Genomic DNA, 144,179 nt, shown 5'->3' with positions numbered 1-144,179 from the left:
TTTTTGATTCAAAACTTTTCAGACGGTGACCAAACATAAAACCTCTGTAGACCTGAAAAAAAAGACATTTACCACCCGCAATCCTTATGATTACTGTCACAAGTCCAAACAAATACCATGTGACCCCCCCCCCCCCCCCCCCCCCCCGCCACGAATGACTAAAGCCTGATTTATACTTCTCCATCTGCAGGGCTACAGAGACACGCAACCCCATGATATGTCGATGCAAGGGCTCCGCAGCAGGCCTGCAGAGGGTGATGGAGATATACCCAAATTTCTAACTATTTGTCTAAGTGACTAAGACATCTAGTGGGAGACATGGAGCAGACTGAAGACTTTCAGTGCTATGAACGTTTATACCACCGTGACTGAAGAAGTACAAAGATATGCAGCAAACGTTTTATTCGTGGACAGAAATGATGGGAAACGCGAGTTTAGAGGCGGCGACTGCATGAAGAGGTGGAGATTGAGGGACGAATTTGTCCGTGTTAAAATGTATCTGAATTACATAAACACAGTATGAACACACAATAGTAAATGCAGTATTGTGGAAAAAAGACAATCACAAAAGCGCTACGCCCTCTGTTGTCCTGGTGGAGAATTGCTTCGTAACAATTCATGTCAGGGCACACTGACCCCAATCGTTTCCATGTCTCTGCTTCAGCACACCTGGTTTACATTACCTCCTCAGGAGGACATCAAGTGCTGCAGATGTCTGTTTTACGCTATGTCAGGAATGCAGAACTGTCAAGTACACAGGTGGCAGGAACGGCTAATCACACATTAGCAAGTATCAGCAGAGCCAACAGATAAGCTTATGGACCAGGGGTGGGGAACCCTGGTCCATCGAGGGCCGCTATCCAGCATATTTGATTTCCACCCTGCTTCAACACACCTGATTTCAATCAGCAGGTGATTAACAGGCTTCTGCAGAGCCTGATGAGCAGCTGAACTGGTGACTCAACCACTGAATCAGAAGTGTTGATGCAAAGACATGCAGGATACTGGCCCTCGAGGACCAGGGTTCCCCATTCCTGTTATGGACGGTTCTACTGGGAAACAGGCTTCAGCACAAATGGTTGTTTTCCACTTGGTCCTAGTGCTCAACCAGTGTCTACTTAATATAGAGTAATATTGTTTTCTGGACAGTAAAAAGTGCAGGGAAAAAATAGGCACTGGAAAAAGTAGGGGGGACATGTCCCCCCCAAAAAAACTACGTTCATGAGACCAGGGTTGGGAAACACTGGTCTAGAAGGAAATGCGTGTGTGTGACTGAGCAACTGCGCTGACGGAGACGTATCAATCAGGCCTAACATCGGCCAACACTGACGTCGATGCTGGTATGTCGTGCATTTCTAATGTGAATGGCGTTTAAAACCATTAAACTTAGTACTATTTCAATACATGATCATGCTGGAAGGAATATCCTTATACACCAACCATTCGTTCGTCCATGATCTTCCTTTCAGCTCAGATTTTTCTTCATTACAAAACACCAAAGTAAATGCTTCTGAAGGCAAAGGCCCAGGTATACCGGCCCATCATGCACACCCTTCTGCCACCTCTCACGAACAAAACAACATAACTTCAAGCCATCACCAGTAGTCTAATCTCTGTTAGTTGATGGCACAATTGCTATTTAGTTTTACCAATTTAATTTCAATTTGTCATCTTTACCCAGACGTCCTGCAGGAAACACAGCATCATCTAAATGTAACTGAAGCTGGATTCTTCAGGTTATGAGTACACTGGAAGTGCATATAAAAGCACAATAACATGCAAGTTATTTACATCCTCTCAATGGCTTAAGCATCTGTTCTCTGATAGGATGAGAAGGGGGATATGGAGGATGAGAAACACACCAGGGCTGAGGGGAAATGACAGTAAACGCCAGAGAAGGTAGGAGAGGGTCGCGTAAGGTCACACAGTAAAATGTTGGAGGTGCAGCTGTACAGAGAAGTGTTCTGGTTTTGCGAGAGCAGTTTCAGGGTTTTATGGAGCATTAGACAATCTCTTAGACACAGATTTTTTAATAAAGCCCTCCACCTGCCTGCAGATTTCCAGACAATCTTGGTGCAATGCTTCTTGGCTTCATCAGTAAAGAGGAGGAATGGAGCAGGATCCCGGAGCTGTGGCATGCCAGGCCTCTCACATCACAGAGCTGAACTCAGAAACCCCTGGAGATCGGTCAAACCAGCATAACTCAAACTAAAGCAAAGCAATAAACAAGCACCTAATAAAGCGGCTCAACCTGGAGCCATGAACTACCAAAACGGAGGAGCATTTGGAGGCACTGACATCCCAGCCAGCTGGTAACCTCCAGGAGTTCTTACTTTCTTTGTTACATAAGGACAAATCGCCCTAGCACATCTCCTAATCCTCAACCAGAGGATGAGCACAGCACAGACAATCTCTGTCTCAAGCTTGGCCCTGATGCGCTTGATGGCCTTGAAGAAAATCCCCTCAGAACAGACACATCAGAGGACGGACAAGCTCCGCCCTTCTAACTTACACAACAGTCCCTGAATCCACAACCATTAAAACATACTCAAATACATGTATGTCAGAGAACCGGTCACATACACGGGATGGAGTCCAGATCTGGGTTTCATCACTTTAAGTTCAGGAGAACCTATTTCAAGAACAGGTTCGTTGACAAAAATGGAAACTTTTACTGCAAAAACTGACTTCTAAAAAAAGTAAAAAACAGCCTTAGTTTTGGACATTTGATCTTATTTTTAGCCCAAAAAAATCATCTTTACAAAAATAGAATTATGTAAAATAGGATAAATATTCCTAAATGATCAAAAATTTTTTGTTTTGAGTAAAAAAATCTGCCAATGGAGTAAGCAACAGTTGTTTGATTAGAAATCCAAAATTCGATCCTTTTGTTAATTTTGAAGGTGTGGTTCACTAATTTAATCAATACGTTTGCAGTGGTCTCTGGTAGAAATACATTTGTTGTAAGTTGTGAAAAAATATGCCAGTGCACCATTCCCAATAACTAGCAGCTACCTACATTACAGCTGAGCTGGCAGGTTTTGGAGTCATGAAGCCTGGAGGAGTTCTGCCATGTGGTGAAGTTGATCATGCTAATAGTTAGCTTAAAATAGCCGAGCCGTTCCCTGCTTTTTCCTGGACACTTAACCAACAACAGCCTTCCCTATTGGGTGAGTCCATGAACGTTAAGTGACACTGATGTAGATCTGTCAGGATTTTCTAATCCTAGATTTTACCGTCTATTTTCCATCAGAGGCTGATGCAGGAGATGTAGGAGGCTATTTTCGTGTTCAGCCTGCATGAAACACTCAGAGTGACCCATTATAATCAGAAATAAGCATTAAAAAATGGGTTTTCAGTTTTCCAAACTTTTGAATTCTAGCCAAGCAACTGTTGCTCATCCCATTGGCAGATTTAGACTGTATTTGAACGTATTTACCTTATTTTAAATAATGCTGTCTTCTATAAAATATTTTTTAAAGTAAAAATAAGATAAAATGTCTAAAATGAGGCTTTGCATACTTTCGGCAATTCTTGCACTGTTGGGAGTAATTCTCTCTCTCTCTCTCTCTCTCTCTCTCTCTCTCTCTCTCTCTCTCTCTCTCTCTCTCTCTCTCTCTCTCTCTTCTCTGTCTCCTGGGAAGTGTTGCAAAGCAATTCCCCGCCAGGAAAACAGAGGGCGTAGTGCTGTTATGTGGTATCCTGTCATGTATCCTGTCCAAGATAGTGTGTTTATATTGTGTGTGTTTTTTTTTTGTATTTAAGAGATTTTTTTTTAACACAGACAAATTTGTCACTCATCCTCCTCCACCTCGTCACACGCTGGCCAGCTCTAAACCCACGGTTTCCGTCCACGAATAAAACTTGCTGCTTATATTTTATCTCCTCCAGTCACGGTGGAATAAAACGATCATATTTTTAGAGTCTCTCTCTCTCTCTCTCTCTCTCTCTCTCTCTCTCTCTCTCTCTCTCTCTCTCAATCAAAAGCTATGTCTTACTTCATCTCAACATTAATAAACTTAAAATACATTTAATATGCAAATGTGGTTCTTATTTAAAATAATCAGCCTCTACAATAATAGTTTACATACATTACCTCCAACAGTAAAAGGACACTGATGCTAACTCTATTTATCCTATAGTTCTGTGTCATGAGCATCTGAATCTGTGTGTTTAGATGTAAATTATTCTGCATTGTTGACAATTAAAAGAGTTGAACAAAAACAACAAGAGGTGTAAATGAAACACACCAACACTAGTTTGCACATTTCTTACTTTCTCACTAAAACTCCTTACATCTGCTGCAGATTCTTAATCAATATAAAAGTGTCCATTAATTACCTGAATTGGCTCCTTGGTCAGTCTCATGGGTCCTACACACTCTTCTGTGGCTGAAACCTGCGGAATAAACAGTGAAAACATACAAATGTTGGAATTACTTACAAACACACACAAACAACAAAAGGTGGAAAATTTCCTTACTTCTTTTCCGTTGACATCCAGAAACATTTTTGCATATTCTTTACTCTTACATAACCTCTGTCCCTGTTTAATCTTCTCCGCTGCTTAAACCCACAGAGGAACAAGCCTTTGCTCTTGCACGGTGACCATGTGGAGTAAAACGCAAAAGTTCTTCTAGAACAACAAATATCTGGCCATGTGGGCTGGTGTAAACACCTGCTGTGATGACCTCTCTTACGCTGCAGTAGACATTCTCCTGATCAGTCCACAACCATCCTCTGCAAGCCTCTTTTAGAGGGAATTAGCCACCAGCCGCAGAGTGAAGTCACCGGTTTACCTGCGTAATCCTACAGCAGGAGCATCACACTCTGTTGCGTGTAAGTGTGTGTTTACCCAGCCTGTCAGAAGCAGCATCAAAGTGGCTTTGTAACCAAATGCGTCACTGCGGAGAATCAGCGACTCAGCTACATGTGCAGCCCTCAGACCACACTACACAACAACTGAATGAATCGGCCGTGTGCAACAACATGATGTACAGTAGCTCGCACCACGCAAGCTGTGAGTGTCGTGGTGGGTGTTAACCCTCATAAGTCCAGTTTGAATTGCTGCATGTTGCTCAATAAATAGCTTTAGCTGTAAGTGATGTGTTGCTCACAAACACAAAGGAGTTTAAACCTGTCAGAGCGGAGAGAAAAGCTGCATGAGTCAGGGGGCAGTGGGTGATTTAAGCATCTACAGCATTTCTTGCACATCAAGAGTATTTATATGTAGCATTGCATGGGCAGTATTTACAGAGTGTAATTATTTTCATATTCATAGTTTGTATTTTCTTCTTCTGGTATTTTGTGGGCGTGTGGGGAACATTTCATTCCACTGTATGTCCTTACGTGTAGTGGGATGACCATAAAACTCAACTTGACTGAGACTTAAAGGTCAACTTGTTTCATATTTTAATACATTTACAGTGGCCTCTAGTAGGAATGAAAGTCTTGTAAGTTGAACCCGGGGGGAAATGCTCCAGTGCGTCTGTTTCAGGATCAAAAACTGAGCCACATTACAGTTGAGCGGAACACGGCAGGATTTGGTGTCTTATTTTCTCACATGACAACTTGTCTCTGACTGGCTAACAGCAACACAACTCCACTGACTCTGTTGGCTCTGCAACATTGATGTTTTACCTCCATAAATGCCACAAGTCAGAAGGAATTCTGCTGTGAGGTGGAGTTGCTAATGCTAATGGTTAACTCGGCAGCTATATTTCTGACAGGCTCGGACAAAACAACAAACATTGCTCCTGTCCTGGCTTCCCTACTCTGGCTCCCTGTGCATTGCCGGGCAAAGTTTAAGGTGTTGTTGTTCGTCTTTCGGTCCATCAACGGTGGCGCCCCACCATATCTGGCTGGGCTGCTTCAGATGCATGCCCCTATGCTCTCTCTTCACTCAGCTAACCAAGATTTGCTCATCGTCCCAAGAACAACGTTAAAAACAAGAGGTGATAGGGCCTTTTCTGTCCTAGCTCCAACACTATGGAACGAGCTCCCACTTGAAGACTTATTTTTATTGTTTGGTTTTTAGGTAATGTGGATTTTTAATGGAGTTAATTTTACTCAAGCTGAGTACACTTTACTCAAATAGAGTAGAATGTACTCTTAAAAATAATACATTTGGTCCCATGTACTCACTCTCATTTGTGGAGATTAAAAAATCAACATTGCAGAGTAGTCAGTGGTAGAGTTGTGTTGCTGTTAGCCAATCAGAGGAGAGATGTCCACATATCAGGAAATGAGTCCAGATCCTGCTGTCTGAAGCTACTTTCTCCTCTAGCTGAATCCTCCGTGCTGAAACTGACGCACCGAAGCTTTCTTCCCCAGAGTACAACTTACAAGGCACTCATTCCTATTAGAGACCGCTGCAATGAAGGAAAACTGTAAAAGCTTAAGTAGTTGTGCTTCTTTAGCATCTCTCATAAATGCTGATGTTATGCCATCTCCTGCACACTGACTCAGATGTTTCAACATCTGGTTTGGGGACGCAAACCATCATTTTCTGCCATTTTTACACAAAGCTTTAATTTCAGAGCAGTGCTTTTAAATGATCAGATTTTTTTTCTACAACAGATGAAACGCTGCAGTGAATCAAGATGTGTTCCAGCAGATATTTATCTACATATTTATCCATGTTGTCCAACAAGACACAGAGATATAAATATTACATTCAGTACTCTTGAAATTGTAGTTCAAAGAAAACAAAGAATTCCTTTTAGTGTTTGACAACATTCTGGTTCGCTGGGATTGTTTGGTGACGGTCACAGAGGGTTCAGCGAACACAGCTGGTAAAAACAAAAGCTTTTAAAAGCTTTAACCAGATATTGAGTTACATGTTTACACAAATGCTGTAGCCTCACATTTGTCTAGTGAAGAACAGCCCTCACTGAACAAGAGCTAAGAAAACAAAACAGAAATACAAAAATGAAGCCTCTGGTTTTTCAGGTGAAATCATCAAAACCTTCTAAACGACTGTTCAATAGAGCCGATCCCCGTCACCTTTCTCCACATTAGGAAGCTAAGACTACGTGGTATTCCAAGAATATCTAAGGATGTGTGTTTCCTGCCAAAGCAAAGCAGGAGTGTAAATATGTTTTGGATGATGGCTAAAAGTACAACACTTCCTGGACCTGCTCCACTGTAAAAAGGATTTGTTTTGCCATAAAGATATGGAAAAAAAAAACACTCGAGTTCGGGCACTTTATTTTAGGTGAGTTGTTATTTTCCAGTGTGAGAACTTCAGCCTTTTTCTCAAGCTTTTCCGGTTTGTCTCCTGGTCTTATTTAGGTTGTTCTGTGTTTTAAATCACTGTTTTTTTTCCATTAGTATCAGTTTGATATTGATGGAATGACGCAAGATGCAGGGTTGTAGTTTTTCTCATGGAAGTTATGGCTCTTTCACTATTTCTATCTTTACTTGAATGAGGGAGATCTTTATGAAAATGAGGCCTAATGACCACTGACCCCCCCGCCCAACCACACACACACACACACACACACACACACACACAACCACCACCACCACATGTGTGTTTTTGTTAAATACCTCATTAACCACTTAACAGATTTTAGAAAACATTTGTTCGTGATTAACAGATTAAATAGATCCGAACTGATTCAATACGGCTAATACAGCTTTAACAAAAACAAAATTAGCTGTAAGTGGATGAGTTGTCAGCCGCGGCCTCGCATTAAAAATGTTACAGCCAGGAAGGCAGAGGGTAGCAGAGTCACTCAACTGCAGTTTTCTAGGAAAAAGTACCCGTCAACTAGCCTGGCAAGCCAGACTAAATAAATGTATTATGTAAGAATTTAGTCTAGTTCACTAGGCTACCTGTCAACCTATGTTTGCTTGGATTAGCTCAGTTAGCTCATAGCTACATCGTCTATAGCTTAGGCTAGCTAAGTTAGCTCATAGCTAGATTGTCTATAGCTTGGCTGTGAGGTGGGTGGGCGGAGCGGTGAGCTTCCCCCGTGGTTGACGGGACGGGCAAAGAAAGAAAGAAAGAAAACGATCTTTTATATAGCGCCTCTCAAGATAGAAATCGTGAGGCGCTTCACAAAAAAAAAAAAAACAAACAAACAAACAAAAACAACTATTGAAGTATAAAAGAGATTTTAAAAATTACTAAAAATATGTTCAAAATGAGAACAAAAAATTTGAATTGTGATTAAAAAATAATAATGTGAGGAAAGGGAGAGAGAGAAAATGAATAGGAAAGAGGGAACTCTCTGGATCGCTGGGAAAGCCATAAGTAGAAAGAACAGAATAAGGAGAGGGTGATGAAGGTCACGCAAAAGCCAGCTTGAACAGGTGAGTTTTCAGCTGCTTTTTAAAGGAGACCACTGAGTCCACTGATCTCAGGCTCAGGGGGAGAGAGTTCCAGAGTCTGGGGGACACAGCAGCAAATGATCTGTCACCTTTGACCTTTAGCCTGGTGCGCTGCACAACCAGTAGGCTTTGGTTCTCTGTTTGGTGGATGCAATTACATCATAAAGTTAGCTTACAGTAACGTGATAGACTTTTTTTTTCTTGGCAAAAAATTACTCGTAATATTGTGAATGATGTAATATTACCCACCCCTAGATGGAATTAAAATAATTTTACATTAATTATAATTAAAAGTTTCTGTGTGACATTTGTGACATGTTGCTGTAACTCTTTACTGCTGATAGATAGATAGATAGATAGATAGATAGATAGATAGATAGATAGATAGATAGATAGATAGATAGATAGATAGATAGATAGATAGAAGATAGAAGATAGATGATAGATAGATAGATAGATAGATAGATAGATAGATAGATAGATAGATAGATAGATAGATGGATAGATAGATAGATAGATAGATAGATAGATAGATAGATAGAAAATAGATAGATAGATAGATAGATAGATAGATAGATAGAAAATAGATAGATAGATAGATAGATAGATAGATAGATAGATAGATAGATAGATAGATAGATAGATAGATAGATAGATAGATAGATAGATAGATAGATAGATAGATAGATAGATAGATAGATAGATAGATAGATAGATAGATAGATGATGTGAAGAAGTTCAGGAGAGTTAGATGATCTGGTTTTAAGATGTGCCTCCTAATACATTTTCCCCAAGAAAAGAAAACTTGTATCAAACAAGTTCCGTTCCCTCTGCAAAGCCAGAAAAAAATAAGTAAAATGTAGAGCACAAAAAAGTCTCATTGAATAAATGAGTGGCAGTAACCCCCCCCCCCCCCACCCCCCACCCCACCCCCGCTCTCATGCATGGAAATGTTCAAAAGTTGGCATCCAAATCAAATCACTTTAAAGAGCAAGTCACCCCCAAATAAACTTTTTTTTGCTGATAAACTAAATAAATAGTGTCTAATCGTGCTGCAGACACGTGTAGACAATAATTTGGCACTTCAGTGCATCTTAGTTAAAATTTAAATATTCTGCCTAAAACTGTCAGTGTTGTGCCATTGTCATGTAAAAACTCTGCACTGTATTTGAATTTAAATCTGCCACCGCTATTGGCTAAGAGGTATGCTATGATGTAAACTGGTACATTATGATGTCACAATGTCATGAGTGTGTGTATTTGTTAGCGGCTCCACCCTCTCGGTCTGCTAGGCAACAGCATTTGTTGCATTTTTCAAACAAGAAGTGGGAGTGGAGTTAGACTCTGGTAGGGGGTGACTTGCTCTTTAATTGTCACGTTACATGTGCAGGTACACTGGTACAGTACATGCGAGTGAAATTCTTGTGTGCACACTTCACTGCAACAGAGTTGTGAAAAAATACAGTAACGTAAAAACAAGCAAAATATAAAATAAAAAAATGGCTAATCTAAGTAATAATATGTATAGTAGGTAAGGCATATACATTACTAATGTGTGTGCTAGTATTTCTTTTTCTACGTGTGTGCGTGTGAGTGTGTGTATAGTGTGTATATTCATGTTTTACAAACGAATAAAGTAAACAATAAGATAAGAGATATAAAATGTACAGAGGTTGGTATGTGCAAAACAGTGGCATTAATGTACAGTATGGAGTGTGTAATGTTGGAGTTTCAGTAGTGAGGGTGAGGTGTCTGCGATGTGTTCAGCAGTCTGATGGCCTGATGGAAAAAGCTGTCTCTCAGTCTGCTGGTTCTGGACCGGATGCTGCAGAACCTCCTTCCTGATGGAAGTAGTCTGAACAGTTTATGGCTGGGGTGACTTGAGTCCTTGATGATCCTCCCCGCTTTCCTCAGGCACCACTTCCTGTAGATGTCTTGGAGGGAGGGAAGCTCACCTCCAATAATCCTTTCTGCACACCGCACTACTTTCTGGAGAGCTTTGCGGTTGTAAGCGGTGCTGTTGCCATACCAGGCGGAGATGCATCCAGTGAGGATGCTCTCAATGGCACAGCGATAGAAGGTCCTGAGGATGCGGTGGCTCATGCCAAATCTTTTCAGTCTCCTGAGAAAGAAGAGGCGCTGCTGTGCCTTCTTCACTGTATTGTTTGTGTGCACTGACCACGTAAGATCCTCAGCCAGATGAACTCCAAGGAAACGGAAGCTGCTCACCCTCTCCACAGCGCCGCCGTTGATGGTGATGGGGGTGTGTATTCCTCTGCACCTCCGGAAGTCCATTATCATCTCCTTTGTCTTTGTGACGTTGAGGGTGAGACGGTTGTCCTGACACCAGTGGGTCAGGGCGCTGATCTCCTCCCTGTAGGCCGTCTCATCGTCGTTGGTGATCCCTGGTCTATAGCTTGGGTTAGCTCAGTTAGCTCATAGCTACATTGTCTATAGCTTGGGGTCCCGGAAGAACGAAAAAATGAATGCAAGTCAACGGGGCTAAAAGAGCTATTTTCTAATTATGCTTGCTATGTTCCATGGATTTCACATATGATGTCCGTGAATTTTAAAGAAGCTTTATGATACCAAGAACATGCTTATTTTAGAACGGGCGGAAAAGTTATTTTAGGTTTTGTGTGAAAATAAGTCCAAATGCGCTTCACGAAAGTGATGCCATCGAACCAGACATGGAGAAAACGGAGGGGAAACGGCTGTAAGTTCAGCAGTCAGTTTAGCTAATACTAGCAGAGACATTCTCTGTTATTCCCTGGACGCTAAAACAGCAACAGCCTTCCCCGTCGAGTCAAGACGGGTGAGTCCATAAATGTTGAGTGACACTGTGACGTAGATCTGTCAGGATTTTCTAATACTAGAGTTCAAACATTTATTTTCTGTCAGAAGCTAATGCAAGAGATAGGTGTAGGAGACTATTTTCACGTTCAGCCAGCATGAAAAACTGAGTGACCCATTATAATCAGAACTAATAATAAAAAATGTATTTTCAGTGAAGGACTTCTTTGAATGGATTTCACATACGATGTCTGTGAATTTTAAAAAAGCTTTATGATACCAACAACGTAATTATTTTCAAGCGGGGGGAAAAGTTATTTTAGGTTTTGTGTGAAAATAAGTCCAGGACTACAAATGCGCTTCATGAACGTCATCGAACCAGACTCAAAGAAAATGGAGGGAAAACGGCTGTAAGATCAGCAAACTTAAAATCCATCCCACAGGAGGAAAGACCCACCATAAATCTGGTCATGTGGTAGGTAGCAGCTACACTAGTGGGAAGGAGATTATGTGATGACGTTACATATGAGACGTACTGATGTAGTCATGCAAATTATAAACTTTTATAATCTCAAATTACATGACTGGCGTGGTCGAAACACCCATCATTAGTTTTCATTTAAATTGCAACCCAGGGCGTAAGGCAAAGCGGATTAGAAAAAAACTCTTTTAGCATCGTTGACTAGCATTAATTCTTTCGTTCTTCCGGGGACTCATGAGCCGACCGGAAAAGGAGGAGACTTTGGGTGTTTCTCAATGTCAAAGCGCCTGGCCTTGTGAGGCGATGTCTTGCAAGGCCAGGCGCATTACTTACGAGGACACTGTCCTTCCTTGGTCAAAGAAAATGGTTAAATGGAACAAGCTTGCATCACGTGGCCGCGGCTTCGTAACGTCACGTGACACGAGAGATAATGTTATATTTTATACGTATTAGTTTCAATATAAATATATAACGAGCCTTTTACTTTTTAAATTGTGTATATGTTTATTAAATTAAAAAAATATAAGTGATTTACTACCCGCTAACCACCGAAGCTGCAATTAATAAGCAACTAACCAACCATAGATAACTTCTTTGGATCTAAAAAAAACATTTTTAATCAGCTGATTTACTTTTAAACTTGAAAATTGTCCCCGAAGTAGCTGCCGGCTTCTGATCCGCCATCCTTTCGAAAATACTGCGATGTATTCTGGGTAATTTTTGACCAAGACTAGGCCACAAGACACCTCCCATGTATCCTCACTCAACTAGCTAAATGGCTAACAAACTGAGAACACACGCCTCGGTAGAACATGAACATTGGAACACGTCTTGGTGAGTCGGCGACTCCTGATGACGTATCTCCTAGGCAACCGGGGATGGGCCAAAACATCAAGGCAAGGTTCCCTGGCATTGAGAAACATCCTTAGACTCCCTATAGCTTGGGTTAGCTCAGTTAGCGCGCACATTGTCTAAGATGAAGCTAAACAAAACTAAACAAATATGAAATAAAAGCTTTTCACTTGGTGAGAAACCCTGATTAGATTCTCCGGCTAACAGCTCGTCTGAATTGGGTCACAGATTAAATAGGTATTCTAGAACATCTCAGATCTTAAGACTGTTATGTGGGTTCATTCAAATGTTATTTTAGTAAACTTTTACATTAACCAGAGATCATCCAAAGGAATCAGCCAGGAAGAACTGAGGAACTGGCTCAAATAGAAACAACAGTGCTGTAGAAGGCTGAGCAGTCTGAATCACTGCTGAACACTCCGACAAGGACGAACTCCACAAGTATCAGCGTGGTTGATGGTTGGCTTCGTGGGAACATGAGTAATTGTGTTCAACTTGAGGATGTCAGAGCCAGATGTGAAACAGAGCAGGAAGCATGCCAGCAGAGAGGAAGACAGCTCAGTAAGGAAAACCATGAGGACAATTTGGACAGAAACCAGTAGGAGGACATGCTGAGGCGAACTGTCACCGAGCACATCTCTTCTTAGAGGAGGTGACACAATAGTTTTTGTGAAGAGGACATTTTATACTATTTTAGGCAGAAAAAACATCATCACACACTTGGCCTTTTCTGATTCTGATTAAAAAACAATATTTGGCTAAAGTGGAGATGTTTAATGAACGGTGATCCTTTGGCTGGCTTTGCTTTCTTGTGTTTCATGTTCATCTAGTTTGGTAGCAGATATTCTCTGTTCTTCAGCTCAGTAACAAGGCCCATAAAGGTTTACCAATCAGTGAATATGATGTCAGCAGGGGATGATCTACCACGAAACGAATAGCTTCAGCTTTGACAAGCAGTCTCCACTGATGCAGGTATGATGCAACATGTTTATGCATTTTCACCATTAAAGCTTCCTTCTGCGAGCATAAAGAGACAGCTGAGGAAGAGGAGGGTACAGATACTGGACTGGTCTGGCTGCAGCCCCGACTTGTCACCGATCAAGAATGCGAGGAGAATATTGGGATGAAAAGTGAAACAACAGATCTGTATTTTCACTCAACGGATGAGATGTATTCAGTTCAATTCAATACAAGTTTATTTATATAGCACCAAATCACGACAAGAGTCGTCTCAAGGCACTTCACATAGTAAACATTCCAATACAGGTCAGTTCATTAAGCCAATCTGAAAAAAGCTTCCTATGTAAGGAACCCAGCAAATTGCTTGACTGGTGTCAGTGACTTGATGCAATACTCATACTAAGCAAGCATGTAGCGACAGTGGAGAGGAAAACTCCCTTTTAGCAGGAAGAAACCTCCAGAGGATCCTGGCTCAGTATGAGCAGCCATCCTCCACGACTCACTGGGGATCGAGAAGACAGAGCGCACACACACACACACACACACACACACACACACACACACACACACACACACACACACACACACACACACACACACACACACACACACACACACACACACACACACCAAGCATTGTGTCTATGGTTACATTGTGATTTCTTAGTAAATATTCTATTTGGTGAGAGATAAACTTTATTGTATTTATCCTAGTGGATGTATAATTAAACGGGTAAACTAGTAGTAGCTCATTCAATGTCAAAGAAAGTAAAATGTTATTATAATTGTAGTTATTGTAATTATAAAAAGGGAGTACAAAAATGGCGTCACTTTGTTTAAGCAAAGGGAGCACACAAGACCTTTACTGCTGCTCTATGCAGTTGAAACACAAAGATACCATTCTGTTTGAGAGGAATCATCTGCAGCAGGGGGATAAATGACCCGCACTTGCATAGCACCTTTCAGTGTCAGAGGACTCCAAAGCACTTTACACTACAGTACCATTCATCCATTCACACACACATTCACTCACTGGTAGGGTTGAGCTACACGGCTGCCCTGGGACACACTGACAGACGAAGAAGCTTCCAAGCAAAGGTGCTACCAGCAGGCAAGTTGGGTTAAGTGTCTTGCCCAAGGACACAACAGCAGCATTGTCTTTTAGGAGCCGGGATCGAACCTGCAACTTTTTCATGACTGGACAACTCACTCAACCTCCTGCGCTACTGCTGCACCTCACATCCTGGAACGTTACATGTGTGCTCCAACATCCTTCTTCAGTGTTTTCCTCTTGTCCATCAAAGACCTTAGCAGTAGCTTGGACTACTCATTACCGATAGTAACATTTACATTTAACTGACACCAAAGTGAGTTGGGACATAACGAGTAACGGGGCTGTCCATGCCTATGATGAGTTTTTGCAGCTTTGCTCAGGAAAAAAAAACCATTGGTCTGTGGTCATTTGCATAGGAAAGCAGGTTGGAGGTGGCACAGACCGCTATATTTGACATTTGCCTATAATCAATACCAAAGACCCTTTAATGGTCCAAACATAATTTGTTTGAGAAAAGCGCAAGTCTTTAATTTCTTGTTCATGAAGAAAGTTATTTGATTGGATTGTCCTGTTGCTACAGCGTTAGACTGTCACAGGGGTGTCAAAGGACAACTCAGTCAAAACGTAGGTCCCTTTCATACATTATAAACTGTCACTGACTTAAAGCTCAAGTTTACTCATATTTTTAATAGATTTGCAGTGGTCTCAAGTAGGAATGAATGGCTTATACTCTCCCACTGACTCCAGTTACTTCACAATGTGGATGTTTAATCTACAAATAACTCACGCCTGAAGGAGTTCTGCCATGGGGTGAAGTTGCTAATGCTAACAGTAAGCTTCTACTCGTTGAGATGTTCATTGCTGTTTCCTGGATGCCAAACCAACAAGCCTAGATGGGTGAGTCCATGAATGCTAAGTGGCAGTATGATGTAGATCTGTCAGGATTTTCTGAACCGAGCTAACCTTTTCAGGTGGCATGTTTGTTTCAAGGTAGTTTGTTTACTTCTGGCATGATGTAAATACAGAGCCCACTTTGGATCTATTAAGATAAACACATGCTGGCTCTAATTCTCCAGTCAGGCACCATTAAAGCAGAGCAGGAGACAGAACAAAAAATTAAGGAGACGTCATTAAAAGAACGACAGCCAACAGTCAGATAATGGAATATGATGCGGAAGTAGTAATGGAATAATGACAACCTAGTTTCATCCAGCTGTTTTCATCCATGTAAATAGATGCAAAATGATTTTCATTCAAAATGACTGCGGTCAGCACAAATAGCTGCAATCTGGCTATTATGTAATAATAGTGACAGCAACACTTCACAACTGTGCGTACGGAGACATGAGCCAAAAATGTTTTCTTTTCCAGAAACACACAAAAAAGATGCACTCTGACCTATTATTGGCACACATATGTGAATGCGCTAAAACAGGCTGAGAACATCTTGGTGCTGATTACGCTGCTCTAGTCCTAAAACAACATCCACAGGCAGTTAAACTGAACTCTTATGCAGCTTTTTAGTGTAGATAATAGAAGATGTGTTTCACAGAGGAAGGGATCTTGGTTACAGGGTTGGATAAGTCAGCTGATCAGTTGTGGGAGACTATTAGCATCTTCTGTTAGCATAGCAACAAGGAGATGGTTTGGTAGAGAGAATGTAAAGAAAACAAAGTGAAAGAAAAAATGACAGGAGAGGAAAATATGTACAGAAACCTGATAAATCAGTTATGAACAGTTCTTATCTTACTTTTAAGGAGCTGTGCGAACAACCTCAGCTCAGAGAAATATAAAAAAGTTCTGAGCAGTTCGACAAGCTAACTGCTAGGTTGAGAAGGGCCAAAACCAAAGCAGGTCATTGACATCTCGAAACATCTTCAATAATAGTAATGAAATGATTTTACTGGCCCCAGAACACATTGACTGGCACAGACAGAACCTGGGTTTTAACTAGCAACCCAACTCATGAGCCACCACCACTGTGGTGACAGTAAAAACATAGCCAAGGCTGCACTGGAACGTTCTGACGGTCTCCAGTATCATAGTTGTTCATGCAAATGCTATTTTAGATGTGCATAATGTTGGCCTGGCACGCCATCCTATGTATGTGAATATGCAGTCGAGCCACAATCCAGTACCGGCTCTCGGTCATGGGGCGGGATCTATGATTGTCTTTCAAACTGTCTCCACATGCTGTTGGATTACAAGTTTTTCCAAACTATGATCACTCTGACACCTGATTCACACCAAGTAAGACAGAGGCCATCATTTTCAGCCCTAAGACTTCTCAAAGTCCCCAACTGACCCTTCCTTTTATCACAAGTAGGTTGAAAACCCGTGTCACAAACTTAGGGGTTGTGATGGATGCTAAACTAAAAATGGACATTCATGTCAACCAGGTAGTTAAGACCTGTTTTTACCACCTGAGGCGTCTCTCTAAAGTTAAGCCCATTTTAAAAAGGCGTCATCTCCTTTCAGTTGTCCATGCCTTCATTACTTCCCGTCTCGACTACTCTAATTCAGTGCTCTTTGGTATCTCCTCCGCCACTCTCGCTCGACTTCAGCTTGTGCAGAACGCAGCAGCTCGTTTCTTGACTGGCACCAGGCAGCGAGAACACATCACACCAGTTTTAGAAAATCTCCATTGGCTCCCCTTCCATCTCCGGATAGAGTTTAAGATCCTGGTTTTTGTGTTTAAATCCCTCAATAACTTAGCACCTGGCTACTTGTCTGAGCTCATTCACCCTCATGTCCCTACAAGATCCCCCCGATCAGTCGACCAGCACCTCCTACATGTCCCTAGCTCCCGCTGTAAATCTAGAGGGGAGCGCGCCTTTTCGGTTTGTGCACCGAAGCTCTGGCACCACTTGCCCCTCCTGATCAGACTCTCAGAGACCCTGATCGCTGCACCCCCGGAACTTCAGCCAAAAATCGAGCAAGAAATTGCCTCTTTTTGCCCATCAGCCAAGGCCAACATTAGAAACCTAGGAGTTATTTTTGATCCGGTTTTAAGTTTAGACTCACACGTCAAAACCATCTCCCGCTCTTGTTTCTTTCAACTGAGAAACATTTCAAAAGTCCGTAAACTGGTTTCTACTGCAGATCTGGAAAAAATCATCCATGCCTTTGTGTCATCACGCTTAGACTACTGTAACGCTCTTTTTACTGGTCTCAGCAAAACCTCCCTCTCACGCCTTCAAGCCACCCAAAATGCAGCAGCCAGACTCCTAACCAAATCCAGCAGACGAGCTCACACCACTCCAGTTTTACAGTCCCTCCACTGGCTCCCAGTAGATTATAGAATACAGTTTAAAGTTTTAGTCCTGACCTATAGAGCTCTTAACAACCAGGCTCCAAGCTATCTATCTGAGCTTTTATCCCCACACACCACCTCTCGGAACCTTAGATCCACATCTGAAAACCTCCTGGCTGTTCCTCGAACCAGACTGAAAACCAAAGGGGACAGGGCCTTTCAGACTATTGCACCCAGACTTTGGAACAGTCTACCTTCAAATCTCCGTCTCTCTAACACTGTAGTGGTCTTTAAAAATCATCTAAGAACTCACCTTTTCATCCAAGCGTTCCCTCCCTAAATGTTTCAAAAAGATGGCTTTGTTCGGGTTCACACCTTCACTTTGTTTATACTCATGATTTTATTTTCTACGTTTAACACTGCTATTGTTTTTCTGATGTTTTTATTGGTTAGAGGTATTTGCCCTGATCTTTATCATGTTGTACAGCGCTTTGTGATTTATATCTGTGAAAGGCGCTATATAAATAAACTTTTACTTACTTACTTACTCTTCCTCTCTTTCCCTCTTTAAGTCTCATTTAAAAACTCACTTTTATTCGTTGGCTTTTAATTCAGTCTAACTTATTCTCTTTCTCCTTTTGTTTTCGATTTGAATTACTCAATTTTAATGGTTTTAGTTTTTATTTTTGATTGTTTTTATTGTGTGTTTTTGTTCAGCACTTTGGTCGGCTCTCATGCCGTGTTTAAATGTGCTATACAAATAAACTTGGTATGGTATGGAGTACGGAACATCCGGATGCAGTACGGATTCTGTACAACTTCCACAAAGGTCAGAAAACATTTATTCCAATCGAAGCATTGTCACCGGCTGTGGTGCGGTGCACCTCCGGATTTAGGTTCCACACGGAGTCTCTTTTTTCCAGACACTACACACACATTTTCATGCAGTTAAAGAAATGACACGAGCCAAACAAGAAGTGAGACATGGGGCTGCAAGGTGCTTCCAGTATATTTCAAAATAAAACCCATATTGCAATATTTTCTTCTCCTTTTTACTTCTAATTATGACAAGGATATCAGGAAAGGACGTAAAAGATTTGGTGCTCTTGCTGGAGCAAATTTTCGGGGACATTCAGCACACGGACTGCCTTCTGTCCGGAAGCTGTCCGAAAACTGGGTCGCATCCGTCCGTAGTCGTGAATCTGGTGTTACTACAGCTGGGCACTTCAAACAACCCTGCTTACTGTAAAACAATGTTTTGAAAGTCTGAAAAAGTTGTGATTTGAGTATTTCTGAAAAAAAAAAAAAACTTTAAATCTGCTCCTAAGGTTCCTGACGTTTTTCAGACATTTAATCATGAAATGCATAAAAGCCTCTGATTTCATGCAGATCTCTGTGGGTTTGTCTGTACAGGCACCGGCATCAGCTCCTTCACATGTGACTGTTCACACCCTTCCATAATCACTAGAGGGGTAAACAAATAATGTGTGTGTGTTAACACACGGATGAACACGACGCCAACACAGATAATCAACACCATGGCGGTTGATCAAGATTCTGCAGGGGAAGCCGGATGTTTTTATGATAAATGGTTTCATTGATTCTTTCTTGGTTCTTACTGAAGAACAGGAAACTGAGGGAACAGCTGACACACCAACACAGTCAACACAAGGCTCATAATAAAAATCTATAAAAAGTAGTTAAGGGCATTTTACAGCCGCTGGTTGTTGGTGGGAAGCATCAGGTGTTTTTTTATTCTTGACTCATTTGCTGCCATTGGCGATGCCCCTGCATCGTGAGAATAAACATCACATTTCTAAAGCTGATCTTCATCTGTGTAAGTCACATTTCACGTGATCAGGAAGCAGAAAATCTATGAATTAGGAGATTGTTTTGGGCCGCTGCTATGAAAAAAGTGAGGCACAAACGGATTATGAAAGAACGGATAACGCTAGAAACACACCGATTCTTCCAGATGTAAGAAGAGAGTACTCCAGGGGTGTCACGCTCAAGTTCACACCGGGACCAAATGAAAAACTGGAATGAAGTTGCGGGCCAAACTCAATTTTTTTTTAAAAGTGACGGCAAACGTGCACATTTTCCTTCATCTGCAGATAAGCATGGTTGAACTTTTTCATTTGGAAGCAACTTAATTAAAGCAGTAACACTGAATGTGGAATAAGCAAATTACACACGAGCAAATCAATTTTAAATAAATCACACATCAGTGGTAGCCGTTACTTTTTATGTCTCAGTTTTTATTCCTTAAATTGTGTGTGTGTGTGTGTGTGTGTGTGTGTGTGTGTGTGTGTGTGTGTGTGTGTGTGTGTGTGTGTGTGTGCGTGTGTACACACATATACAGCTTTTTAATGATATTCTCATTCTTTTAAGTGTTTCTATTTTATGTTTTCTTATTGTTTACTCATTGTTGTTGTTTACTCTCCCTTTTTGCTCCTGTAATGAATGTATATGCCGCCGTGACACCAAGCGTTCCCCGCTGAGGAACAATAAAGGGGTTTTCTATTCCATTCTTCTATCTGTAGTTGTTCAAGTTCCTGTATTAAAATAGGTTGAATATTTTTTCACAGGCCAACAACAAAAATTAAATATAGTAATTGTCTTAAATGAAAATGTAATATCTCACCTATTACCTTTCATGATTTGGAGCAGAAAAAGTGCATAAAACCAAAATAATTCAAGCTCAGTTTGCTCCACTCTGATTTACTCTGATGCTCACCTGTTTCAGCCAGCTACCTGCATCTGTGGGGTTGGGCTCTGAGCTGAGGAAGGAGTTCATCAGTGAGACTCCTGTGTTGTTCTGCACATCTTCATCAAAGAGGACAATTGTTCACATAGGTATGTGCTGCTGAACATGGAGAGCATCTGAGCAGCTTGACCACGCAGTTGGGTCAGCAGCCACAGAGCCAGTCGTACTGACTTGAGCATGTGTCACTAAACTGGAGTTAAGTCATCTCGGTCTGGAAGTTGATCGGCGCGCTTTCTTTGTCAGATGAGAACATATTATTGAGCTGTTAAAATCCATTTCTGGGCTTCAAAGTCGGCAAATTGCTGAGTAAACTCGGCGCTGAGTAAGAGGAGTTCTCGGTTTGTCCGAGACTGCGGAGGGTATAACGCTGCAGACGCAGAGTAGCGTGGATGCTAATAGATGTAAACAGAAGGAAGGGGGCCTTCGACAGACACGCTAATGACGCGAAGCACTACTATGGGATTTGTAGTCTGCGGCAAAATCGGCGGGAGGGGCAGTTTTAATATGTATTTGATATTTGATCTCGCAGGCCATATAAAAACAGACCACGGGCCAACTTTGGCCCGAGGGCCTGAGTTTGACACCAGTGCGTTTACGTGACCGTAGAGCACAGTGTTCTGTGACTCTTCAAAAAACAGTAAAAACGCTCAAAAACGCTGGGAGTCAGGGGCTTTTCTGATCAGTGAATGAGTTAAAGGGACACGGCCTCATTTTTCTTCCACATCAGCTTTAAAGACCAAGTTCACTCATAATTTGAATACATCTGCAGTGGTCTCTAGTAGGAAGGAAAGCCTTGTATGTCCTTCTCTGTGTAAAGAAGCTGAGATGCTCCTGTTTGAGGACGTAGAAGTCGGAGGGCAGCAGACTTGATATTCAGAGATCTCACCTCTGATTGGCTAACAGCAACATGACTCCACCACTGACTCTGCTCTGCAACCTTGATGTTTTAACTCCACAAATAACCCAAGCCTGAAAGAGTTCTGCTGTGCTGTGGGATTGCTAATGCTAATGGTTAGCTTCTACTAGTCGAGAAGTGCTTTGATCTTTTCTGGATACTAAACCAACAACAGCCTTCCCCGTTGCGAGTCAAGATGGGTGAGTCCAAGAATGTTACATGACAGTGTGATGTAGATCTATCCGACTTTTCCGAACAGAGCGTTTTTCTGTCCATTTTCTATCAAAAGCTAATGCAGGACGTAGGTGTAGAAGACCCTTTTCACGTTCAGCCTTCATGGTAAACCCAGAGCGACTGGTCATTTTCAAAACCTTGGTGAGTCAAAAACTGCTTTATAACCAAATTTGTTAAGAAAATGACAGTTAAGGCAAGTTAAATGCTATTTAAGTTATTCACAACTTTTAGGCTTTTGAAAATCTTTCTCTAAACTAATGACTTTATGCTAATCATTTTTAACAAATTTTTATTTAACAGATTAGGGTTAGACAGGGTTCCAATTATGGAGGAGCTAACGGAAGGGGAGCCAAGCTCCCCCAAAAGGGTGATGGGCTCCCCAAAAACCAACACACCAAGAGTGGGTTAAGAGTGAGACACCAGCATGCCAGCTAAGCTCCTGAAGGAGACATTCACAACACTTATTGGTTTGGCTCTTGAAGGTCGCTACCGTTTGTGCCACAACCAGGTGGCAGAAAGCATCGGCAGCACCATCCTCCTCGGCAAAGACCATCTTGGCCCAAAGACTAGAAGTGCCTTGATCACAGTGTAAACAAAAACATACAAGGGTAATTGTTACTAAGCTGCTGATTAACTCGTCCAGTCACCTTATTCCTGCAGCTGCTGGATGTATGTTTATATTTCAATAAAAATTACTGATAAAACACATTTAAAGTTCGACCTCATAGCAACAATATGAAACATTTTAGTCATTCTGGAATTTTTGTGGGGAGGTAGTGCCAGTGAAACTAATTCCATGCTGTCGTTCTTTTTTAAAACACAGAAACTGTTCCGTTACCTGTTTTTTCGCTACGTTTCGTCTGCGGCTGCAGACTTCCTCAGGCTGACGCTGATGGTGGCGCGTCACTTCCTTCTCCGTTTATCCGCGGGCAGCAGAGGACATTGTCGCCCTCTGCTGCCCGCTCTCCCCTCTCCGACGATGCAGTCCCATGCGTGGTCCAATATGTAAACTCCATCGTCCCTGTTCATGGTCCCACATCCACGTCTCCTTATCTCTATAGCTTCTTTTATCCATCTTTTGTATTGTTGTTGTTCGGTGTTTATGATCCTTGTGTTGTCCCAGTCCATTACACGGTTTTCTCTTGTGCAGTGATCTGTTACGGCTGACTTCTTTATTGTACTTTCTGCTTCTTTTTTGCTGCTCTTGTGTGTTTTCGACTTGTTATTTTCTCACACTCTTTTCTATGTTAAGCAATCGAGATAGGGAGACGTGGATGTGCGACCATGAACAGGGACGATGGAGTTTACACATTGGACCGCGCATGGGACTGCATCGTCGGAGAGGGGAGAGCAGGCAGCAGAGGGCGACAACGTCCTCTGCTGCCCGCAGATAAACGAAGAAGGAAGTGATGCGCCACCATCAGCGTCAGCTTGAGGAAGTCTGCAGCCGCAGACGAAACGTAGCGAAAAAACAGGTAACGGAACCATTTCTGTGTTTTAAAGAAGAACGACAGCATGGAATTAGAACCAAGACACAGCAAGAACACACCTAAGATGCCAGTGAAACTTTTGGCCTTAATAACATTTTTCTTTACATTACTTTTACTTTTGAAACCAATACTTTTTTAAACTTTACTCGAGTAAAAAGCTTGAACTGATACTTCAACTTCTACAGAAGTCTTTTTAAACCCTACTGCTTCTACCTGAGTGATGAATATGAATACTTTTGACACCCTGTTCATTACACATTCTTTGAAAACTGAATGACTTTTAAAAACAGCCCCTTTGCAGCCAACTGACCTCTAAAACATAAATAAAAACACACCTCCTCCGCTTGGCGTTTCCAGAACATGTTTGATTTTGGCCCTCTTTTATGTTGAATTTATTTCACAGTTTTCATTGGTTCACTAAATCCATTGTTTTACACATTTGTCCTGTACCAGAATGTTTCACCTATTTTGTAATTTGTATTTTGTAATTTGAATTGCTTTTATTTTTGATTTATTCAATATATTTACCTTCAACTGAACCATGTTCAGCGCTTTGGGCTTCCTGACAGGGTTGCGGAAGGGGCTTTATAAATAAAGCTTTGATTGATTGATTGAAATATTGTCTCCATTTAAAGACACTGAGTTCAAAACTGATGCCACAGCAGATGAGAGTGGGGGGTGGTGTACTTTTCCAGAGTGCTCTAAGTACAGGTGAACCTCAGAATTAGAATATGTTGCAAAAGTTCGTTTATGTCTCTAATTCAACCCAAAAGGTTAACCTTATCTATGATATAGTCACAAAGCCAGATATTTCAGCCTTTATTTGTTATAATTGTGATGATTATGATTTAGTGCTTGTGAAAACTCCAAATTCTAAATCTCAGACAATTTGAATATTGTTGATAGGTTTATCATTCAATGCTAATTAACTCTAATCAGCTAATGAATCCAAAAGACCTTCAAAGGGTTCCTGAGCCTTTAGATGGCCTCTCAGTCTGAGTTAAATTACTGAAACAAACTGACGTTTGCACCATTTTCTAACTTTCCGAGTTTCACCTGCATGCAGGGGGCCAGTAACTTAAATCTGTATCTAGTTGTAGTCACAGAGCACAGTAGATGTTGTTCTGCGAGAAATACGACACTGATTTCTGGATGAGCTAGTCAGTATTTGCCCCTTTGGTGTTTGGGAGACAACAGCCTCTGTTGCAGCAGTTGTACGCTATTGTCCCGATGCACTCGAGTTTCAAAACAACAGTAAAGGTATTGAGCAAATACAATACTGTAAGACGTGAGTTTGTGAACCTCACCAGCTCCTCTCAATAGCAGTCTTCCTGGGTGGAGCAGCATAAACCTCTAAGATCTGGTTATTAACAAGGAGGCTGTACATCGTTATGCTGCCTGGTGTTATGCTTTTATCCCAGAATAATTATACACTATTTCCCCATAAAACTGCACATGTTGCACATGAGTACCCCTAGCTGTTACGTAAGACTGTAGGTTTCTGATTTCCTGCTTTTAAATCCACATACAAGTATTTTATTTTGATAAATTCAGCCATTCATTTACAGTTTTATGCTTTGCAGAGGAATTAAAACTGCCATTTTATCACATTTGGTTGCGTCTTACAATATAAACCAAACACTTTTATTGTCAAAGTGCCTTAATTCAATCAGTGTGTGAACGGGTTAACGTGCTCTGACAGTGGATCATCTGCTGCACCACTTCCTTACAAAACACAAAATTCTCTGGGGTTAGATCTTACATATCAGAACGCGTCTCATTCACATGCTTCCTCATGAGAGGGATCTCCACAAAGGAAACACAGACTATATTTTTATCACAGGATGTGATGACAAAGCTGTGCTATTCTCAGTTTGATGTTTGGTGTTTTCAGGGCACAAACTTCAAATATGAATTTAACCAATCACACAATGTTGGTGCTCTTTGGTTCTGAGCTTAGGGTCTTTTAGGGAACTTTATATATCTATCTGAAACGTTTTGTTCACTGAGAAGCCATTTAAAGGCATACTTGGCAGTTTTGGCTTGCTTTTAGCACCCCCTAGTGTCCGTTTAGTAGAACCAAAAGTGATTTTTATTCCTCCCAACAGCTAACATGTCTCCTGAGCTTTCATTAGTGTCTCCAGGAGCGATCGCTGAATCAAAGAAATCAGCTGTGTTCACGATCCAAAACATACAGGAAATGTGCTGGAAGTGCCAGGTGTTAAGTCCAACAGCCGTCAGCCCGCCCCTCTGAAGTTGTGGGATTCTGGCCACAGGGGGCGGTGGGGGTCTGAGTGACATTTCACTAACCCTAAAGGGTCATTTGACCACGTGCTGGCTCAAGAAAATTATTGAAAAATATGAAAGAGTTGCAAAATGTGGCTCTAATACTCAATTTTTTACGATCAGTCTCTCTGAGTTGCATTCTGATTGTCAGACTTTTACAAAAACCCTACTTCCTGCATTAGCCGCAGAAAAGAAATAGATGGACAATGATCATGTCGGAAAACAACAGTCTCTTCAACATCACAGGTAAAGTTATTATTCATGGCCCCGCCCACATTGGCTTTTGAAAGTTGTGTATTGCAACCAGGAGAAAGCAGAACATCCTCACCTTAGCATAACTGAACTCATGATTAATCATTTGAAGTGCATCCCTAAGATCACTGAAATCAGCTCATAATTGCATAATGATTCGTTTTGAGTCCGTGACACAGTGTGTGTTTGTTAAATCACTTGTTTGATACTTTAATGTTGATTTTGGTGCTGAGGGAAATCTGAGAACGTCTAAATGGTGTTATCAGAGATAGAAACATTTTTTGTAAATCTATGGTCCAAGAATGATAGTTTGTAGATGAATGTTTCTGACTTGTTTCAGGAGTATCCCAGGAGGCTGACCGTTTGCTTATTTGACTGCTGGCCTTCATGTTGAGATCTTCTGAGAGTAGTTTTGCTCCAGCTCTATCATTGAAAGGATGAAGAAACTGAATGATTACTGCTAAAACGCTGTAGGTGGCAGCTTCACGTTGAAGCTGCAGCATGAAGCTCTGATAACATGACCTGCATCATTTGGAACAGGTGGTGTTCCCTGAAACAAGGCTGATGCTTCAGACCATCTCTGGTGGACCACCTCCTTCTGGCTGATGGAGACAGACTCACAACTCCACCAGATGTCGGACCTTATCCGAAGATGAAAACAAAACAAAGGCCTCCACATGTGGCTGTCACTCACGCCCCCGCCCCTACCTTGAAGCTGGTGTGGCTGGTCTGCGTCTCGGCCTCGATGCGGACCTGTCCCCCGCTGTTCTCCTTGCAGTCCCGGTGCGTACTGTTGCGCGCCTGCCGGCTCTGGTAGGTGATGACGGACGGGATGGTCTCGGCCGCATCGGTCTTGATGAAGAGCCCGTGCAGAGTGGCCGCGTTGCCCTGGGAGATGGTGGTGGTCTGGTGCGGGGAGTTGGATTCGTCCGAGTCTCGGCAGTAGATCACCCCGCTCTGAGAGACGTGGATGCTGGGAGCGCAGCCCATCCCTCAGCCTGATCCCGGGTAGTAAACAGCGACACTTGGGTACCACCTTCCTGCCGACCACTGCTCCCTGCTCACCAGCATCGGCTGCGGGCCAGAATCGCTCTCTCCTCCGCACACCTCCGTTAGAGAACATGAAGGAGATCGCCGTGAGATGTGGGTGGTTACTTGGGTCCTGCGGCCCATGGATCGCTGCCTTAGTCCACAACCTTCAGAGTCGCTGTCATGTTTTGGGGGGCAGCGTGTTTTCCGAGCTCTAATCTGCCCAGACCCCGCTGATGACGCGCTGGACCAGCCGCCTGCGCATCAATGGAAGCTCCAGAACTAATGAGCAGAATTAATAGCTCAAATGGAGCCAACCACCTGCCTGCTGCTTCATATCCGGCTTTGCCTTCATCCTCTGATCGCGGCTTGTAGAGAGAAAGTGTCTCAATGAAACCTCCTCCGAGTCTGCTCTTGAGTTACTCTGCTGGCTGATGATTGGCTGCGCTCCATCTCCCTCTCTCCTCCCTCTCGTTCCTCCATCACCTACGTTATGTCATCTTCATTCTCCCAGGAGGCCCTCTGACGTTGAAATACCCACTAATGAACTCATCTTACTGGGTTAAAAAGAAATAAATACAGAAATCAAAGTGTCCATAATTTAGTCAAATGTTTTTTCCCCAGACTGCCTAAAATGCTGATCATAACTGATGAAGATGATGTTCACTGGAGTCGGGTCGCGGGAGCAGCAACTTAAGTTGAGAGGCCCAGCTTTCCCTCTCCCCAGCAACTTGGGCCAGCTCTTCCAGGGAAATCCCAAGACGTTCCCTGACCAGCTGAGAGACATAGTCCCTCCAACGTGCCCTGGATCTCCCTTTAGGCTTCCTCCCGGTTGGACGTGCCCGGAAAAGCTCACCAGGGAGGCATCCAGGAGGCATCCTTACCAGATGCCTGAGCCACCTCAACTGGCTCCTCTTAATTGTTATTATGATTATAATTATAATTATTATTAATACATGTTTTCTGTTAACCCTCCCACTGTCCTAATGGGTGTGACCCCGCGAGGAAAGTTGACCGTTGAGCAGGGTTGATGGTTTATCCCTTGAGGTCCACGTGGCAGGGGTGAGGTGGTGCTCACTCCTCACCCCTGCCCCATGGACCCAAGGGATAAACCATCAATCTTGCTCAACGGTCAACTTTCCTCGCTGGGTCACACCCATTAGGACAGTGGGAGGGTTAGTTGTTTGATCAGTTTGAAACAAAATTTGATGAAATAGTCAAGCTTAGGATAACATTTGTAGTGTTTGCTTAAACAAAAATGAGACAGAAATGGTGATTTGATCTCAACCTAGAAGAGGATTATCTCTAAGGAGTTGGCAACACCTTTTCCTTTTTTAATAGAATGTTATTTGTAATTTCTAATTAGATTAATGAAGTTGTTGAAAGCTTATGAAAATATTTGCATTTTAAAAAATACATTGCAACCAAATCAATCTCTAATACTTGGCCTTCAGAAAAATTCAGTATTGATAAGGATTTTCTCTATCTTTTGTGGTTCATTCATTCATTCATTCATTCATTCATGCATTCATTCATTCATTCATGCATTCATTCATTCATTTAACAATGATGTACTCAGAAACAAAGAAAAATTGCGACAAAGATCAGAAAATTAAGATTTTCTTACTCACCAAATTCTTAAAGCTGACCAGATTAGAAAAAATAAATGCGATACCATATGACTGAATCATCCAAAGAAAAACTGTGCCAAGTCTCACAGATTTTTATTGACCTAAAATCAAAAAGAAAATTATATTGTTTTAGGATTTGGAGTCTGCCTCAGTATTTTCATAACATGCGAACATCTCTCCTCTGACTGGCTAACAGCAATGTGACTCTTCTGCTGCCTCCATTCACTTTGCAGCGCTGATGTTTTATCTCCACAAACAACACAAAGCTGAAGGAGTTCTGTGGGGTGAGGAGGTGCTAATGCTAATGGTTAGCTTCTACCAGCGGAGACACGCTCTGCCCTCTGGCCGAATCCGCACAACCTCGCTGTGGTCGTGAGCCAAGATTTGAGTGTATGAATGCTAACACTGATAATGGTAAATGACCCACACTTGTATGGCACCTTTCTGAGTCAGAGGACTCCAAAGTGCTTCACACTAAATCATTCACCCATTCATGCACTGGTGGTGATGAGCTACAACATAGGTAGACAGAGGCGGTTCCTCCAACCACCACCAGCATGTGACGAGGGTGAAGTGTCTTGGCCAAAGACATGACGGACGTGACTGTGGGAGTCCGGGTTTGAACCTGCAACCCACCGATTACAGGGAAAATTCCTAACCCATGATGATAAACGTTAAATGACCAGAGGTCTCCTTTATCAAACATTGCGTAGAATCCTTACTAAAACCGTACTTAAGCTCAGCAAAAAAAAAAGTACTTACGCCAAGTAGGTTTGTGATCTATCAAACATGGAGTACGCACAGCTGCACGCAATCTCTGCTTCACAAATCAGAGACTAACGAGAATGTTTCTCAGCTGCATTTTAGTCACATCCCGCCCTCACCACGCCCACTTACTTCCATAAATTGTCAATGCAAAGTGCCTTGTGGACCTCATGCATATACATAAGCCGGCTGTTGCAGCATTTCGATCCTGACCGCAGATCAAGGAAGCGCTATTTCACAAGCAGAAGTTGAGGTACTTGTGGGTGAGGTGGAGAAATGTAAGGAAGTACTTTTGCAAAACAAATAAAAGAAAATCCACGGAGTGGTACAGCGTTGCTGAAGCCGTCAATGCTGTGAATTCTTCAGAGAGATCTGTGGCGGTTATAAAAAAAATGGTCCAATCGGGATTCGATCCCCAGTCTCCCAGGTGAAAGTCACACGCGCTAACCAGTCACCCAAACAGAGATCTCCATTGTCCAAGTAGCCAGGGTGCATGATCAATCGGGTCACAGTGACAGGACACACACTGTCACAGACACATGGCATTCTGTCTCAATCTGCCCCCTGCTGATCGTCCGTATTCTGCGCTTCAGGCTGTGTGTGTGTGTGTGTGTGCGTGCGCATGTGTGTGAATGCGTGCGTGCGTGTGGGGGGTCTTGTTCTGTGTGAAAACGAAGCAGTACAAGTGATAATGCTGCTGGATTTCATAATTTTATCCTTCTCAGCAGCAGCACTGCAGGTGCTCTCCATGTCCAAAATGTGTGTAAGCCAGGTCCTTAGTCAACTTAAAGTTGCGCACATGTTTCCGCAAAGTTTTCTTTCATAAATCCCAAAGTTTGCGTGGAGAGTTGCTCACGCAGTTTTCCGACCCCGTTTTGTGGGTAAACAAGCTTGATAAATGAGGCCCCTGCACATGTATGGCACCTTTCTGAGTCAGAGGAATCCAAAGCTCTTTACACTACTGTGTATCATTCAGCCATTCACACACACACTCACACACTGGTGGTGATGAGCTACATTGTAGCTAAAGCCGCCCTGGGGTGTGTTGACAGAGGAGAGGCTGCTGAGCACAGGCGCCACCGGTCCGTCCGACCACCGCCGCCAGCAGGCAAGGGGGATTTAGTGTCTTACCCAAAGACACTACAGCAGTATTCTCTTTCGGGAGCTGGAATCGAACCTGCAACCTTCTGCTTACTGGACAACTTGCTCTACCTCCTAAGCTACCTCAGAGTACTGTGTGACGTAGATCTGTGTGGCTTTTTAAGTCTGAAGTGTTTACCTGTCTAAGCTCTTATGGTGGCTAATTCAGGAAATCAGGGTGAGACTATTTTTACTTTCAGCATGCATCAGAAACTCAGGGTGATTGGTCCTAAAAAATAAATAAATAAAAGTATTGCACATTTCTTAGTGAACCTCAGTTTAAATAAACCTGCAGCTATGACGCTGGTGCTGAGAGAGTGTGGAACTTGATTTTTGCAACATTTTCGCTGCTGAAATAGAAAAACAGGGACATGGAGGTGGGCTACAGAAGACCATCAACCAATGAAAAAGTCGCAAGCACCATTTTTGGAATCTCTGACTTAGTTTCACGTTTACTCTGTTTAATCTAAAACGAAATAGTTGAGTTCAACCTGAAAGAGAACGAGCAATGGTGTGCTGTCTCTGGGTTAGGGTGAACTTAGATGGCTGATGCACCTCCAGAATACAGGAGCGTGCAATGCTTGCTCCGTGGGTTCTGTTTCTTGTTTCTGACATGATTCCTAACGTAACCCGTATAACAACAGTGTGATGTTTTTTGGTGGGACAGCACCACTGTAGAGTGGGTCTTTGCTGTTTGTTTTAGTGTGTTTGGTTCAGTTGTTCCTCTTCTGTTGAAGGTCTCATTAGTGGCATTTGGTGCACCTGGGCCAGGTGCGCTGTCCTTGTATGTCCTGCAGAGGAGAGTCCGCTCTGGCAGCTGTTTCTGTGAAGTTAATTTGCCTTATTTTTTCAATTAAACTAAATTTATATTGAAAGAGTGTATGAAAATTAATTTCTGGGTGTAATCCTTGATCACAAACTGCTGGAAACCTCACATAAAATATTTTAAAGGAAAGGTATCATGAAGTATTGGGGTGTTGGGAAAACAAGACATTTTGTGAATCAAAAGGCATACTGTACTGTACACTGATAGTACCATACCTACTTACTGTGTTAAAGTGTGGGGAAACCCTATAAAACCACCTTATCTGCACTTTGTACGTTACAGAAACGAGCCATACAGTTGGTTAGCCATGTTGGACACCATGAACATACCAATAGCTTGTTTATAAAATTACAAATCTTAAAGTTTAAAGAATAAGAAGAATAAGAATAAGAATACTTTTATTAGTCCCTCAGTGGAGAAATTGCAACATTGCAATGGCTCAGGTACAGCAGGATAGCAGCAGTAGCACACAAGATATCGCACAAGAGTACATAATAAGTTAAGATAATAATTGCACTTGGTAATGAGAGTAGATAAAGACTTAATAGAATTTAAGACTGCATTCTTCTTCCGGTTCTTGGAGAGTACAGACGCTTTTTCTCCTCTACCTCCCTCCTCATCCCAAGGCTCTTTGTCTGTCTTTGGGTGCACGACGCTTCTCTGCATTTTTTCTGGAAACTGGAAAGTATTAAACACGGATCTGGTCAGTTGGTTTCTCAACGCGATTGACTAAATTTTTTTCAATGATGAGAACAGGAGAAGGGGCTCCCGGATGCCCCTCTGGGACAGAGCCAGCTGGGTATATCATGGACTCCTGGAAAGAGTGGAACCTGATCTGCCTCTCTCAACTGTCTGTAGGGGATTCTGAAGATGTCTGGATATTTGTCGTCTTGGTGTCGGGATTCCTGCTGTTTGGCCTGAGCAGTTACCTGGCTTACCGGAAAATTAACAAGCTTTCGAGGAATATTGGCTCAATCCCGGAGCTCAGGGATGGAATGCATCGCTCTGTGAACTTGCAAACTCAAATCATTGTCAAGACGAGTCGTAATCTTGGAACTTTGGCTGAGATTCAGGCTCTGGCACAAAAGGTGGATTCCATCAAGGAGAGTTGACGGATCAGCACGGATTGGGATAGATTAATTACGCCATTAATGGATCTAGAGGGGTTGAGGACCAACAGAACTCTAAGGCAGAGAGGAAATTATCTCTGTCTGTCCCCAAAACAATTCTTATCTGAATCTGGTGCCCTTGGAGCCTGTGAGGCTGAAAACTCCCCCCTCAGAAGAAATGTGGAATGCTGCCGTCGCTATGGAAACCCTTTCTCCCTATCGCAGCCTGGGCAGGACTGTGACCGGTGAAGGCCGTGGAACCGTATCTAGGAGTCACTGTGCCCTCTAACCCATTATCTCCCTTCCCTGTCCAAACAGAGGTGGTGAGCGCTGCTCCATGCGGCTGCACGCACTGAAGTGAGGAGAGTCCCAACCCTACCCCCCCCCCCCCCCCCCCCCCCCACCTAGAGGACACTTATGTTGTGTAATGTCTGAAGTCTGTTGCATTTCTGTCTGAGGTGTTTTTTTGCATAGCAAAGCTTTCCTCTCTGTTGAGGGTAACTCTGAAGTGCCATTTTTCCCCTCCCCTGACTCAATTCTCATGACCACAGTCACCAATTCTTGTCATATGTCTATGTCTGCATGTCTGATCTCAGAATTGTGTGTACTGAAACTCTAATTTCCCTCTGGGATTAATAAAGTATTTTTGCATTTGAATTGAATTGAATTATTTATGTATAGAGCCAATAAAAAACACTGCCTGATAATATTCAAAAGCTGTTTGCAGAAGGGGGATATAATTTGAGAAGGGAATTAAATATGAAACACGATTACGCTCGAACAAAATTGAAAAGTGTGTATTTCAATCAGTGGAATTATTTTATGGAACACTCTTGAAGATAAAAATCGAACAAAGTTTAAATATAGTCCAGTTTAAAAAATCGTACAAAGAATTGATTTTCTTCAGATACAGACAAGAGGATCAATGATTTGTACATGTACTGTAGTGATACTATACATGAATGTTGTTATGTTGTGATGTTGAAACTTTTGTGTTGTTGTATCGTGATGTTGTACTCGGACATTGTTGTTTTCTGATATTCCAAATGTTTAAGTGTGCGTAAATTGATTTAGGGATAGGTGATATATATTCCTTTTTGAACAATTTTAGTTTGTAATACTTTCATATATACGTTGGAAAGTCTTATTTGGTAAGGCCATTTTATTATTATTATTATCTTATTATTAATATTTCTGTATAACAAACTACATTTGTTGTTTTCTTTCTTTTTTTCTTTGTGAATTCAGCATTGTTTGATCTGTTAAAAAAATTTTCAAAAAAGTTTTATTAAGTCCCCATTTCTCTGTTTGTACTCCGTCCATTAGCTGCACCCCCGTCCCAGACATGGGTTGTAACAACAAGACAGTTTGCTTTGAACAAAGGCCCAGATACACACCCGCTCACACTCCCTTCCTGTTAATTGACTGACGGCTCTACCAACCGACGGAGGCTCCAAAAACAAACAGGTCCTTCACCTAAAGGTTCCCCAACAAGAACAAAACCAGACCAAACAGAACATGTGGAACCACTTGTAAACAAAACGCCACATTCCATCAGATAATCTAGGCATCTCAGCTCTGGCTACACTTCCTGTTCAGCTTCTCCATGCCGAGAAGGTGCGATTTGTGCACATAAAGGGGTAAGTGCAGATGGTGGAGGGATGGTCAGGGGGTAGTTTGATGGATGGATCTGGATCCGATCATGAAGAACGGTATATACGTTCACAGTTCACAGCTTGATAGAGTGTAAACATGGATTCTGGTAGGCACGTGTGATCTGTGTAGATATACTGTCTCCCTACACTGTGATCCTCCACAGAAACTCGCATCTATTGATGGCACCTTTGATTGTGTGATCAGTCTGCGAACGAGTCAAATAAAAGCTTCAGATTTAGATAAAGAATCACCAGAGACAGTACAAAAACATTCAGAATCACTTCATCTTAACTACAAAGAAGAAGCTGAGATGGAAAAGGAGAGTTTTGTACTTCCACCTTACTGGAGAGAAATGCAATATGCTTTTACAATTTACTATTTTACCAGTTGAAGGTTTTGGTTTGATTTCCCATCATTTCTTCATGTTAGCCATCAAGTAAAATTATTTATGGATAAGAAATCTCATGAAAACCATGAACATTTCTTCTTGAATGAACAATATGTATAAAAAAGACAGTTAGAGCATCTCTGATGATATTAAAGCCTCTTCAACATTTTCTGCTGAAGTTGATCTGAATACAGATAGATGTGCAAACAGAGTTTAACTTGTGCAAACATGATATGCTGTATCTGTGGAGGCGGCCCTCTGCTGGTCACCTTCACTAGTGGGCCAGAACAGAAACCGGTTTATTAAACCAGTAAAGCTGTGAGATAAATCACATCTGTTGGTGCAGGATTTCATCATCACTGCTTTATTTCTATGAGTTTCCTCAAAAAGCCTCAGTTTATTTTCTTTATTCCCTCAATTTAAATGTGAGCTTGTTGTTAAATGTTTTACTTTACTGATTAACAATAAATCAGCCTTCTTTGCTTGATTAATAAATAAACAAGAACTAGAAAACCTTTAAATGAATTCATTTCTAAGGCGGAAAAAAACATCAAAAATGTCGCTGACTGTTTTTACTCTCAGATCCTTTTCATGGTTTTCTGGTTTCTGACAGCGTTCTCAGAAAATCCTGAATCATTTTGTTTTTCCTGGTAAAACTAAAAATAAAAACTGATTGTTTTGATTTTAACTTGAACACCTAAAACTAGATTTATATTCAAACTTTAGTTCATCAAGTAGGAACTAAACCAGGATCTGAGCAGCGGGCTCTTACCTTTAGTGGTCCGTTGGAGGGAAACACTTCTGTTGACAATCCACTCATGTCTTTACAGCCACGGCGATCTGACCTTCAGTAGAAATCTAAACAAGAAGAGACCATAGGAGCATGTGTTTGCATGCCACCCAAAGCTACGTCCGTGTTTCAGAGAAAGGAGCTGTTAGAACACGAGGTCTCCAACAGCTGGGTGGTTTGATGATGGCCCAGAACTTCACAACCTCCCCGGTGCAGCTGGCACCGGGCACACTGGGCGGACCGGCTGTCCGTGAGGCCCTAGTGTCCTCAGGGCGTAGCAGGACAGGAGAGGTGGAAACTATTCAGCTCAGAGCACCACGGTGTGATTCGGCTTCAAGAGATCTGAATTTAAAACACCTTCTAAAATCATTACCTGCAGAAAATAGATCAGCGGCATGGTGGCGCAGTTGCCTCAATGTCACAGGGTCAAAGCAGCTTTTTTCTGCTTGGAGTCAGTCATTACTGTCAGTTTCAAAACTGTTTTCTAAATTTAAACAAAACACCCAGATTAACTGATTAATTGCTTAGGCAGTGATAATATCATAAGACTTGTATTTTAACAATAGTGTTTTTCTTTGGGCTTGTCCCTTGAGTGCTTGCCACAGCAAATCATGTGTGTTTATGTAGTCTTCCACATCCTCTACCCTCACACCGACTAACTTCATGTCCTCTTTCACTGCATCCATAAATCTCCTTTCAGCCTCCTGCCTGGTGGCTCCTACTTCAGCATCCTCTGTTTAAAATATTTATTTCACAAAATGTAAAACAACATGAACATAAACATCCAGTCCAATAGCAGAATGAAGCAGATATGAGTAAAATAAAAATGTCTACCAAAATAAAAACAACATCGAGTCAATACAAAACAGAACTAACAAATACAACATTGGTTTCATTCATTGATTTTCATTTCATTCATTGTCAAAGTTCCCTCATTGTTCCCAGCATGAATCTAGTTTAACATTCAGTTAAATCGAACCAGTTTTAATAAACGCTTCAGTTATTACTTCATTAACTTCCTTAATGTCTGTCCCAGGATAAAAGAAAGTTGCATCTGCAAACAATATGCAATCAAGCCTTGAGGACACATTAACAAGTTTGTTGATGAACAATAAAACAATTTAGGGCCAAGAGCTGAGCCCAGTGGAACTCCACATGTCCAATTGCACAAACTGTTTTCAGTTTTCTAAGGAACTCTTCACCCATTTTAGTGCAACCCATGAGTTAATCTCGTAACAATCAAGTTTACCAAGTTACCTTGAATGATCAATAACATCTAATGCTTTTTTAGGTCATGGTCATGAGCGTTGGGTAGTGACCGAAAGAACGAGGTCGCGGATACAAGCGGCCGAAATGTATTTTCTCTGCAGAGTGGCTGGGCTCTCCCTTAGAGGTAGGGTGAGAAGCTCGGACATCCGGGAGGGGCTCGGAGTAGACCCGCTGCTCCTCCACATTGAGAGGAGCCAGTTGAGGTGGCTCGGGTATCTGGTCAGGATGCTTTCTGGACGCCTCCCTGGTAGGGTTTTCTGGGCACGTCCAACCGAGAGGAGGCCTAAAGGTAAACCCAGGACTCAGTGGAGAGACTATGTCTCTCACCTGGCCAGGGAACGCCTTGGGATTTTCCAGGAGGAGCTGGCCCAAGTGGCTGGGGTGAGGGAAGTCTGGGCCTCTCGATTTAGGCTGCTGCCCCCTCGACCTGACTCCGGATAAGCAGATGGAAATGGATGGCCACAAAAATATTCATGAAATTATTTTTGCAGGCACTATTTTGTCAGTTAATTCTAAAATTGCCATTGCAGTCAAATAATTGGCTCTGAAGCCAAACTGAAATACTGTTATCCTCAATGAACTTGTCCAACTGTGATACAAATACCTTTTACAACTTTTTTCCAACAACCAAAAATAAAATAAGATAAATTAAAACTCAGGAATAAAACTCAATAAGAATAAAAAATACACACACACACACACACACACACACACACACACACACACACACACACACACACACACACACACACACACACACACACACACACACACACACATATATATATATATATATATATAAACTGTTCGATTTCCTAAATTTTGAGAAAGGGAAAACATTGTGTTGTCTTTGCAGTGTTATCATTTGACCAGCAGAGGGCAGAGGAAGCCAGCAGATAGGATTTCGTCTGTCTGTGGCCATGATGAAGAGCTCAGCGGTGGAAGTTTTCCTTTACAGCTTGAGCACAAGCAGAAAACAGAAAAATGTAAGCAAACTTTTATTAGAAAAAAGAATGATAATAACTCAAATAACCACATAAAGAAGACACCAAAAGTAACATGTTCTGTGTTTTACATTGTGGGTTTCTTCAAAGCAACAATCAATGTAATTTTCCTTCTCTCCCAAACATTCTGCCAGGTGAGATGTTTAAAATCTTTACTGGGAGACACATGAAAGCAGGGCGGGATGAGTCCATTCTCATCCCGTTGATCCGGAAGCTGGATTTTTGTCTCATCTGCTTAACCTGCAAGAATTTTCTGCTAAAACTGTCATTATGAGGTAAGCAGGCCTTTCTAAATCTGAATTATGAACGCTTCAACAGAATTCCTCCTACACACACACACACACACACACACACACACACACACACACACACACACACACACACACACACACACACACACACACACACACACTGGACTCATTCCTTTGATGCATAAACAAGGCTTTTCAGCTCAGGTAAATCTGCATGATTGCGTGTGAGAGCATGAGGTCATCATTCTGCTGTTACAGATGTTTCTCTTTTCAATTACGGTGCTGAAATAACGCTTCAAAACTGCGTTTAAAGAACGGAATTAGCAAAAATCAGCAAATGAGAAGTTTCAGTTGTCCAGTAATCGGAAGGTTGTAGGATCAATCCCGGCTCCTGGCAGAGAATGCTGCTGTTGTGTCTTTGGGCAAGACACTTAACCCTCCTTTCCTGCTGGTGGCAGTCAGAGACACCGGTGGCGCCCCGGGGCAGCTGTGGCTACATCCTAGCTCGTCCCCACCAGTGTGTGAATGAGTGCATGTGTGAATGGATGAATGATAAGTGTAAAGCACTTTGGAGTCCTCTGACTCTGAAAGGTGCTTCACGAGTTCAGGTCATTCCATATCATTATCATTTGATTTTGAGCGAGATTATATTAAATTTCTGGTGTGTTCTGTGTGTGTGTGTGTGTGTGTGTGTGTGTGTGTGTGTGTGTGTGTGTGTGTGTGTGTTGCCACTCACACGCTTTATTTGTTAGTTCTTTCAGAAATCAGAATAAATGGCCTTTCAGGGCTTCTGTACATGCCATCAGATTGTATTTTAGTAGAACCTGCTTTTCATTAATGGGATCCTCGCATCTCTGAACAGATTTTCTAAGATTTGGTCAAAGTTGATCCTAAATGTGTACTTTCATCATGTTAGGGTATCATCGCTTTAGCTGCTGTTATTGAACTTTCTGAACAGAAATAAATTATTAGAAGTACCACGTGGGGTTAAAACAGAGACGGATGAAACCCGACGGGACCCAGCCGCGCCTGCTTTACCTTTTTTGATTCACTCTGACAGGAGGCTATAAATAAGCAGTGACAGTTTCTGTTGTGATAAGAAATCCAATATACTTATTGATGAAAATATGGAGGTGCCGGTGGGTTTTAGAAATACTTCTCACCAACATCGAGTTTCTGCTGAATGTGAAGGCTGTTTATCAGTGTCAGGAGAGGACAGATGCAAGGCGATCTCACAGCCACAGCGTTTGGCTTGGCTCTCTGTGAAGCAGCAAGCCAGAGTTTGGTTCTGTCATCTGCTCTCTGTGTTCAGTTATTGAATGGTTTGAGTGAAGATCCCAAACATTTCATCAAAAACAATCAAAGGTCACCGGAGAAAGGCTCTGATTAAAGTTTGGGAACAGTATAGAACCATTTGGTCATCAGGATCCACCTGACGATATTTTATTTTACTCACAAAGTGAACGGCATGCCAACTTAAAGGTGCAGTGCAACAACTTGGTGACATCTATTTTGCAGCTTCTTCCTCCCACAACTTGACTGGGAGAAAACCTTCGAAACATTTGGAAATAAATCAGAATGAGAGGCATGATTGTCAAAAGTGACGTCACTAGTCATGAATCTGGCTGCTTTTGACTCGTCTTTTCATGCGGTTGTTGTTATGGTGACCATTGTGATGGTGATTTAAATGGCGTGCATGGATGATCGTGATAGTGAATTTTATATTTGCAGGGATTCATGAAGTGACAAGTGATGTTGCATCCATTTTTACTGTGTTTTACAGTCAAACAGAACCATTCAGGGTGATCTGCAGCATTTAGAGCCACATTTACCTTGTTGTTGTTGAATAAAGGTACCCAAAAGTCTGTCCTGTCTCCAAGCTTCTTTTATACACAAATCAGTAATGAAAAAAAGAAACGGTTTGTTCTGAGAAAAGCTGCTTTATTATGTTATAAGCTTATTTACTTTGTAATGATAAACAGGAGTTAAAGTAGTTTTCCCCTTTCAAAAATGACGTATGATTTTTCAGAAAGCCGTAAAAGTAATTGTCTTATCATGTACTGCAGAGGTGGAAAGTAACAAAGTACATTTACTTGCGTTACTATAATTGAGTAGTTTTTTGTACATTTATACTTTTTAAGTCTCCCTCCTGCTTCTGTTGGTTGAAACCCAAATCTTACACACGTGATAAGTCGTCAGTATTTTGCTCGGTTCGGTAGCTGCACTTGGTTCCGTCTTTGAAATGTGTTTCCCCAACCGCTCCGCTCCGCACGGCGGCGGCAAAACAACGTTTAGCGCTCCTTACCAACTGATTCCCAGCCCATTGCTCATAGAACAGGAGACCTGCAACCCCTGTGAGTTTAAACATCGATACTGGAGATAATTCAGTTGTAAACATTGTGCTCCATCCCTGTGTATGTGTGTGTGTGTGTGTGTGTGTGTGTGTGTGTGTGTGTGTGTGTGTGTGTGTGTGTGTGTGTAGGTGTGTGTGTGTGTGTGTGTGCGTGTGTGTGTGTTCTTGTACGTACTACCTATTGAGGACCACCATGAGGTTTAAACCAACAGAGTGAGGTCATTTTTCAAAGTGAGGACATTTATATGGTCCTCACTTTTTTTAAAAGCTTACCAGTTAGTTTTAGTGGTATGGGTTGAATGAAGTTTTTGTTGAGGTTAGGGTTAGGACTAGATCAGCATTGGTTATGGTTAGGGCATGGGTTAGGCATAGTGGAGTCACTAAAAGGAATGGAAGTCAATGGAGGGTCCTCCCTATGATAGCAAGACAGATATGTGTGTGTGTGTGTGTCTGCGTGTGTGTGTGTGTGTGTGTGTGTGTGTGTGTGTGTGTGTGTGTGTGTGTGTGTATACGTGTGTGTGTGTGTGTGTGTGTATGCGTGTATGTGTGTGTGTGTGTGTGTGTGTGTGTGTGTGTGTGTGTGTGTCTGTGTTTGAGTGTGTGTATGCATCCCTGTGTGTGTATGTGTGTGTGTATGCGTGTGTGTGTGTGTATGAGTGTGTGTATGCGTGTGTGTGTGTGTGTGTTTGAGTGTGTGTATGCATGCATGTGTGTGTATGCGTGTGTGTATGCATGCATGCGTGTGTATGCGTGTGTGTGTGTTTGAGTGTGTATATGCATGCATGTGTGTGTATGCGTGTGTGGGTGTGTGTGAGAGAGAGTGTTTGTGGGAGTCTGTGTGTGTGTGTGTGTGTGTGTGTGTGTGTGTGTGTGTGTGTGTGTGTGTGTGCATGCTGTGAGGTAGCATTGTGATTTTGCACTGCTTAGGTGTAACCGTTCTTATGCTGACAAAAAAGTAACAAAGTAATTTTTACTTAGAGTACATTTTATTCATCATACAATTAACTTTTACTTGAACTTTAACTGGTTATGGAGCTCTAGAAGGTCCTCAGCAGGTTACAGCTCCACACAAGGTGAACGCAGAATACTGGACTGAAGTTTAAAGGAGCTTTTAGGAAACGTTTGACTCTCATAAGGTCTACATTTAAAAAATAGAAGATGCTCGACCACACGTTTGGTCGGATGTTACAGAATTCAGTCAGATTTTCCATTGTTCACATTTTGCAGTTGAACTGATATTTAGCAGTTTGCCTTTTTGAATGATCCATATTTTCTGCCCTGCAGCAAAAAGGTCACAGGTTCAACACTTAAGTAAACTTTTGTGTTTTATTTTCATTAAAATGGGTTTACTGTTTCTTTATCCATCACAGTGCTGTAAAATGATTTCCCCCTTTTAGTTTTTTTCTGTTTCCCCCCTTTCAATCTTCCTGTTTATGAATTTTCATCTTGTGCAGAAAATTGGGTGTTGACGCGTATAAATTATATTTTCACCTTCTGAGACCTGAACCTGTATTTGATGTGATTTAAAAGAAAAAATACATCCAACTATTACAGAGTATCTACTCACATAAACGGACACAAAATTACAAATATTAAAATTAAACGAAAATTAAATTAAATTAAATTTGTCTAATTTCCTATAAAAAAAGAAAGAAAAAAATTGAAAGTCAGTATCAATATCATGTGTCTATAAATAATAACAAAAAGGGTTAAGGTGAAAATTCAATGACCTACTGGACTACAATATTTCTAAATGTATGTGTAATGCAAACAAACAAAAAAAACCTTCCTAAACATTTACTTAGAAGATTTATAAAAAGACAGAGTAAATATGAACTAGAAGGACATGAATTATTTACAATACCTAAGTATAGAATAATTATAAAGGAGTGTTGTGCCTCTATATATGGTGTTAAAATATGGAATAAGCTAGGTAATGTAATCAAGGATGCAAAAACAATATTTACTTTCAAAAAACTAATTAAAAATGAAATACTGGAATCATATACATGCAAATCAATGATATAAAAAACTAACTAAATAAATAAAGCTATAGAAGATGTGTGTAGGTATGTTCATGTGTGTATGCATAAATATGTATGTATGTTTGTTTGTGTGTATATGTAGTGGATACGTGTGTATATCTATATGTATAAATGAAGTATGTGCGACCAATGGGCATTCAATTCAATTCATTTGAAAAATACTTTATTAATCCCAGAAGGAAATTGATTATGTATTATCGATGCACTTTAATGTATATATGTATATGCAAAAATCCTTTTGCTTTTTGAATTATTATTACTGTTAATTTTTTCATTCTTCTTTAAAAATTGAACTCAAGTTAGCTAACCAGTCAAGCAATTACTTTGTATAGGCCAATTTATAATTATTGTTATTTCATTGTAAAGATGTCATTTTAGTTAAAAAGGGGCCGATAACAGAAGTTTTCTTCTTTCTGTTCCCTTTTCATTTTCTTGGTTTGAGAAACGTAATTTTATTTGTTAGTATTGTTTTTTTTTCTTTTTTAATAATGAATGAAATAATAATAAATAAAAAAGGTTACATTTTAAAAGTGCAAGGATCCGTTTTCCACATATGTGGACACAGGGCCCTGGGAGGAAGAGGCAGCGACAGAGGGACACAAGCATTCATTTCTGAATTGAATTCAGAAATAACTTTGATGCTTAATTTGTTATAAAAGGTTTTTGGTTTTGAGGTATAATCGGTTGTTTACTGTAAAATTCTTATAATAAACTCCGAGAGTGTGTTCATGTGGCGTTTCCTCACTCTGACACTAAAGTGCCTAAAGCCCCTGAGGGTTCGTTTTCACCATATCTCACATAGCAGGCCTGTAAGCTGCTTAGTGAACGTGTTTCAGAGAATGTTGTGAAGGACGTCAGGTTGTAACACGAGTTAGATGTCACCGCTGTGTGAATATTAGCTTTTTACAGTTTTTCTCTGTTGGCTTGGCTCATTGCTTGAAACAGAAATTACATTCTCAAAATAACGTGGACAAACCTCCGAACCTCTTGGCAAATGTTCACAACAGAATTTCTCATTCATTTCATCAAATGGCAAATGCCTTAGTACATGTCTCAGTTGTCCCAGCGCTTCTTTGCAAATCAGTAAAGCAGCTTTAATATCATTTTCTTAGAGGGAACAGAATATTTTTTAGGCTTTTATCATCATCATCATCATCATCATCACCATCGTCGTCATCGTCATAATCATCATCATCATCATCATCATCGTCATCGTCAACATCATCATCATCATCACCATCGTCAACATCATCATCATCATCATCATCACCATCGTCGTCATCATCATCTTCATCATCATCATCATCATCGTCATCGTCAACGTCATCATCATCGTCATCGTCAACATCATCATCATCGTCATCCTCAACATCATCATCATCATCATCATCGTCAACATCATCATCATCGACAACATCATCATCATCAGCAGCGTCAACATCATCATCATCATCATCATCATCGTCAACATCATCATCATCGTCAACATCATCATCGTCAACATCATCGTCATCATCATCATCGTCAACATCATCATCGTCATCATCATCGTCAACATCATCATCGTCATCATCATCATCAACAACATCATCATCATCATCATCAACATCATCATCATCATCAACATCATCATCGTCAACATCATCATCAACATCGTCAACATCATCATCATCATCATCATCATCATCATCAACATCATCATCATCATCGTCAACATCATCATCAACATCGTCAACATCATCATCAACATCGTCAACATCATCATCATCATCATCATCATCATCATCATCATCGTCAACATCATCATCATCATCATCATCAATATCATCAACAACATCATCATCATCAACAACATCATCATCATCATCATCAGCATCAGCATCATCAGCATCATCATCATCATCATCTATAGAGCACTTTCACACAACCAAGAGGCAGACAAAAGTGTTGAACAACACAGAACAAACATTAAAATGGTCTGTATTTGATAAAGTGTCTTCTATGGTCATTCAACCCCCCAAAGCACTTTACAACACAGTCAGTCATTCACCCCATTTCAGCTAATTTCAGGGGACAGCAGTAGCGCAGGAGGTAGAGTTGGTTGTCCAACAATTGGAAGGTTACATGTTTAACCTGTCAGAGAATGGTGCTGTTGTTTCCTTGGGCAAGGCACTTAGCCTGCTGGTGGTGGTCGGAGGGACCGGTGGTTCCTGTGCTTGGAAAGACATCCGTCAGTGCGCCCCATGGCAGCTGTGGCTACATTGTAGCTCACCATCATCAGTGTGTGAATGGATGAATGATACCCTGGAGTGTAAAGCACTTTGGAGTCCTCTGACTCAGACAGGCGCTTTACAATTGCGGGTCATTTTTATTCGTCATATTCAGATTTAAATCCAAATATTTAAATTTAACGCAACTGAAATTTAAACCTAAATACTCAGGGCTCATTTGTTTATTTAGCTCATTTTAAACATTGAAGTTTTTTTAATCATAAAAAATGGATCATAATTATTCATATTTCAATTTATTTATTAACTAAAATGTAGAAACCTTTGAAATTATTACAATACGACCAGCTCCTGATACAGAGCTAGAGTGCTGAAACAATTCAGCCTGTTCACCTCTTATCTGTTATCAAATTAAACTAAATAATATCTGTGTGTGTGTGTGTGTGTGTGTGTGTGTGTGTGTGTGTGTGTGTGTGTGTGTGTGTGTGTGTGTGTGTGTGTGTGGACAGTAAAGCAGCTCCTGAGATACTCTGAGGGGAGATAAGCTTTGATTTATTTGCCGGTTGACGCTCACTTGGCATCAGCTGTCCATCTCTTCCTCCCTCTTTATCTCCCATCTCACTCTCGTCACAAACACGCACTAGCTGGGGGGAGGGGGAGTGCACGGTGGGTGACGGTGGGCAACCATCATCATGGTTCTTGCAGGACTTGGTCCAGTATAAAAGCAGCGCTGACCGCAGAGCAGCTCAGACTTTCAGGTGATCCCTGCAGACTCTGATCCGGGTTATGGAGCGCACTTTCCGGGAGCAGCTCTTCTTCCTGCTGTTGTGTCTGTCGGTCCTCAAGGGAGACTCCAGATACATAGAGGTAAGAGACTGGGTCTTCACTTTATCATTGTTCCACTTATTTATTTGTTTGTTTTTGAAGATGTGCTTAAAATTGTGCAATGCACTTTATTTTTTTTATCCATCTTGCAGAACAACGAGATTGCAAAAGATGAATTATATTCCATTTTCAACCCTGATCCCAAGAGGGATTCAGCTGATGTGCTCATGTACCGCCGACCTTTACGTGAGTTTTTCTCTCTTTTCTTACACTTCACCTGAAGTTATTCTATTTTTGAAAAATCCTGTTTTTCCTTGTACAATTCAAAACATTTACTATAAAGCAATAATAATAATAATAATAAACTATTCAAGTTGAAGAGATATTTTTGTTTCAAAACTAAATAAAAGAAGCAGAAGCACTCTTGTCTTTATTCTAATGGGCTGCTGTGATTGTGTCTCAGGCTGCCTGGACATGGTCTCAGTGGAGGGTCAGTTCACCTTCACAGCTGAGTCTCCTCAGCTCAGCTGTGCTGCTTTCTTCATGGCTGAACCCAACGAGGTGATCAGCGTGGATTACGACCAAGCAGACATCGACTGCAGCGGAGGAGACTTCATCACGGTGAGATCCCAGCAAACTTAACACCTCTTTAAAGCTGCAAGTTTGTTTAGTTTGAGTTTGGATTATGCTTCTATTCTGGAACCAGAACAATTTCTGATTGGATTAGAAGCTCCTTTAATTGTTTCCACTAAATAACCTGCAACTTTTTCATCACTAACTTGTCACTGAAGTGCAATTAAAGTGGTATCTCTGTGCGTCCATTTGTGTCCTGGAGGTGTTTGATGGCTGGGTGATGAAGGGTGAAAAGTTCCCCAGCACTCAGGATCACCCGCTGCCTCTGCATGAGCGTTACGTGGACTTCTGCGACTCGGGGTCAGTGAGGAGAAGCGTGCGCTCCTCTCAGAATGTGGCCATGATCTTCTTCCGCGTCCACAGCGCCGGCAGCAGCTTCACGGTGACGGTCAGAAAGCACATCAACCCCTTCCGTAAGTAGAAAATCTGACCTGTGCAGCAGGTGATGGCGGTTTGAATCTGATGGGGGGGGGGGGGGGGGGTTTGATCAACATGGCAACCACAGTAATCATGGGGTAAAAAATTTTCTTGATACTTTTTACGCTTTTTTTACTTAACTAACCAGGTGTAGCAATAAAGATGATTAAAAAGTAATTCAGTCTCATTTTTATGCAGACAAGTGATTTATGCTCACATCATTAAAGGGGACATTATTATGCAAAACCTACCTTTTGCATTCTTTTGTGCTGCCATGTGGGTCTCTACTGCCTCCATAAACATAAAATATAATAATGCCCATCCATTTTGCCTCAGTTTCCTTTAGGCCTAAAACATGCCGTTTCTAAAAGTCCCAATTTGTGATGTCACAAATGGAAATTAGCACTGACACCTCCAGGAGCCCCTCCCTGATTGGCGAGCCTTTTAGCCTATGGAGCTTGAGTGATGGTGGGGTGGGCGTGGCCAGCAACAGCTTGTTTTTCTTAAACGGAAAGAGCCCTCATTTGGCTCATGCTGAAAGGTTCTGAGACTGCCAATAAAACTGCAAATGTCGCTTTATGTTTGAGAGATTTTAATTCAAATAACTTCATAAACAAGTGTTTTATAGACAGCATTACTTTTATGTATTTTAAAATACTCTAATGCTGTGGAGCAGGCATGTCCAAAATGCGGCACAGGGGCCATTTACGGCCCTCAGATTGATTTTATTTGGCCCCTACTTACATTCTCTCTCCAGGCTCTTAATGTAGAACAAATTTTTATTGTTATTCTCATTTTTACTAATTTATTGATTTGAGGTCTTATTTGTAAAGTACAAAACAAAATACTAAGATTTGCATTTTTATTAATTAAAAGGTCACATATTTGCGGCCCTATGAGGGTTTTTAAGTTGAGGATTTTGGACCTGGTCTGAAACGTTTGGACACTCTTGCTCTAGAAGAATGTGTCTTGATGTTGTTTTCTCATAAATCCATAAATTCAAGATCTGACGCCTACAGCATCCCTGTTTCTCTGCAGCCTGTAATGTCATCTCACAGTCACCAGAGGGCACTTACACTATGGCGAGCCCTCAGCAGCACAGGAACTGCAGCTTCTCCATCATCTATCCAGTAGCCATCGACATCTCAGAGTTCAGTCTGGGACGGCACAACCTTCCTAAGGTGAAAAACAGAAACCTGCATTAAAGGCACATAAAAGTTACTGTTGTTCTACCTGCTCGCAGGTGAAGTCAATGTTTTGAAGGCATCAAACATTAGCAGAGGAAAATAACTTTTCAGTTTTCTAACAATTTATCTTCTTACAAGTAATAAGGGTTTGTGAACCTTCCCTTAAATGTGATGCTGCAGAGTTCAAATTTCCTGCAAAAGGCAATCTTCTTCCTTACTGAAATCCCAGGTTGTATTTGTTTGTTTCTTAATAGTTTTGCAAAAATCATATCATTTAAGGTCATGTTCAATTAAAAGTCCAGTTTTTTAAAAAAGTATACTGTATAACTATTTATCAGGATTTCACATTTTTTCATATTTTTATTATTAGCACTACAGGTTTGTGTAATTAATCAAATAAAGATTTATTTTGTGTCCAAACATAAAAAAATCATCATCTAGAAAAGAAAAACTAATATTATTTTTTTAAAACATATGTATATATATTCTGCATTGCAGACATGCTCTTAATTCGTCATGCCATCTAAATGTCACACACTTCCATCCCGCTGCACCCACACACATCAGGTGTTTAAAAAAGGTCAGAACACAGGATGGCAGAATGAGGGCAAAATACAGTGACACGCATCCAAAAATGCGCCTTTATGTGTGGTGCTGAGTCCAGAGCATATTTTTATTTCCAAGCATCGACACTTTTTAAATTTTTTATTCACATTGACTTTCTGAGTGGAAATCAAAGCTCCTACAGCAGCTCTTTGCTTTTATAGCATTGCTGTCTGTTCGACTTACCATTTGACCAATCAATCCAGCTGAAGATTAATTTTAATTAGTTGGTTTGTCTTTGACCCCTGAATGTTCCATAATTATTTATATGATATATCTATTATTTTTTAATGCCTGAAGCATATTTATGTCTATAATGGATCTAGTAATGGAAGCACTGTTTTGTGAGCTACCAGTTTTTGATTATTGTACTAGTTTGATGAACCTTCTTATCAGTGCATCGATTTCAGTTCATTTTTCTAATTAGTCAAAAGTCTCCTACATAAGCAAACCAAGCAGATTGCGTCGAGTCACTGACTTGTTGAGTCAGACTTTACAATAATCCTCATACTAAACAAGCACGTAGCGACAGTGGAGAGGAAAATAACCTGGATCAGTACGAGCAGCCATCTGCTGTGACTCACTGGGGTTTGAAAAGAAAAGTTACATTTTCCATGTCACAAATAACCCAAACATGTTATTTTCATGTACTTTTGCAGCTTTAATATACTTTTGCAATCATTCACACAGCATTTCAAGTCCTCATCCACATGTTTATTATCTAATTATATTCTAAATCACCCCAAAATACAAGTAAATAATTATTTTCTAAATAAAGCACTTCCACGTAGAAAACTGGTTGTGTGACCCAGTGCTAGTAGGGGTGTGTATTGGGGAAATTCTGACGATACGATATGTATCATAATACAGGGGAGACAATACGATATATCAAAATATATTGTGATACATTCAGCCAGACGATATTAGATTTAGACTGAATTTATTGTAGGAAAATTCAATAAACACTCCAAACGAATATATATTACGTTTAACATGAGGTATCTGAAACACAATAAAGGGATTTACATTTCAATGGTGGAAACAAAACCCACCGCACATTGCTGCCAACTATCGGTCTGCGCTTGAATTACACCAAAAGAAAAGAAAATCTTAAAAATTCAATGCACAGCTTTTGAATTTCGACATAATATCTCAGGAAAAAATATCACGATGTATTGCCACATCAATATTTTCTTACATCCCTAATACCTAGTGCTTAGTAATGGCTGTTCATGTGCTGCAAAGTATGCCATATTTAATGTTATTATAATTGTTGATTGGAAATGATCTGAGTTTCAAATCAACCAATCACAGATGGAAATTACAGCCTCCTTGGGCTTGTTGCTGTTTTCAGCCGTAAAGCAAACAAAGATGTGGATTGTGATGCGCTGGTGGCGTAAAGCTCTGAGCCGCCTCAGGAGATGATAGAGTTTAACAGGTGTTTGAAAGTCATGTAAATATGTAAAGATCCACAGAAACGTATGAAAAAAATTAATAATAAACACTCGATATTAATCAGTGTGTTTTTTTATCCTAAACTTTATTTCTCAAGAATAAGCTCCAATCAGAATCAGACTTTTGATTTACTTCCTGAGTAGAAGCAATGGTTACTTACCTAAATCCTGCTGATCCCCCCAGAGAGCCTTGCCTGGATGTGCAGAGACCGGGGACTACGTGCAACTGTTAGGAGGAAACGGCATTGACACGTCAAAGCTGCTTCCCATCGCAGACCTTTGCATCTCCTTCAGCGGACCCAGTAAGAGCCCGCCTTCCTCAATCGTTCTCCGCTCACCCTTGCTGAGATTTAAACTTGCTTCCTCTTCTTCCTCCCACAGCCCACATGAAGATCGCCTGTGACAACACGGTGGTGAGGATGGTGTCCAGCGGGAGGTTTGTTAGTCGAGTGTCTTTCAGCTACCGGCTGCTGGACAGCCAGGAGTTACAAACCATCAAACTGAACAATGTGGAGGACTTCTGCTTCAACAACTGATCCACTTCTGTGACAAATGCACCACTTGACTGAAACATTTTAAAAGTCATTTTATTGAAAGCAACAGATCGACCCAATCAGTGTAAAACACATGGACCCTGACACCCCACCGTTTATTCTTCCATGGTTCATTGTTGTTGCTTATACCTTTAATGTCCATTCGTGTTTGATGGAGCTGCTGTTTTTTATGTGTGCTTTGTATAAAATATGTATTTATTGACATGAGACTTATTCAGTTATTGTTATTTACAGTTTGTTTTTGAAGGGGAATGGTGCTAAAATGAATGTCATTTTCTGTTTGTGTGAATGAGACCAAGTCATCTCATGTGACACAGGAGGTAAATAAAACAAAACACACACTCGAGGCCATTATGCAGTTACATTTTTAATCAGATAAACACATTTTTGTAATAAATTTATACTGCACGGCAAAACATATGGAAGTGGTTTTCTTTCACTCCTGATAATTAACCTCAACCAAGCAGGTCTCACAGGTCATTATATACATTCAATTCAATTCAATTATTTGTAAAGCGTCAAATCACAACCAGAGTCGTCTCAAGGCACTTCACACAGCAAACATTCCAAAACAGGTCAGTTCATTAAACCAATCAGTAAAAAGTTTTCTATATAAGGAACTCAGCAGGTTGCATCAAGTCATTGACTAGTTTCAGTGTCTTCACAGCAATCCTCATACTAAGCAAGCATTTAGCGACAGTGGAGAGGAAAACTCCCTTTTAACAGGAAGAAACCTCCAGAGGATCCTGGCTCAGTATAAGCAGCCATGACAAGTAATTAAAATTGCGCCCACATTTTCTAAGTTAACAACGGTAGTTTTTGCATCTTTACTGTTCCCTTGCTTTAACAGGCAGCCAATGTAGGGAAGCTAAGACAGGAGAGATACGATCTCTCTTTTTAATTCTCATCAGAACTCTAGCTGCAGCATTTTGGACAAGCTGAAGACTTTTAACTACATTCTGTGGACTTCCTGAGAGTAATAAATTACAGTAATCCAGTCCTGATGTAATAAATGCATGAACTAGTTTTTCAGCATCACTCCTGGAAAGGATGCTTCTAATCTTAGCAATATTCCGAAGGTGGAAAAAGGAAATCCTACAAACCTGTTTAAAGTGGGATTTAAATGGCATGTCCTGGTCAAAGATAACACCAAAGTTCCTACACACACACACACACACACACACACACACACACACACACACACACACACACACACACACACACACACACACACACACACACACACACACACACACACACACACACACACTCTCTCTCACTGGCTCCTTTATTGGGAACACATTGCTTGTACCGGGCTGGACCCCCTTTTGCCTTCAGAACTACCTTAATCCTTCCTGGCAAAGATTCAACAAGGTACTGGAAACAGTCCTCAGAGATTTTGATCCATATTGACACGATAGCATCACACAGGTGCTGCAGATTTGTCAGCTGCACATCCATGGCGTGAATCTCCCGTTCCACCACATCCCAAAAGTGCTCTATTGTGTTGAGCTCTGGTGACTGTGGAGGTCATGTGAGTACAGTGAACTCATTGTCATGTTCAAGAAACCAGTCTGAGATTAATTAAGGTTTATGACATGATGCATTATCCTGCTAGAAGTAGCCATCTGAGGATGGGCACACTATGGTCATAAAGGGATGGGCATGGTCAGCAACAATACTCAGGTAGGCTATGGCATTGCAACGAGGATCAATAATTACTAAGGGGCCCAAAGTATGCCAAGAAAATGTGCACGTGTCCATCATACTACTACGGTATTTGACCCCCTTTCGCCTTCAGAACTGCCTTAATTCTACGTGGCATTGGTTCAACAAGGTGCTGAAAGCATTCTTTAGAAAGGTTGGCCCATACGGATAGGATAGCATCTTGCAGTTGATGGAGATTTGTGGGATGCATGTCCAGGGCACGAAGCTCCCGTTCCACCACATCCTAAAGATGAGCTCTGATGACTGTGGGGGCCATTGTAGCACAGTGAACTCATTGTCATGTTCAAGAAACCAGTCTGAGATTAATTAAGGTTTATGACATGATGCATTATCCTGCTGGAAGTAGCCATCTGAGGATGGGTACACTGTGGTCATACAGGGATGGGCATGGTCAGCAACAATACTCAGGTAGGCTATGGCATTTAACCTTTCCACTGTCCTATTGGGTGACCCCACCAGGAAAGTTGACCATTGAGCAGGGTTGATGGTTTATCCCTTGAGGCCAACGTGGCATGTGTGAGGAGTGAGCATCACCAATTATCAGTAAGGGGTTTAAAGTGTGCAAAGAAAACATCCCCCACACCATCACACCACCACCACCAGCCAGCTCAGTGGTAACAAGGCATGATGGATCCATGTTCTCATTCTGTTTACGCCAAATTCCAACGCTACCATTTGAATGTCTCAACACACATTGAGACTCATCAAACCAGGCAACATTTCTACAGACTTCAACTGTCCAATTTAGTTGAACTCGTGGCCTCTTTTCCCTATTTGTAGTGGAGATGAGTGGTACCTGGTGGGGTCTTCTGCTGTTGTAGGCCATCTGCTGCAAGGTTGTGCATTTTGTGGCTTCTTAAACGCTTTGCTGCATTCCTCGGTTGTAACGAGTAGTTATGTCAGTCAAAGTTGCTCTTCTATCAGCTTGAATCAGTCGGCCCATTCTCCTCTGACCTCTAGCATCAACAAGGCATTTTCGCCCACAGGACTGCCGCAAACTGGATGTTTTTCCCTTTTCACACCATTCTCTGTCAACCCTAGAAATGGTTGTGGGTAAAAATCCCAGTAACTGAGCACATTGTGAACTACTCAGACCGGCCCGTCTGGCACCAACAACATTCAGTTTGGTGTTCAGGAGATTATCTTGACCAGGACCACACCCCTACATGCATTGAAGCAACTGCCATGTGCTTGGTTGATTAGATAATTGCATTAAGGAGAAGTTAAACAGGTGTTCCTAATGATCCTTTAGGTGAGTGTATGTATGTATATGTAATAGTTACGTAGCTGCACAGTGGTGCAGTGGTTAGCCTTGCAGCTGTGAGGTCCTGAGTTCAAATCCTGGGCTCTTTCTACATGGAGTTAGCATGTTCTCCTTGCGCATGCGTGAGTTCTCTCCGGGTACTTCGGCTTTCTCCCACAGTCTAAAAATATGACTGTCAGGTTTATTGGTCTCTCTAAATTGTCCTTAGGTGTAGGTTCGTGCATGCTTGGTTGTTTGTCCTGCATGTCTTTGTGTGTTTGTCCTGTGCCGGAACTTCTGCCTTCGTCAGAGCTGCCAGCTGTTCGCGGCGTCACTTCCGTTCATTTGCGGGCAGCAGAGGATGATGTCGCCCTCTGACGAAGGCAGAAGTTCCAGCTGAAACACATCAGCAGAAGGTAGAGAGACATTGAATTACATCACCGTGCTAAATAAGAAAAAGGAAGTTGATTATGAATCAACACACAAAACGAATGTACAGTAGGGCAGTAATTTTTGATCTTTTACTATTCAACAATTTTTTATATGAGTTTCTGTAACAGACAGAAAACACATGAGGTGATAGAATGAATGCCTTGCAGGTCGTACTCAGGGGGACAAGCCCAGAAGAGCTTGTTTCAGGAAATATCAGAATGCCACATCAGAGGAGAGCTGAGGACTGCAGGATATGGAGTCGTATTTCCTGACGTTTGAACATCTCGCCTCGGATTGGCTAACAGCAACACAACTCTACCATTGACTCTGCAACGCTGATGATTTATCTCGATAAATAACACAAGCCTGGAGGAGTTCTGCTGTGTGGTGGAGCTGCTAATGCTAACGGTTTGCTTCTATTAGCCAAGACGTTCTGTGCTGTTTCCTGGACATTAAACCAACAACAGCCTTCCCCGTTGCAGGTGAAGATGAAGAAGACACCACGTCATAGGAACTCAAGTTGTGATTTACTGTAGCCATTTTAGTTTGCAACAGCAATTTTCTTCTTTAAATGACCCCCCCCCCCCCTCTCTCTCCCAGGCTTTCACACTGAAAAAGTTTGAAATGTTGCTGACAGGAGTGAGTTTTAGAGTGGCAGGTTGCCTTTCAATAATAGTACATCCTCTGCAGACTGAGAAAATGAAGCTTGACATTTGAATCTAGCCTTTCTGATGGGAAGATTGTCAATAATTTGTCTCTCAGCATGAAATCGGATCAGATCCAGACACGCTGTGCTGCTTGTGCTGTGCATCTCAAAATACCACATATGCATATTCAGTTAGCAATACTTCACAGCAAAACTTCCTTTAAACAGGTCTGTCAAGCATGATTACAACTAGAGCCACACCTTCAGTCATTTAGGCGCTCATGACCAACACTTACAACAGAAATAAAGGTGTTTGTCAAATGTGTTGCTTCAGCTCATTTAGACAATTTAATTGCTTTATTTGAATAAACTTAGAAAAAGTTTCAATAATTTCATTTGTTTAAGAATGCATGGTGAAATTTAAAGTCTAACTTTAAAGGTGCATTATGTAGGAATGGAGTAAGAGTGGCATCTTGTGGTCGAATTTGGTTACTGCAGTCACTTTCTCACTGCCCTTCCCTGAGTTTTGCGGCCGTATCCAGTTACAGATCAGCACCGGAAGATTCTAGATGACAAATGAAGACGAGTCATAAACAGTGAGTTGATAAATACATTGCCATATCTGGTGTTGGCATTCTTGGGTGTTTTACAGTAAGGATCACTTACTACACTTACTACTGTAATATTCCCATGGTATTCCTATCTCACCTATGGTCTTGCTGTTATAGTTCTGAACGACTATCTTTCCAGATCTTGGCTAATCGGGAGCTAAAGGAGCAGATGTTTTCATTCAAGTGGAACACAGCCAGTGAGGAACAAGGAAGATGCGAGGAGTAGTGTAACGCTGCAGACCCAGAGACCCGCAAAGTCGCTGCTGCAGGCTTGAATCCGCAGCTGCACCCTTCTTGGAATGACATCGGGACGTCCTGAAAGTCGGATCACCAGTGCACTGCTCGCACATCAGTTCATTATTTCTCATCATGATCTTTCACCTTCTTAGATCATGATCCAACTGGAAACTGTTCCTGATCGTGTCCTCAGTCCTGCTGTAACTCTGACTGTGTCAGTCTCAGACGTCATGGGCGCTCAGGTGTTTGAACTAATTGTGTCTTTACCACCCAGCTTCAGCCCTTCTGTGTTGCGGTCTGACCCAAGTAAATAAATTCAGGTCCTCGATCAGATTTGCGCCTGTTCTAAAGTCATTTTTGAGGATTTTTATTTAAAGATATATCGTTACTAGATTATGAGTTACAGAAATGCTAATAAAAACACACAATTATGTGAAACTGGAAAAATAAATAAAAGTAATTCAACCACACTAAAAGACTATTAAAAGGCTCCTAAACCCTTTACAAGTGTTTTCTATTTGCATTTATAAATGTTTGTTGATTGGGGTCTTGCTTCATGTTTTAATAGTTTAGACATTTCGGATCCGCAAGGGTACCGCCACTTGGGTACGTAGAACACAGTGAGATAGCGTCTGTATGCAGTTTGATAAATAACAGCTTGTAGCTTATTTGAAAACCAAATTTCCTCCATCCAGGATTGAGCTTTCTCATGATACCGACTCTGAAATACTATGTTCACACCTAGTTCCAGACACCCGTCTCTTAGTTTGCATCCACTCACAGAATAATAGTTTAAACCATTTGTTAAGTCTTAATTGTTTGTAATTGAATCATAAACGAAGTGTTTACAGTCCTTGAATAACCAAAGAATCTTAGCATCTTCTGTGTCAGCGCGCTGCTGAGAGGAACGGAGCTGAGATGAGGATCCAACGCGGAGCAGGAAAACAGGCAGACAGGTGAGCACATTCAAAGGGTTTTAATACTGAAGCACGCTGGACAATGAAACAATGATCCGACACAGTACAAAGAACAGACAGGGTTTAAATACAGGAGGGTTGGGAGCTAAGGTGATTGGGAAACGAGAGGCAGGTGGGAGTAATCAACGAGACACAAGGCTGAACTAAACGGGGAGACATGACCGGGTGTGACAGTACCCCCCCCCCCCCCCCCCCCCCAAGGGGCGGATCCCAGACGCCCACAGGAACGAGGAGCAGGGTGGGAGGAGGGGAACCAGGAGGAAGGGCCCAGAGGAACAGAGGGACCAGCAGAGGGGCAGAGGAGGAGGCGACGACAGGCTCTTGGAGGCCGGCGTCTGAGGCAGAGGAGGAGACGACGAGCTCTGGGGGCCGGCGTCTGAGGCAGAGGAGGAGACGACGAGCACTGGAAGGCCGGCGTCTGAGGCAGAGGAGGAGACGACGGGCCCTTGGAGGCCGGCGCCTGCGGCAGATGAGGAGGCGACGGGCCCTTCGAGGCCGGCGCCTGCGGCAGATGAGGAGGCGACGGGCCCTTCGAGGCCGGCGCCTGCGGCAGATGAGGAGGCGACGGGCCCTTCGAGGCCGGCGCCTGCGGCAGATGAGGAGGCGACGGGCCCTTCGAGGCCGGCGCCTGCGGCAGAAGAGGAGCTCTGCAGGTTGGGCCGGCGACAAAGTCACTGCAGGCTGGACCGGCGACAAAGTCACTGCAGGCTGGGCCGGCGTTGCCCTCAAAACCACCATCGGAACCGGAGACCGTGGAGACACCGGGCTGGATGGAGCGTCGGCCTCTTGAGTGCAAAGAGCATCCCCAGACGAGGCAGCGGCGATGTCATCGGACGAGCCGACTTCAGAGGACGAGGCAGCGGCGATGTCATCAGACGAGCCGACTTCGGGGACGTCATCAGAGGAGGCGGCGACGTCGTCAGACGAGCCGACTTCGGGGACGTCATCAGAGGAGGCGGCGACGTCGTCAGACGAGCCGACTTCGGGGACGTCATCAGAGGAGGCGGCGACGTCGTCAGACGAGCCGACTTCGGGGACGTCATCAGAGGAGGCGGCGACGTCGTCAGACGAGCCAACTTCGGTGACGTCATCAGAGGAGGCGGCGACGTCGTCAGACGAGCCGACTTCGGGGACGTCGTCAGACGGGACGTCATCGGACGTGGCCGCGACGTCATCAGAGGAGGAGGCGACGTCATCAGACGGGACGTCATCAGAGGAGGAGGCGACGTCATCAGACGGGACGTCATCAGATGGGACGTCATCGGACGTGGCGGCGACGTCATCAGACGGGACGTCATCAGAGGAGGAGGCGACGTCATCAGAGGAGGAGGCGACGTCATCAGAGGAGGAGGCGACGTCATCAGACGGGACGTCATCAGAGGAGGAGGCGACGACTTCGGACACGTCGTCATCAGAGGAGGAGGCGACGACTTCGGACACGTCGTCATCAGAGGAGGAGGCGACGACTTCGGACACGTCGTCATCAGGGGCGACGACTTCGGACACGTCGTCATCAGGGGCGACGACTTCGGACACGTCGTCATCAGGGGCGACGACTTCGGACACGTCGTCATCAGGGGCGACAAACTTCGGACACGTCATCATCAGGGGCGACGACTTCTGGACAGGCGACGTCATTAGAGGCGTCGACTTCTGGACAGGCGACGTCATCAGAGGCGTCGACTTCTGGACAGGCGACGTCATCAGAGGCGACGACTTCTGGACAGGCGACGTCATCAGAGGCGACGACTTCTGGACAGGCAACGTCATCAGAGGCGTCGACTTCAGAACACGAGGAAGAGGCGTCGACTTCAGAACACGAGGAAGAGGCGTTGACTTCAGAACACGAGGAAGAGGCGTCGACTTCAGAACACGAGGAAGAGGCGTCGACTTCAGAACACGAGGAAGAGGCGTCGGCCACAGGACTGGCGTCGGCCACAGGACTGGCAGGGGCGTCGGCCACAGGACTGGCAGGGGCGTCGGCCACAGGACTGGCAGGGGCGTCGGCCACAGAGCCCTGGACCGTCGACCTCTGGACCGTCGACTTCTGGACCGTCGACTTCTGGACCGTCGACTTCTGGACCGTCGACTTCTGGTCCGGGGGCGTCGACTTCTGGTCCGGGGGCGTCGACTTCTGGTCCGGGGGCGTCGACTGCTGGACCGCCGACTGCTGGACCGCCGACTGCTGGACCGCCGACTGCTGGGGCCGACCCGTCCGCTTCGGGGCCAGAACCGGAACCGTCTGCTTCTGGGCCCATCCCTTCTGCTTCTGAGCCCGTCCCTTCTGCTTCTGAGCCCGTCCCTTCTGCTTCTGGGCCCTCTGGAGTGGAGGCGAGGCAGCTGCAGGAGGGGCTGCCTGGACAGGCTGGACTGGAAGTGGTGGAACTGGTAGGGCTGGAAGCCGTGAGAGCAGGGGGGACAGCCCGTCCAGCTGAAGCTCCTGGAGGTTGAGGGTTCGATGGAGCTGGGCCAGTTCAGCCCGGAGACCAGCGAGCTCCGCTGGGTGGACGGGCTCACTCCTCTCCTGGCGGTTCGGGGAGGATAGAGTGTCCAGGTGACTCTCCTGGAGGCTGACGAGCTGGCGGATCCGGTCAAGCTCCGCCTGGAGCTCCATCAGCTGGGCTGTGGGCGTGGTTCCTCCGCCTGCAGATAACGAAGGCGCTGGTTGGACCGGAGACGGGAATGCTGGTCTGACTGGGGGCGTGTCCAAGTTGGCGCACTGAGCCAGAACTGCAGCGAGCTCGCGGCTCCGTCCAGGGACCAGCCGCTGCGGTGGAGCCCGGCATGCCTCCCCACGCCGTGGGCCAACTCCCGGGGAGCACACAGCCAGGCGGGTGCCCACGAAGCTGGAGCGATCCGGAAGCGGCTCCCGGTCCGACCCCTCGTCCGGTTCCGGGAGAGCAGCGAGGATTGCTGCGGCTGATGGCCGAGGACGGCGTTTTCGGCGAGGCAGAACTGAAGCAGGGGAAGGCGATGGAGAAGCTGGGTGGTGGCTCGGAGTGAGCCACTGAAGCAGGTGCTCCCACGGGAGAATCTCCTCGCTGGATCTCACAACGGGTTTGGGTCGGATCATTCTGTCAGCGCGCTGCTGAGAGGAACGGAGCTGAGATGAGGATCCAACGCGGAGCAGGAAAACAGGCAGACAGGTGAGCACATTCAAAGGGTTTTAATACTGAAGCACGCTGGACAATGAAACAATGATCCGACACAGTACAAAGAACAGACAGGGTTTAAATACAGGAGGGTTGGGAGCTAAGGTGATTGGGAAACGAGAGGCAGGTGGGAGTAATCAACGAGACACAAGGCTGAACTAAACGGGGAGACATGACCGGGTGTGACATTCTGCCTAATCATCTTAAAAACCAAGCAGGTGATATTCTATAATTAATAGATTATCACAGCTATGGGTCACAAGTAATAACAATAAAAATAAATAGCTCTTAAGCAATTTATTTAATCCAATTTACCCTCTATTGATTCATTACATAGTTCTTCCTGTTAAGAGCACATTTATTACAATTTATCAGTTTTATAATAAACAAATGGTCATACATGTTATTATGTTCTAGTCTTTAGTCATTTATGTTGTAGAATTGCAGTAATTTACAAGTTTAATTAAGAGGGGATTCAATTTTTCTTGCATATTTTTATGATAAATGAAACAAAAGCTATTTTCTTGGTAATTAGTTACTTTTCTAATCTTGTAATTCCGTAACTGAGTTACTTTTTTGACAAAGTAATAAGTGACAAGAACTAATCACTTTTCAAAAGTAACGTTCCCAGCACTGGATGTCCGTGCGGCCTCTCTGCAGGATGAAAACACGACACTTTGTTTTCAGTCTGTTGTGTGTTGGATGTTTATTTAATTAATGATATGTTAATGGTATCGTAGGTCTCATTGAAAATGTATTTCTCAAAGAGACTTGGCCTTTATAAATAAAGGTCAAGTAAAAAGGTTCTGCAAAAAGGACCATTCAAAGGTCACATAAAGCACTGAAGCGTGATTAAAAACACGCGTTATCGCGTCTCGTTGGTGCATCATGTAAAGAGCAAACACCACTGAATTTGTAAAAATGACAAAAATACAGCCTGGTTTGTTTCTTTGCAATGAAAGAATATGCATTTGAACATTACTGCATTAAGGGACTGCAGGACAATGTCTTCCACCTGCGTCCTTCCGCAGTTTCCCAAGGGACGGATGTGACACAACTTTCTGTGAAAATCAGATTCCCCATGTGCCGCATTTTCTTCTGGATCATAATAGGGAGCAGTGATGATTCATGTTTTATTCATCTTTAACCTATGATGCACATTTACTCAAACAATATTTCTGAGAAGAAAAATGTTTTTCTGAGGTAATTTATGAGTTTTGCACATTTTTGTGTAAAATGAAGAAGAAAAATTAGGTTTTTGTTCAGGACTGCACGACTAAAAACAAAAATTCTATATGAGCACAAAATAAATGTAACCTAATCGTAGACACGGTAAAACAAACTCTAACAAAGGGTTTTAACTACACTTGCCCCTGCGGGATGAGACAGAGGTTTGATAAAAATATGTGGGTGCAAATCTCACAAACGTGTTCTGTCAGTGCCGATGTCCGTTTAGCCGTGATCTGTGTGAGATTCATCAGCGAGGTCTTAAACTGACTTCAGCCCTGCCAACTAATCCCATCGCCTCTGGCTGCATTCAAACTATTTTCAGAAGCTCACATCTCTGCCCTTCGAAACGAAACCAGACATCATCCTCTCAGAAAGAAAATAACATTTGCATTATAACAAAAGCAGAATGAGTCATTCTTCTCTCCATGTTAATATTTTAAGTTAAACACTTTAACTAGCTTTACTTTCACATATAATGAGAACAAGGGGAAATGGGTTTCTATGAACTATTTCAGGCTGCTTGGTGGAGATGAATGCTTTATTGTTACAAAACTTTTAGATTTCCTAAAATAAGGAAGGCATTTGTTCTTAGAAACTGATTCATCACACTCATGTTTAAAGGAGACACACTAAACCTTTGTAAACAAGTTAGTTCTGTGGTTGATACAAAACATAATGCGAGCTCATCTGTTCTATTCTTGTCAGTTTCAGTACCTTCCAGAATGCTAGTAACGCTAATGCTAGTAAGCTGTTCCTGGCCACACCCACCTATCCCCTGACTGGCTGCTGTCAGGTGAGGAGAGATATCCAGGAATAGCTTGGAGTAGACTCTTGCAGCATTGACAGATGGGGGAACTGATTATGCTAATATTCCTTATTGTGACATCACAATAAGGGACTTTTAAAAACGGCTTTTAGAGGCAAATTCATCCTGGAGCCAAACAGAAAACAGATGAGAATGGTTTTTATTCACATTTGGAGTGCTTATAAAGGCAGCAGAGGCCCACATGGCAGAACAAAAGGATGAAAAAGGTTTGCTTTATACGCCCCCTTTAAAATATTTGGACCAACTGTTGTGAAATTTCGAATATTGGAGCAGGTGTAACATGGCAGCAATAAACAATTCACCTGGTCCATTTGGGCTAGTCATTTTAATCTTGTTAATACATTCGGTATGGAATTTGTTTAGAATAATACAGTAAATGTTACAGTAGGTCATGCAATGTTATTTAGTAAACCTCTAAACTGCTATACATTATTGTACTTTTTTTATTTTGGAGGATGAAGTTCGTGCTTAACATGACTGGATGTTCCAGAAGGGCTGCATTACCTCCCAGTGATATTTGCTCTTAGGATAAAACAGAATTGCATGTAATCAAACATGTTGTGTAACACTGAGGGCAGTGTAAAGGTTTATAATATGCATGACCTACAAGTTGTGTTTTACTCACTTATCAATATATTTGCAGTGGTCTCTACTAGGAATGAATGCCTTGTAAGTCGTACTCTGGGTGAAAAAAACCTCCGATGCGCCTGTTTCAGCAAGTATGAGTCAGCTGGAGGAGAAAGTAGCTTCAGACATGAGGATTTGGAGTCTTATTTCCTCATATTTGGGCATCTCTCCTTGGATTGGGTGATAGCAACATGACTATTACTGACTCTGTTATCCGTGCAATGTTGATGTTTTATCTCCACAAATAACACAAGCCTGAAGAAGTTCTGCTTTGCTAATGCTAATAGTTAGCTTCTAGTAGCCAAGACGTTCTCTGCTGTTTCCTGGAAGCTAAACCAAAAATGGCCTTCCCCGCCGTGAGTCAAGATGAGTCCATGAATGTAAAGTTAGCATGATGTAGATCTTTCAGGCTTTTAAAATCCCAGAGTTTCACCATCTGTTTTCTTTCAGAGGCTAATGCAGGAGATAGGTGTAGGAGACTATTTTCATGTTCAGCCTGCATGAAAACCTCAGAGAGGTTGATTATAATCAGAAATAAAAAAAACAAGAATTTTTCTTTGATCCACACCTTTAAAAAAGCAGCAATCACCCTGGTCTGACCAACTTTAACTTTGCAGAACATCTGACAGATTTATCAGGATTACTATTTTATATTGTAGCGGTCTGCGCCGCCCTCTAGCGGGGTGTGTGTGAAGCAGCAAAGAAGAGTCGACAGGTAGCAGACATAGAACACTTTTAATAGCCGGATGGCTCCCCTTTTCATCCCCCCCACGCATACATTTAACTCACGGGGCCAACAGGAACCGGATAAGAACAACACAGCGTTAACACCGAACTGAAACAAACAACACTAACATAACCCCGAACAAAATAACCCCCAAAACACCACAAGCGGAATAAACAAACTGTCATGATCGCAGGACGCTTCAGGACGAGGCTGGAAGCTACCCAGGTGAGAGTATCAACCGGCGCTGGAGTGTGGACACGCCACTCCTTAAATCCCCTGGCCTTGCTGATGGGAAATCAGCAGCAGCTGAGGTTCTCCGACACGCCCACCTGCAAATAGACTCAGAGGGAAAAACAGCAGACTCATGACACAAACCCAATTCACCCTCCCCCCAGAGTGCAATATGCGGCCTTGCCGGCCTGTCAGTGGCAGGGCCGCCACAATATTTATTTCCTTGAAAGTCATTGTATTATTTCTAACAGTGAAGATAACACAAATGTATCTTTTGAGAAATATTTTACTAACGAAGACTATAAAGAAGTTCAGAAAACGGCTTCAGCTTCACACAAAACTCAAACATCCTTTGGAAACACCAGCAGCTGTGCAACCAGTGCATAGTGCTTTATTCCAGCTGTATCCACGTTTATTTTGCTGTTCCTCGTAACAGACCATTTGAACAGCCTATAGAAGACAGGAAAAAGCCTCAAACACACACTCACAGATATACAGGTCACTCCTTATGAGGAGTTATGAAACAAACGGTGACGCACAAAATGACGAAACAGCATGTGGGAGATGAGGGCTGGAGGCACATTTGAAAGGCATTTGTCACAGGTGGCAGCTACGTTTGGATGGATGGCAAATGAAGGGAGGAAAAACCGTCCTTTCAACCTTTAAACACACCCATCGTCCCACAGAAAAGCCTTTATATGCACTTGCATGTGTGCTGTGAGGACTGTGAATAAGTTAAGTTTAGTCACACACACACACACACACACACGCACACACACACACACACACACACACACACACACACACACACACACACACACACACACACACACACACACAGAGTTTGAGCCAGGAGCTTCCCAAATACAAACAGTATATTGAATGTCCAACCAGGGAGATGAAACTGGATCTATGCATGGTAACTGGAGCCTATCATGTAGTGCCTCGCTTTGTGCTCAGACTTTCTGACCACGTGGCCATCCATCTGAACCCAGAGTACAAAGGCTAAAGCTCACCAAGCCTTTTCTAAAGCCAACACAGTGGAACAACGAGGCTGTAGATGAGCTCCACACCTGCTTAGAGACCACAGACCGGGACTAAATGAGGGCTGCCTCTGACAGTTTAGATGAGTGCAGACACCGTCACCTCCTGCATTCACTTCTGCCAGAACAGCATTGTACCATCGCACAGCAGGGTGTGTGATGGTACAACACAAACAGCTGTGGTTAGAAAAGAGAGAAGCTTTTAAAAGTGGGACGAGGACTTCTACAGAGACGCTAAGTACAGGTTCAGCAAATCATAGCTAAACGCCAGCACCATGACAAATCGCAGCAACAAATCTCTGAAAACGACTGGCCTCTGTGTGGACAAGTTCCAGAAACAATACTAAATACAAGCCCAGAAGCCCCACCTCCACTGATGATCTGCTCTTGGCCAACAGCCAACTTCTATAAAGCTCCGGACGTCACGTGACTCTCAGAGAGTAGACGCCATGTTGGCAGGCAGCAAAGGTAAACAAAATGAACTGGATCGGCTTGGATTTTACTCCGTCGGAGTTTACTTCTCACTTTAAAACCGAAGAAATCGTTTTATATAGTCAGAAATAAAATAGACTAAACATCTCAGACCCTTACCGTGCCCCTGGGATACTTTTTAAAAACGCCAGAAGCTGTCGGAGCGGACTTCTTACCGGACCTGGCCAGGGAACGCCTTGGGATTCCCCTGGAGGAGCTGGCCTAAGTGGCTGGGGAGAGGGAAGTCTGGGCCTCTCGACTTAGGCTACTGCCCCCGCAACCCGACTACGGATAAGTGGATGAAAATGGATGGATGGACAACTAACATAGATTTACATGTAAGTAGTTTAAATAGAGTGCTGTGCTATTTGAATGTATAAACTGAACGCCAAGAGAAATCATTACTCTGATTTTTTTCCGTGAATGAAATAAAAATGTCAGGCAGGAGCGTCTCAGGATCTGTATTAGATCTGTCTCAGTGAGACAGATAATAGCAATCCAAAGTGCTTTTTATGTGTGATCTGACAATTGATCAACCATTGCTTAAAAATTAATTACAGCTTAGCCGGTTAATTGCTGTGATCATAAGACACGTAAACGGCAGCATGCAGAACTCACAAGGCCATGTTTTACGTGACGTTTACTTGTTGCTATGAGTAATAAGACAGAAAAAGCCACGCCAAAATAAGTTTAGGAAGCCCACTAAGAATAGTAATAAAATCATTTCAAATAAATACCACACACAGTTGAGGAAACGCTGGTTTAAGTACCTGATATGAAGTGGTCACTGCATAAGCGAAAACCTTTACTCTTGGGATCCCACAGCTTCATTTTAGCCCGGTCACTAGCGCGTTTTATTCAATTCAATTCAATTCAAGTTTATTTATATAGCGCCAAATCACGACAAGAGTTGTCTCAAGGCACTTCACATAATAAACATTCCAATTCACAGTTCATTAAGCCAATCAGAAATAATATTGCTATGATCCAACGTTTGCGGCGTCCGTGTCTGTTCTGGCATCCTGGCGCACAACATGAATCTACCATATTTCCCATTTGACTGAGTTTTCTGACAATAACAAACAGCCTAGCTGCGGCCTTCTGCTTGCCGAGATGGCGCAGCTTCGATTTGAACTGTTGCATGCCGGGAGAAGTGACGTCAACTCCTGGAGCTCTATTGTCAGTTTGATCAGGCAGGTCTCATAACTCATTCAGAGACATTGGTTACCCACCCCCTACTCCAGAGTCATCATGTCACGATCTGCCCCTGCCTTCCTGACTGTCTCTCTCCTGCCCTGATTAGCCCTTATTGTTCTCACCTGTCCCTCGTTAACCTGCCCATGTGTTCCTGATTTCCCTGTATATTTATGCCTCCCTCCTTGTGCCAGTCTTTGTCAGATCATTGTTGTTTGTCGTGTTGTTCTCGTTCCTGCCGTATCCTTCCATTAAAACCATTTTTATTTTTCATCCGTGCCTGCTCTCCTGCCTCCTGAACTCTCCACCACACACGGTCCATCATCTCCACACCCTCGCAACATGACAGAATGACCTGACCAACCTGGACCTGTGGTGAGCTTAACATCTGTTTCTGGAGGATTATTTTTTCTTTTTGTTCCCTTTCAGCTGAGGGAGATTCTGACTCGAGGGGTTTATCGGCGCATCCTACCTGTTTCCGGGGTGGTCGGACCCATTGAGGGTGTTTCGGCGCATCCTATTTGTTCCCGGGGTGGTCAAACCCATTCTCCTCTCCTGCTGTTCTGCCCCGTCCTCTTTTTTCATGGAAGCTGCTTTTCCTGGAGTTTTTTTATGGAGGTAAAACCCCCTACGCATGCCAACATTCTCCGGGGTGGTAGGGCTAGTCTTCCTGCTCCGTGTCGGCTTCCCTTCACCCGAGCCTCCGCCTATTGGATCCAGTCGAGTCATGGTGTGCACCTGCTCAGGACTGTTTGCCGAGTACCTGCTACCGCTCCTGGTTTCCTCGAGTTGCTCCTGCTGTTTCGTCCCACTTCCTGGTCCACGCCTGCAGGGTCTATACCTGCAGGTCCTTCATGCTGCAGTCTCTGCTGGGTCCCACGCCTGCTGCTGCAGTTCTTTGCTGGGTCCCACGCCTGCTGCTGGAGTTCTCTGCTGGGTCCCACGCCTGCTGCTGCAGTTCTCTGCTGGGTCCCACGCCCGGCTGCTGCAGTTTAAGTGTTCCAGTCAAGTGTTCCGGTCAAGTCTCCCAGTCACAAGTGTTCCGGTCAAGTCTCCCAGTCACAAGTGTTCCGGTCAAGTCTCCCAGTCACAAGTGTTCCAGTCAAGTCTCCCAGTCACAAGTGTTCCTGTCCAGTCCAGTGTTTCCTGGTCAAGTCTCCCCAAGTGTTTCCAGTGCCCCCGAGTCCAGTGTTCTGGTGTTCCCTATGTTATGTGGCCTTGTGGGCGTCTGGTATCCGCCCCTTAAGGGGGGTACTGTCACTTTCTGCCCCTGCCTTCCTGACTGTCTCTCTCCTGCCCTGATTAGCCCTTATTGTTCTCACCTGTCCCTCGTTAACCTGCCCATGTGTTCCTGATTTCCCTGTATATTTATACCTCCCTCATTGTGCCAGTTTTTGTCAGATCATTGTTGTATGTCGTGTTGTTCTCGTTCCTGCCGTATAAACCCATTTTTATTTTTCATCCGTGCCTGCTCTCCTGCCTCCTGAACTCTCCACCACACATGGTCCATCATCTCCACACCCTCGCAACATGACACATCAACATCACTCTGGAATTTACCCTCAGCACCCTCCTCCTCATCCCCCACCCAGGAGGTCCTCACATCACATCACACCTCCACCACAACCCTACACATCCGTGAGGCAGATGTGAGAAAGCAATTCAAGATTAAATGCACGAAAAGCCCCTGGCCCTGATGGTGTGCCTCCTACCACTCTAAAGCACTGTGCTGAAGAGCTGGCCCCAGTGCTTACGGCCATTTTCAACTCCTCACTGGAGGAATCTCACGTGTCTGCCTGCTTCAAGATTTCCACCATAGTCCCTGTCCCCAAGAAACCAAGGATCACTGGACTCAATGACTACAGACCTGTGGCTCTGACATCTGCGGTCATTTTCTGCTTTTAAATCAAGACACGACAGAAGTTCTCATCTTTGGACCCAAAATCCAGAAAAGGAAATAGCTTAGTCAATCACCTGACCTGAACGGCATTAAATTAGTCTCTGAGAACAAAGTAAGGGACCTTGGTGTTATCTTTGACCAGGACATGTCATTCAAATGCCACGTTAAACTGGGTTGTAGGATTTCCTTTTTCCACCTTCGGAATATTGTTAAGATTAGAAGCATCCTTTCCAGGAGTGATGCTGAAAAACTAGTTCATGCACTTATTACATCAAGACTGGATTACTGTAATTCGTCACTCTCAGGAAGTCCACAGAATGTAGTTAAAAGTCTTCAGCTTGTCCAAAATGCTGCAGCTAGAGTTCTGATGAGAATTACAAAGAGAGTTCATATCTCTCCTGTCTTAGCTTCCCTACATTGGCTACCTGTTAAATTCAGAATAGATTTTAAGATCTTCCTTCTCACATATAAAGCTCTTAATAATCAAGCTCCATCATACATCAGTGACCTGATTGTTTCATATGTTTCTAACCGAGCACTTCGCTCTCAGACTGTCTGTTTACTGGTGGTTCACAGAATATCTAAAAAATAGGATGGGAGGAAGATCTTTTAGCTATCAGGCTCCTCTCCTGTGGAACCAGTTCCCAGCTTTAATCCGTGAGGCAGACACCTTGTCTACTTTTAAGACTAGGCTTAAAACATTTTTATTTGACAGGGCTTATGGTTAAAATCTGATGTTAGCCTAGATCTGGACAAGTCGGGGAGTAGAGGGAGGTGGAGTGTACAGTCGGTATAGACGACTCTTCCTTGCCCTGCCTCCAACATGCCTCCATCTAAAAGACTATGTTACCCAGAGTTATCTCTGTAGTTATGCTGCTATAGGCTTAGATTGCTGGAGGATACACTGACCACTTTCCACACTCGACTACTTTCTTCTACGATTTGCTCTTTAACTGTATTGTCTCCTGCTATTTCAGCTGTTAACTTTATTTTTTCTCTGTTTTTCTCCCCAGAAGAAGCTACAATGATGTTCTGCTGAGCTGTGGTGGCCTCATGGAGGGGGCCATCGGTTTGAACACTGTTGCTCGAGGACCTTTCGAGTCCTGCAGAATTTTAATCCATCACAACAGTAATACTCAGTCCTTGTCCCGGAGAGCTGGTATCCAGCATGTGTTTGTTTTAACGCTACTCAACACCTGATTTCAATCAGCAGGTGATTAACAGACTTCTGAAGAGCCTGATGAGCTGCTGAACAGGTGTATCAACTGCTGAATCAAGTGTGTTGGAGTAGAGAAACAAGGAAAACATGCAGGATACAGGCTCTCCAGCACCAGCAGTGAGTACCACTGCATCAGAATATGTTACAAATTCTGTAACCTTTGTTACTGTGGTCCCAGGTCTCTTCAAGTCATTGACTAGTTACCCTGTGTAGTTCTGGGCTGTTTTGTTACCATTCTCAACATAATTTGTACCCCACAAGGTGAGGTCTTGCATGGAGCCCCAGGTTCGGGGAGATTGCCACCCCGGTTTCACACTGGAAGCATCAGCGGTGCGAAACGGCAGCGGAATGGTTCACTCACGAACTTCAGAGAGGTCCTGTTCGCACCAGGAGAGTGTCGGAAGTGGCACAACTTCCTCTCTGTGCTCTTTGTTGGACTCGCGAAATCACAAGATCCCTCAAGACTTCACGTCACAGTTTATTTCATGCAATTCACCACTGAAGGAAGGAAATATCGTTTTTTATCTCAGTTTGACATCAACTTTGACATTGTTCCTCTCCACTGCCAGGATTAAAGCCATGAAAAACACTCCGCTGCACTTCTGGAACGACACTGTGAGTAAATAAGCCGTTGGGTAAGCTTCATAAATGAAATAGCATTGCTGCAGTACTTTTATTTAGAAAATTACTGTGGATTTGGATTCAGATAGCTAGTTCAAACAGGTTCAATAAAGGTGGAGAATAGAAGAGCTTCTTAAAGAAGTAACAAGTGTGTGAGGCCAGAATCCATGCTTGTTGGTAGATGCTAAATATTTATTTTCTGCACCGTTATATAAATCAATGCTTAGAAAAGAAAGCAATGTGATTTCCTGGAGTTTTTTAAACATTCTGTTTTCCATAATGGAAGTGTATTATGATGAAAGTACAGACCTCTCTCTTCTTTTTAAACGGGACAACCAGCACAATTGGTGCCTGTACAATACTTGTCCCCCACTGTATAAGGTGACTTGCCAGGCTAGTTTGTGTATGTGTAAAAACAGCAATGTCTCAAAAAGAGTTGGATCAAGAAGTCATCCTCTGGTGGGATGTGTTCAGGTGTAAACAAAGGTGCAGTTTTGTAGAAGAATTTATATCAACACTGAATGAAACGAGCGAACAATTAGCCTTTTATTTATGTTTATGTGCTTAGCAGACGCCTTTACCCAAAGCGACTTACAACAATTATTTTTTAACCTATAGGGCATGTTGTGATCTGTGGGGGAAACCGGAGTACCCGGAGAAAACCCACACATGCATGGGGAGAACACGCAACTCCACGCAGAAAGGCGAGTTTTGAACCTGCGACCTTCGTGCTGCGAGGCAACAGTGCTAACCACTGCGCCACCATACAGCCAAATTTAGATTTGAAGATTTTTATATTCAAAATCAACATGTGAGTTTCTGTAGAGGGTCACATTATTTTATTATATTTTTTTCTTTAATTTTTTTTCAGGCAATGGCACATGTAAGTAAACATTATACAAAGGAATAAACATACATGGCCATATTATTCTGCCCGAAAAGGAGTGGGAAGAAGAAAACTTATATAATCCCACCCCCAAATCCCCGTACAGTCAAAAAACAAATAAGAGTTTTGCTATTACTTTGTTTAACTATTTCTTTTTACATTTTTATAGCAGGATGGCATTACCACAGGCAACAGGTAATTTACAATCTACATTTTTACATTATACAACTTTACAGTTGACCACAGTTCATATCAACAATGGTAAAAGACAAATACCAACAATTTTAACAGACAATATAGCAACAAATGTAAGGAACCGTAAGCACATGTTTATACTTTGAGAAAGAGTAAAATGACAGATTAATTTAAAGACCCTCATCTCTATATTTTGACCAGACCTGATGTTTATATAACAATTTAAATTGATGGACAGTTCGACGTTGCTGTTTTTATAAGTCCAGTTTGTTCCAGAGTTTCACTCCACATACAGACACACACGAACATTTCTGAGTGGTTCGGGCTCTCGGCAATGAAAAATATCCAAATCCTCTCAAGGTATAAACTTGCTCTGGAGTTATAAAAAATCGTAGGTTAGATGATAATAATTTACTGAATGCTTTATATAGAACAATTAATGTATTATATTTTACAAGATCAACAAATTTTAGCAGCTTTGATTGTGTAAATAAATTATGGGTATGTTGAGACAGTTTGTCTCATTATTCCTGTTTTGTCTCAGTTTCATCAGTCTACTTTATAAACACTGTTTTAAACATATGTTTTTAAACCTCAGATTGATAACACTGCTGTGAACAAAAAGTCTACAAACTCAAGCTGTTGGCATTAACATGATAAATGAACCGCACTTCTGTGGCGCCTTTCTGATTCGGAGAACTCTTAAAGCTTGGTTTATGCTTGACGCATTTACTTTCCGCTTGGTGATGCGGCTCGCGGATGGAACGCGCTTCACAACTCGCAGCGTTTATGGTTCATGCGGCTCGTCTCTGCGGTGAGCCAATATTTTCCCAAACTGTAGGGGGCAGCATGGAGCTCTACAGCATGCATCCAACACTACACCATAGTAGAAGTAACAATGACTGTTGTTTACAACATGGCATTCCAGCATTTTTTAACAGCGTCCTCGTCTTTTCCGACAGTGCGAGCTATTTCTCTCCAAGAATTATTAACAACATGTTGATCGCGTGATCTCTGCGAGCTGAATCATACAAATGTCTGTATTTACGAACCTCTGCCATACTAGGTCTTGCCAGTCCGCCATGTTTTTCTGCGTTTGACCGTCCGCGTGGTTAGAAAATTTCCTAGGTGCACAATGCGGAAAGTTTGGGCCGTGCGGAGGCGCGGTGGAGGGGCGTGGTTGTTAAAAAGACGCAATTTTGCCGCGCGGAGCCGTGCGAACCTCGCGGACGCGTCAAGCATAAACCAACCTTAAGATGCTTTACGCCATGTGAATCAGTCACACACTGGTGGTGACGGGGAAAAACGTAGCCACGCTGCTCTGAGGCTTTCTGACAGAGGCAAGGCTGCTGAGCACAGGCGCCACCGGTCCCTCCGACCACCACCAGCAGCAGAGGAGGGTGTGTCTTGTCCAAAGGGTGACATTGCTGTACTTTATCTTAAATACTGATACACACTTCAGGTGCATCCATCATAAGGCATTGGCTTTTCATTCCACAACAAGATGATTCGGCTGACACAGGAAGCGATGAGACGACCATGATCTTTACCCAAAAGCTTCCTCGGCTGGAAGCTTGTTCCTGCACGTGACGCTCACAGGAAATAAAGCAACAAACTGCATAAATGTTCTTAAGCATGTGAGTGAAAGAGGGGGGCAATCATATGAGTAAGAATATAAATATCCACATAAAAAAATCATCAACTGGCACTCAGAACTGATTACAACCTTTTATGCGTGCAACAAAAACATAATTACTGCATAGCATCTCCCCGTGAATGACTATGCTGCTCGATTGCTGCCAATCACACACAAATTGCATTGTGATGGTGAGAGGTTTTTGCAGGCACCATCTGCACGGATAAAAGCATCACACGTGCCACCATGTTCAGTTTCAATAGTTTCCCCCTACGTCATCATGGAGAATGTCACTGCAAATTAACTTTCTGCTTTGGTATTTTGGGAAATGGACCGACAGAGGAAAACCCTCACAGCCTTGTCCTCCCTGAGCAGAGAACATTAGCATCTCTGCTCGAGGGGAAGATGCATCAGTGTGTTTGGCTGATGCTGCAAGACCCAGGTGGTCCAGGAGGACTGGGATTGCTGTCCATCACTAGGAATCGGAATAATTAGCTGAAAACACACTATTACTTGCCTGAAGAGATATCCAGTTAAAGAAACCTGAATATTTGCATCTATTAGTTGTCTGAAGTTAGTTTACTTTTCGCATGTTTATTTGTTTGTTTTGTTTTGGTGTTCATAACCTTTATGGACAGGATTTCTAGGCGCAGCCAAGGTGTTGAGGGGATCCGTTCTGGTGGCCTGAGGATCAGGTCTCTGCTTTTTGCAGATGATGTGGTCCTGTTGGTTTCATCAGAACGTGATCTCCAGCTCTCACTGGAGAGGTTTGCAGCCGAGTGTGAAGCAGCTGGGATGAGAATCAGCTCCTCTACATCTGAGACTGTGGTCTTGATTTGGAAAAGGGTAGAATGCCTTCTCCAGGTCAGGGATGAGGTCCTGCCCCAAGTGGAGGAGTTTAACCCCCAAATTCCACTACCTCCGCTCCGGTCCGCCCCCGCCCTCCGCAGCCGCTCGCTTCCGAACTCAATTTTTACTGGTACCCGCTCTGCAACGGCTCCGCTCCGGTGCGGAGACCTGAGGTGGGCAAACAAGCATGCGCGGGATTTTCGAGATCTTGCGATACAGTCCGAGCAATAAACGCGGAAGTTAGATCCAAACACCCGTTGTGTGGGAGAAGCATCGGCATGAACTGTTTTAATCTGCCCATCATTTGTGTTGAGAGATCAGCAGTGCTTGGATCAACAAAGTGTGACTACTTTGATAGTAGAAACTGTATTTATGGCTTACTTTTGTGCATTTAAACTTCAGCCGCCATTGATAGTTGTTAAAAGTTGTTAAACCTGTGCATATGAAACAAAAAACGCCTTTTGTTTATCGATTTATTGTGAAAAACGGAAAGTGTGCTTGCTCCTTTTCCTGTTGGACGGTTGTGATTTCTGTCCATTTACTGCGGAGGTGCTCCGGCGTCCGGCGAAAATAGGATCGATTCTATTTTTGCCGGACGCCGGAACAGAGGGCGGCGCATGGCGCCGCACTGCCGGAGCACGGCCGCAGTAGGGGAATTGCTCTGATTGACTACAACGGGACCGATTTTGCCCCAGCGTTCGTGTCGGAGCGGAGCGGAGCGGAGGTAGTGGAATTTGGGGGTAAGTATCTCGGGGTCTTGTTCACAAGTGAGGGAAAACTGGAGCATGAGATCAATAGGCGGATTGGTGCTGAATCTGCAGTGATGCAGGCGTTGTACCGGTCTGTCGTGGTGAAGAGAGAGCTGAGTCAGAAGGCGAAGCTCTCGATTTACTGGTCGATCTACAATCCTACCCTCACCTATGGTCATGAGCTTTGGGTAGTGACCGAAAGAACGAGATCGCCAATACAAGCGGCCGAAAAGAGTTTTCTCCACTGAGTGGCTGGGCTCTCCCTTAGAGATAGGGTGAAAAGCTCGGTCATCCGGGAGGGGCTTGCAGTAGATTCGCTGCTCCTCCTCATTGAGAGGAGCCAGTTGAGGTGGCTCGAGCATCTGGTCAGGATACCTCCTGGACGCCTCCCTGGTGAGGTTTTCCGGGCGCGTCCAACTGGGAAGAGGCCTAAAGGTAGACCCAGGACACGTTGGATGGACTATGTCTCTCACCTGGCCAGGGAACGCCTTGGGATTCCCCCAAAAGAGCTGGCCCAAGTGGCTGGGGAGATGGAAGTCTGGGCCTCTCGACTTAGTCTACTGCCCCGCGACCCGACTCCAGATAAGCGGATGAAGATGAAAAAGTGAAAAAAGTCATCGCAGGATCCTTAAAAAAAAAAACAAAGCTAGTGAGGAAGAAGTGGATAAACAGACCAAAACCAGCCTGAACAGGTGAGTTTTCATCTGCTTTTTAAAGGAGACCACTGAGTCCAGCGATCTCAGGCCCAGGAGGAGAGAATTCAGTCTGGGGGCCACAGAAGTAAATCTGTCACCTTTGGTCTTTAGCCTGGTGCACTTCACAACCAGTAGGCTTTGATCACTGGACCTCAGGGACCCGCTGGGCAGTGGTGGCTGGTTAATATCTTTTTTGGATGGGGCACATTTTTATAAGTCCGTTTTGAAATGTGCTCTAATCACATATCACCATTGGGGGATGCCACCAGTGGCGGCTGGTGAAAAATATTTTTGGTGGGGCTGTGCTATTTTTTTTTTATACAAACTTGTGCTTTCTGAGCTTTGTGCACAACTTCACTATTTCCTGAATTAAGCACAGCTCTTTTATTTCCTGTCTTGCATTATTGGACAAAGGGATTAATCCACGTGTGTCTGACTATTGGCACACTGCCTTGCGGACCAAGGTTGAAAAATACTGCATTAAATTGCACATAAAATAACATGACCATATATGGTCCACATCCACATTACTGTTTGTGAAACTAACATACTGGAGAATTTCATCACAATAATATTAAATAAACAAGTATGTACCTGATCTTTTGCATACTGTTGGTGAAGCTCTGGATGACCCCTGTGATGTAGACAGAGTCAGTGTTCCTCTTCTGCAGCTGGTTGAACAGCATGTCCACATGTGGCATGATCTTGTGACACAATGCCAGCAGAAAGCCGAAATCTTCTTCCTCCAGCATTCTCACAAAGCCTCCTGCCTCTCTCTCAGTGATTGGATCAAAGTCATCCGAGTCTCTGATCATCTGGAAAAATCTGAGGAGGTCATCCTTGTGCTCATACACTGTGTTGACATCTCTCTCTTGGACAAAATGTGCCAGTTCTCATCCACTTCTTCATTGTGTTTCTTCACTGCAAGCCTGTGCTCGTCTCTAGCTGCATGGCAATGTTAGCTCTGCCTAGCATAGCTAGCTTCACCGTGTTGTCCATGTGCGCCCGGGATAACTCATGTTTCTTCACCTTCTCAGAAAAATGTTTCATGTCCGTAACTCCTGACTCAATCCATGCCTCATCTGTCATCGTCGTTTTGAATAACAAACACGGAAAGCAAATAACGCATTAGCGTGATTGCATCCAGCTAGCCAAGCCTTCCCAGAAGCCTCGTGTGTACAGTTTACCTCTCTCCTCCTCCTGCTGGCTTATCTTTACGTCGGGCTGATCTGGTCCAAGCTCTTTAACATTAAGTTTTTCCACCATAGTTCTCCTCTCGAACGGATACTGGAGAAGAGACTGAACTGAATTCAGTGGCTGCTGAGATCCGGTATCCATGCTGCTGCTGGTTGTAGGCGCACTGGCATCCATGTCTATTACGTCCGCGCGTCACGACCGTCACGAGTCACGACCAAAAACGTGCTGGAGTCGACTCTCCGAGTTCTACCGAACACCGACGAAAGCCTTTGGCGGTAGCTCTATCGCCCATCATGCTTCTGAAACAACGTCGACGCTGATTGGATACATTCCCATTCCTACCCTTTGATTTTCTTGTCAGCAATTGGACGACTGCTCCCGTCCTGTTTGGGCGATTGAAACACAGTCCACAGCCTCCGCCGCTCGGCAGAGACCGGCAGAGACCTATATATATATATATATATATATATATATATATATGTATATGATTTATTTTTGTTACAAAACACACAATTAACTTAGAACATGTGATCATTGTTAATTTTATTTATTTATTTTTTTAAATAAAAATTAAAAACACTGGGGAAAAACTGGGAGGGCGGCGCCCTTTCGCCCTCAACTGGCCAGCCGCCACTGGATGCCACATTACCATTCTTATGCGTCACACTACTTAAACTTGACAAACCCGGTTTTCAGGTCCATGAGCACTTCCAGCAACAAAGTTGTTCCAAAATCATGCTTAATATTCACCAATATATGCAAATTACACATGTACATAAAGGTTGAATATGTAACATGAGCACCACAGTGACATCTAGTGTGTGAAGGTTGTAGTTGCAACAATAGAACAATGTTTCCAGCCATCAGCATGTCAGGTTTGCCCCAGTGCCAGCCTTGCTGCGCTGAGTGGACTGTTTGGCAACCTGCAATGGTGCCCTCTGTTCTCTGGTAGATGTAAACACAAACCCAGTGTCATGCCCATCAAAATAAATAATTGATTAAAAAAATTGCTTTTAAAGGGAATACTGTACATTCATTCTGTACACCTCTTAACGTCCCATGCAGGAATACATAATTTTTTATTTAGCTTTGTATTAAATTGTTCCATATTTAACCTTTAACAGGAGGAGGCTCATCTAAATGACAGAATCCACGATTTCTACCTCAGCAACATCCAATGCCAACAATGCCGCTTAATTAAATGGCTGAAAAAAAAATGCTAAATACACACATCAAGAAAAACACACAGTAGCAACAATGCAACATGATCCCATCCACAAGAGCAACTGTTTAAATTAAAGCCCACACTCTCGTCTTCAAGTCCCATTACTCTACATGCAAAACTATTGGAGCAAGCCGCACACGCAGCAGCAAAACAAAGCTCATTTCATGAAGTTAAAAGGGTCTTGCCTTTGCTACTTTATGGCCATAGTCCGTGTTATAGAAAAAAAATCTACTCGGTTTGTGTAATCCCTTGTCCCAATGTCACACTGAGGACGGGTTTTCACAGCATCTGTCTGCATTTCTTCCTTCGTGGGGGTTGTTGTTAGCAGCTCAAGGCTGCCTTGGCGTCAGATTTGGATAACAAGACTTTGTTTGGGTCAGGCAGAGATAATTTTCCTCTCTGCCTTGAAGTCTGCATTGATCATTCAAGTCCTCCAGTGAAGCCAATTTAGGTACTAATCATCCCCACACCGTCCGGTGACCCTCTCCGAGATGACATCCATTTTGCGCACTAATACCGGTAAGGCAGCAAAGACATTGTCCAGCTTACGATTCACCTTGAGTAACGTCCCAGTCTGTGAGGTCACCGCCCGGGCGGTGCTTTCCGTGGGTGCGGGTCGCACTCCAATCGCTCCCGTCCCCCCAAATTTCTAGAAAATCAGATGTCCTCCCACTCCAATCAGAAGAAATCCAGTGATCATCGAGCCAAATATCCACGTCTTCGACATCCTCAATGGACAACTGAGAGAGGCATACGATCCTCCAGACCTTCCAGGAATCGAGTGCATATCCCGCTGCGTGTGTCTCTTGAGGGCAAGTGGGATCCCCCTCCTCCGTTCTCATCGTAGAAAAGATCTTATCAATTGCATTGAATGACCAATTAATTAAATCCATTTCCAAAAAATATGGATTTCCAGAAGAAATGCAGAGAAGTGCTCTGTAGGCAGACAGGACAAAGAGCCTTGGGAAAAAAAAAAGATAAGGGAGCAAAAGCAGAAGCGTCTGTACTCTGCGAGAGCCGGACGTTACTCAGCTGCTCTACAACAAACAAAGAATGTTGAACTGTGGAGAACTTCCGGGTTCCGGGCAAACATCCTGATCTGAGACACCCCGGTCTTTCTGCACATGTATCGGCCACAAACGTCCACGACCAAAGGTTCTCCTATTCTTTGTACTGGAGGAGGATCCAGCATGAATGTAAGGTAAAGATGGCCTTGTTCGAGTTGAGCTGCGCCTCGCCTGGAAAACAGATGAGAGCAGACGGACGTAGCGGGGGAGGGGCTGAAAGCCAGTGTTTACGTCAGACAGATTTTTCTACATGTGTAGCTCGCGGGTGACGATGGATGAAGAAGATATCGCGTTAGAGTTCATACTTGTTAATTTTTTTATTTTAATTCTGGTGCCTGTTAGCAACTGAAACACATCCTCACGTGCTTGTGGATATCATATATTGTATATGAAAACATGACTGTAATAATAAGAAAAGGTTATCAGCTGTAGGTTTAGTGTGCTCATAGGAAACGTGACAAAAGAACACAAAACACATTTCTCTTTATGACCTATATAGTTGTCATCATCAACATAACATGATTTACAGAACACATGTGACCAACTAACATTTCATGTTCTACCACCGGATGATTGGATCAAAACGTGAACCAATCAGATCTTAGATCAGGTGAGCGCCAGGCGTTTCCTGTCATCCCCTAGGTTTTGCAACAGGTGGAGAGCAACTGCAGCGCCTTGCTCCAAAATCTGCGGCTGCCTTGATCTCACGATGTTATTGCTGCCTACGTAGGCATGACGTCAGAGCAAGTCGGCGTCAAGTCGGACACAAATCTAACCGGCATGCACTGCGCGCCGATCACCGGTGATCGAATCTGCGCAGAACTGGCTCATCTCGAACACGGCCGATGGCTGCCCCCGAAAGGAACAGGAAATACATCACAAGACAATTCAGTTACTGCAAAAGTGTGAGAGAACATTTTAAAACTACACTTACATGCAGATTATACACAGCACTTGATCGTTTATCTTACTTTGCATGTTTTTTTTTATATTTTGTATCTTCTTCTCCTTCCTGTGAGACTGGTAGAGCGGCGCTCTAGGGCCACCTATGGATGAGTCGTTGCTACTACTGGGGGTGTAGGGACTAAGAAGATCACCAGTATAAGATGGCGATTGTCCATGTAAGGCCCTATAGACCAGAACCAGGATCTTGAAATGAACCCTGAAGTTGACTGGCAGCCAGTGACGCTGGAGGAGAAGCGGGGTGATGTGGGTGTGTTTGGAGGACTTGGTCAGAAGCCGAGCACAGGCATTCTGAACCACCTGTAGACGGTTCAGGGAGGTTCTGCTCAGACACGTGAAAAGAGAGTTACAGTAGTGTAAGTCTGTGTGTCCCTTTGATGGACTGATGACCCGTCCAGGTTCCTCCTGCCTCTAAACTGAGGACACCAACTCTAGTGAGGATAAAGCCATAAAGAAATAGATGGATGGATTATAAACAAATGAAGTCCTTTCACACTCAATGCTAGAGTTTCGGATTTTTATTTAACATGTTTTATATTTTTGTCTTACTTACATTACGGTGGCACTTGCCCCGTAATCGGAAGGTTGCAGGTTCGAGCCCCGCTCAGTGTGTCGCTGACGTTGTGTCCTTGGGCAAGACACTTAACCCAACTTGCCTGCTGGTGGTGGTCGGAGGGACCGGTGGTGCCTGTGCTCGGCAGCCTCGCCTCTGTCAGTGCGCCCCAGGGCAGCTGTGGCTACATCGTAGCTCATCACCACCAGTGTGAATGTGTGTGTGAATGGGTGAATGAATGATTGCGTTGTAAAGCGCCTTGAGGGGTTCCAGGACTGTAGAAGGTGCTATATCAAATACAGGCCATTTACCATTTATTTTTTTCATTTACATCTGTTCACATTTGTAAATTTGTAGCTGTGTCCTGATATTTTTTATTTTTGTAAACATTTGAACAAAATTTTGTTTAGGCCTCCTAAACATAACTGGAAGAAAAACTCCCAGAGGATTCAGGGCTCTTCTTTCATTGCTTTTAGTTTCAACTCAGTGCTGCTCAACATCTTCGGCAGCTGTGGGGAACAAATGCAAATCCATTTATTTAAAGATTCATAAACAAAATCCATTCAAATGTGAATATGTTTCTTAACACACAAAGAGAATAAAAGATACAGAGAATGTACAATCATCACTGAAACATCTGGGTAAAGACATTTACTTGCTTCTTTTTCCATGACTCTTAACTCCGCAAAGCACTGTAGGAAAATCATTTCTCTGGAGGAAAGACAGAAAAACAGAGGACAAAAATACTTCCTGTCTACTAAACCATCAGGGTAGATAATAAACATCTGACATTTAAAGTTGAGCAGAAAGGCAAGTTTCAGCTAGGACATCCGTTGGGACATTATGCTAATCCGGATCTGGAGACACTTTTAGATGATAAAGATTTTTAGAGAAAAATGTCGCTGAATTAATTAACTGTAACAAATATTCAGTGCTGTTTTAAGCAAAGAAGTCTGAGAAAAACACAGTTTAATGACAACAACTATACATGGGATAACCCACGGAAAGGTCACTTTCACTTTCTAAACACTGATTTTACTATAAGACAACCGTTTAGATAAATCCAGCTTTACATGTGAATCTACAACATATTCAGACGTGAGAACAAAGAAAACAGATCTGAGTTGTACATCTGGTTTTCGGCAGGTTTTTGGTCTACTTTTTGTTCTTGCTCTGCTCTTGGAAAAAGTCGTTACAGGCCACGGTCAGCGCTGCTACCAACACCACAAACTCATTGAAATCCACTTCGTTGTCTTTGTTGGAGTCCAGGTCATTCATGATTTTCTCCACCACCATTGGATCTTTCTGAGACTGGAAGGGAAACAAAAAGACATAAAATAGGCGATCTGGCATCTTCTTGGCCTTCACTCAAGCCTAAAACTCTCTCTCCTGAGAAAGAAAAACCAATGGCATCGACCCGTCAGGGCCCTGTTTCGCCAATTAAAGATAGCCTGAACTCATACTAGGTTTGGATCATATCACGAGAAAAACAACATCAGCATAACAGAGTAGGTGTTTGATTACTGGAGTTGAAGCAATGCTGCCAGTCATGTCCATAGGAGCTCAGATGCCAGCACTGATGTGTCATCAAAGGTGAAAAAAAAATTCAGTCCACTGTCGGCTCAAATGTGCCTCATTAATGAGGAGAAGAAACTTCTTAAACTAAACTTCAAGACACACTGTCAGAAATGAGTGATTTTATAACTTTTAGTGATGTTAAAGATGTTTTAAAATGTGGAATTTTATCCATTCATTTTCTGAACCCGCTTGTCCACGTAGGGTTGCGGGGGGGGGGGGGGGGGGGGGGGGCTGGTGCCTATCTCCTGCAGTCAATGGGCAATCAGGCGGGGTACACCCTGGAGAGTCAGTCCATCGCAGGGCAACACAGAGACACACAGGACAAACAAACACACTCACATCTAAGGACATTTTAGACAGACCAATTAACCTAACAGTCATGTTTTTGGACTGTGGGAGGAAGCCGGAGTACCCGGAGAAAACCCACGCATGCACAGGGAGAACATGCAAACTCCATGCAGAAAGATCCCAGGCCGGGAAACGAACCCAAGACCTTCTTGCTGCAAGGCGACAGCTCTAACCACTGTGCAGCCTGTGGAATCTAATTTAAAATCTATTTATAGTCAACATCATTTAAACCATCGTCTCACTCATTTTACAAAACATGCATGAAAATGGCTTAAATCACTTAGTGTCACTGTGTCTGAAACAGTCGTAACAAAAAAAAAAGAATAAAAAAGACTCAAAGATAACAGCGTCTGAAAGGAAACAGAAAAAAACTGCTAGTTAAAAAAGGTAGCTTGGGTCTTGGCTGCCAACTAGATTCAGTTAAGGTAATGTGTGAAAGGAGGATGGCGGTGAAGATGACCTCCATCTTGCAAAACTCCTCCCACCCATTGCATTCTACTGTGGATGCCATGGACAGCTAGCCTAGTGAACTAGACCAAATTCTTGCTTTGCAAAGTTTGTTAAATAATACATTTATTTAGTCTGGCTTGCCAGGCTAATGGACAGCTACTTTAGTGGCAGACCGAGACATCCCAGAAGTAAAATAACGTGGGTCATTCATCCCCTTTACAGTTAGAGTGTATAACTCCTCAGTTTAACTGGTACTGGCAGTATCTTGTTACACAATAACATCAATGCAATATTCAGTATTGGTTCAATACTTGTGCAATACCGATGTACATTAGTATTTCTGTGTCACTTCTGCTGCATAGTTTTTGAAACAAGTTTCCTTTTTATTTGTTGTTTTTATTGGTTGAAGGTTAGAACAAAAACCCCTCCCTGGGGTGCCTCCTTACCGTGGAGGAGGGGTTTCTGTGTCCCAGTGATCACAGGAGATAAGTTGTCTGAGGTTGTATGCCTCAGATAGGGTCACCCATGGCAAACAGGTCCTAAGTGAGGGACCAGACAAAGCGCAGCCCACAGACCCTTTATTTTAAATAATATAAATGGGAACAGTGTTGCTTCGCCCGGATGTGGGTCTCCCTTCCCATGGGCTCACCAATTGTGGGAGGGTCCACAGGGGCCAGGTGCAATGTGTGATGGGCGGTAGCCAATAGCGAGGGACATTGGTGGTCTGATTCTTGGCCACAGAAGCTGGCTCTTGGCACGTGGAATGACACATCTCTGGTGGGGAAGGAGCCTGAGTTGGTGTGCGAGTTTGAGAAGTTCCAATGAGATATAGTCGGACTCACCTCAACACATGGCTCATGCTCCAGAACCAGTTTCCTCAAGGGGGGATGGACACTCTACCGCTCTGGAGTTGCCCCCACTGAGAGGTACCAAGCAGGGGTGGGCATACTATGTGCCTGTACATTGGGGTTTACCCCGGTGAACGAGAGGGTAGCCTCCCTCCGCCTACGTGTGGGGGACGGGTCCTGACTGTTGTCTATGCTTATGCACCAAACTGCGGCTCAGACTACCCACCCTTTTCATAGTCCTTGGAGGGGTGCTGGAGAGCGCTCATCGGGAGCCTATATGTCACGCCCATCTACTTCCAGACCACGGGTCCTCGAAAGAACGAAAAAATGAATGCAAGTCAATGGGGCTAAAAACGCAATTTTCTAATTCCGCTTGTTTTGCGCCATGGATTTCACATCTGATGTCCGTGAATTTTACAGACACATTTTGATACCAAGAAAGCGCTTATTTTCAAACACGGGGGAAATGTTATTTTAGGTTTTGTGTGAAAATAAGTCCAGGACTACAAATGCGTTTCATGAAAGTTACGTCATCAAATCAGGCACGGAGAAAATCAGAGGGGAAAATGGCTGTAAGTTTAGCGAACTTGAAATCCTTCTTTCAGGAGGAAAGACCCACCATAAATCTGGCCATTTGCTAGCAGCTACGCTAGGCGAGAGACGATTCTGTGGTGACGTCATTTGTGCAACGTGCCAATGTCTGATTTGTAGTCATGCTAATTACAAACTTTTCCAAGCTGATAAATCTCAAAGTATGTGACTGGCATGGTTGAAACACCCATCATTAGTTTTTATTTACATTGCAGTACAACATGTGCGATCCAGGGCGTAAGGCAAAGCGGATTAGAAAATAGCGTTTTTAGCTCCGTTGACTTGCATTAATTTTTTCGTTCTTCCGGGGACCCGTGAGCCGACCAGAAAGGGAGGAGACTTAGGCTCCCTATTCCGGTGACTCCCTCATTCTGCTGGGGGACTCGGGTGGGCAACAACAGTGAGACCTGAAGAGATGTGGGGGGGGGGAGGCCTGATCTAAATGTGAGCGGCATATTGTTAATGGACTTCTTTGCTCATCATGGACTGTCCATAATAAACACCATGTTCAGACATGAAGTTGTCCATATGTGCTCATGGCAGGATGCCTTAGGCAGCAGCTCGATGATTGCCTTTGTTGTCGTCTCATCTGATCTGGTGGGGTTGCCGGCCAGACCTGGCAGACCCAAACATATTGTGAGGGTCTGCTGGGAAGATCTGGTGGAGGACGGTGTCGCCCTCTGCTGTCTGCGCTCTCCTCTCCGATGACACAGCTCCATGCATGATCCAATGTGAAGACTCCCTCGTCTCTGTTCATGGTTCTGTGCCCATGTCTCTGTATTTCTATGGATTCCTTCATCCAGAGACGAGAGTGCGGGCAGCAGAGTGCGACACCGTCCCCTGATGCCAGCAGATAAACGGAGAAGGAAGTGGCGCGGCCGTTAGCGGCTAGCACTGAAGAAGATCACATGAGTGATCAAAACTGTCAGCAAGGTAAAAAACCTTTTCTGTGTTTCAAAAAAAGAACTTAAATATGTATTCAGAAGAAAAACACAGAATCTGGCACATATAGCAGAAACCTCTGAAAAATATTTTGAATGAAAATTGTTCAAAGAAAAGTTTTAACTTGCAAAAGATTAAATCAACAGAAAAATAAAACCTTGCGCCTCCCATGAGGAAATCAAGAGCTAGAATGCTTCAAGACAAACACTGTTAGTAATATGTTACCACCACTTACAACCAGGGAGATACCGGCTTGGAAAACAAACTTGAGTTAATATTTAGGGTAAAGTTGACATAATTGGACCAATATCTCAAAGCTGTGAATTCTGATGACTAATAGAAGATTTAAAACTGTGGAAACATTCATTTTCACTGGTAAAACTTCATGCTGGGTGTCGCATTACAGTCGCCAAAACATAAAAAATTGCAATATATGTGCTAGATTATTGTGAGGAACATGCAGATGTTCTTGTTGCAATTTAGTCAACTGGTTTTAATTATACAATTTAACTTCATTTTATTTCCTGTTGTGTTACATTAGGAAAATCAGAACATCTTTTTTCTCTGATGAGAAAAAAAATTGTCTTGAACAAGAATTCAAACAATCTCCGGTTTTAAGGATTTCCATTTTAAAGACGATTTGGCCACACCCACCCATCCCCTAATTGGCTGCTATGAGGTGAATAGTTCATAAATACAGGAGGGGCTCAGAGTGGAACCACTGCTTGTGAGGTGAGGGACGTGTGCTAATTTTCTTTATTGTGATGTCACAATAGGGACTTTTTCAAATGACCTATAGAAAGAACTGATTCCTGAACCAAATTTTCAGAAAACAGATGGATAATTTGTATGCATGTTTGGAGAGTTTAAAGAGGTAGAAACCCACGTGTTTGTTTGTTGTACTTATTCATCTCATGTTTTTTTTATCTTGGTTCTCTCTTCAATGTGAAAAATGTGTGCAGTTGGAAAAGCGACGGTGAATTTCCTGCCAGGACTGCATCTATCCTCAGAGGTGCCTGTAGCTCACAGGGATATGATGACATCATTGGGATGTCTATATTTGGAGATCACTGAAGGTGATGGTGATGATGATGATGTGTGAGCACCTGAGGCTTCCCATCCACATGGAGGGAGACGAGCAGTGAAGAGAAAGGCTTCCAAAGGTGTCGGGGGTTTCAGCCCTTCCGTGTGTGTGTGTGTGTGTGTGTGTGTGTGTGTGTGTGTGTGTGTGTGTGTGTGTGTGTGTGTGTGTGTGTGTGTGTGTGTGTGTGTGTGTGTGTGTGTGTGTGTGTGTGTGTGTTGGACACGCTGGTCTCGATCACTAGAAATTGTAGGCTTTCCACGCTGCTATCGCACAGACTCAGGACCTGAGTTTATCTCAAAGGAACCTATTTATCTCCGTCTCCACATTCTTTAATTCTATGATGTGAGAGCCACCAGCAGTTATACGCTGACAGCAGGAGATAGCAATCAGAAAATCAATTTCCTCTCACAAGGTCAGAATGCTAAATTATCTCAAAGCTGCATCATTTCATTTCATCTCTGAGTGAGTGAGACACCAACAAGGCTTCCACCAAAGTGCCAAAGATTCTTCAGTGTAATCATCACAGTTACCAACGGTCATCGTCTGACACTGAAATGCACGTTTTTTTCATTTTGTCTCATGTTAATTGAAATCCTTGGTCTGACGCAAAATGCAAAACAAAGTTGTGATGTGAAAATGTCTACTTTACCGTGAGGAAGTCTGTGAGCTCACTGTGAAGAAGCTCCTTCAGCTCTCCTTTGTTTAGCTTGTGTTTATCTCCTTCGTTCCCAGAGTAGTTGTAGAAAACTGTTATCAGTGCACCCATGGCACCCTCGAGCTGGCTCGGCATCCTGCAGGTTCCTGGAGAACGAGAGAAAAAAGATGAAATCTAAAACACGATTTAGATAACACACGGTGACTTTTCTTTTGGGCGAAGGTGACGTCCTTACCTTGTTAGGAGTCTCGTTCAGATGTTGCAGCACAGCTGGTCTGTTAGGAAAGGAGCAGAAGCTAAGAGGGTGATGCTCTATCTTTGTCGAGATAATTAGTTCCACAGGTGAGAAGCCCATGGAAACTGTCTTTCTTTCCAGATTTTAATCAGAGCAGTTAAGTGAAAAACAACACATGCACCGGAACAACGCCACGGCCCTCGGGAGCCTTCACACACGCATCACCTGATACATCCCTGGAGTGACTCTGGTACGTTGCAACAGTTCACCAGAGGGATGGGAAGTCCAGACTTCTGAGGGAGACAGCTGAATACACGAGCTTTCTAACAATACCTAAAGAACAAGTTGTATCAATGTCTCTTCTACGTTTGGGCTTTCAAGGATTCAATCCTTCAAAGTGTGTGAATCTGTGACAACATCTGCAATAAACTGAAACAACACAATAACACAAACCCACGTTGGTTTCAACCCAACGGTTTACACAAAAAAATCCTACTTAACAGTTAAGTATATAAATAATCCATGAGCAGGCAGAAACCCCTTAAAAGATTTAGGACTGCAGATTGTTTAGGAAAATGCTAATCTTGCTAAAGAGCTACAGCTACTACAAACTTAGAAACGTGTGTATCACATATGATACAGTGGGCCTTAGTGGTTAAATGGTAGTTTCTTGGTTTTTATATTCAATCAGAACCTTTCCTTTTGATTATATTTATAACAAACAATTAAAAAGCCAAAGCTCTCACTGAAACTAATTTCTTTTATAAGATTAAATTTTGGTTCCTATGAAGGCAAGGAAACACCTGACCTCTGCCACCTTTATACCTTTGTGAGGCCAGATCACGCTGCAGGAATATTGTGCCAATTTTTACCCAATCCTCCTCTTCCAACAATCTTCAGGACACACCCGATTACCGTAAAGGCTCTGAAATGGCGATTTCTTCTGTGTGCACTTTGGTTTTCTCAGAAGCACAGTGGGGCTGCTCCAATCCTAAATCTGGGAAACAAAGACAAGTGTGTTGCATAATGTGACATGTAGCCAATCAGAAAGTGAGGTGATGGAACAACTCACAGCTGCTCTTGGTGAACATAACATCTTTGAATGCTTGCAGTCAGGTTTTCGTAGAGCTCATTCTACTGAAAAAGCTCTTCTTAGGGTCTCTAACGACCTTCTGACTCACAGTGATGCAGGGGACTGTTCTGTTCTGGTCCTGCTGGACCTGACTGCAGCCTTTGACACTGTTGACCATCACCTGCTACTGGAGAGGCTGACAGACTGGGTAGGCCTATCAGGAACTGCTCTGGAGTGGCTCTCATCTTTCTGAGCGCTCCTTTTCTGTGGCCGTCTCCAAGTTTAGGTCCTCCACCACCTTCCTTACCCGTGGTGTCCCACAAGGTTCTGTGCTGGCGCCTCTGCTCTTCCTCCTCTATCTGCTCATTTTTCAGCACACCCTGAGCTCCTTCAAAAGAATCTCCTACCATCTTTATGCAGATGACATCCAACTGTACATCTCCTTTAAGCCCCATGAGATGTCTAAGCTGCAGCTGTTACACACCTGCTTAGACTTTATCAAAACCTGGATGGCTGGGAGCTTTCTTCAGCTGAATGAAGATGAGACTGAGATCCTCATCTGTGCCCCAGACAAGCTGATTCCCAAAGTCAGAGACTCTCTTGGTCAGCTTGCTTCCCACACCAAACCTTCAGTCAGGAATCTTGGCGTGACCTTTGACCCAGCTCTCACCCTGGATTCTCATGTCAGTTCTCTTGTTCGCTCTTCCTTCTTCCATCTCAGGAACATTGCTAAGCTTAGCCCCATTCTGTCCCGCTCTGAACTTGAGACAGTTCTCCACACCTTCATCTCCTCACGCTTAGACTACTGTAACTCTCTTTTCACGTGTCTGAGCAGAACCTCCCTGAACCGTCTACAGGTGGTTCAGAATGCCTGTGCTCGGCTTCTGACCAAGTCCTCCAAACACACCCACATCACCCCGCTTCTCCTCCAGCTCCACTGGCTGCCAGTCAACTTCAGGGTTCATTTCAACATCCTGGTTCTGGTCTATAGGGCCTTACATGGACAAGCACCATCTTACATTGGTGATCTTCTTAGTCCCTACACCCCCAGCAGGCCCCTGAGGTCCAGTGATCAAAGCCTACTGGTTGTGCAGCACCAGGCTAAAGACCAAAGGTGACAGATCATTTGCTGCTGTGGCCCCCAGACTCTGGACCTCTCTCCCCCTGAGACTGAGATCAGTGGACTCAATGGTCTCCTTTAAAAAAGCAGCTGAAGACTCACTTGTTCAGACTGGTTTTGGTGTGACCTTCATCACCCTCTCCTTACCTCTTCCACCTTCCTCAGGATCCACTGATTTCCCTCTTTCCTATTTACCCTCTCTCTCTCTCTTTACATTTTTAATCACAATCATCTATTTTTTGTCCTTTTTAAATATCTTTTAATCATTTTCTAAATTCTTTTTTATATTTTTACATTTTTTTTGTGAAGCGCCTTGTGATTTTGATCTTGAGAGGCGCTTTAGAAATGATCTTTTCTTCTTCCTCCTCCTCCTCCGCCATGTTTGTTTACATCAAAGTCACGAATTATCTTGAAATTACCCATCGATCCGGAAATGTTCATGTGAGACATTTTTGGCTGCACACCAAAGACTGTAGGACCAAAGCTGTTCTATTTGTGATATTTTTTCTCTTTTGTTTTGATCTCTCGTGTGTTGAAAGTCATCCAACTTTTTAAAATCCTGCTGTGTGGACCGGGCATATGCTGATTTGCTGTACCTGATAAACCAACTGGACTCAATGTGCACAAGTTATCACTGGTTCTGGTCACGGTGAATCAGTGCTCTCTGTATGCTGCTGCTTCTCTGCCCTCTCGCAGATTTATTCACTGGATGTCTTTTGTCTACAAGTGTCTCCTTGGTCTGACTCCTTCTTATCTGTGAGTGTATTTGCACAACTGTCATGGTCTGTGCTCTAGTGCCGTCCTCCAAATGTTGATCCCTAGAATCAGAACACAGTTGGGTAAAAGAGCTTTTGCACTTTTGTTGCTCCATCTTCTTGAAATAACGTTCAGAATGAAATGAATATTATGAATCTGATTTTATAATGTGAATTTAAAACACTTCTAAAAGTTGGAGAAAATGAGTCTCTAAGCAAATGTAGCTGCTTCATTGAATCACCCACAAAATATATGTTTGAATTAAGGACAAATGATTATTATATGTACACTCATCTGTAAGATATCATCAAGATGCCAGAGAATCTAGAAAACTCACCTTAAAAGTGTTTGAACCAGGTTTGGCTTAAGAACCTTAGAAGTTAATCATCTGATTAGTTGAAACAAAAATCAAACAAAAAAAAAAACCACACGACTTGTTCGCTCAAATCTCTTTGTCATAAAATACCAATTACATCGAGATCTTTGGAGTAAATCTGTGAAATTTCTAAGGTGTGGGAAACGTGTTGAATCAGTACATTTGCATTGGTCTCTGGTAGGAATGAATGCCTTACAAGCCGTACGCAGGGCAAAATAAGTCCAGAAGGGCTTGGATCAGCAGGGATAAGTCTGCTGAAGCAGAGAGTGGCACAACATGACATCACTTCTTTGACCGGATAACAGAAACGTAATTTTACTACTGACTCAGTTTGCTCTGCATGCAACATGTTTTATCTCCACAAATAACACAAGCCTGGGGGAGCTTTTCTGTGTGGTGGACTTGCTAATGCTAACGGTTAGCTTTTTTTTTTTTTAACCGTGACCTGTCTGGCTGTGAAGCAAGCAGAATTGATGTCTGAATGCTGGTAACAAGCCTTACAGATTTATTCTCAGGTGGAGCATCAAAGTGTCTGCTTTAAATGTCACGCCTGATACTTCAAATTTTATTGTTGTTGTTTTTGAATGCTTTGTAATTCCGACCAGACACGGAGACAGAGGTGAAAGAGGAAGGAAAAGACAAATGGTGGGAAGAGAGAGAGGGGGGGGGGTCCACAAAAATAAACAATAATGAACAAGAGTCTGCTTCTAGACCTGCAGAAAGAGAAGTGCAGAAAAAATGGGACACACAACAATACATCAGGAGCAAGCTATCACTGCGTCAACGTGATGATGAAATATAAAATCAACATTGTTTAACTGAACAATCACACGATAATAAATCACAGTGCATTTAGTGGCAACGACAGCCTTGAGACAAGTGTTGAACGTGCCCAAGCCCATACTTTTGACAGCACCATGTGAGCACCTGTGTGTGTACACGCGCTTGTTTATGTAAGTTTTCTCTATAAACGCGTCCAATAGAGAGTGTGAGGGACCACAGATCTGCCCCCAACGATGCGTAGGAGACGGGGGGAGCTCCAAGTCCCAGAGATCCAGGCGCTGCCCCAGAACACAGGAACCCCAGGGGGACTGCAACCAGAAAGGCCCCCCGCCCCCCTCGAGAGGCGCAGAGGATCGCCCCGGGGGGCCACAACCAGCAGCCGGCAGAGCCCCGGGAGATATCAGTGGCAAGCCCACAGGCCCGCCCGCCGCCTCCCACCCCCTAGCCGGCCGAGCCCTGGACCCAGCGACCCGGGACCCAGGGGCGACCACCTTCGCCGGGGACCCAGCAGAGCCCAGGGATCCAGACCCCACCAGGCAGCCACCGGGATTGACCAGGCAGGCGCCAAAGATCTTAAATCCCCTGACCCGGGAGCCACGAACACTCAGGCAGACCAAGGCACCACACCCCACACCAGATGTGGCACGGGGAGGGGAGACGAAGATCTATATCATCAAAGGAGGTCCCAGGAGAGGGGAGGAGTCAAAGGCCCCACCTGACATATACAGTCATACACAAACACAGTCACACACTCCCTCCCTCATGCTCACACATACACATACAACCAAAGACTTACAAAAATGCATGCCGTACACCCACTCATGCTCCCCATACATACCCTATTCACTTTGGTCCCGGTACTGTTGCACATGGGGTACAACCATCACCGGTTACCAGAGTTTGACCCTTTCTGCTGGGGTGCCGATGAGCAGGCTCCCCCGCCCAACGCCGAGCACAGCAACCCACCACCCCAGACCCCAACCAGACGGCCAGATCTCCCTCCTAGTCTCCAGCCCCAGGAAGCCAAGCAACAACAGAGGTGTGCTAAGACCCCTAGTCTCCCTCCGCCTGCTCCATTATAGTGTTGTGTGTTGATGAGGTGTATTCCATGGCTGTGGTGAACGGGCAGTGCAGGCATTGTCTGGCCTATGCCAGCGGATGCCACCGCACCACCCCACTTGCACCCACAGCCCTCGGTGTCTAAGTGCAGTTTAAAATTGGAAGTGGGCACCGGCACTGGAGGCTGAGAAATCCCCCTGCCAAATGCCGTTGAGTGTGCTCACTCCCAAGGCCCTAAGTGTGTGTTTGCGTGGAATGTCGTCGGTGGAAGTGTATAAGGTGCAAATAAAATTGGGAGGCAGGTTGCCACAGGAATGCGGAAATGGGGTCCATACCCACACTCCCTGACTTGTCCACCCCCCAAGGTCCTATGTGTATGTTTGTGTGATGATGTGAGGGAGCAGAAGGAGAGAAATATGCGGGGATGGGGAGGAATGGCTGGTTGGGCTTAGCCCTCCAGGGAGCCAGCTCCCCCACTGGCCCCAATAGGCACCTCCGTTGTCAAATTGCCACCAAGGGCATGGGGACCCCAGCCCATCCTGCCAGGGCCCAAAGCAGCAGCATTACAGAGCCCCACGGAGTCCGAGGGCACCAACCCAGCCCGACCCCAGCAGAAAATCTATGTCCATCCCTGCATTTGCACAACTTCCAGAATATATAAGACATAGGACATCCAGGTAAGGTTGGGTCCTCCCCCTCCTGGACCTCCCCCTCCCCTGTGATGGAACAGCAGAGGAGCCAAGGTCTACATGAGGCCCCTGAACCCGGGCCAGGCACTGCTGCATGTTCCTGCCTTCTTCCCGGCAGCATACATGTCAGGACCCAACCCCCAAGGCCCCGCCCAGATCCCCACACGGGGCCGGCCACCCCCACACCCCGGGCCCCCATCCAGACCCGCCCAGGGGCAATGCAGCCGCCAGGCAGTGACCCATGGCAGGGATAAGTCTGATGAAGCAGAGAGTGGCACAACATGACATCACTTCTTTGACTGGATAACAGAAACATAATTTTAATACTGACTCAGTTTGCTCTGCATGCAACATGTTTTATCTCCACAAATAACACAAGCCTGGAGGAGCGTTTCTGTGTGGTGGACTTGCTAATGCTAACGGTTAGCTTCTACTAGCTGAGACGTTCTCAGCTGTTTCCTGGATGCTAATCCAACAACAGCCTTCCTTGTCGTGAGCCAAGATGGGTGAATCCATGAATATTCAGTGGCAGTGTGACGTAAATCTGTCAGGATTTTCAAATCCTAGAGTTTCATCATCTTTTTTCTGTCAGAAGCTACTGCAGGAGATAAGTGTAGGAGACTATTTTCATGTTCAGCCTGCATGTTAAAGTCAGAGTGACAATTATAATCAGAAATAATAATAATAATAAAAACTTTTTTTTTCAGAGTTCCACATCTTTAAACTATAGTTAAAAAAAAAAAAACTTAAAGCAATAAAGCTAGTGGCTGACCTGATAAAATATTAAGGCAAACAGAGAATTTTTTAAACATACCCCTTATTGTGAAAAAATACTCAAAATTTACTTCTAATGAAACCACAGTCATTTCAGAGTTCAGAGAGGCAACAATGCTTTTTCCTTCGATTTAAGAATGAAAGTTGAATTTTTAGGCATTTATTTACATTTATGTAATTTATCTGTCATTATTAAATTAAATTCCATCATGTGCTTCACTGTTTTGTTTAACCTGAGTAATAATTTGAAGTATTTATGGTTTTACTTCAATTTTGCATTCCTGTTTCTGTTATAGGTCTGTAGATAGATAGATAGATAGATAGATAGATAGATAGATAGATAGATAGATAGATAGATAGATAGATAGATAAATGATAAATGACCCACACTTGTATAGCGCCTCTCAGAGTAAGGACTCCAAAGCGCTTTACACTACAGAGTATCATTCATCCATTCACACACACATTCACACACTGGTAGTGATGAGCTGCAATGTAGCCACAGCTGCCCTGGGGCGCGCTGACAGAGGCAAGGCTGCCGAGCACCACCAGCAGGCAAGGTGGGTTAAGTGTCTTTCCCAAGGACACAACAGCAGAATTCTCTGTCCGGAGCCAGGATCGAACCTGCAACCTTCCGATTACTGGACAACCCGCTCAACCTGTTGAGCTAAGATAGATAGATAGATAGATAGATAGATAGATAGATAGATAGATAGATAGATAGATAGATAGATAGATAGATAGATAGATAGATAGATAGATAGATAGATAGATAGATAGATAGATAGATAGATAGATAGATAGATAGATAGATAGATAGATAGATAGATAGATAGATAGATAGATAGATAGATAGATAGATAGATAGATAGATAGATAGATAGATACAAAACTCATGTTTTTGAGTTTCTTGTCTCCCTTGTGTCAGCATCACCTTGTGATTCGGGGCTTGTCATGCTCTCATTGTTGGTTTATTTTTAGTTTCTGCAGCGCTCCGTCTTTGTCGTGTTGTGTCCGTTGGTCCCTCTGAAATCCTCCTCCGTCACGGTGTCACAACTGACAGAAGAGAATAACATGCTCCTCAGCCTTCAAGCCCCTGCAGACAGCACCTGAGGGACGTTTCAGTTGTCAGGCGCACGTTCCACTTCTTTTCCACTGCCACGCTGGAAACTATTTTCCATTTGTTAAAGTGATGAAACTGTTTCCCCCTTGAAGCAGCAGATTGTGAGTGATGAGCAGGGTGTGTTATGCCTCAGACTCTAGCTCCAATCCAAACAAACTCAGTTTGGATGATGGTCATGTTTTCATTTTTATTACATCGATTGTATTTTGAGTGTTTGCAGTTAAGTTTATACATGGACCAGCTCTATCCCATTGGAAATTTAAAGTTGCTGCCTGATCGTGAGTTTCATTGTATTCTGAGTCTTTTTCCTCCAGTTTATTCTCATTATCCTCTATTTTTATGTAGCTAAACACCTTTTTCTGGCTTTCATTCAGTAATCACCTGTCCCTGCACACACTCAAGGGTTTCATTCCATTTTGTTACTTTTTGTTGATTGCCTGCTGCTCTAGTTGTTCCTCACATATGATTTAGTAGTTGTTTATTTTCCTGAGCCAGTATGTGCTGGCATGACCCTTCACAGGGTAAATGAAATGCCACCCAGCTCCCATCGCCCCCTGTGGCCAGAATATTCCACTTGCAACTTTAGACTGGCGAGCCACTCCGCTGGGAGTCTGCTACAGTTTGCTTCTAGCACATTTCCTGCATGTTTTAAATCATGAACACAGCTGATTTGTTTAATTTAGTGATGAATCACTCCTGTAGACACCAATGAAGGTTGAGGAGAAACTTCAGCTGTTAGATAAAGGTGTTAAAAAGACGAACGGACAGCGGAACGGAAGTTTTGCTTTTGGTTCTACAAACAGACACTAGGAGGTGCTAAAAGCAAACCAAAATTGCCTAGTTCCCCTTTAAAGTTTGTATTTTGGGTCCTTACCACACAAAACCAAGAACAATTAACTATTTATTGTTAAAAGGAAAAAAGAAATAAAAGCAGTAACAAATTTTCTTTACTTCATATTTTCAGCTTTAGAAACAACTTCATATTGAGCCACTTTAGGAGCTTTTTGTTTAGCTTTTCTTTTTCATTTCGGTGCTTCACTAAGGCCCGGTTTGCACTACAGGATTTTTAAATAGTTGGACAATTTTCAAAGCATGAGAGATCACACACGTGGTGACAAAATAAATCACAGATATACGTGTTTGGGTTCTACGGTGTGTAGCAACACAGCAAATACTACTCACTAACCACTTTCACTTTCGTGAAATCAGGGTAAACACACATGGCAGAGGAGAATCATGCTTCACTCTTCCGTCACCTCGCTTTCTGATTGGCTACACGTCATATTCAACAAGCAGTATCCTCCTTTGTCTTTACAAAATGGACCAAGACAATCCAATCAATTTTTATGACCCTGATTTAGGATTGGAGAAGGTTGCAATCTCTTTCTGACCAAAGCGCTCTTAATACACCACACACAGTAGGACTTTCTGATAAGATTATAATTAGAATCACTACAGTAATCTTTGGCCTCCTGAGACCTGAAATTGTATTTGGTGTGATTTAAAAGTAAAAATAAATAAATACATTATTTTGAAAACAATTTGCATTAAAAAGAAAGAGCTAAATGTTACACTTAAAGAAAATATCAAGTGTCTCTAAATAATAAAAAAGGTCTCAGTTGAATATTTGAATATTGTAAAGCAAGAACTCAATGTCCACATATGAGGACACGGTCTTAGGAGGTTGAGATTGTCGGAAAGGGAGGATAAGATCAGGTCAAACATTTGCATGATCATCCTGCCGTGTGAACCAAATTTTAGGGATACCCATGATGACCGTAATGGCTCTAAAGATAGTCTTATCAGATTATCCCACTAGGTGACGGAAGCTCGCAGCACACTCCTCCTCCACCATGGTGGTTTACTTCAAAGTCACGTCTGGTCGTGCGAGATTTCCTACCTGTGCGTCAGAGGTGGAAAGAGTACTAAAATTTCCTACTTAAGTACGAGTACCAATACTTTGATAATTTTTTACTCAATTACAAGTAAAAGTACTTGCCTAAATTTTTACTCAAGTAAAAGTAAAAAGTATCGTAGACAAAATGTACTCAAAGTAAAAGTTACTTAGTTACATTTTTGTCTGCGTAAGGATGGCTACATCTAAGTAGTGCTAAATCACAACGCCAGTTCACAATTCGCTCGTGTGTGCACGCACATACACACACACACACACACACACACTCAAACACGCACAGCTTGAAGGAAGGATTTCTATCCAATCAGTGAGAACAGGGCGTGCACATTGATTGGACGAGGTTTTCCTAGGATGGTAGGTTTCAATTGTGATTAAAATTATTCTTTATTTTGAGAAAAAATAATTTTTTAAGATGCCATCAGCATGTGAGGTATCTCAATGTTTTCATGACAAAACTCTACTTTACCTCCACATTACAGTTCCTTTATTCGTGTCCATCCTAGAGCTCCTCTCTGACCTTCATGCTTATTTAGAGCAGCTGATTTTTAAAGGTAGCAGAGTTCATCCTTGGTTGTGGGTTCACTCACTCATTTAACCCTTCACCACTGAAATCAGTTTGTTCATTCCAATCCTCCTAAATAATCCTCCAATCGTCCAGCTGGAATCCTTTAGGGTCCCGTAACGTCCATCCTGTCAGAACAGGCCTTGGGAGCCCAGGTGTTACTAGAACTAATGGTGTCTCCTCACCAGCGTGAGCCTCCAAACTGTGAAGGTTGGTCTCCAAACATGAACTTTAAATTCATGCATTTATCTCCTCTTGTAACTCTTGAACATGTTTTAAAAGGCTTGTATCATGATAAGTTACACCTCCCAGACTAAAGATAAGATAAAACATTATCGTAGAAACTACTGAGACGTCATTATTTATGAAATATAAGTTATTTTCCTGAGCCATTACTTCAGCCAAGATATAAGATGCACGGATTTGATGAAACCACGCTGTCTCATGCTGTTCTACATGTGTAACACACACACACACACGCACGCACATGCACACGCAAGCACGCGCGCGCACACACACACACACACACACACACACACACACACACACACACACACACACAGCAGCAGCAGCATGTTAGAATCATGTGAATGACTAATTTAACTACATTGAACTGCTTTAGTAATAATTTAATCTCTTATTCTGGAGTAAAATAAAGAAACAAGCTAAATCATCACATATCTGTGGCATCAAGAAGCATCTTCTGAGTTCAAACACAGGGATGGAGCACAATGTTTACACCTGAACAGCATCAGGATTTTTGAACTCACAGAGACCTGCAGGTCTTCTGTTTTATAAGCAGAGCACTGATAATCCGCTTGTTATGAGCGCTAAACGTTATTTTGCCGCTGCCGTGCGGAGCGGCAGGGAAACACATTTCAAACACGGAACCGAGTCCGGCTACCAAACCGAGCAGATTTCTGATGACGTCACACCGGTGCGCGAAGGTGCGGGATCCAACCCACAGGAGAGGAGGGAGAGAGGAGGTTAACAGCGAGTTGAGGAACTGAACTGACGTCTTTGAGCTAAAGTGTACACCCCCACACCCCCCACGGTTTAGACGTGGCGCTCATTCAGGTGTCTATTTCCATTCCGACACTGCTACACGTAATATTTTTAATTTATTAAGCCTATAATTTATTTTTACTCAGTAACGGATATGATTTAAAATGTAGCGAATTACAATTCTTATTTAAAAACTTACTCAAGTAAAAGTAAAAGTACAGCTTTTAAAAACGACTTAAAAAGTATAAATATACAAAAAAGCTACTCAATTACAGTAACGTGAGTAAATGTAATTCGTTACTTTCCACCTCTGCTGTGCGTGAATGTTCTTCAGTGAAATAGGTTTGTGTGTAGTGTGTGTCTTTTTGCTGAGTTGCTGCACACCACACACTGTAGGACCAAAACTGCTGTATCCATGATTTTCTATGCGTCTGGTCTCTCTTTCTTCAAAAGTTTGTCCACAATTTCAAAATTTGAACCGGGCCATAGATTACAGGACTAAAAAGGACAAAAAGTGTTAAACTTATAACTTGCTAGAATAATTTTGCAGTATCTAAATGGCATGGGTTCAGTTCAGAGCACAAGTTGTAATACCAATAAGGTGAAACGAAAAGCGAAAGTGCACCTGCACTGGTTCCAAAGACGGGCGGCCGTCAGCCTCCTCAGGCAGCTTTTACCTGGAAACGCAGCAAGAAGCTGGAAGCAGCGTTGCCTTCTGGTTGTTCCTCCCCTTTCAGATGTGATCATCTATTTCTAATGGATACGGTTCAGCTATAATTATTATGTTCATATTAAAAAGAGATTTAATGGTGACACAGCTAGACTCTATTTCACTGTTATTTAAACTTTCTTATAAGAAAATAAACAAACTGTGAATTAATATTCACTATATACCATTTGGAAAGTCTATGGTCTAGTCCAGGCGTGGGGAACCCTGGTCCTCGAGGGCCGGTATCCTGCATGTCTTTGCTCCAACACTTCTGATTCAGTGGTTGATTCACCTGTGCAGCAGCTCATCAGGCTCTGCAGAAGCCTGTTGATCACCTGCTGATTGAAATCAGGTGTGTTGAAGCAGGTTTGCAATAAAATATGCTGGACAGCGGCCCTCGATGGGCCAGGGTTCCCCACCCCTGGTCTAGTCACAATATTTGAACCAGTTTGAGTTAATCTTTGCTGCCCTCTGCTGGCTGACAGCAGAACTCCAACAACCGGGACAGAATATATTATAATTTAACAGTGAAATAATTATTTCTGTCTTTTTACAGTTCAAATACATGTTTTATGTTCATTAAAGCTAATATTCAATAATGACACAATGCCGCTGTTGTAACTGAACTGTAAATAGAAGACACGTTTCTACAGAAGCCCTGAAAAGGCAACAGCAAAAAATATTTTTGTACTGGTATTTTCCTGAATATATCCATCCATCCATTTTTCAGCCGCTTATCCGGAGTCGGGTCATTGGGGCAGCAGCCTAAGCAGAGAGGTCCAGACTTCCCTCTGCTCAGCTACTTGGGCCAGCTCCTCCGGGGGCAACCCAAGGTGTTCCCTGGCCAGCCAAAAGACACACGAGTCGAACGGTCGAACACCTTTTCTAAATCCACAAAACACGTGTAGACTGGTTGGGCAAACCCACGCGCTCTCCAGGATCCCCCTAAGGGTATAGAGCTGGCCCAGTGTTCCACAGCCAGGACGAAAACCACATTGTTCCTCCTGAATCTGAGGTTGGACAATTCGCTGTTATAACACACTCTACGGTTCCCCTTTTTAAATAGGGGGACCACCACTCCAGTCTGCCAATCCAGTGGAACTGCCCCCGATGTCCGTGCGATACTGCTGAGTCGTCTCAACCAACACAGCCCAACAACGTCCAGAGACTTAAGGAACTCTGGGTGGATCTTATCCATTAGAGGAGTTTTTGACCACCTCAGTGACCTTGGCCCCAGAGACGGGAGAGTCCAACTCAAAGTCCCCAGACTTCGCTTCCTCGCTGGAGGACGTGCTGGTGGGATTGAGGATGTCTTCGAAATATTCTGTCTATGCACCGATCCGCATCGTCCCGAGTAGAGGTCAGCAGCACACTGCCCCAATTAAACCGTGTTGGCAATGGCAGCGCACTGTTTTTCCCTCCTGAGATGCCGGATGGTGGACCAGAATTTCCTTGAAGCCGTGCAGAAGACTTGCTTCATGGTCTCACTGAACTCCTACAGGTTTTTGCATCCGCGACCACCCGAGCTGCATTCCGCTTAAACTGCCGGCACCCTTCAACTGCCTCTGGGTCCCACAGGGCTAAAAGTCCCGATAGGACTCTTTCTCCAGCTTGGCAGTATCCCTAACCACCAGTGTCCACCGGCGGGTTCGAGGGTTGCCACCACGACAGGTATTGTGGAACCTGCTGCCACAGCTCCTGCCAGCTGCCTCGACAATGGAAGCATGGAACATGGCCCACTCCAACTCACTGTCCCCCGCTTCCCACCAGGCCCTCACTATATGTTTAGGCCTGCCTGGTCTGACCGGCTTCCTCCCCTATCATTGAAGCCAACTCACCACCGGGTAGTGATCAGCTGACAGCTCCGCCCCTCGCTTCACCAGAGCGTTCAAGACATGCAGCCGCAGATCAGATGAAACAACAACAAAGTTGATCATCCATATTTTTATGTTTGTTTTGTTTTCTCTGCTGTAATTCAATCCCTTATGTTTTCAGAATGTAATTTAAAAAGCTCGTAAGACCAATTTCACCGATGATGAACATAAAACAGATGATAAAAACTGATCACTCCACATAGTAAATTATTTTGTATAAATTACAAAATGACAATTTATATTGACAATGAACTAAAGTGCATCACATGATGTTTACCAAAATGTCAGCTCTCTGCAGAACGTTTCCATGACTCCATTGAAACAGGAGCTGTGCTCGCTGCTCCAGTTCTGTCTAATTCTTTTGAATGCATGACAACTTTTTATGATTAATGACTCTTTTGGGATCATGGTGTGCACGTACGTGCACATGTGTGATGCTCTGAGATGGCCGGTCATGATCAAGAGGCTCATAATCCGATCATGTGGGTTAGTGTACCAATGGAACCTGATCAGCTGTATTTACTGATCCAAAATAAGCGTCTTTATGATTTGTGTGTGTGTGTGTGTGTGTGTGTGTGTGTGTGTGTGTGTGTGTGTGTGTGTGTGCGTGCGTGCGTGCGTGCGTGCGTGCGTGTGCGTGCGTGCGTGTGTGTGCGTGCGTGTGTGTGTGCATGTGTGTGTGTGCGTGCGTGTGTGTGCGTGCGTGTGTTTCAGTCAAACTCACAAAAAGACGGAAGTTCTCTCTCCATGATTTGGGTCAAAAATGAGTTGTTGTGGCCCGGCTCCTGATTTCTGGCTCCGGTCCTGGTGCACAAAAAAAGGGGCCTTTACAGAGCGCCTTCTTTTAAAATGCAGAGGGTGGAGAGGGTGGAGGTGGGGCTTGAACATACATAAGAGGGAATGACAGTCGACCCTGTCCAATTTGGCACGACATCACCAATTTGCTTTTGCTGAACCTACGCGAGGCAGCTGATTGGATCTTTTCACTCATTTAGAACCTTCTTCCTCTCTTGGTGCTTGTTAAAAATAATCCTTTTGGCTCTAACATCTTTGGAAGACAAACAACAGATTGGTGATGAACGCGGACAGGTTGCTCAGAACTGAGGCTTTGTTCTGGATGTCGGACATAGATAACGTGACTGATGGCCAGCCCCGTGACCTGGTTCTGCAACCCGTTTGGGACTACCTCCATCAGAACCACCATGACTTGCTGAGGAGCCCTCTCTTCCCTGTGGTCCTCTCAGTCACCACCTACTTCCTTCTGGTTGGTGTTTACACCACACTGGACCTGCTGGCTCCCACCTGGCCCCGCATAAACCATTACCGGCTGCATCCAGACAAACCCGTCACCTGGCCGAACATCTGGAACACCCTGGGTGTCACTATCTACAACCACCTGTTTTTCATCTTTCCTGCTGCCGTTGCTCAGTGGCTGTGGAGGCCGCCGACCCCTCTGCCCCCTGAAGCACCCACCCTCTGGAGCTTCTTCCTGGGCATCCTGGGCTGCATGGTTGTCTTTGACTTTCAGTACTACCTGTGGCACCTGCTGCACCACCGGGTTCCCTGGCTGTACCGCACCTTCCACGCCGTGCACCACCAGTACAACCAGCCTTTTAGCCTGGTCACCCAGCACTTGTCAGGCTGGGAGCTGTTCTGCGTGGGATTTTGGGCCACAGTGGACCCCATCCTGCTACAATGCCACAGCCTCACAACGTGGGGCTTCATGGTCTTCAATGTGTACGTTTCCACTGAGGACCACTGTGGCTACGACTTCCCATGGGCCACGCACAAACTAGTGCCCTTTGGCCTTTGGGGTGGTGCCCCTAAGCACGATGCTCACCACCAGCGTCCTGGGACTAACTTTGCCCCGTTCTTCTCTCACTGGGACCAGCTGGGAGGAACCCACACCGTACCAACTCCCACCAGCCACGAATCAGACGAACCAGAGGAGAAAGAGGAGACTGAAGACTGAAGAGCCTGAAAACGCCTCTGCCTTCACATTTCTTCTCTTTCTCTCTGACAAACCGGTTCCTACTTTACAGTTTTTTTCCTTTTAATCTTCAAACTTATTAGGCCCGAGCAGCGAAAGCGCTGCGAAGGCCTCTTGTTTTTGCTCTGATTATTATTATTTTTTGTTATTCCGTGCCCCCTTTGAACAGCTTTTTGGGGACCTTAACATACCCCAAAACTCACAATATTTTGCACACTTGTCAGGCCTGGTGAAAAATTTGATATTTTAAAGGTCCCAAAAAAATCGCAAAGAAAATGGCTGAACAGCGCCCCCTACAAAGTGAAAAAAACCCCTCTCCATAAAGCTTAGTTTATCGTACAGTTATGAAATTTGGTACACTTGTAGTACTCAACAGTCCGCACAGAAAAGTCTCTTGCAACCATGGTCAATATCAAACAGGAAGTCGGCCATTTTGGGTTGAAATGGCGATTTTTTGCCGTTTTTGCCGTTTTTAGGGTCCGTTTCTGATTGGATTGCTCGATCATTTTTCGCACGATCGTCTCAAAAATTGTGTAAAATTGCTCAGAAGGGATGGGCGAACAAAATGAGATAAGGATTCTGAGTTTTCGTATATGTTGAAGGGGCGGAGCCAGGCCTCGAAGTTTGACTACTCGCCAAAAATATTTAAATTGCTATAACTTCATAACTGAATGGAATAGAGTTACCAAACTTTCTGTGGTCATTCGTCATCCACCCACAAAGTAAATTGAAAGGTCGGATGATGACATCACACAAGCCCCGCCCCCTCAGGACCAAAAAGATCAAGTTTTACTGTGAAAGGTCCCAAATTGCCCCATTTCACTTAATCACCACAAATTTGTAGCTGGTAACTCAAGACAAGTGGGGGTTGCTTGGCGTCACTTTATGGGAGTTTTCGGCAGAGGGCGGGGCTGTGGTGGCGCGGCGAATTCAGGCGTACCGCCTTGGCCTTACGTTTGCCTCCCATTTCGTCATTTCCAAAGATATCGTCACGAAACTTCTTGTGAGTGATCCTAGTCCGGCCCCCCAAAAGATCTGATGTGAACATCTGGTGGGCGTGGCCTATTTTCTGAAATAGCGCCCCCTAGGACCATTAAAACTATTAGCCCCAAGCCATGCTTTGACTGAGGATTACGAAATTTGGTACACTAATGTGGTGTCTCAGGACCTACAAAAAAGTCTCTTGGAGTCAAGTTCAAAGTCGCACAGGAAGTCGGCCATTTTGGATCAAGTACGCGATTTAGTGGTTTTCGCACACGTTGTTTGGAGAGTGATGCTCCGTCGCCCTTTTCACCAATCTCCTTCAAACTTCTGCTATATACCCTTAAGACATAGGGGAAAAAATTCAACCGTCGGATTTTTCAAAAGTTGAAAGGTGTGGGCGTGGCTAAGCCTCAAACTTTGACCTGTCGCCACGCTACTCTTTTTTTCACAGCTCCCTACTGGACTCCTTTTACCCAATCACCAGGATTCTGTGGCAAACAGCAGTAGACAAGTTGAGGTTACTTGGTCTCCAGTACTGGCAGGTTTTGAAAAAAGGCGGGGCTTTGGGACCATGGCGAAAATCGCCATCACGCCATGGAAATACGTTTGTCTCTCATTTCTTCAGTTATCGTGATATTGCTACGAAACTTCTGGTGAGTGATCCTAGTCTGAGCTCCAAGAGAAATAGACAGCTGAATTTTGTGGGCGTGGCCTATGTTTTGAAATAGCGCCCCCTAGGACCATTTAAACTATTAGCCCCAAGCCATGCTTTGACTGAGGATTACGAAATTTGGTACACTAATGTGGTGTCTCAGGACCTACAAAAAAGTCTCTTGGAGTCAAGTTCAAAGTCGCACAGGAAGTCGGCCATTTTGGATCAAGTACGCGATTTAGTGGTTTTCGCACACGTTGTTTGGAGAGTGATGCTCCGTCGCCCTTTTCACCAATCTCCTTCAAACTTCTGCTATATACCCTTAAGACATAGGGGAAAAAATTTAACCGTCGGATTTTTCAAAAGTTGAAAGGTGTGGGCGTGGCTAAGCCTCAAACTTTGACCTGTCGCCACGCTACTCTTTTTTTCACAGCTCCCTACTGGACTCCTTTTACCCAATCACCAGGATTCTGTGGCAAACAGCAGTAGACAAGTTGAGGTTACTTGGTCTCCAGTACTGGCAGGTTTTGAAAAAAGGCGGGGCTTTGGGACCATGGCGAAAATCGCCATCACGCCATGGAAATACGTTTGTCTCATTTCTTCAGTTATCGTGATATTGCTACGAAACTTCTGGTGAGTGATCCTAGTCTGAGCTCCAAGAGAAATAGACAGCTGAAGTTTGTGGGCGTGGCCTATATTCTTAAATAGCGCCCCCTAGAGCCATTAAAACTTTCAGCCCCAAGCCATGCTTTGACTGAGGATTACGAAATTTGGTACACTAATGTGGGGTCTCAGGACCTACAAAAAAGTCTCTTGGAGCCAAGCGTAAAGTCGCACAGGAAGTCGGCCATTTTGGTGCAAGTACGTGATTTAGTGGTTTTCGCACACATTGTTTGGAGAGTGATGCTCCGTCGCCCTTTTCACCAATCACCTTCAAACTTCTGCAATACACTCTTAAGACATAGGGGAAAAAATTCAACCGTCGGATTTTTCAAAAGTTGAAAGGTGTGGGCGTGGCTAAGCCTCAAACGTTGACCTTTCGCCATTACTTTACTTGACTTAATAACTCCCATGTGCATGATCAGATCTTTTTCGAACTTTGTCTGTGTGATCATTGACCATATCTGTAAACAATGACAATGTGGACAGCTGACATCACCTAAGCCCCGCCCCCTGACTACAGGAATTTATTTTTTATGCTGAAATGCCCATATTTGTCCCCTCTAATTTAGTCAACATGACCCTAAGGTCATGCACTGTCTTCATGATGCTGTAATGACCATTCAGATCTGATAGCTTTCCAGAAAGGGAGGGGCTTTGATGCCATGGCGAATTCTGGCGTAACGCCGTAATCTTAATATTCAATTTAATGGTGAGCTCAGAGGGGATGCTGAGTCAGGGTGAGGTGCAGACTAGGAGGCCATTCGCGGTTTCTGGTGTCGGGGTGGTTGACGTTTCTGTTCTGTCAGACGTGCACTGGTGCGACGGCAGACCGGAGCGGCGCGGAGCTGCGAGGGCCGAACGACGCTGCTTGCAGCTTTAATTATTATTATTATCATTATACTAACTCACCCTTCTCTCCTGACTGGTACGTTTTTTTAAAAACCGTTCCACACACCAGTTTATGTGTAGATGATCCTGTACTGCTTCACATTCATCTCTGATTCTTAGAGACTTCTCACCGTTTGGGTGTTGATGTTATGTGTGCTGCCTTCATGGTGTTCTCAGGTATGTTTCCACACGTGTGTGAGATATTTTCAGCAGCAATACCTTGAAAAATAAGAGTGGAACAACAAAAACATCGATTGGAGATTTGCGTGATTAAATGTCACCGAGCGGCTCTGACTATTTGCTGGCGGTGTGTGGTGTGATGTGATTACACACACGGCGTGGATGTTCTTCCTCTCTCTCCCTCCTCAGTGCTGACCCTTTCACTCATGAATGGTGGTCTTTTAGCTGCATCCCAGCGTCATGCGTGGCCGCAATACTAATCCATCATTCTATCTTGGAGACAAATTCTCTGAATGGAACAGTTAACTGAGCTCCTGAAGAACATCGTTGAAATGTAAAAATCTTCAACTGGTGAAATGCGTTTTGATCGTTCTTAGATGGTTTTCACAGCTCCAAACATTGTTTTATTCATTATCTCATTCAGTATTTTTATTTCTTTATTAATTTCCTCATTTACACATTTCCTCTCCTGAGGGCTTTCCTCAAACATAACATCGAAAAAAATTGTTACTCATCTAAACCAGCAGAGGTCACTCTTTGACCAAATATAACAACATCAGCAAGGCCTCAAATCTTAGATTCAAACATAGTCTGTGGTTAAAAAAAGAGTTATAATGGTCTCATTCGGTCATGCGGGGTTAAAATGACTCATAGGACATAAATGGACTCATAACTTATCCAAACACCGGAGATCTCTGTGACTTCTCTATGTGTTTGGTTTTATTTACCATGCAACAGAGATGGTTCAGAACTGGTTTAACACGTTTCTGTTATAAAACAAAATTGTTGAAACAAGTCTTGCCTTTACAGAAATAATAAGTGAAATATCTCCATGCATCTCCAAAAGCAAAGTCATTTGGGGTGGACTTTTTCCCTACGTTTGTATAGAGCACCAAAAGTAAATCAGTACAATTAAATAAAAACTGGTTTGTTACATTTAGCTTTAACAAACCTATAAGGTGAGGCTGACAGAAAAAACAGAATTTTTTTTTATTATAATCAGCCCCTTTTGAGTTTTTCGTGCAAGCTGAGCATGAAAATAGTTTCCTACACCGATCTCCTGCATTAGCTTCTGATGGAAAATAGATGGTGAAAATCCTCACAGATCTACGTCACACTGTGAATTAACATACACAGACTCACCCATCTTGACTCATCCGCTTTGTCCATGTGGGGTCACAGGGGGGGGGGGGGGGGGGGGGGGGGGGCTGGTGCCTATCTCCAGCAGTTAACGGGCAAGTAGGCGGGGTACACCTTGGGCAGAGAGCCAGTCCATCACAGGGCAACACAGAGACACACAGGACGAACAATCATGCACACACACCCTCACACCTAAGGACAATTTAGAAAGACCAATTAACCTAACAGTCATGTTTTTGGACTGTGGGAGGAAGCCGGAGTACCCGGAGAGAACCCATGCATGCACAGGGAGAACATGCAAACTCCATGCAGAAAGATCCCAGGCCGGGAATCGAACCAGGACCTTCTCGCTGCAAGGCAACAGCTCCAACCACTGCGCAGCTAAATTTCAGTTAGTTTAAGCTAACCATTAGTGTTAGCACTACCACCTCACAGCAGAAGCCCCTCAAGCGTTGCTGTTACCCAATCTGGGGTGAGGTTTCCAGATATCAGGAAGTAAAACACCAAGATCCGTAGACATGAAAACGTAGACGCCCCTTTGGGCGCTGGAGAGCGTGACAGCATTGCCGCCACATTGGGTGGGTCTCCTCACTCTCCAAACCCAAATGGAGTCAACGATGAGTGAGCAACTATACCCGTTTGTTTTACAGCTTATGGTGCAACAACCAGTGCACTATTGAAAACAGATCATGTGGGACTTTTCTGACACTTTTCTACCTGTTGGGATTTCATATTAAAATATTTTTTTATTTATTTTATGTAATAATATTTATATTTTAACTATCATGTCATATCATGTGTCAGATTTTATGAAAAAGCATAATAAAATGTGTTTTTAGCTTGTTAAACACATTCCTCAGTAGAAATAAATGCACTGGAGGCAAATGGAGACCCATCCAAGGTGGTGGCCGGCTACTACGCCAGCACCAGTCTATGGGGCACCTGCGTGTACGTCTGAGGCTAATTCTGAAGCTCAGCTGTGCTGTTGCAGGTCTGCTTTGTGCCCTGAATACTGCCTGCCAGGCATTCATTCCCAGTAGAGACCACTGCAAACGTATCGATGAAACCAGTAATCCACTCTTTTAAATACATATTTAGATATTTATGTAAAGTTAGGACTCAGTTTACATTTAAATGTTTAATGCAGAATCAGTTTGCTGTGTGGTTATTAAAGAACCAATCAAGTTGGATCTGAATGTTGAGGTGAGGAGCTGAACGGTGGCAGTTTGTAGCACTGTTGCCTCCCAGCATGTAGGTTGCTGGTTTGATTCCCACCTATGCAGCCTTCTATGCCTTTAGGTATGTTAGGTTGATTGGAGACATAAACTGTTCCTAAGTGTGTGTGTGTGTGTGTGTGTGTGTGTGTGTGTGTGTGTGTGTGTGTGTGTGTGTGTGTGTGTGTGTGTGTGTGTGTGTGTGTGTGTGTGTGTGTGTGTGTGTGTGTGACTGGTTGTTTGTCTCCCTGTGATGGACTGGAGACCTGTCCGGGGTGTCCACATGACTACTGCGCTGCACAACCAGTAGGTATTTGTACAGCAGAGTATTCAGATTACAGATGGCTGGACAGAACTGTTGGCTGTTCTGCATGTTAATAGGTACATTGTAGTTCGAAACAATGCATTTAGCTAACATGCAAAATCAGACTGTCTTAAATAGGAAGCTAACAAGAGCAGGGAAGGAGATCCCCTATTTAACGACCCAGAGTCCCTTTGATGGTTAAACTGTGAATCTGTTTAAACATTTACCAATGTTCCTGGGTTCTTTCTACACAAAGTAATAAATGATTCAAGGCAAACCGACTCACACACATCCTTACAACCAGAGACAAACGGGATCAAATGCAACACGTATAGCTATATCTAGTTGTGGTACTTTGTCTAATCGGTGCCCCAACTTGCCCCATTTCCAGACAGCGGTCTGGTTCTGTGAGTTTAGTGTGGCCTCGAGCGGCTGAACTTGTGGAAAGGTGGTTGAACTTGCTGCTCTAATGAATCCACCTTTTGTTTTTGGTTTATTCTTGCAGTAGTTTACCCAACGTTGACAAATGAATGAATGATCACATTACTGAGAGTTTTGAGGTGACTGTAAATTTAGTGTCACTGAGTTCTAGCATTCACACCACTTGCACTGTGCATGTGTGCAAACAAAATGTATTCACTTTAGGGTTGCATGTCAGTGCAGTTGGTTTCACAGTTACCACAAGCAAGAAGGTCGCAGGTCATCTCAGATCAGCAGGTATAGGAGTCTGCAATCTGCAACCTCTTTACTCCATTAATCCAACTCTACACGCTGTGGTGCTGATCCATTTTTAGGTTCATGTTTTGAACATATTTTTAGGAGAACAGATGTATCCCCATAAGATATAATTTTTCATTGTTTCCGACCCTGGTACCAGAGATCCTCTATCCGGCATGTTTCAAGAGTTTTCTCACCTCCGACAGACAGGATTTTAGCAAGTGGGTGATTAATACGACTTCTGCAGTGCTCGAAGACTTGCTGAAATGTTGAGTCAATAGCTGAATTAGGTGTGTTGGGGCAGGAAAACAACAGAAGCATGCTGGATGGGAGATCTTGAAGACCAAGGTTGGACAGCACTGGAATTATCACAATTTTCGTGGCCCATGAGGAAAATGAACCTGCCATTTTAAAACGTTTGGACACCCCTCATATAGGCACTGGGGTAAGTGTTTATTTTTTTTGTTTTTTTGCATACAAATACCTGGTTAATACTGAAATAAGGTATTTTAACGACACAAGTAGAAATACTGTCTTTGATAATAAATAAAAATATCCAACTAACTGGCCTATTTTATGACATAATTTATTGTATCTCGACCGGAAAAGGGTGGCTTGCCAACTCCGGGTCGGGAGAGAGGTCCTACCTCAAGTGGAAGAGTTTAAGTATCTCGGGGTCTTGTTCACGAGTGAGGGTAGGAGGGATCGGGAGATCGACAGGCGGATTGGTTCAGCATCTGCAGTGATGCGGACGCTGAGTCGATCTGTCGTGGTGAAGAGGGAGCTGAGCCAGAAAGCCAGGCTCTCGATTTACCGGTCGATCTACGTCCCAATCCTCACCTATGGTCATGAGCTTTGGGTAACGACCGACAGAACGAGATTGCGGATACAAGCGGCCGAAAAGAGTTTCCTCCGTAGGGTGGCCGGGCTCAGCCTTAGAGATAGGTTGAGGAGCTCGGACATTCGGGATGGACGCGGAGTAGAACCGCTGCTCCTCCGGATCGAAAGGAGTCAGTTGAGGTGGTCTGGGGAGGTGTTTCGGGCATGTCATGACGGCAGGAGGCCCCCGGGTCGACCCAGGACACGTTGGAGAGGTTACATCTCCAATCTGGTCCGGGAATGCCTTGGGGTCCTGCCGGAGGAGCTGGTGGAGGTGGCCGGGGAGAGGACGGTCTGGAGCTCCCTAGTTGGTATGCTGCCCCCGCGACCCGGACCCGGATAAGCGGAGGAAGACGACAACATTTATTATATCCCTTAATTTTTTGAAGTAGGAGACTTTCACAAATGCGTTAAGGCCTTGTATGCATGTTTAAGTATTTCACTTAGATTAATGATTAAAACATCAAAAACATTTGTTTTTTTCAGCTGACCCTTAAAGGAACTTAGCAAAAACAAAAAAAAAAGAGTTTCTCGTGCGCACAAGATAAAGATATTAAGAAAACATCTACCTCAAGCTCACAAAAAATGTTCTAATGGGCACAAGATAATATGCAGTGTGCATGACAAACCTTTTTTTTTAACTAATGTCGCTTTAGGGTTTTTTCTTTGTCCTCGTGAACGTGCCAGTAAAACTGGGGCTGCCATGGCTGAACGGTTCGATGAGCGGTCGGTCACAATACTGACCCGTCCCGTGCATCATTAGGCACATCTAACGGGACAAGCCAAAAATAAAACATTAATTTGCATCGGTGGGCCCTAGGTTTAGACACACAGAGCTGTTGTGTTCATCACAGACATAAAAGAGGAAGAGGCAAAAGTACAAATAATCACGTTCTGTTCCATTCACGTAGCTGACTGTGTGTGTGTGTGTGTGTGTGATGTAATGAGACTAAAACGAGCATCACGAGGTGTTGCCTCTCTTTCTGGTTAGTTCACATCTTCTTTGAGTCATCAGTGTTGGTGTGTTTCTGTCTTTAGTTGTTTTGTAGATATTGTGATTCATCAAACTCCTCCAACCCCAGACTGTTTCCCAGTGTAAACATGTTTCACAGCGTTGCCAGAAAACAATAACCAAATGACTTTTGTCTCTTTCACGCTGCGTTAACTCAGGTTTGTTTGACAAAAGCCGTGTCTGTGCAACAAGATCAGGGCGTGGAGTTGCACTAAGAGTCGTAAAAGAAAGTATTTGAGTGTGACAGTAGAGAAAAGGTAAATCGACACTCCACAACAATCATTCACCTCGTTAAACCGCCTCCAGCAATGTCACCACCTGTTATTACAGACAGCCATGGGGGGGGGGGGGGGGGGGGGTAAAGACGCACTCAGGCACAGTTTACAAAATAAAGACCACAAGTTGTTCACACTGGTCAAACTAGCTTTGTGATTCATTCTATTATTATTATCATTAATAATAAATACAGGCCATTTTATGTTGGGATCAACTAAAAATAAACTGTAGCTAGCTCACCTGTGACGAATTTCAAAGTGTTTGAAAAAGGCAGCAAATGGTAAAGGGATTGTATTTGATAAAAGCACCTTTGAGTCCTAGAAACCCCCCCCCCCCCCCCCCCCCCCCCCCAAGGTGCTTTACAACACATTCAGTCATCCATTCATTCACACCCTGGTGGTGATGAGCTACAATGGAGCCGCAGCTGCCCTGGGGAACTGACAGGCGAGGCTGCCGACCACCACCATCAGGCGTGGTGGACTACGCGTCTTGCCCAAGGACACAACAGCAGCATTCTCTGGTGGATCCAGGATCGATCCTACAACCCTTCGGGTCCTGGACCACCCGCTCTCCCTCCTGAGCTGCTTGCAAAGTGAATATGTACAACAGGGCTGTGATAAAACCTTGAAACCAAGATGTTCATCTCGAACGTTGAGGTGCTGCATGCAGGTGAAATGTGTTCAGACAGAAACCTGCTGGACGAAAACTTTCTGAGCTCATCCCCCAAAACGTGCCTCATCACGCTCGGAACAGCCGCTTGTGACTCGATCTGTAACCAGCTCCACCCCGATCCCAAACTTCTAGTTAAGGTTTTAAATAAACACCCAAATGCCTAAAACATCTCCAGACGCCAATGCCACGCATTCCAACAATTCTTCACATTTTAAAACGACAGCGACCGGAACATCACGTCCATCTCCAGACAACCGAGGGTCACCAGATGTGACAAATGACGCAATGAGTTTCACAGAAACTGTATATTTCCGTTTCGATTTATTTAGGGAAATATGTAACAGCATCATTTTCCTACTAAAAATATTTATATACACATCTAGCTGAAGAGATTTAAAATGAAACTATAAACAGTAAAATACAAAACGCGCGCATAAAAAAATAAATAATGTGTCTCACAACAGTTTGTCTTCCTCGGTTAATCACATCATGCTGCTTTCACTCGTCACCAAATGCAGTAAATAAACCAGCTACATTGAAAAAAGCACAACATTCAGAAGTTCTCTGTGTTTTTACAGATTAGGACATAAAATCAAACTATTCACATTTTAGCAAGCAGCAGCTCGTATGGTGAGCTGCATGGAAGTGCAGTCGGTTCTCTCTATGGCTTTCTGCTGAGGTCATGTGACGGTGTCCGCCACAACCGCTCAGCCGTCTCAGTGCATCCAGATAAACATCTCTAACAGCTGCTGGTCTGCGTCGTCCCTGATTCAGACACATACGACTTGCTCTTCTTGGAGTATTTCATGGAGCTGAAGGAAACCCTCATCCTCTCCACGGTCCTGCTGCTCCTGCACAGCAGAGTGTTCTTTACGTGCTCCCTAAAATCCTCCGACACAAAGTAGTAGACGAACGGGTCCAGGAAGCTGTTGAGACTCGCCAGACACAAAGTGGAGATGTAAAAGCCGTACGTCTCGTCTATCACGCTTGATTCCAGTTCTTTACTGGACAGCAGGGCGTAATGCACCACCAGCATGATGTTGCTGGGGATGAAACACACCAGGAAGATCACCAGGACGGTCACAATCAACACCACGGCTTTCTTTCGGTTTTTTGATGAGTTTTCCTCCGCGCTTTCCCTCAGAGTTTTCAGCAACAGGAAGTACGCCACAATGATTACGACGCAAGGAATGAAGAAGGCAACTGTACCCATGAAGAGAAAATAGCCAATTGGAAATCTGATGTATTCAAATGGATTTTCACTGTTGGCTGTTTTGACGTTTACATCATGGCAGGTGGTTATGTTGGGGGTACTGAGCTTGGCAGTGTGATCATACAGAAACAGAGGAGTACTGCTGAGCCAGATGAAAGCCCAGATGGCCAAACTGACACCGATGGCAATTTTATTATTCTTCCTCTGAAGGGACATGGGGTGTGCCACGACCCAGTACCGCTGAATGCTGAGGCAGGTGATGAACAGGATGGAGCAGTACATGTTCCCATAGAAAAAGCTCACTAGGACTTTGCACAAAGGCTCCCCGTAGGTCCAGTTGTTGCCATTGATGTGGTATGCGATTTTCAAAGGGAGCCAAATGACAAAAAGTAGGTCGGCCAGAGCCAGGTTGGCCATGTAGATAGACGAAGGGTGCTTCTTCTTGGTCCTGAACAGGAACACCCACACGGCCATTCCGTTCGCAGGAAGTCCCACCGCAAACACGATGATGTAAACGGCCGGGAAGAAGGTGGTGGTAAGTCTGCTCTTTAGTACAGCTTGTGCTTCCTTACCGATCTCAACTGAATTTGAGTTGTTGTGGATTGGCTGCCCCAAAAAACTCCGACCTGCAAAACAGAATAACACAAATTAGGCTGAAAACAGTCAAGCAATGAGCAGATTATAATCTGATTTATGTTTGAGAGCACAATACGCCCATAAGTATTCGGGCTGGGATTGTAAGTGGTGCACACTAAAAAGTTGGAACATTTGAGCCTGAAAGGGTCATTTTTTCCTAATCCGTGTTCCAGCCAAGCGCACAGTAATAGGTAAGTGAGTAAAGACTTTTGTGGTTGTCGCAAGTTTCTAGATTTAAATTACAAGGTGCTTGATAAGCACAAGAAAAACATGAAAGACCTGATCAGGCGCTGAGATTTTCTTACAATAAAACTTTTATCAGGGAGTTTCAGAAAACCTTCAAATCCCAACTAGGGCAACATACACCAATCTTTTATAACCTTACTTAATATAATTAATTTAAAACGACGCTGTGAGTGTAGGGGCCTCCTGTTATTTGACCCTGGTTATAAATTCACCATAATCTATAAGGCAGTGTGTTTTTTTTTTACTTTGACAGTTTAAAAGGTTGATTATCACCTTTACCTTTTGATCGGACTAAACGTCCCGCGAGCCTTTATCTCAGAGACAACCAGGAGACAACCCAGCAAACGAAAACTTTTGTTCTTACCTCCTCCTCCTACTCTTGAGGCACTTGAGGCAGAAAACCAGCAAACAAACACCAGAAGCGACAAAATCAGCTTAAAATCCATTTTTGAGTTTGTCTTCTCGGTTCTTCTCACCGTGGTCTAACAGAAACTCCGTAAATCACCTAAAAACCATCCAGACGTTAAGACACGCCCCGAGACTACCTGTCCGTGTTCCCGTGTGCGTGCTTACGTCACCAGTTCAGTTCCGGTTTGCTCTAGTTTTCCTCTCAGGTTTCTATTGAGCTTCAGTAAAACACAAACGGTGGCAGAGTTGGGCTGTCAGAGTTGGGCTGATTTCTTTTCTTTGTTTTTGTAATAAAGGATTTCTGGCAGGGCCATTATTCTTCTTCACCGGAGGATACATTCTCCAGCGGAGGCACGGACGTCACTGCGGCTCAAACTGCAGAGTGCTGTCAGAGGCGCCTCCAGAAAATTTTGATATGGGTGGCCAGACGGGCCAAAGAAATTTTGGGGGTGGCACACCAAATTGGTCCTTGTGGTAACTCCGGGAGAATTTAACCTGTGGCAATGTACTGCATTGCACCTTTATTCATTTTTATTAAAATAACAGTACATATCCAAAACATTTAACTTAAATGTTACAAACGCAAATTTTAGAAAAAATGCATTTCAGTTATACCCGAAATTTTATTTAAAATTTAATTATTTTTAGGTTCATTCACCTGTGTTGCTGTGTAGTGGCGGTTTTACCATTAGGCATAGGTCGGCGGCCACCTGGGGCCCCCTTGTGTTGGGAGCGACCTAGCCCTGACCGCCAGCACCCCTCTGTTGATGCCACAATGTTATAAAAACTTATAGAAACAAGGGTCAATCATAAAAAATCAGACAAATAATAAGAATCAAAATAATTTGAAAAAGGATCATGCAACAGGTGTGTAAGATCTATGGTGGGTATTAAAAACACACTTGATATATATAGAGAAGCAGAAAGTACTATTCAGCCATTTTCATAAACAATATGTATGTGGCCAGAGGGGGGACGCCGTTGAGGTGCAACGCCCTTTGATTTAATACAATAAAAATATAAACTTAACAACTCCAACTTGATATACAAGGAAAAATAACCTAAAGGACATTTCACCAGGGCCCCCCTCTGGAGGTGGGGCACGTCGGCAAGTGCCTGGAGGCCAGCCTTTCACCCATGGTGCCCGGCCGGGCATAGTCCGAAGAGGAGACATGTGTCCCGCTTCTCATGGGCTCACCAGTCATGGGAGGAGCCAAAGGGGTCGGGTGCAGTGTGTGACACTTCCGCACGGCTTCGAGGAGATTCTGGTCCACCATCCTACGCCTCAGGAGGGAAAAGCAGTGCGCCAACACTATTTATAGCGGGGACGGTGTGCTGCTGACCTCTACTTGGGACATTGTGGATCGATGGGTAGAATACTTCAAAAATCTCCTCAATCAATGTCTTCCAGCGAGGAAGTGAAGACCCAGGACACGCTGGAGGCACTATCTCTCTCACCTGGCCCGGGAATGCCTTGGGATTCCCCTGGAAGAGCTGGCCCAAGTGGCTGGAGAGAGGGAAGTCTGGGCCTCTCGACTTAGGCTGTTGCCCCCGCGACCCGACTCCGAATAAGCGGAAAAGACTGGATGGTTGGTATACTTTATTCTAAAAAAATCAGGTTGGAACCCTGACCCAAACACACAATTTTAAATGAGAAGTAAATTCTGTGTAAATGTAATTATCACTAGTTGGTAAAAAATGCCTTTCAGTTGAAAAAGTTACCAATCTCTGCCCTAAAATATTCTAAAAAATCGCACATTGACAACATTATCTGCATGGAACCCAACAAATACCTGCAGCCTATGAGGACCCAATGTTAAAAATGCACAGTATGTGTTCAAAATAAGGAACATTCTAAAATGACCCTTTCAGCAGCTCGTCACATGACACACCGTCTTTTAAAGGCTGCAAACCAGGCTGCTTTTAGTTCTGCATTCAGGTGAGTTTACCTGCATCATCATAATACAACAGAACAGTCCTAATCCAGAGGGATCTTTTCTCAATAAAACATATTTAACACACAAAAGTAATAAAGCAACTGTAAACCTAAAGAATTTTTTGAGAAATTCTGGACATATTTATAATCACACACAAAATACATCCAGTCAACTCTTTAATTCTTGACTTGAGTGAGGAGAATTAACTTGTGCAGCTGTTTAGCTTTCTCATTGTGTGTTTGCAAGGTAATGTCTACCCACCGTAAACAGGAGGAGATCCCAACAGCAGGAACTCACAAACATGAAAAAGCAAATCAGGCTTGAATTGCAACACAGTTTTGATGCAACATTTGTGGGTGAACAGAAGGTCACACCAAAGCCAGCCTGAACAGGTGAATTGGAAGAAGAAGAAGGTATAATTCTATAGCGCCTCTCAAGATAAAAATCACGAGGCGCTTCACAAAAACAAAAAATGTAAAAATATTTAAAAAAAAATTAGAAAATTGTTAGATATATTTAAAATGAGCAAAAAATAGACTATTGTGATTAAAAAATGTTAAGAAAGAGAGAGAGTGAATAGGAAAGAGGGGAAATCAGTGGATCCTGAGGAAGGTGGAATAGGTGGGGAGAGCAGAATAAAGAGTGATGAAGAAGGTCACACCAAAGCCAGCTTGAACAAGTGAAATGGCCTGTATTTGATATAGCACCTTCTAGATTCCTGGAACCCCCCAAGGCGCTTTACAACACAATCAGTCATTCACCCATTCACACGCTGATGGTGATGAGCTACGATGTAGCCACAGCTGCCCTGGGGCGCAATGACAGAGGCAAGGCTGCTGAGTACAGGCGCCACCGGTCCCTCCGACCACCACCAGCAGGCAGTGTGGGTTAAGTGTCTTGCCCAAGGACACAACGACAGCGACAGACTGAGCGGGGCTCGAACCTGCAACCTTCCGATTACAGGGCGAGCACTCAACTCCTGTGCCACCGTCGCCCATAAATGGACAAAAAAAATCTAAAATGTAATGTCATTTAAGATGTTAAAATTGTTTATTTATTGGCTTGTCTCAGTCTTATGGCACAAAAACAAAAGCATCATTAAAAAAGCACATCAACTGTATAAATTGTTCAATAAAATAAAACAGCAAAAATTGTTAAGAGCACATTGAATGAAAACCACATTCATTTCACACAAAGAAAAGAAAGAAAAAAACAAACAGTAACCTAAAAACATGTCCTTGAGTCCTTCGCAACCTAGTGATGGTTCTATAACTCATCACAAGTGCTAAACCTGAGTTAGATCTGTGACTTTGTAACTCATGGATGACCTCCTAGAGGTCGGTGCTTTGTGTGTTGGTGTTGCTGGAGGTATACGTGCTGTTCTTCTTGGAGTATTTCAGAGCACTGAAGGACACTCTCATCCTCTCCACTGTTCTCTCACTCCGGCAGAGGAAAGTGTTCTTCACATGATCCCTGAAGTCTTCCGAGATAAAGTAGTAAACAAAAGGGTCCAGGCAGCTGTTGAGACTCGCCAAGCACAGGGTGATGATGTAAAACCCATAAAGGTTGTTGGCGGACTCGTTCAGCAGCAGGGTGTAGTGCACCAGCAGCATGATGTTGCTGGGGGCGAAGCAGACCAGAAACATCACCAGGACTGTGACGATCAGGACCACGGCCTTTTGGCGCTTCTGGGCGAGAGAAGGCTCCGCCATGCTGTTCCTGAGAGCCACGAGCATCAGAACGTAGGACATGACGCACACAACGGTGGGAACGACGAACCCAAATGTTCCCATTGTCAGGAAATATCCTGCTGCCATCCTGATCTGACTGGGCTTGGTGATGTCGTGGCAGGTCTGGATGTTGAGGTCTGGCAAACTTACTTCTTGATCGCACAGGTAGAGAGGAATGGAGATGACCCAGACCACCACCCAGATTGTGATGGAGACCAAAACTGCTACGCAGTTGCTCTTTTGTCTGTGGGCCAGTGGGTCAACCACAGCCCAGTAACGCTGGACACTTATGCAGGCGATGAAGGCGATGGAACAGTACATGTTGCTGTAGAAGAACGCCACCAGCACCTTGCACAACCCGTCTCCATAGATCCAGTTGTTATTATTAAAGTGGTACGCTATTTTCAAGGGGACCCAGATGACGAACATCAGGTCGGCCAGAGCCAGATTGGCCATGTAGATGGATGACGGGTGTCTTTTCTTGGTTCTGAAGAGGAAGACCCAGATCGCCAGCGCATTGGCGGGCAACCCCACAACAAACACGATGATGTAGACCACCGGGAGGAGGACGGTGGTGAGGGGGCTTTTGAGGACGGCTTCGACGTGAGCGTTCACCCGTACGCCATTTCCTATCTCCAGGCCTATGAAGCCTCTGGTTTCTGTGGATCATTAACATGAAAATATATGAAAAGCAGAACGACGAACACACCTACAACTCAAACATCATGGTCTGTGGCCTGCCTTCTACCTGGAACTATGACTCACCTGCATTTCAACATCACACATTTCTTTAAAAAACACTTTTTTAAACTGGTATGAAACAGTTTTTCTTTAGAGTAAACAAAAACAATGACGCATGGAGCTAAAATGAACCTTCAGCGGTGTAATCGAGCCCTAATGGGCACATTTATAAATAATAATAATTACCATTCTCTGTCAGAGTCTTCCGTGCGCAGCAGAGAAGCAGGAGCAGCTGGAGCCACCTTGTCCTCACAGACATAATAAGGGTTGCTTTAAGCTGACCTGCTGCCGCTGCAACTGCTTCCCGCATACAACTAGCTCTCACACCTGGGCGACGTCACGTACTCACGTCACCACCACCGAGCCGCCTCACTCCAGCGACACGCCCTGCTCTTCAGGTGTTTTAAAAGTGTTATTCGCTCTCCACGAACCGGCGAGGAGATAGAGTAAACACTCGAATCCTCCCAGGTCCGTTAGATATGAAACAAATATGGATTACAGTTTAAATGTACGGAATTAAACGTAATTTGTAGCTGTCCTCCCATTTTTTTTTAGTTCTCGCGAGATTTGTAAACGGTTTCTCTGGGTCAAAGGCAGGATGTGTGTCACTGGGGATTTTCCGGAAATAAATAAATAAATAAATAAATAAATAAATAGTTAATAATTATAAACTGTTGGAAATATTTAGCCTTGATTTTGTTTTAAAAAAGAGTAAAACTGGCTGTTGCTTTACAAATTTGCTCTAATATTTTTAAATATCAGAGTCTGAACGCCTTTATTCCGTATTCACTGTATTTGAGCACAATTAAACTGTAGAAGGAACTCTAATTGTTCATTTGGCGTGAGAAAAAAGGCAAAGATTCAGAGAAAGATAAAATCAAGAGTTGGGATGAATTACAGACACTTCGCAGTAAACATGCTGCTTCACTCACAGACAAATATGTTGAGGTTGTTTGGGTGCACAACAAATCACCTGCAGGTACTTTGGATGAACGGGACATTAGCATCACCTAGTGGTGAAGAATGAAATAGTCAGTCTACTTTCAGATGACAAAGTTTTATTTCCTCTACTTCTCAAACATTAAAATTAATAATTTACTTTTTGTATAAGTTATTACTTAGCCTGTTAACATCTACACTAAACCACATATATGTAGACCCTCAGTTGTCCAGGGCATGGTAATCTTAAACGTTTAGTTTTATCTTTTGTGTTGTAATTTTGTTGAAGACAATAAGGATGTTGTAAGAAGCCATGGTGAGAATTGTTTCTTTCCAGCAAGGTTAACACGTTCAAGTCCCAATTTAATCAGCATCCCAGTAATGTTATTTATTTATTTATTTGAGTTTAGTTTAGTACTTTCTTCCTGTAAAATTTGCTAGTTGGAGTTGTCTAACCACTGCCAGTTATGAATATATTTATCAAATAAATGATTAGTGGTTGTTTTTATTAGCTTCAACCCTTCAGAACATAATATAAAGTTCATGTGAAATAACAGTAAATTCCATTAAGCTGAAAATGTAATATGAAACAGTAATTGTAGCAGACACATACATTTAATGCAAAGTTGTCACAGCAAGTCAAAGAGGTTTCTGGTGTTTGTTGATGCCTCATAAATAAATAATAGCAGATTTTTATTCATTCATTTGTTTTTAAAATACATACTTCAAAGTAAAATATACAGATTGTACATTTGAAAGATTCTTTTAGAAGTAAATGAAAAAAACTCAAGCAACAGTTTTTGTTTCTTCGTGCCCGAAAACGAATAAAAACACTTGTTAATTGATGCTTGAAGGCAGTTTCAGGTGGACGAGAGTATCACTGTTCTGTTTCCACCAGCAGGTGGCAGCATGTAACAGTTTTCAGTCTCAAATATTTATTTAGAGGTAAAAAAAATGAAAACGTGTCAACGTGTGTGTATGTTTACCATAAAAGATAAACCACACGACTGACGGCTTTGCACACAAGATAAACGGCTACTCTAACAAGCTTATCTAGAAACAAATACATAAAGGAGAGATTTAAATGTAACAGCCTATTTGTAAAGGTCATAATCGGTGAAGAAATGTAAATTTACAGTGCAAAACTAAAACATTCCTTTGTACATTTCTGAGCTCAACCTTCTCCTCAGCTTGGACTTGACTTCATATGTTTGTCAGTGCTTGTTAGGTCTCCATCAGAAGTTCAGTTTCACTTTATTTCTTTCACTAAAGAGTAAAGTTAACGCTAAGTGCTCTGTGTGTGCAACTTCAGAAAAGTCCGCTTCAGAACATCTAAATCACAGTTCAAACGCCCGGATTCCTGCTGCTCGGTGGGATCAGATCAGCAGCTTCTTGTACTGACTACTGAGGCTCGTTTGGAAGGAGTCCATCCCAACAGCTGAGGAGCTTATTTTGGACGTTTCAGTACGACTGGACATCCTGGAGCTGGATCTGCACGAATCAGATGAACGAGTGACTCTTCTCCTGTCAGACACCTTCCGACATCTCAGCAGGGCGGAAAGCATTTTCTGGCACTGGGATGACCCAAAGTAGTAGGCAAGGGGATCCAGGAGGCAGTTCAGGCTTCCCAAACACAAAAACATCAGATAGAATCCGTAAGTGCCATCAGGAGTCTCCTTGTTCTCCTCTATCTGGTTGTTGAATGACAGGTAGTGCACCAGGAGGAGGCAGTTTGTAGGCATGAAGCACAGCACGAATATCACCAGCACCGTCAGCGCCATCATGCCTGCTCTTCTTTTCCCACGGGAGTTTCTGGGAACTCCACGAGGCACGATGCTGAGGGACCAGATGACCGTCGTGTAGGAGACGGCCGTGACGAGCAGAGGCAGGAAGAAGAGAAGGGAGGAAAGGATGATGAAGTAAGTCTTAATCCAGAATATGTCACCGATGTGTTGGATGTCGTGGCAGGTGGTGATGTTCAGGGCACTCAGGTGAACTTTCTGATTGGTGAGGACAAGAGGCAGAGAGCCGGCGAATGATATGATCCACATGGCCACACAGGCTATGACAGTGTTCCGGGGCCGCCTCCAAGCCAGGGAGTCGATGGGGTACACGACAGCGAGAAGTCGGTCCACGCTGATGCAGGCGATGAGAAGAACAGAGCAGTACATGTTCCAGTAAAAGGCGGCCGTCACCACACGGCACATGAGCGAGCCGAAGATCCAGTTGTTGCCTTGAAAGTGGTAGGTGATCTTAAAGGGGAGCATCAGAGCGAAGAGGAGATCAGCAAGGGCCAGGTTCAGCATGTAGATGGCTGCCGGCTTCATGGGTCGGATTCCCCAAGCGAAAGCCAGAACTGCAAAGAGGTTAATGGGAACGCCGATGGAGCACACCAAAGTGTAGAAGGATGGCATGAGGATGGTGGAGACGGGTCCGGTCAGAAACAGCACCGCCTCTTCAGAGACTCCACTTTTATTACACACCTGGCTTCGATTATTTGTGTGGTTCTTCGCCCGGTTATCGTCATCGCCAATGATGTCACTCAGGTCTATCGGTTCGTCCGTGGGTCCACAAAAAAGGACAAAGGTCCGCGGAGGAGCTGTTGCTAGAGAAAGAAACAAAAATGGTTAATCAGGGACATCTGACAAACATCCCATAATAACAGCACTGATACGAGTGATTATTCAGTAAAGAAAATGGAACAAAAGTCAACTGTTTGGGTCGACTCTTAAGGTTTATATGTTTGTGTGATTGCTTTGTGCAGTGATGAGTTTTAAACGAAGATCAGACTGAGATGAGGAAGAGTCTCAGCTCCCAACACGCCACGCTCCTGCAACGCTGAAGGAGCTGCAGCGGTGGTGGAGTCAGTTCTAGATAAACTAGTGAAAACATCCTGTGGAAACACCACACACACACACACACACACACACGCACACGCACACGCACACGCACACACACACACACAAACACACACACACACACACACACACGCACGCAAGCACGCACACACGTTTCCCTATAGCCATAAACATTTTTTCATTATTTTATGGTAGATTTCGATCATTTTTCAGCTCTTTGATGTATTTTTAAACAAAAACAGATTAAAAGTTCATCTTTTCTCTTCTTGCCTTTTAAAACTTCAGCTTAATGATCGCAATTTACCTTTTTATCCATAAGCAGCCATCTGCCGTGTCTGTGCACGAATATCATCAGCATTTAGATAAATCCATTTGTTCTCCTAAATGTTTCAATTATTGTTTGTTTATTTGGGCATTTATACTTCCAACAACTAAAAAAGTCCAAAATGACTCCCAGAATAGAAATAAAGTAAAATGAATGACAGCGATATTATGTGCCATGATTTCAAAAAAATCTGCATCGGTATCAGTTTTGGAAAGATCGGTTGACCTCAAACTGTTAAAATTGTTCATGAAACATATAATTAGTGACTTCATTTATATAAATATTCCACTTTTATTTGTAACTCAGAACAACAAATGAAAATGAAATAAATAATAAATATTAAAGAATGCAAAAACTTTTTTTTCTTCATAAATAAAAAAAATCAGACAAAAGTCAGAGCATCTGTTGAAATCCCACCAGAGCCCTGTTTGTTGTGGAGAATTATTTAGTCTGAGTGACTCAGAGAAACGCCGTTTTACTGTTTCTCCAACTTTCACAAGAGCTTTTCTTACCGCTCATTTCTGCAGCTGAAACAGCACAGATCCACATCAGAACCAGGGAAAAAGTCCTCAGATCCACGGAGAACATGTTGCAGCTGAAAACCAGGATCATCTAATCAGCAACGAGGATGTTTGTAGGAACAGCGTTCTGTGTTTCCCTCCCAGCTTCTTTCCTCTCTGGACCTCCAGACTGAAGTGGCTGTGGGTTTCAGGTCCCGCCCCACTGCCAACCCCCCCCCCCCCCCCCCACATACACACACACAAACACACACGCCTCCATTCCTTTCTCTTGATGTCACCTTTCCCGTCACAGAGCAACAGCAGGATCCCTGAGAACAGGCCACAGAGAAGTAAACAGCTCCTCAAAGGGTCGGAGGCTTTCTTTCTGAAGGAAAATGTGTTTGAGTCACTTTTGAGCAAAGATGATTTGGGTTGAATGTCTTTTTATCACAAGAACATTCGCACTAAAGCTAAGATGAAAAGTAAAATAATGTTTAAAAACCAGTACAGGTTTCAAACATTACAATAATTTACAGTAATTATAAACAGCTGAATGAGAGAAAGAAGCCATACAGCCACAACACATAGCAGTTAATTATTAGTAAATATAAACAGATGCTCTTCAAATATTTATTAAACTCAAAATCAATTAAATTTTTATTAATTTGTCCAAAGAAGTTTCAGGAAACTTTTGTATTCTTTGTCAGATATAGAAAAACAAGAAAAATATATTGAAAAGTTGGTTCAGAAGAAACAGACCAAGTTCTTATAGGTAAGTACTGGTACTCATGGGGGTTTGTACTGGATGCATGGGTATGTACAGAGTAAGTATTGGTACTTATGAGGTTTTGTACTGGGTACAGAGGTATATACAGAAAAAGTACTGGTACCTTTGGGGTTGTACTGGATACAGGAATATGAATGTACAGAGTAAGTACTGGCGACGGTGGCACAGGAGTTAAGTGCTTGCCCTGTAATCGGAAGGTTGCAGGTTCGAGCCCTGCTCAGTCTGTCGCTGTCGTTGTGTCCTTGGGCAAGAAACTTAACCCACGTTGCCTGCTGGTGGTGGTCAGAGGGACCGGTGGCACCAGTGCCCGGCAGCCTCGCCTCTGTCAGTGTGCCCCAGGGCAGCTGTGGCTACATCATAGCTCATCACCACCAGTGTATGAATGTGTGTGTGAATGGGTGAATGACTGATTGTGTTGTAAAGCGCCTTGGGGGGTTCCAGGACTCTAGAAGGCGCTATATCAAATACAGGCCATTTCCCATTTACCATTTTACTGGTACTCATGGGGGGTTTTACTGGATACATGGGTATGTACAGAGTAAGTATTGGTACTTATGAGGTTTTGTACTGGTTACAGAGGTTAGTACAGAATAAGTACTGGTACCTTTTGGGTGTTGTACTGAATACATGAATATGTTCAGAGTAAGTATTGGTACTTATGAGGTTTTGTACTGGGTACAGAGCTTAGTACAGAATAAGTACTGGCACCTTTTGGGGGTTGTACTGAATACATGAATATGTACAGAGCAAGTACTGGTAATTAGGAGGGTTTTTACTGGATACAGAGGTTAGTACAGAATAAGTACTGGTACTTGTGTTTTGTTTTTGCTGGATACAGGAATATGTACAGAGTAAAAAATTGGTACTTATGAGGTTTTGTACTGGTTACAGAGGTTAGTACAGAATAAGCACTGGTACCTTTGGGGGTTATACTGGTATCTACTGGGGTATACATGTAGGTGAGCAGAGTCAGCACTTTGCTTACAGGGTTATGTTAACCTTTAAAGTACCCCTGGGGCTACCTAGTACTTACCCTGTGTGTACCCTTGTAAGTACTAGGCTGTATGTATGTTTTGCTACCATTGAACTGAATAATTTCTTCACTTTTTCAGCAATTCAATTTCTGTAGTACAAAGTGAAAAAGTATTTGTTCAGTAACTTTTTTTATTATTATTAAAGTTAGCAAACCCAGTTTTTTCAGTGTCGCAGGATGATTGTTGTTGTTATATCAGCAGATCCTTATCAGTGTTTAGGTTGGAGCTCCTCCCAGGACACGTGTAAATACTTCCTGTTGTAACGGTCAGACCGTCACAGCAAACAGACGATTAAAAACACCAGCACCAGCTGGAGTTCTCCTCTCTAGGATAAATTAGTTCAGAGAATGAGAATAATTTTTATAGGATTTTTTGTGATGAGTCAGTATCTGACTTTCATCCTAATAAAAGCTAAAACACAAACAGAGTTGTTTCCCGAGTCTAAAGCAGCTGCAGTTGTTTGTCGTTTCCTTAAGATTAAAATAGCTCATTACAAACTGAGGTCGCCTTGACTTTTTCTATCTCTGTTCACAATCCTTTTGTTTATGGTTGATAAAAATAACTAGTTCCCACAGTTTGTAGTTTAAACCACAACAGGCTCATTAAAGAGTTCTCATTTATTTTCTCAGAAAACGTCTTAAAAAGATGAGTTTTTACCGTCCAACGTCTGATAGAGAGAGCTGAACGAAGACAAAGAACAAGTCCAGAAAATAGAAAATGACAGAGTTTGTTACGGAGGAAGGAAACCGGTTTCCTCGAGAGGAAAAGGTGGTTTCTAAACGAGGGACAGAAGAGAGCAGCGTGAGTCACATCTCCTGGGACTCAGCATCTGATGGACAGACCACAAATATATCTACTGAACTAAATCCTCATGAGGCTCCCTTTTATGTCCAAAAACAGATGAAAACTCAAGGTTAAAAATCTGGCCACAGCTATACTTGATAGTTTACTTATTTCAAGAAAATTATCTAATTTTCTGTTAGAATTAAAACTTCTGAGACTTCTAGGATCTGTTAATTTAAAGTGACATTGTAGTTTTTACCATTAATCTCTGGAAATTTACATCAAGATGTTGTTGAAAATAAATTAAACGATATTCAGGAGTAGAAAAATATTGGCCGCCTTGTAACATATAACCATAAAAATTGTATCTAAAATGCATTGGAACAGTATAAGTGTCCCAACAGATTATTTACTCCCTGCATCGTTCCAAAAGTGCAGTAATGTGTTTTTCATGGCTTTAATCCTGGCAGTGGAGAGGAACAACATCATATATGACACCAAACAGCGATAGCACATGTGATGTCCTCCCTTTAATGTTGGACGGCATAAACTCAAAGGGTTTTGTGATCTCGTGAGTAGAGCAAGGAGCACAGCAGAGAAGCTGCTTCAGGGCTGAGACTCTCCCAATGTGCACTGGAGTGCACTGATTCAATCAATCAATCAACCAACCAATCAATCAATCAATCAATCAATCAATCAATCAATCAATCAATAAATCAATCAGATTTTATTTATAAAGTGCTTATCGAGCAAAGTGTGACTCAGTGCTTTAAAGAATTTAAATTACCCCAAATTCCCATAACAGTTTGAAATCATTAACACACACACGCACACACGCACACACGCACACACACACACACACACACACACACACACACACACACACACACACACACACACACACACACACACACACACACACACACACACACCAAGCATTGTGTCTATGGTTACATTGTGATGTCTTAGTAAATATTCCATTTGGCGAGAGATAAACTTTATTGTATTTATCCTAGTGAATCTATAATTAAACGGGTAAACTAGCAGTAGCACGTCCAACATCAAGGAACGCAAAACGTTTTTATTAGGAGAGGGAGAATGTTTAAGTGGTTAGCAGCAGTGTGCTAGACGATGGCCTCCTCCATGAGGCCACCACAGCTCACCAGAACATCATTGTAGCTTCTTCTGGGGAGAAAAACACTTAGAGAAAAAATAAAGTTAACAGCTGAAATAGCAGAAAATAATACAGTTGAAGAGCAGATTGTAGAAGAAAGTAGTAGAGTGTGAAAAGTGGTCAGTGTATCCTCCAGCAGTCCAAGCCTATAGCAGCATAACTACAGAGATAACTCTGGATAACCTAACCATTTTAGATGGAGGCATGTTGGAGGCAGGGCAAGGGAGATCAGTTTTTACTGACTGTACACTCCACCTCCCTCTACTCCCCCACTTGTCCAGATCTGGGCTAACATCAGATTTTAACCATATGCCCTATCAAATAAAAATGTTTTAAGCCTAGTCTTAAAAGTAGACAAGGTGTCTGCCTCACGGACTAAGGCTGGGAGCTAGTTTCACAGGAGAGGAGCCTGATAGCTAAAAGATCTTCCTCCCATCCTATTTTTTAGATATTCTGTTAACCACCAGTAAACCGACAGTCTGAGAGCGAAGTGCTCGGTTAGAAACATATGAAACAATCAGGTCACTGATGTATGATGGAGCTTGATTATTAAGAGCTTTATATGTGAGAAGGAGGATCTTAAAATCTATTCTGAATTTAACAGGCAGCCAATGTAGGGAAGCTAAGACAGGAGAGATATGATCTCTCTTTTTAATTCTCATCAGAACTCTAGCTGCAGCATTTTGGACAAGCTGAAGACTTTTAACTACATTCTGTGGACTTCCTGAGAGTAATGAATTACAGTAATCCAGTCTTGATGTAATAAATGCATGAACTAGTTTTTCAGCATCACTTGTCACGGTCTGGGGTTTTTTCACACACTAATTGGTGTAGAGTCTCATCTCTCCTCTGCAGGTGGGCGTGCCTGGAAGTGGGGAGGCTGCAGGTAATCTGCTGATTAGCTGGCCAGGGATATTTAAGCTCCTGAGAGACGCCTTCACTTCGCTGGATGATTAACTCAACTTGGGTATTTCTCCTAACAGCCAAATCCAAACTAAGTTTTGATTTTGAGAATTTCTGGGTTATGGATTTTTGATTTTTGAGCTCTCTGTGTTTTTGACTGCTTGTTTTGCCTCCTGCAGATATCACCTATCAGTTCACCTCGTTTGCTGCTACCAACCTGGTTTCTTCACTGTCCACTCGTCTCTCAGCATCCTCCTCTGGTCTTCCCACTCCAGGCTGCCCACCCTCCCTCCTGGATCACCATTACCCTTCATGCTCAGCTCCCTCCTCATTTGGACTCCAAGCTCATCAGCCTCCAGTAAGCCTCCTGCCCTCCCCAGACCGGTCACTCCTCCCTCTCTCACGAGGTCTCACCTCCAACCTGTAAGTTCCATCAGATCCAACATTCAGATTTCCGAGTGCCAGCCCCAACTCTCCCTGTTCCTCCAGGATCCTCCACACCCGAACCTCGCTTCTCTGCCGAATACTGCTAGACTTCCTAGCAGCTCCTTCTGTTCTCCTTTACTAATAAATTATTGTTTGCTATCTTGACTCTGTGGACTGATTCTGTATGTCGTGGGTTAGGCATCTACCACACAACATGACATCACTCCTGGAAAGGATGCTTCTAATCTTAGAAATATTCCGAAGGTGGAAAAAGGAAATCCTACAAACCTTGTTTAACTTGGGATTTGAATGACATTTCCTGGTCAAAGATAACATCAAGGTTCCTTCCTTTGTTCTCAGAGATTAATGTAATGCCATTCAGGTCAGGTGATTGACTAAGCAATTTCCATTTCTGGATTTCTGGTCCAAAGATGAGAATTCTGTCTTGATTTGATTTAAAAGCAAAAGGTTTAGAGTCATCCAAATTTTTCATGTCCTCAAGGCAAGCCTGTAATCTACCTAACCGATTAGATTCATCAGGGTTCATGGATAAATATAACTGAGTATCATCAGCATAATAATGAAAGTTTATCCCATGCTGTCTAATGATTTTACCAATTGGGAGCATATAAATATTAAAAATTAGTCCAAGCACTGAACCCTGTGGTACTCCACAAGTAACCCTGGAGTATGAAGATTTGTCATGTACATTTACAAAATTAAATCTATCAGACAGGTAGGATTTAAACCAGCCTAGCACTGTTCCTTTGATCCCTACAACTGCTCAAGTCTTTCTACAAGAACATTGTGATCTATTGTGTCAAAGGCAGCACTGAGATCTAACAAGACTAGAACAGACACAAGATTCTTATGAGGCCATGAGAATATCATTTGTAACTCTCACTAATGCAGTTTCAGTGCTGTGATACTCTCTAAAACCAGACTTATTCTGCAAACAGATCATTAGTGTTTACATGCTCACATACTTGGATGGCCACTATTTTCTCCAGGACTTTGGATAAAAATGGAAGGTTAGATATTGGTCTATAATTCATTGGGTCATCTGGATCCAGAGAAGGCTTCTTAAGTGAAGGTTTGATTACAGCAACCTTAAAATCCTGTGGGACATACCCATTTACTAAGGATAGATTGATTATATCTAGAATGGGGGCAGTAACCAAAGGAAATGCATCTTTAAATAATTTGGTTGGGATTGGATCTAAAATGCAAGTTGAAGGTTTAGATGAACCTAATATTTTTGATAACTGTGAAAGCTCAACTGGATCAAAACGGTTCAAACACAGATGGTGTTCTACAGTTACCTCTGATGCTGCCTCACTTACTGAGGAAGAAGCAATTGCATTAGGGAGGATGCTAAAGATTTTGTTTCTAATAGAATGAATTTTACTTGTGAAAAATCCCATAAAGTCGTTACGGCTGAGGGCTAAGGGAATAGATGGTTCAGAGCTATGATTTTTTGTAAGTTTGGCAACTGTACTGAAAAGAAATTTAGGATCATTCTTATTCTCCTCAATTAACACTGATAAATAAGCAGTTCTAGTTTGTCGAAGCTTATTTCTATAAAGCACAAGACTATTTTTCCAGGATAAGTAGGACTCCTCCTGGTGCGTAGAGCGCCATGCTCTCTCCAATTTTCTAGAGTTTTGTTTTAAAGCTCGTAAATGAGAATTAAACCAGGGAGCCAACTTTCTGTACCTAATTACCTTCTTTTTTGAAGGGGAAAAATCATCTATTGCCACACGTAAAGAGGAAGTAACATTATGAACTAAGGCATCAATTTGTGAAGGGCTAGAAATGATAATATTGCCCTCTGCTACGTTCCTCTGAGATGCTGATGACAGTAAAGATGGAACAGTTGATTTAAAAGATGCAACTGCGTTGTCAGATAGAGACCGACTATAGTGAAATTTACTTTCATGTCTCAAGAACTCAGTTATAAAAAACACAAAGGTTATCAGAAAGTGGTCCGAGAGGACTGGATTATGTAGAAAGATTGTTATTTCCTCACACTCTATGCCATAAGTCAGCACAAGGTCTAATGTATGACGGCAAGAGTGGGTGGAGTTATGTATTCTTTGAGTAAAACCAGTTGAGTCTAAGATATTACTAAAGGCTACATTGAGGCTATCATTTTCAATGTCCACATCAATGTTTAAATCCCCCACTATAATGACCTCATCAGTATTTAGCACCAAATCAGATAAAAAAATCAGAGATCTGATCCAAAAACTCAGAGTAAGGGCCTGGTGGACGATAAAAAAACTACAAACAAGAGTGGTTTTACAGTTTTGCAATCTCGATTAGGAAAACTAAGAATAAGATGCTTGAATGAACTGTAGCTCTTTATTGGTAAGGGATTGATTAATAAGTCCGAATGAAAAACGTTTGCTACTCCTCCTCCTCGCCCTGTACTTCGAGCAATATGATGATTTAAAAAATAGAAAATGTGTGTTTTAGCGTGCTTATGTGCTACAATAACTCAGAGATATCCTAGTACAGAGAAATTAAATCAGTTTTAGCAAACCACAAACACCAAACAGCTACACGTAGTGCAACACTGAAAACAGGAAACGCCTTACCGCCAGGGAGCGTCAGCAGTCGGCAAGAGGGTATCGAGTGGACCTCTGTCAGTGCGCCCCAGGGCAGCTGTGTTTACCTTGTAGCTCATCACCACCAATGTGTGGATGTGTGTGTGTGAATGATACAATGTAGTGTTAAGCGCTTTGGAGTCCTCGGACTCTAAAAGGCGCAGGTCATTTATCATCACTGTGTTGCCTCCAGAGTTCAAAAAGTAGTGCGAGATGATCTGAACGTGACACGGAAACACAACATAATGATGGAGGACATGTAACAAAGTTGAACATCCAGGATGGACCTGCTGGAACATTCAACTCTATTGGTGGCTGTCACGGTCTGTGGTGAGCTCCCTGCACATAACCAGCTTTTCTGAACATTGTTTGCAGGTGGGCGTGTCTGAGAGTCTCCAGCTGCAGCTAATCCTGTCATCACGGTCCAGGGGATTTAAGGAGCAGTGTGACTCTTCACTTCGCCGGATGATTGCTCAATTTGGGTAGCTCTAGCCTCTGACCAGTTTTTTGATCCTGTGTTCCTGCTTGTTACCAGAATAATTCGCTAGATTTCTTCAACCTGAAAAGACCCTGACTTCTCTTCCCTGCTCTACTCCAGGTTTCACTCCACACTCCACCATCTCAACACCAGCTCGGATCCCTGCACTTCATGTCACGCTGTCTCCTCCCCTGGCCGCCCGCTCTCAGCCGCTCACCTGCACTCACCAAGCCTCTACTCCTACCTCCTCTCCGATCCAAGAGCTCCTCCTCCTTCTGGACCCCTCCTGCTCACCCGGACCTGACCAATCCCTCCGGAAGTTCTCACCACTACTACAATCAGTAAGCTCCACTCCCAATATCATTCTCCGTCATTCCCTCCATATATTCACTCTGTCTCCCTCCTCAGAGTTCCATCCTGAAATCTTGCTGCCAGCCTGCCCGTCGTCTGTTCCCGTCATTGCTCTTCAGTATATAATAAAGTCGTTTTACTTACTTACCGGTTCCTGTGTGGTGATTCTGCATGTCGTGGGTCAAAAGACTGCCACCTGCCATGACAGAATCATCCGGCCATAACGATCCCATTGCAGAATCCAACCCGTCCGCTAATGCTCCGCTCGCTGTTTCTGAGGTTCTCACACGTCATGAACACGCCATCCATGGTTTACTGGAGCAAGTCTCCGATTCCCGGCAACGTTTACTCCAGATAGACACAATGTTGCGTAATCTCACTACTCGCTTAACTCCCCCGGAACCTTCAGTTCAGCAGCCTCCAGTTTCTCTCCCGTCCGCACTTCCGGTTCCGCCTCCCACTGTAAACTTCCGGATACCAAACTCTCCTCCTTCAGAGACCTATTCCGGTGAGTTCGGCAAGTGCCGTGGTTTTCTATTTAATTGTCAATTAGCTTTCGAAAGATCGCCTGAAGCTTTCATGTTAGATTCGGTCAAGATCTCTTATATTATCGGGCTACTCCGTGGTAAAGCTTTAGATTGGGCTGAAGCCAGAAGCCATGACATCGGGTTTCTGCGCGGTCCGCTCTCATTATTTCTTGCCGAATTCAAGCAAACTTTTGACCACTCGGAGTCCCCAGCTGAGGTAGCTAAAAGAGTGTGGAATCTCCGTCAGGGAAATCGATCTGTAGCCGATTTTGCCATAGAATTCCGCACGCTGGCAGCAACTTCATCCCTCGATCGTGGCTCATTACTGGGAGCTTTTACTCAGGGATTAAATGATCGCCTCCAGGATCAGTTGGCGTTGTGCCAAGAACCCCCCGACCTAGAAGCCCTGATCTCCTTGGCTATAAAGATCGAAAAACGTCTCAAGGAGCGTTCTAAGGGTTCTAGATTGTTGTTTCCACCGCCAACTCAAAACAGAACACCTCTGTCACCAGTCTCATCTTCCTTGGGAGATGAGCCCATGCAGATTGGCAGAACCCAGCTGAGCCAGGAGGAGCGGCAACGTCGTTTCTCCGCTAACCTTTGCTTCTACTGTGGTCAATCCGGGCACAGAATCTCTAGTTGTGACTTACGTTTAAAAGGTCAAGCCCACCAGTAGTTCCGGGATTACTGGTGGGTGGTGATGGTGGCCTAAACTCCCGATGTTTGCTTTCATGTACTGTGGTGTTTAATCAGAGAAGTCGTGTGTTGAAGGCATTACTGGACTCCGGATGTGAACGTAACATGCTGGACCTATCAGTCGTTCAAGCTCTGGACATTCCCACTGTTCCCCTTCCGACTCCTCTACGAGCATCATCCCTGGATGGAAACACCCTCACTACCATAACCCACCAGACCGTGCCAGTCAGCTTATTGGTGTCAGGAAACCACCAGGAAAGTATATCTTTCTTTGTTTTTCCTTCTCCTCACTCCCCCGTAGTCCTTGGATATGATTGGCTCATGACTCATAACCCACAAATAAACTGGAAAACATCCCAAGTCACTGTTTGGAGCTCTCACTGCCTAACTAATTGCCTTCGTTCTGCTTCACCTGTCTGTTCAGCACCAACAGCCGATTCACCTGTTCCCCCCGACCTGTCAGGAGTGCCGGAGGAGTATCATGACCTCTCCCTTGTGTTCAGCAAAGACCGAGCCTCTTCCCTACCTCCTCACCGACCTTATGACTGTGCCATCGATCTCCTGCCAGGCGCCACGCTTCCATCTAGCAGGTTGTTTAGCCTTTCCAAACCCGAACAGCTCAGCATGTCCACCTACATTAATGAATCACTTGCATCTGGTATCATCAGACCATCCACTTCACCACTGGGAGCAGGGTTCTTTTTTGTTACCAAGAAGGATGGTTCACTTAGGCCATGCATTGATTACAGAGGGCTAAACCAAATTACGGTCAAGAACAAGTATCCTCTTCCGTTATTATCATCCACATTTGAACCTGTTCAAGACGCCACCATTTTCACTAAGCTTGACCTACGCAATGCTTATCATCTCGTCCGAATCAGGGAGGGCGATGAATGGAAGACTGCTTTCAAAACTCCCCTTGGTCATTTTGAATATTTAGTCATGCCTTTCGGTCTCACTAATGCCCCAGCAGTTTTCCAATCCCTGGTCAATTCTGTTCTTGGCGATTACCTGAACCAGTTTGTCACCGTCTATCTGGATGACATTCTGATTTTTTCCAGATCCCCAGCTGAACACCGTCGACATGTCAGATGCGTACTCCAACGTCTACTGGAAAATAGGCTCTATGTAAAAGCAGAGAAGTGTGAGTTTCACGTACCCTCAGTTAAGTTCCTCGGCTTCATCCTCGAGAGCGGGCGGTTGAAGACCGATCCGGAAAAAATCAAGTCAGTTCTCTCCTGGCCTACTCCCACCACACGCAAACAGCTTCAACGCTTCTTAGGTTTTGCAAACTTTTATCGTCGTTTCATTAAAAACTACAGCCAAACTGCCACCCCTCTCACTCAGCTCACATCCATTAACAAACCCTTTATCTGGTCCCCCTCTGCTGAAGAAGCTTTCCAAGCCCTGAAGAACAAGTTCACCCAAGCACCCATCCTGACCCGTCCTGACACTTCTGCCCAGTTCACCCTGGAAGTTGATGCCTCAGATTCTGGTGTTGGTGCAGTTCTGTCACAGGTTTCCCCCTCAGATCACCGTCTCCACCCATGTGCCTTCTTCTCTCGCCGTCTCTCCCCAGCTGAGCGCAACTACGATGTCGGGGATCGGGAACTGTTGGCCATTAAGCTGGCACTGGAGGAATGGCGACACTGGCTGGAGGGGGCTGAACATCCTGTCATCATATGGACTGACCATAAAAACCTGGCATACTTAAAGGAGGCTAAAAGGTTGAATCCTCGACAGTCCCGCTGGTCCCTGTTTTTCTCCCGTTTCCACTTTATCATCTCTTTCAGACCCGGTTCCAAAAACACGAAACCTGACGCCCTGTCCAGACTGTACTCCTCCGACAAGGACCCCGAATCAGCTCCTATTCTGCCACCATCCTGCATCGTGGGCGCTGTGGACTGGGACATCACTAAAAAGGTTCAAGAGGCCCAGCAGACTGAACCCGATCCAGGTACCGGTCCACCACAGAAGGTTTATGTCCCTACCCGTGTACGTGGTGATCTTATACACTGGGCCCACACAGCTAAGTTCTCACTCCATCCCGGGGTTGGCCGCACACTGGCTTTAATCCGTAGGACCTTCTGGTGGCCCTCCATGTATAAAGACGTCCGTGAATATATCAGTGCCTGTTCTATCTGTGCCAGAAACAAAAACAGTAATCAACCTCCAGCTGGTCTTCTCAACCCTCTTCCTATACCCACTCGCCCATGGTCCCACATAGCTTTGGATTTTGTTACCGGTTTGCCCTCTTCTAATGGTTTTTCTGTAATCCTCACCATCGTTGATCGTTTTTCTAAGTCCTGTCACCTGGTCCCTCTCAAGTCTCTCCCTACTTCTGCCGAAACAGCCAGCCTACTCATCAAACATGTCTTCCGTCTCCACGGTATTCCTGTTGAGATCTTGTCCGACCGTGGTCCCCAGTTCCTGTCCCGTGTTTGGAAGGACTTCGCCAACCACCTGGGGGCCCGTGTTGCCCTGAGCTCCGGATTCCATCCCCAGACGAACGGACAATGCGAGAGGATGAATCAGGAGCTCGAAGCCATGTTGAGATGTGTGTGTTTTTCCAACCCCTCTGGATGGAGTTCCCAACTGCCCTGGGTGGAATACGCACACAACGCTCACACCTCTGCATCTACAGGTTTGTCCCCATTCGAAACCGTTCTGGGTTACCAGCCTCCTCTATTTCCATCCATTCAGGACCCTCCTACCTCAGCCCCCCAGTTCATTCGCCGTGCCAGGCGCACTTGGGCTCAGACCACGGCGGCCCTTCAAAGGACGGCTGAACGCAACCGCCGCCTGGCAGATCGCCACAGACGACCCGCTCCTGTGTATGTCCCTGGGCAGAAGGTCTGGGTCTCAACCAGGGACATCCGGCTGCGGGACACCAGCAGGAAACTGGCTCCGCGGTTCATTGGCCCATATCCGATCACTGACGTCATTAGTCCCTCCACTGTCCGCCTGGCCCTGCCTCCGTCCATGCGTGTCCATCCTGTGTTCCATGTATCCCTGCTGAAACCTGTTCTGTCCAGTCCCTTGTGTCCTGCCCCTGCTCCTCCTCCACCTGCCCGGCTTGTCGGCGGTGGCCTGGTTTACCCGGTCCGCCGTCTCCTCGACGTCCGTCCCCGAGGCAGGGGCCTCCAGTACCTGGTGGACTGGGTGGGGTATGGTCCGGAGGATCGTTCATGGGTGCCTCGCTCCTTCATCACTGATCCGGATCTCATCAGGGACTTCGAGGCCTCTCGGGCTTCCTCCTCCTCCGCCTCCTCCTCCTCTGCTCGGCCGCCAGGTGGCGCCCGTTGAGGGGGGGGTACTGTCACGGTCTGTGGTGAGCTCCCTGCACATAACCAGCTTTTCTGAACATTGTTTGCAGGTGGGTGTGTCTGAGAGTCTCCAGCTGCAGCTAATCCTGTCATCACGGTCCAGGGGATTTAAGGAGCAGTGTGACTCTTCACTTCGCCGGATGATTGCTCAATTTGGGTAGCTCTAGCCTCTGACCAGTTTTTTGATCCTGTGTTCCTGCTTGTTACCAGAATAATTCGCTAGATTTCTTCAACCTGAAAAGACCCTGACTTCTCTTCCCTGCTCTACTCCAGGTTTCACTCCACACTCCACCATCTCAACACCAGCTCGGATCCCTGCACTTCATGTCACGCTGTCTCCTCCCCTGGCCGCCCGCTCTCAGCCGCTCACCTGCACTCACCAAGCCTCTACTCCTACCTCCTCTCCGATCCAAGAGCTCCTCCTCCTTCTGGACCCCTCCTGCTCACCCGGACCTGACCAATCCCTCCGGAAGTTCTCACCACTACTACAATCAGTAAGCTCCACTCCCAATATCATTCTCCGTCATTCCCTCCATATATTCACTCTGTCTCCCTCCTCAGAGTTCCATCCTGAAATCTTGCTGCCAGCCTGCCCGTCGTCTGTTCCCGTCATTGCTCTTCAGTATATAATAAAGTCGTTTTACTTACTTACCGGTTCCTGTGTGGTGATTCTGCATGTCGTGGGTCAAAAGACTGCCACCTGCCATGACAGTGGCTTTTTGTCAGGATGCAAAAAGGTAAAATACTCTGGAGCAACCAGTGACTCCACCCAAACAGTGACCAATGTCATGTTTTCAGCCTGGCTTGGTGCGATTTGAACCGTGTTGAAGGTTGTTCTAAAAAGATGGTGGCAACCACAAACCCACTGGAAAAGCCTTAGAACCGTGAGGAGTGGAGCAGTGCTGAAACGGTGCTTGTGGAAAAGCACCACAACGCTTGTCCTCAGCATCTACAACTTATGTTTTTTCCTCCAGCACAGCTGATCAATTTGGTGACCTCCCTCTCATGATAGTTTTTGGTCTCATTTGTTTAAATCAGATGGTTACAGAAAAGTACTCCATTACAACCCCAGTACTACTAGAGTAGCGCTGGAGTTGGTGACCTCTGCTCCTTGGGAAACTCAAGTTTCACTGCTGCTGTGGTTTACATCAGCTTAAGTGTTTATGTGTTCGTACCAGTAGTGATATTGTAGTTCTGCATTCACATCTTAGCAGACCTTATCAATTAGCCTTTGGGTGAAGGTAACTGGTTCAATCGTGTTCTTAAGTCCAATCTAGTTCATCAGGGCTTGGTAATCAATGGGAGATGATGTGTCTCCATTGATCTTTGTTTTATATTATTGATCTTACATGTGAAAGCAGACTCTCTTAGCAAATGCTGGAATGCTGGCTCCAAAGCCTGTGATGGATTCGCTTGAGCTTGAACTCTGGACACTCTTTTTCAAAGATGGACGACATCAACCTACCTAATAAGTCTACACCTATTTGTATTAATTCCTCATTTGAGATCAACAAAATACCCAAAAGATGACAGACACCAGGAAACTGATGGGAAATTATGAAAGAAAACCAAAGCAGTTAAAATTAAAACACGTCTGGATAGAAACACTGATACACACGCCTGCTCTCTACATATAAGACAGATGTAATAGTCACAACAATTCTCGCTCAAACGCAACAATCTTCAGAGAAGGACACATCCTCTTAAAGTCAGCAGATAATCTGGCTCCAAACTTTCCTCTTCAAGGCTTTCAAACTGCTTTCTGAATTTCTTTCAACCTTTGCTTGCAACTTTTAAACTACAGGGGACGTTGAATAAGCAGTTATTTGTCCTAATTAGCATCACTTGTCTTCTCACCTGCTGTCTATGTCTCAACGAAAGCTTGGCCCAGTTGTAGCGAACTAGCACAATGTCATGCTACAGCCTTATTCCACAATGGACTCGGTTAATTCCCCCCAGAAAAGCATCAAAGTAAGTTTCTGCCTCAGACTCTTAAAAGGTCTCTTAGGAGGTGATTTTTCTCTGGAAACATTGCAGCTGAAAACAATGACTGTTGTGAGGGCAGATTGCCACAATGGGCAACAGGAACATGTTAGAACCGAAGGGACACCGAGCGGGTGAGATGATTTCCTGACAGGGCTTTTCTGTGAGCAACTGATTTCATGCACAAATAAATCATTTCATAGTTTCTGGAATAAGCAAGTACAGGTATGTTGTAATTATTGTTAGAAATGCAGCACAGGCGCATGGGTTATGCGTCATTTTGCTTGTGAATTCTACCTCGCCTCTTTCTGAACTAACACTGACTCAGCCCTGCTCAGGGGAAGAGGCAGGATGCAGACTGTGGGAGATAAGCTTCAGAGTCGAGCCTCTGGCAAAGATCCAAGCTGAGCTGCACAAACACCATTCCTGTTGTTTCTGTGGCTGTTGAAAACATTTGCTGCTTCCAGGCTGGGTTTTTGTCTCGCAAAATGACTGAAAACTGAAAATATAAATGTTGACATGAAACAGCTGCTGCTGCTTTCCTGGAAACAAATAGTTTTTTAAATCCTATTAATTACATCATCATGTGTACCACAAAGTATGAAACTGATGACATTTTGTTTTAAGTTTGATGAAAAGTTGAAGATGTCCTGTTGGACTGTGATCATACTTCATAGGCATCAGCGGAGACCGTTTATCCCATCCAGCTGTCGCATGACTCTTTGAGTGGGAACACATTTCAGGTTAACATTCTTAACATTGCTGGAAAATTTTCAACACATGGGAGAAGAAATCCTTTAGTGAAGCAATATCACCATTTAATGAAATACCACAGTAAAGTCAAAGTTGAAATGTGAGTCTTCTTTCGTGACATCTGTTCAGATGCATCCTGCAGCAAAAGTCAGAGATCATCGTTACACAGAAATATGCAGACAAACCGTGAAGCAGTGGAGAAAACACTAATAAGAAGTGGACTTACTGCTAAATCAGTTTCAAGTCAAGATGGAAAATGATCACTGAGGCTGAAAAAACAGAAAATTCTGGTAAATGCCGTTTGTGTAAAGCAGACCTGGGCATTTTACGGCCCGCGGGCCACATCCGGCCCTTTGGTTGACTTTGACCGGCCCGCGTAAGGTTAATTGGAAATTACAAAATAAATGTATTTTCTCATTTTACCTCATGCATGGGCTAAGGCTGCATTGCTTTTATTTTGAAGTTGTATTTTACGTGCACAATGACGCAATACGTATAGCAACAAGTACCCGCGGTTGACATGGTGATTGTAGCCTGAGAAATGTCCGCTCATGCAAAAAAAAAAAAAAAAAAAAAAAGAAAGATGCCGAATGCAGGATTTTCAACAAAAATTGGACTGCTAAGTATTTTTTTTTACTGAAGTCGGAGGTAAAACCGTGTGTTTGGTTTGCGGGGAGGAGATTGCCGTGTTTAAGGACTACAATTTGAGTCGGCATTACGACAAGAAACACTCGGAAAAATACAAGAACTTGTCTGATGCTGAGAGGGCACGGACATCCGAAGCTTTGCTAGCAAAGTTGCAAAAGCAGCAAGGCTTTTTTACTAAGCTTCACACATCCAGGGATGCAGCAACCAGGACCAGCTTTGTGATATCCCACAAAATAGCTAAAAACAGCGAACCGTGACCAGGAGGATCGAGGACATTGCGGGGAACCTGGAGCTTCAGCTGCAACGTGAAGTGGCAAGTTTTGACTTTTTCTCATTAGACGGGAGCTGTGATGTCCGGGACACAGCCCAGCTGCTCGTATTTGTCCGGGGGATAACGGACTTCAAGCTCACAGAGGAGCGGGCAGCAATGCGGTCGATGAGAGGGACAACGACAGGGAGTGATCTTTTTACAGAGGTAAATGCGTGCATGGACACTCTGGGATTGAAATGGAAGAGACTGTCGCAGCCGGGCGTACACTGTGCGACTTTTTCACATTTTTGAGCCGATTTTCCAGTCGTGCGAGAAGCCACGACATCGGGGCGAGTTTTGCGCCGAGCGGTCGTGTAGTGTACAGGGGGTTACGAGAGGCGATTAACACCACGTGACCAGCCGCCGATCAGCAGTCGTGAGGTCGCACTCTGGTGTGTTTAATATTTCGCTCGTTCCTCGTGAGGGTATCGCACTGTTGAAGCGGCGCTGCGAGCAGCTGCGACCCAAAAAGTATCAGAACCACTCACGGCGCATGCGCGCGCAATCCTGCATCAACGCTTGTCACTCGCTATTTCCCTAATAACACACGCTGTTCGTTTTTGTTTCTACACGTTTTTTTTACTCACAAAGATTGTCAAGAAAGTGTGTTTGTCGTGTTCATGTCAAATTAAACTGATCACAAAACACAGATTTACTTTCTTTATTTCGTTTTCCTCATCCAACCCCCATAAATCCCTGTGTGTCCTCCAGCAGCACTCCCGAAGGACAACAGGCAAAACAAGACAAAAAAGTCTAACGTGTTGAGTAAAAACTGCTATTTTTAGCACATTTTTAGGGCCGACATGTTGCTACCAGACGTACAGTGTGAGCAGTCAGGTCGCATGCGAGAACTGGGTCGTACAGTGTGAGCGCATGACTCGTGAGATCTGCTCTGCGGGGAAGTCGTACAGTTTGAGCTGAAGCTGAGTGCTGCGAGTGAAAAAGTCGCACAGTGTACGTCCGGCTTTACAGGGAAAAATGTCGGACTTTTGAAACGCATGCAAGATAAAGTGACAGAAATCGATGCAGATCAAAAATAGGTGTTTTTGCATTGTATTATACACCAACATGTGTTGTGCAAGTCAGTGCTAAAAATCAACCATGTTACTGATGTTGTTACTAAAATAATAAACTTCATCAGGGCGCGGGCGATGAATCACAGACAGTTTGTGGCTCTTGTGGAGGACTCCACACAGCTGTCAGATGGCTCAGCCTGGGGAAAGTGCTGAAGAGGGTTTGGGACTCGAAAGCAGAGATTCAGGATCTCTGCTGGATTTCTACTCTTCTCTTAAGGAGGATTTTCCAAACCTGAAGAGACATGCTCAGAAGATGTTGGTTCTCTTCAGCTCTACCTACATTTGTGAACAAACATTTTCAATGATGAAGTTTACAAAATCCAGGTAAAGATCCTCTCTCACTGATGATCATTTGTCAGCTGTGCTTCGCTTCTCCACCTCAGACATCCAACCTGACTTTGATGCACTCGTTAAAGCCCAGCAGAGACTAGATTTCTCTCACTGAATAAGAAAAAAATTGCTTAAAAACACAAAATAAGGTGTTTGGACCACAAATGTAGGCAACTAGCAGTGAACTGGGACACTTTTTTTAAACCTCTTTCTCAAGATCACAGTTCAGTGATTTTATTTTACAGACAATACTGTGTGTCTGTAGAATGCTAAGAACCTCTTTCCAACAATATTTGAAACTCAGAATGTGTTTTGGAGTGAATGTGACTGAAACTGTTAACTAATATAAGTCACAAATGTTTAACAAAAACCAAATGTGCACACTTTGTTTACCATTGCCTTGGGAAATTTGAATAAATCACATTTTTGTAAGCCAACCTCACTTTTTCCTTTTTGCTCATTTATAACATATTTCTACTCTTACCAGCTTGAAGAAACAATGGTATTTACTGCTTTTTATAAAGAAATACCATTAATATTATGCATAATTGACTTCAGCCTTTTGGCCTGCGGCCCTCCACAATATTTTCTATTTCTCATGTGGCCCCATGGAAAAAATAATTGCCCACCCCTGGTGTAAAACGTCTTCTGTCTTCGATTATCATTTGTCTGAACTTTAGAGGAAGGTCGCACCATAGAGGGCTTGTCTAAGGCCAGAATGATCATAGCGATTTTTGGCCCACACTTCCCCTCCTTTTAAAGCAGCTAGCCAGAGTATTTATTTTGAATGATGGCCCCATCTAGTGGCTGACAAGCATATCACACCAACAGTCAGCCAATCTGTTTTATAAAATGGCGACTGCACGTCTCTTGTTTATAAATGTGCTTCTGTAGCTGACAAACAGAGCTAAAACACGTTTTACAAGTATTATTCTCGTCTTGTTGTGTTTCCATAACTTTATATTTTAGAGAAAAGTTCATCAACTCTGCATCAACCGAGGTATTCCTTAAATTAGACAACATAAACGGTAGTCTAACGCTATTGGTTAGTTCTGGTTGGTGCACAGTTTCCTATCACATGGAGGTCTGCGGGGCAGGGGGCGTGCCTAGCAGAAAATAAAATAAAAAAGACGTATCGCTTACATTATATCACAGTCCATGATTAGATCATCTTTTTTACGGATTTCTAAAAAAAAATCATACATAATTTCAGAAAGGGGAAACTCCGGATTGCTGCTTTAAGGGATGCGCCTGATTATCCTAATGGCTCTGAAGAAAACCTTATCAGACAATCCTACCTTATGTGGTGTGTTGAGAGCGCTCTGGTCTGTTCGGAAGCACGTCCGGACCGCTCCCGTCATAAATCCAGGCTTTTGAGGGAGTTTGACTGTCTAGGTCTAAATTTAGAGCACAAATGAGTGTGCTCCTTGCTGAATGACACACTTAGCTAATCAGAAAGTTAGGCGGAGATTGTTTACTCCAAGTCACGAGATTTTCCATTTTACTGCAAAATAATTGTGTGGGACAGTTGTGATATCCGTAATTTTTTTCTTCAAATGTTGTTTTCTCATGCTTTTAAAAGTGGCAGAAAATATTAAAAATAAACCTTTCATGTGAACCGGGTTTAACAAAGACCAAAAATCAGACATGAAAGAAACATTTGGATGAAACATCTTTGAGTAACAAGAGTAGCCCAGTTGCCTCTTTTTGTAACTCTGGATTACCAAAATATAAAAAAAACAAATCCTTGAAGCCCCAAAATTAGAGTAGTTGGTAACACTTTACAATAAGGGTCCCTTCATCAGCGTTACATAGTGCATTATTAAGCATTAATAAAGAAGGGATCCATTTATTAACATTCCCGATGTCTTTAAGGCTGGACAAAGGGACAACTAAATTATGGTGCAAAAATCAATTTATTTCAGTAATTAATCTTAGACTGAGAGACCAGCTAAAGGCTCACTAACCCTTTGCAGGGGTTATGGTTTCATTAGAGTTTGAGTCTAGAACATTGAATCTTTTCACAATATTCTCATTGTCTGAGTTTTTGAATGTGGGTTTTTCATAAGCTGTAAGCCATAATCATCACAATTATAACAAATAAAAGTTTGGAATATCTGGTTTTGCATTTAATGATTGTAGCTCGTGTGTTAGTTTCACCTTTTAAGTAGAATTACTGACATAAATTTGATTTATTTATTTATTTTCATTTATTTAAACAATTTTATATGGAGGAATAACCACTTGAGATGAAACATCTCGTTTTCGAGTGGGTCCTCCTTTACAACAAAAAGAAGAACAAAATTAAGAGCAAGACAGCAGAGCAAAAATCAAAATCAAAACATTACAACAATCATTTACACACACACACACACACACACACACACACACACACACACACACACACACACACAGACACACACACACACACACACACAAACATACACACACACACACACACACACACACACACACAAACATACACACACCCACACACACCCTCAAAGGCTCACAACACTTCACCCCACACACTACACGACCCCAACTAACAAGGACAAAACAAAAGCGACAGCCAGTTGAACAAATACAATTAGTAACATAGACAATTATTCCTGAAGATGATCGACTAGAGCCCTTCGAAAAGTAGTGAATGACGATAAACAGCGAATAGACAAAGGAAGATTATTCCAATCGCATGGAGCCTTAAAACCAAAAGCATGTTTCCCTACCTCTCTTTTCACTCTAGGAACAACAAAAAAGAGCTGGTCATCATGCCACAGGCTGTAAACTGAATTATAGGGAATTAAATGTATTTTAATGTGGTAATTGTAATTGTATTAATGCTTTTTAAATGTATAAATAAACATTGGCGCAATTTTTTAACTTTTTTTGTTTCAGCTATCCAAGCGGGTTGAAGTAGTCATGTATGTTTTGACCTGTTGGAGGAATCCAGATTACCCGGACCAAACCCACACATGCATGGGGAGAACATGCAAGCTTCATGCAAAAAGGCTTCAGACGGGATTGAGACGTAAAACATTCTCTCTGCAAGGCAGCTGTGCTCTCAACTCCACCACCTTGCAGACCGAGTACCAATGGTTGAGTCATCTTTTTTTTCACCACAAAGACCACACAGCAGCTTTTTTCTGTCACTTCAACGTCATGCTACTGCTTAGAAATAACACTGAGAATGATTCATTGTTTGACACCATTTGGTTTGTATTAAACTCAACATCAACAGATGGGGTAAAAACGAAGTACTAACTATGGAAAATGTTAAAAGGCTGCAATAAGGTTTTTTATTATTCTCTATTTTAGGAGTTTAATTTAAAAAAAAAGCTACACTCTGAAATAGCATCAATGTTGAAAGCCTCATAAGTATAACTCACCCAG

At 43.5% G+C, this 144,179-nt stretch overlaps 7 protein-coding genes across 8 annotated transcripts in view; 2 read left to right on the top strand and 5 right to left on the bottom strand.

Annotated features, from left to right (window-relative positions):
* Nucleotides 1-26,785, bottom strand: part of pde8b (phosphodiesterase 8B) — a 72,206-nt gene extending 45,421 nt beyond the window's left edge. Inside the window, exons 1-2 of one of the 2 annotated variants that reach the window (XM_015943116.3) lie at nucleotides 26,362-26,785; nucleotides 4,342-4,398 (exon numbers count right to left, since the gene is read on the bottom strand). In XM_015943116.3, the coding sequence (XP_015798602.1) occupies nucleotides 4,342-4,398; nucleotides 26,362-26,643 (339 nt within the window). In that variant the 5' untranslated portion in view covers nucleotides 26,644-26,785. Of the gene's footprint in view, nucleotides 1-4,341; nucleotides 4,399-4,482; nucleotides 4,631-26,361 lie in introns of those variants that run through there. The other variant, XM_070552434.1, reaches the window with a different exon arrangement.
* An 18,068-nt stretch (nucleotides 26,786-44,853) lies between these two features.
* On the top strand, nucleotides 44,854-50,235 carry crhbp (corticotropin releasing hormone binding protein). The gene is made up of 7 exons (XM_015943115.3): nucleotides 44,854-45,004; nucleotides 45,115-45,208; nucleotides 45,426-45,583; nucleotides 45,798-46,008; nucleotides 47,051-47,193; nucleotides 49,441-49,558; nucleotides 49,638-50,235. Exons 1-7 carry the CDS (start codon nucleotides 44,924-44,926, stop codon nucleotides 49,790-49,792), a joined length of 960 nt encoding a protein of 319 aa, XP_015798601.1. The 5' UTR covers nucleotides 44,854-44,923; the 3' UTR covers nucleotides 49,793-50,235.
* Nucleotides 50,236-79,958: 29,723 nt separating this feature from the next.
* s100z (S100 calcium binding protein Z) lies at nucleotides 79,959-85,807 on the bottom strand. The gene is made up of 3 exons (XM_015943114.3): nucleotides 85,672-85,807; nucleotides 85,431-85,582; nucleotides 79,959-80,251 (listed from the first exon to the last, which is right to left on the bottom strand). The coding sequence occupies exons 2-3, from the start codon at nucleotides 85,569-85,571 to the stop codon at nucleotides 80,096-80,098; spliced, it is 297 nt and encodes a 98-aa protein (XP_015798600.1). The 5' UTR covers nucleotides 85,572-85,582; nucleotides 85,672-85,807; the 3' UTR covers nucleotides 79,959-80,095.
* A 14,756-nt stretch (nucleotides 85,808-100,563) lies between these two features.
* On the top strand, nucleotides 100,564-104,662 carry ch25hl2 (cholesterol 25-hydroxylase like 2). The gene has a single exon (XM_015943180.3). The coding sequence runs from the start codon at nucleotides 100,564-100,566 to the stop codon at nucleotides 101,458-101,460; it is 897 nt and encodes a 298-aa protein (XP_015798666.1). The 3' UTR covers nucleotides 101,461-104,662.
* Nucleotides 104,663-111,572: 6,910 nt separating this feature from the next.
* Nucleotides 111,573-113,711, bottom strand: LOC107374834 (proteinase-activated receptor 2). The gene is made up of 2 exons (XM_015943113.3): nucleotides 113,519-113,711; nucleotides 111,573-112,898 (listed from the first exon to the last, which is right to left on the bottom strand). Exons 1-2 carry the CDS (start codon nucleotides 113,598-113,600, stop codon nucleotides 111,799-111,801), a joined length of 1,182 nt encoding a protein of 393 aa, XP_015798599.3. The 5' UTR covers nucleotides 113,601-113,711; the 3' UTR covers nucleotides 111,573-111,798.
* Nucleotides 113,712-115,158: 1,447 nt separating this feature from the next.
* Nucleotides 115,159-118,487, bottom strand: f2rl1.1 (coagulation factor II (thrombin) receptor-like 1, tandem duplicate 1). The gene is made up of 2 exons (XM_015943112.3): nucleotides 118,157-118,487; nucleotides 115,159-117,888 (listed from the first exon to the last, which is right to left on the bottom strand). The coding sequence occupies exons 1-2, from the start codon at nucleotides 118,278-118,280 to the stop codon at nucleotides 116,831-116,833; spliced, it is 1,182 nt and encodes a 393-aa protein (XP_015798598.3). The 5' UTR covers nucleotides 118,281-118,487; the 3' UTR covers nucleotides 115,159-116,830.
* Nucleotides 118,488-119,394: 907 nt separating this feature from the next.
* Nucleotides 119,395-122,802, bottom strand: LOC107374832 (proteinase-activated receptor 1). The gene is made up of 2 exons (XM_015943111.3): nucleotides 122,605-122,802; nucleotides 119,395-121,514 (listed from the first exon to the last, which is right to left on the bottom strand). Exons 1-2 carry the CDS (start codon nucleotides 122,702-122,704, stop codon nucleotides 120,286-120,288), a joined length of 1,329 nt encoding a protein of 442 aa, XP_015798597.3. The 5' UTR covers nucleotides 122,705-122,802; the 3' UTR covers nucleotides 119,395-120,285.
* Nucleotides 122,803-144,179: the final 21,377 nt, after the last annotated feature.

This window comes from Nothobranchius furzeri, chromosome 6 (assembly GCF_043380555.1).
Source record: "Nothobranchius furzeri strain GRZ-AD chromosome 6, NfurGRZ-RIMD1, whole genome shotgun sequence".
Lineage (NCBI taxonomy): Eukaryota > Metazoa > Chordata > Actinopteri > Cyprinodontiformes > Nothobranchiidae > Nothobranchius > Nothobranchius furzeri.
The sequence above is the reverse complement of the archived record's forward strand: the minus strand, read 5'-3'. Positions and strand labels throughout refer to the sequence as shown.

Bases quoted from the DNA above. Each gene is read 5' to 3' on its own strand.
- LOC107374832 (XM_015943111.3), bottom strand. From the start codon at position 122,704: ATGATCCTGGTTTTCAGCTGCAACATGTTCTCCGTGGATCTGAGGACT. The intron at 121,515-122,604 runs GTAAGAAAAGCT...TTCTTTCTCTAG, and splicing joins TTCAGCTGCAGAAATGAGCG to CAACAGCTCCTCCGCGGACC.
- s100z (XM_015943114.3), bottom strand. From the start codon at position 85,571: ATGCCGAGCCAGCTCGAGGGTGCCATGGGTGCACTGATAACAGTTTTC. The intron at 80,252-85,430 runs GTAAAGTAGACA...TTTCCCTTCCAG, and splicing joins AGCTCACAGACTTCCTCACG to TCTCAGAAAGATCCAATGGT.
- f2rl1.1 (XM_015943112.3), bottom strand. From the start codon at position 118,280: ATGCGGGAAGCAGTTGCAGCGGCAGCAGGTCAGCTTAAAGCAACCCTT. The intron at 117,889-118,156 runs GTAATTATTATT...AATGATCCACAG, and splicing joins GAAGACTCTGACAGAGAATG to AAACCAGAGGCTTCATAGGC.
- ch25hl2 (XM_015943180.3), top strand. From the start codon at position 100,564: ATGAACGCGGACAGGTTGCTCAGAACTGAGGCTTTGTTCTGGATGTCG.
- LOC107374834 (XM_015943113.3), bottom strand. From the start codon at position 113,600: ATGGATTTTAAGCTGATTTTGTCGCTTCTGGTGTTTGTTTGCTGGTTT. The intron at 112,899-113,518 runs GTAAGAACAAAA...TCTGTTTTGCAG, and splicing joins CTCAAGAGTAGGAGGAGGAG to GTCGGAGTTTTTTGGGGCAG.
- crhbp (XM_015943115.3), top strand. From the start codon at position 44,924: ATGGAGCGCACTTTCCGGGAGCAGCTCTTCTTCCTGCTGTTGTGTCTG. The intron at 45,584-45,797 runs GTGAGATCCCAG...TGTGTCCTGGAG, and splicing joins GCGGAGGAGACTTCATCACG to GTGTTTGATGGCTGGGTGAT. The intron at 46,009-47,050 runs GTAAGTAGAAAA...GTTTCTCTGCAG, and splicing joins AAAGCACATCAACCCCTTCC to CCTGTAATGTCATCTCACAG.